Source organism: Macaca nemestrina, chromosome 11 (genome assembly GCF_043159975.1).
Source record: "Macaca nemestrina isolate mMacNem1 chromosome 11, mMacNem.hap1, whole genome shotgun sequence".
In the NCBI taxonomy this organism is placed as follows: domain Eukaryota; kingdom Metazoa; phylum Chordata; class Mammalia; order Primates; family Cercopithecidae; genus Macaca; species Macaca nemestrina.
Genome location: NC_092135.1, coordinates 37,392,063 through 37,536,241, shown reverse-complemented (window position 1 = coordinate 37,536,241; position 144,179 = coordinate 37,392,063). Strand labels below are relative to the sequence as shown.

General features: G+C 36.8%; 2 long non-coding RNA genes and 1 pseudogene across 3 annotated transcripts; 1 reads left to right on the top strand and 2 right to left on the bottom strand.

Moving 5' to 3' along the window:
• The first annotated feature begins 28,154 nt into the window (after positions 1–28,154).
• LOC139357095 (uncharacterized) lies at positions 28,155–95,995 on the top strand. The gene is made up of 3 exons (XR_011609728.1): positions 28,155–28,248; positions 29,072–29,181; positions 95,873–95,995. It is a non-coding gene; the product is annotated as an uncharacterized lncRNA (long non-coding RNA).
• On the bottom strand, positions 29,438–42,538 carry LOC105492603 (uncharacterized). Of its 2 annotated transcripts, none has more exons than XR_011609726.1 (3): positions 42,346–42,538; positions 38,985–39,136; positions 29,438–29,808 (listed from the first exon to the last, which is right to left on the bottom strand). It is a non-coding gene; the product is annotated as an uncharacterized lncRNA (long non-coding RNA). The 2 variants fall into 2 exon arrangements; XR_011609727.1 differs by lacking the exon at positions 42,346–42,538 and adding an exon at positions 39,707–39,819.
• LOC105492644 (small ribosomal subunit protein mS40 pseudogene) lies at positions 61,229–62,102 on the bottom strand (annotated as a pseudogene).
• Positions 95,996–144,179: the final 48,184 nt, after the last annotated feature.

Here is a 144,179-nt window from a genome sequence, read left to right as displayed (position 1 = left end):
AAGCTATTGCCTTCACTCTAGTTATACTTCCTAGTGGTTTAGGTTGAGAGACAGAGATGCTGATATGGTTTGGCTGTGTCCACAGATCTCATCTTGAATTGTAGCTCCCATAATTACCATGTGCCAAGGGAGGGACCTGGTGGCAGGTAACTGAATCATGTGAGTGGGTCCTTTCTGTGCTATTCTCATGATAGTCTCATGAGATCTGATGGTTTTATAAAGGGGTGTTTCCCTACACAAGCTCTCTTGCCTGATGCCACGTAAGATGTGCCTTGCTTCCCCTTTGCCTTCTGCCATGATTGTGAGGCCTCCCCAGTCATATGGAACTATGAGTCAATTTAACCTCTTTCCTTTATAAATTACCCAGTCCCAGGTATGTCTTTATTAGCAGCTTGAGAACAGACAAATACAGATGCTCTTACAAAATGGAAATTTCCTTTAAAGTTGTAAATTTTCTTTATAAAGAGTTTTGTTAAAGTCGCTGAGTTTGATACTTGGTATTTTCCATTTAGCTTGATTAGATTACTGGCTTTTGGGTGGAGCCCTTTAAGGAACAGGGAAAACAAAGCATGTACAATTTTCTTATCTAAATATGCAAAGAAATGAGTAGCCCCCCCTGTAGTAATGAATATTTCCTGTAACCTATCCCTAACCATCACTAACATTGTAGCTCCTGTCCAAAATTACACACACCAAGGTCAAATCCTCTCATAGTATAAGATAATCTCTGGCACCCACAAAAGCCAAAGAGGTTAGGTAATGCAATACAAAAAAGCAGAGCTTCAGACCTAAGAAGAATCTACCCATGACTCTTAAAATTCCACAGAGAAAGCAGAACACCCCAAAAGGGGATGAGTGGCACCTTTATCCTGAGTTCTTAAAGAGGTCGGTGTATTAGAAGCCATTAGAAGCTTTCTCTAATTTTTATTTTTATTTATTTATTTATTTATTTATTTTATTTTCTTGGTTGATACCAAAAGGGAAACTTATTTCAGAATTTTATTTTTCCAAGGTTAAGGACATGCCCACAAGGGAAAAACACAGAATCACAGGACAAAAGGGAAAGGAGGAATAGAATGGAGTAAAAGTAAACAAAAAAACATTTCTTTAAGAAAGGAGTGAACAGAGAAACCAAGCATGCGTTTGCCTTTTTTTTTTTTTTTTTTTTTTTTTTTTTGCAGCTGTGTGGAATTTTAGCCAATTCAGAAGCCTTGTTCCCCATAATTTGAAATTCTGATTTGGATTTCACCAAGTTGGCTAGAGTTGGTCAAATCTGATGGGAAAAAACTGAAGCAACAATGACAACAACAAAAACAACAACAAAACACAGAACAATTACGGAATGCTCTAATGGTAAAGAGAAATTAAGATCAGCTAGCTGTCGATCTTAACTTTTAGTCATTAATGAGAATTTCCAAGTCAAAACCCCAATTCAGCTACTTACCTATGAATGGGGACCAGGCTCAAGACTGCTCTCAATCTTAGAAGCAGGAAGAAACTCAAACTTCTCTTCCTTTTTGGAAGCGAGCTGAAACTCCAGAAATTCTGTACAGCAAAGTAAACCTTAGCTCTCAACAAAATTTGGGAGATTAGGGATTCTCTGGAGAAGGGAGCTGCCACACCTCAGCAAATCTTTCTATTGGGTAGAGCAATAAAGATAGCCTAACCTGGTACCAAGCACTCATAGGAGATTTGTGAAATGTCAGGGCCATCTCCACTCAGTCCCTTTCATTGGTCACAAATTTGTAAACCAAAAAGTATCTCAGATAGCTCTTACTCAATTTAGAAGTTTATTTTTCCAAGGTTAAGGACATGCCCACAAGGAAAAAACACAGAATCACAGACTAATCTGTGGTCTGTGCCTTTCTCCAAAGATGAATCTGAGAGTTTCAATATTTAAAGGGGAAAAGTGGGCTGGAAGGCAAAGAGGGAGGGCATGGTAATCCACATGTTGTCAAGAGAAAATAAAGCAGGTAAGGGAAGAGTCAATTATGTATTTTTCTCATGCTCAGTAAATTGGCACTTTGCATAAGATAAGCTGAACACAGAGTAGCTACCTGTGGATATATTTAACCTTTTATCTGTAGCTATCTGCTTAGGAAAAAAGGAAAGACAGCTTCTCATACAACTCAACTTTCAGCCTACTTTTTGTGTTTTCCTTTTGGGCATGGTGGAGTATCAGGTTTTTATTTTCCTTTCACAAAGTCTTGTGCTTTATTCTATGACAATTAATGAAGAAAAAAATTCCCTGATGTTTGACAAAGCATAGTAGAGAAGACATTTTCCAGATCGTTCCAATAGGTATACAGACTATGGCCATGGGATTTTTGCAGTAGGGGAGAAAGAGATATGGTTCAACTTTGCATATAGCATGGGCAAGCGAGAATTAATAACCAAGGAGCAGGACGGGAGGTCAATGTATGAAAAACTGCTGAAGAGGAGATATTGGGGGCAAGGAAGATTCTAGTTAAACTAACCTAAGTGGATTCTTCCTGCAGATAGGCCAGAGTGAGCATCCATCACCTGTGAAATGGTAGATGAGGAATCATTCATCAGATGTAGAGGGCGAGCCAATATCGAGGGTGCAGGGTTTTTGTAAAAATTAGATTTTACCAGTAAATACACAGATGTGCTTCGGAGAAGATTCAGAATCCTGACTAAAGTTTGGTCAAGCAAAGAATCCTTGTCACAATGGAGCACTAAAAAATAATTAACAATAATGTAATTGTTTTGAGATATTATAATTTTATAGATGAGAAACTTAAATGGAAAGGAATTAACTACCTTTTCTGGAATGACTTTAGGAAGTAAATGAGGAGCAGAAATTCAGCAGCTTCTGCAAGCTTAAAGTGGTAGTAGGATATAAAGTGGATGCGAAGGGAGAAGTCTATAAGCAGGAGGACAAATTAGGAGACACTTTCAATATCCCACGGTAGTGGAAATAGAAAATTGGGGATGGATGAGAATCAACAGGATTTGAAAGAAGGTTTAGTGTGGCAGCAAGAGGGAAATCAGAGGAGTTCTTGCTATTTGGGACTGGAAGCCTGGAATAATGGTGGAGCTACAAACAACAACAGAGATCACAGGAGTAGTAGCAGGTTTGCACTGGCGAGATAAAACATTTAGACAAAATGTAATTATGGGGTCAGTACATTAATCATCATAATAACAATGTGTATTAAATATTGCATTATGAGAAGCTATGCTTGACAAAGTAAGCTAGGTAGGTCTGCCATCAAAATCTCACAGTAGGAAGAAAGGAAGGTAAATGCTGCAGCTTGAAGCCCAGCAGGGTAGATAGCTGAGACAAAGGATTGACTTGAGCATTTGGTGAGCTCCCTGATGGTGAAGCCCTGGGCAGTTTAGAGGTGCTTTGAAATCAATGAGAAACAACAGGAAAGAGAAGGGTTCAGGCAGGATGGAAACAAACCTGTTACAAATTTTGCATGTGATGTATCCTGTCAGAATTGCCTGAGCCTGGGCCAGGTTTTCAAGAGGCAGGGCTTGGTATAGGGTGGTAGAGACCTGGCTGCCAAGCTCCAAGGAGGGAGCTAAAAGCTTTGTGCAGGAACAAAGCTAGAATCAAGCTAAGCTGCAAGGCAGAGACCAGGTGCAAGGCAGTAAGAAAGCTAAATCACCTAGGCAAGAACAGGCAGATCGGAAACAGATGAAGTGAAAGCTGCAGCATGTGGAGACATTCCACGATGGTCTGGAGTCTCAGACTGTGTCTTTTTATAGGAAGCCTCAGGACTTAGCTATGGCTGATGAAGGAGTTTGTTACAGGAACTGTGCTTGTTCAGACACACCAAAAATGGGCAGAGAATTCCAGGGTGGCCAACAGACAAACAGATGAAGATGAGCAAAATAAAAGGAGTGTGACTCACGTCGTTCTCAAGCTAAACAGGAACCCAAAAGGCACCTTTGTAAATTATTTTCCCAACTTTTTTTTTTTCTCTGACTGCTTCATAAATCCCTATTCTTTGTTTTGTTTTGTTTTCAAAGAAATTCTGTCTTTTACAAATGACACTCTCCCACAGAGCTCTTTCTCCAAGATTTGAAAGCTGGCATATGGCTGTTTTGAAGAGGGAAGCTTGGGCCGCTTCTACCCATATCATGTGCATCTCGTAGATAACAGTGAACCCTCGACTCCCTGGCTGCCAGTCTTTCATCTTTCATCTGTACCAAATTCACAATGATGAGGGAGAGAGAAAAGCAATTTAATTCTCAATGCTACTTCATATAGCCGCTGAAAAACATCCTTTCTGCTTTATACCAAGTAAGTAGTAATAACATAGGAACACTGAAAATTGTCAGTTTGAGGGTTAAAATGGTGAAAGGAAAGTTCTACAGAACAAATCTGTGTAATAAGGAAAAATATATACATGCTACAGTGGGTTTTCATTATGGATTCTAAAAACACCCACTTATCCTCTGCAAAGAACTTGTTACAGCTCATTTTCTATTTGTGTATGTAACTCCATCCCAAGATGAGCATCTGTCAAGCCAGGAAAGCACAACATTTATAATATTGTTTTCATTCTTGACTGAACACATAAAAAGCACAAAATCTAGTTAGAAGAATAGCGTATGTGTGTGGAGTTTGCCTCAAAGCCTTCGCCACCAACTCTCCCTTTCTTAGTATTTACGGACTATTGATAGGTTTTTCTCAGAAGGATAGGAGAGAGAGAAAATGAATCATTGGTATTTCCTTTCAGGTGGCACCAGGAATGGCATGGGAATGAAAGAAATTACCTAGCTTTATATAATCTTTACATTTTAATTTTTAAATGTCTCATTATCATCACATTAGAAGCCGCATTTTCAGTTTTCCTCAACCTGAGGTTTGGAATTCCAAAGCCTGGTTAGATAAATTTCTCAGCATCCCAGGCAAAGATCTCCTCTGTGGTGGTTTGGATTCCATTTGCTGAGGATGCTGCCAACTGGGCACTTCACCGTCTCTGGCTCTAGCTGTGAACTTTAACTCCGTTACTAATCAGTTTCTTAACGCCAGGATTTGACCCACATTGATTATGATCTCTGTATTTGGCTTTGAGATACGTATGCATATTCCTTTTCTAAGTCAGATTGTCCATCCTTATAATTCTCAAGAAAGATGTATTCTGAGACAATCTGATCATTTGGTTGAAAAAAGATGGGGAGAGGAGAGCAAAGAGAACTGGTAGCCTTCAGGAGCATTTCTGACTCCAGAACGGTAACTTGGGAGTCTGGTCAGTTATCACTTTCCCTCTGTGAGCATTCTTCTCCTGTACCTGACATTGTGGTGGACTTATCATAACAGCACTGTGGAGTACTGTTGTCAAAGAACATTAATTTATAGTCTAAAAAAGCTTGACCTTGGATCCCCACTCCATGACTTATTATCTGAGTGATCTTGAACACATTCTGTTATTTTTCTCTGCCTATTTCTTCATTTAAAACATAGAGATAAAATACCATCTTGGACAGATTCTTTTTGAAGATAAAATGTGTTAATGTATGTGAAGCACCTACTTGTGCTGCATTAAATAATCTGTCCTCAACACATTATATTTCTGATAGTAGTTATTGAATGATATTTTGTTATTGCACTAAATAATTATTGCCTAAGATCAGAAATGTTGGAAGGACAGCAAAATTTCAGGTGCAGGAATGATTCTGCTCCTCCTACCCGCTCAGTATGTGCTTACAAAGTGTGGTATTTTTCTCACATGGATTTCCTATGGGGCTCCTCCAGGGTTCCATTTTATTTTCTTTTGCTATAACTCAGGGCCCTTAGGAAAGGATACCAGGAGAAAAAAGCATTACGCTCCCGCAGAGAAGCAGCTCAGAATCTCTCTCATCCTATTAGGACACGTAAACCTGTTTCCTGATAGTGATACTCATGCGCTTTCCTGTGATGTGCCCCATACATTCTATATGCCATTCTGATTTTATCGAGGTAATTTAAAAAGAGTTGTATGTAATCCTCAAAGCACTTTTCAGGGCAATGCTTTCTGTAAACAGTCAGTTAAATTACCATTTCTTTTACTTCGTCACTTCATTTTGGGTGGGCTACTTTTTCCTAGAGCAGTGTTTCTCAGTGTTGGCTGCACATTAAAATCACTGGAGGAGATTTTTAAATGCCATGCCCTGACTGCAGCTCCCTACTCCCCACCTCTGAGGCCACCCTGCATATACCACAATCTCTGCAGATGAGGTTCAAGCATTGGTACGTTGTAAAGTCACCCCAGGAGATTCTAATATGGAGACAAGGTAGAGAAACACGGATCACTGTCCTTTGGGAATCAGTTGTTTTTTGTTTCATTTTGTTTTGTTTTCCTGCTGGGCTAAAAGTGAACCTAACTGACCAGATTAGCCTCACTGGTCAGTTTCATGAATAATCTAAAGGTGGTGATTGATGCTTTATTCGATCCCTAAGGACATATGACAGGTGAAAAATAAGCATTTGAGATTTTGATTTGTTTGTTTGTTTTGTTGTGAGACAGTCACCCTCTGTTGTCCAGGCTGGAGTGCAGTGGTACAATCTCAGCTCACTGCAACCTCTCCCTCCTGAGTTCAAGGGATTTTCACACCTCAGCCTCCCAAGTAGCTGGAACTACAGGCACGTGTCACCACATCCGGCTAAGTTTTGTATTTTTAGTAGAGATGGGGTTTCGCCATGCTGACCAGACTGGTCTCAAACTCCTGACCTCAAGTGATCCATCTGCCTCGGCCTCCCAACATGCTGGGATTACAAACGTGAGCCACCACGCCGGGCCTAAGTATTTGTTGAGTGCCTATATACCATGCTGGACTCATTTCCATCTTCCAGATCTCTCAAAGCTGAAGTTTTCCCACTCAGATCTTTCATCTCCTAAGACTTAAGATTTGTTTCATTTCCATCTGATGAACCAATTCATGCTAAAATAAGAAGACAGAACTCCATATATTTTAATTGATATTTTCTGAGTATCACACCCATTTTTTCCTTGCCATTATAGAGTCTAATCATGAGAATTTCATAGAGGTGTATGAGTAAAATTAACCAAAGCAAATACAGGTTATGGGATACAAGAAAGCTTGTAGTAATTAGCAACAAACTTCTTCGGTATGGTGGGAAAAGCGTGGAATCTGAAAGTCAAGGTTCAAGTCTAGTCTTTCATTGTTATAGGCACTGTTCTATGCTCTGGATACAGTGACTAAGACCCAAGGTTTCTGGTGTCATGAAAGTTGCCAAACAAAGAGGAAGTAAATAACAATCCTCTCCCTATCCCCACTCCCAAAACACACAAACAAAACATTTCTTGGAACAATGTATGAAGCCATGAAGTAACTAATGAGACCCTGGTAGGGAGACTGGAGAGTGAGGTAGCAGGGGATGGAGAGCTACTGAGAGTTGTCCGGGAAGGACTATCTAAGGAAGCAAGGTTTGGCTGAAATCCAAATGATGATATGAACCCAAACATACAACTATCTGATGGCAGAGATATCCAAGCAAAGGGAAGACTAGTACAAAGACCTCAGGGCAAGAATAAGCTTGAGGTGCTGAAGATACAGTAAAAAAGGCAACCACATCTGAAGGATATTGATGAAGTATGAGTGATAAAGAATTTCAGCAATACTTCCTCCGGATGCTAGATTCTCTACCTGATCTCATTTAAATGAGATATGCTAAATGCCACTCCATGAGGCCCAGACACAGAGAGGTTTACTCTGATCATCAACCTAAAGAACATTCAATTATGCACACACACACTCTCTTCCCTTCTAGTTACTCTCTTCAACCAAGATGTAAGTTTCACATGAGCAGGTACATTGTGGATTCTTAGAGGCACAGGATAAGTGAATAATAAATATTTTTTGAGTGAATAAATAGATGAATGAGAAAGGCAGAAATCAGATTACATACAGATTTTAGCTCATGGTAAGGAATTTGGAAGTCCTTAAGTTGTACTGAGCAAGGGAGTGCTGTGGTCTAAAACATAATTTTAAAAGGTCACTTTGGTTTCTGTGTAGGAATATGAACTCCAGGGAGGGATAGAAGCCAAGAGAGAGGTAAGAGTTTCCCACTGTAGTCTAGAAGAACCTAATGATAGTCTGGGCAGTAGCATAGCCGATCTGAGGATAAAATTTAATGGATTATTTAGACATTGAAGTTTGAAATGTCTAGTAGACTTGCAAAAGGGAAGGATGTGTAAATAGATGAAGGTTAGTGGAGACATCAGGGTTTGAAGTATCAATTCAGACTGAATTATCTTATGGATGATATTTTAAAACTATCTCACTAGTGAGATCATCTGGAGAGAAAGTGTGAAATACTAAAGAGGGTCTAAGACCAACGCCTAGAGAGCTTCATCATCTGGAGTTAGGGCAAAGATAGAAGAGCCAGCTAGCCAAACTGAGGAAAAAAAAAAAAAAAAAAAAAAGAGAACCATAAAAAAGCCTTTGGGATTGGAGGACAATCAGAAGATCTGATATAAGAACCAAGAATAAAAAAAAATAAAGAAGGGCACCATCAGTTGTGTTAAACTTTTCTGGAGGAAGAAATGTGACAAGAATAAAGAACTGACCAATAGTTTTGGCAAGATATTGATCTTGGGGCCATAATAAGAGCCATGCGAGTAAAACAGCCTGAATAAAGTATACAGAAGAGAATGAAGAGGTCAGTTTGCAGTTCAGACGTGCGCTCTTTGCCACTTACTAGCTGAATAAGCTTGGGAAAGTTTTTGAGATTAGATTTCCTCTTTTCTGAACTGGGAGAAGCATATAGCAGGTGCTCTACTGACTCCACAGACTGAGGACATTTTTGTAAGACAGAAGTGTTCAAACAAGAACAACTCCATCTCGAATAGGGGCTTGGTGAAATGAAGCTGAGACCTACTAGGGTGCATTCCCAGGAGGCCAGGCATTCTTAGTCAGCAAGATATTTAAGTTAAGGGAACAAGTTAATAATGTTTACTGAACAGACCTAGGACTTAACAGACTCAGGAAATATCAGATCCAGGAAATGTCCTGATGTCCTGATACCTTAAGAACAACCAGTCTGAGCAGCATCGTGAAACTTTGCTTCTACCAAAAATACAAAAATTAGCTGGGCGTAGTGGTCGATGCCTTTAATCCTAGCTACTGGGGAGGCTGAGGCAGGAGAATCGCTTGAACCTGGGAGGCAGAGCTTGCAGTGAGCTGGGATTGCACCATTGCACTCCAGCCTGGGTGACAGAGCGAGACTTTGTCTCAAAATAAATAAATAAATAAATAACGAAAAGCATGATTAGTTTAAGAAAATTTCACTTTAAATATAATAATATAGATTCTTGCAGAAGGCAGTAGTTACACAAAGATGAGCAATCCTTTGTCTCAAGCCCTTATAGTAGAGCACATCTCCCCATGACTTTTTGCTTTGTTATCTTATATATGAACAATCGTTGTACCTAAGGTGGAAGCGTTCTTCCTCTTGCTTTTGAGAACACCCTGTTCTGTCTGTGGAATAGCTATTCTTTCATTCCTCTACTATTTCTTCTTCTTCTTCTTCTTTGTTTTTTTTTTTTTTTTTTGAGACAAAGTCTTGCTTTGTTGACAGGATGGAGTGCAGGGGCGCGATCTCGCCTCGCTGCAACCTCCGTCTCCCAGATTCTAGAGGATTCTCCTGCCTCAGGCTCCCAAGTAGCTGGAATTACAGGTACATGCCACCATGCCCAGCTAATTTTTGTATTTTTGGTAGAGATATGGGTTTCACCGTGTTGGCCAGGATGGTCTTGATCTCCTGACCTCGTGATCTGCCCACCTCGGCCTCCCAAAGTGCTGGGATTACAGGTGTGAGCCACCGCACCCAACCATTCCTCTACTTTATTAATAAACTTGCTTTCGCTTTGTTCTGTGGGCTTGCCCTGAATTCTTTCTTGTGAGAGATCCAAGAACCCTCTCTTGGTGTCTTGATGGGGACCCCTTTCCGACAATAAGATCACATGTGAAAGTTTATCTCCATAAGCTCGAATTGTATGAAAAATATCTACTGTCGCTATTATTATGATTTTGTGGAGGATCACAATGACCTGTTATTCAGAACACATAATAAATTGAGACAAACCAGAGTAAAACAGTTATTACAGTTAACAGTTTATTTTGTGTTACAAAATCTGTTTTGTCACATTTTAATCTAATTAACCGAATGGTGTAGATATTGCTTTATATGTTTCTTCCTTTTTCCTTTCTTTCGTTTTCTCCCTTTCTTTCTTCCTTCTTTTCTTTCTTTTTTCTCTCTTTATTTCCTTTCATTCTCTTTCTTTCTCTCTCCTTCCTTCCTTCCTTCTCTTTTCTTTTTTTCTTTTGTAATCATTATTTTCCTAAGTCACAAGATGCACCTGAGATCATACTAATAAGATCCAATGAGTCCAGCTTCTGTGATCTCTAAGACATCAGCTGAGATGGAATGCTTCTGGGTCACAAGAAAGAAAGAAAATATGGTTGCCATCATATCCGTAACTTCTGGAGTGGTGAGCAGTAACATGATTACTAATAACAAACTCCTGATTTATGGAAAATAGCCCCTAATTTGTTTTCCCAAGAAGGTGAAAGGAACTTTCCAGAGCTGTGGTTCTCTATTTTGACTGCACATTGAAATCATCTGAGGAGTTTTAAAAAGACATCGATGCCTGGATTTCAGTCCAGGAGATTCTGATTTAAATGGTCTGGAATGCAACCTGGTCATTGGGATTCTTAAAAACTTCCAGCTGATTCTATTGTGCAGTCAAGGTTGAGAATCTCTGCAATGGGGGCAGAGAATTACATACACAACGCAGCCTAATGAGGACATTCTCCTGTAAAGGTAATCCAATGAATTATCAGGTGTAGCTCAGGCTTTTTCTTGCCTTGACTTTGTTGTCCTGCATTTGTCATTTCTTTTTGCAGAGCACTCAATTCTGTTGCTCCTTAAAGGCAAGAGCAAATGAAAAAGAATGATTACAAGAAGGATCGAGGCATAGCACTGATACAAAAAGAAAAGAAACAAATCTAAATTTAGCTTTTAATAAATGTGACTATTTCTTTAGCTGTGCAAGTAATAATAGCTCATGAGAGTTTGGACAAAACTCTACACTGATAGCTTTAACTTATTAATGTGAAAGTTATTTTCTTAAATACCCCAGTGTTGATTTTTAACACCCTCTTTCATTCACTTTACCAGAGGCTGCTTGTGTTTAATCCAAGGTTACAGTGCTTTCAACATTTAATTCAAAAAGGAAGTAAATTTATTTTATGTTATCTAATTATACTTTATTCACTAAACATGTGAAGGTATGTCCACAACATCAGTTTCCACAAGTAATGAAACAGTTTTTCAACTTCAGTAGCGTTAAAGGTATTATAACTGGTTTTTTTGTGTGTGTGTGTTTGATATTTCAGCTAATTTCATGTACCAAAAAAAAAAAGAAGTAAAGCAATATGTTTTCAATTTATATTTCTATGCATCATTAGGTTACTTGCTTAAAATGTGAGTAAAGAGAACACTGAAGAGCATACAAACTCTCAAAATTTTGAACCACTTAAGAATGTGATAGCCTGAATGAGTAAAATGTCTAAATTTTAGACTGATTTAAGGAAATGCAGTCAGACATTTAAAATCATACAGCTGCAGGTGAAAATGAATAGATACGGTAATTCTAAATAATATTTTCAAGTGTGTACTCTGTAGATACAGTCGTTATATAAGCAGCAGTGCATATAATCCTCACATGAATCCTGTGAGGTAAGTGCACACATTTAACAAATGAGGAAACTGAGGAACAGGACAGCTACTATGTCCAAGTTCCCACAGATACAGAACCAGAATTCCTACATAGGTAGTCTGGCTATAAAGCTCATAACTTAACCATTTTTCCATTTTGTGCTAAACAGCACAGTGCAAGATTACCATCACCCACAGACTTACCCACTGAGGTTGACTCTATTCAAAATACATCAAAATACATCCTTTCAATCTTTCTTTTTTTTTTTTTTTTTTTTTGAGACAGAGTCTTGCTCTGTCACCCAGGCTGGAGTGCAGTGGCGCAATCTCAGCTCACTGCAAGCTCCGCCTCCCGGGTTTATACCCTTCTCCTGCCTCAGCCTCCTGAGTAGCTGGGACTACAGGCACCCACCACCATGCCCGGCTAATTTTTTGTATTTTTAGTAGAGATGGTTTTTCACCATGTTAGCCAGGATGATTTCGATCGCCTGACTTGTGATCCATCCGCCTTGGCCTCCCAAAGTGCTGGGATTACAGGCGTGAGCCACCAGGCAGGCCTGGCCAATACGTTCCTATAAAATATAAAAGATTCAGATTCTCTGAGCCACAGATATTTTAATCTCATATATTTGGCTCCAGTTTTGAATAGTAAAATTGATGTGTCATGGTGGAATATTGGCTGCCAGCTCTAGGCTGAGTTCTTAATGATAGCAATATCTTGAAGTTGTCACCACATAAAACCTGGTCCTTAATTTTACAGATATCTGTATACAGTTGTGTTAGTGCACTCAGAGTTGATGAAGCTATCAGAGACAGATTTATTAAATTAAGTTTCAGAATGGCAATGTATTCATTGTATATTAAGGGCTATATTTACCTTTGCAAAGATTACAATATTCATGTTTCAGTTTAGGGAATTTTCACTTCTCTTTGGAAACTAAATCCAGTTTATGAGATTTCTTGTTGAACATGGATTCTGTACCAAGGAAATTGAATGCTACTTTCAAATATAAAGATTTTTTTAAAATATAAAATTTATTTATTGTAGAGAACTGAAATAGCCAAAAATATACCTTACAAAAAAGCTACCATTCAAAAGGTAATTATAAGATATTTTTTCCTATGCCTGATAAAATAGGTAAAATCGTACATTTAAAAAATGTTCTAAGTTAATTTGTTCTTGATGATATAATTAAATATGCTCAGAAGAAATGATTTAAAACAGATTATATAATTTATATACTGTATCTAATTATATAACTATAGTTATGTATTATACTTATATAATTTGTTCTAATTAAAGAAGTAATATGAAAATTAGTACCTGCTTACTATAAAAATAGAAATTACAAAGAAATGTAAAGAATGTAAAAATTACTTAGAGCTCAAACACTACGATTCAGTCATATTGATCATGTACCTGCTGTGTATTAGGCTCTGGGCAATCAAAAGTTCATAAGACACTCCAAGAGATGTCAGAAAAACAAATGGCCAATTAGCATATTGCAATAGCATGATGTGCTATCAAAATATAATGATAGTCTTCGTGGGGTTACAAAGGAGAGGAACTTAACTCTGAGAATGCTTTCTGATCCAGTAATATCCAAGCTGAGACCCAAAAGTAAAATAGAAACAAAAAGAGAAAAACTTTAACTTATTTTATATATGCTTACTTGACAGGCACTTTGGGAAATAGTCTGGTAGTTCCTCAAAAGTTAAAATTTAGAGTTATCATATGACTGAGTAATTCCATTCCTCAGTATGTACCCAAGAGAAATAAAAACATATGTCAATGCCAAAACTTACACGTGCGGGTTTATAGCAGTATTATTCATAATAGCCAGAGAGTAGAACACACCCAAATGTTCATTAGCAAATGAATGAATACATTTTTAAACGTGGTATATCCATACAATAGAATATAATTTCCCTATACAAAGGAATTCCTTTTACATGAAATGTCCATAATTGGCAAGTCTACAGAGACATAAAGTAGATTAGTGTTTGCCTAGGTCTAGGTGGAGGGGAATCATTGGGGAATGAGGACTAAAATGTATGAGCTTTCTTTGTGGGGTAATGAAAATATTCTCAAATTTATTCTGGTGATTATTAGAATACTCTGTTAATAGTCTAAAAAAACAATGAAGTGTACACTTTAAAAGAGTGAATTGTATGGTATTCAAATTATATCTTAATAAAAGTGTCACAGCAAGAAAACCAACTTAGGGTGAGGTACCTTTTTAAATGTACTTCGTCTTATACAGGATTTCCATTTTCACAATCTTTCCAATCCTCAGAGAAATGCTATGAGACCTATTTTACAAACTTGGATGGGTGAGATACTTTTCCAAGGTCCCTCATTTATAACTAACAGTTGGCAAAGCCAGGACTTAAATTTAGGGTTTTTATTTTACACAGAGTTTTCTTTTCTGAATTATTTATGGGATCCAAAGTATACCATCATTTGATAAAAATAATATCGTGAAATGTGGTTTCACACATAATGATTTATATTGCCTCAGATATTTTATAAAAACAGCTGAGAACGTGAGATTATTGTTGTATTAACACTAGGCACATGAAGAATGTTAGAACAGCCTTCTAAGATGTCTGACTTGTGTTGGTATGACCAGATGGGGACTGGGAGGGGAGGCCTCCTTCTGGTCGGGGATTGAGAGTTAGTTTCACCCCTAAGAACAAACTTAGGCTGTTTGTCATGAAGAAGAAGGGGTCAGGTGGCAAAGGAAAATTGCTTTTGAAACCCAGATGGTATATTCAGGTGAGGGTGAGATAAAAAGAAATCACCTATTGAAGATAAAACTTTTGCAATGAAAAGAATCTTTTCTCTGCCACTTACTAGCTGGATGGCTTTAGGTGGGTCAGTTACCACCCTGAGCATCTATGCACTCTTGTAAAATTAGAATTAATTTCTTACCTCATTAGGTTGATATTAGGATTAGTTACCTAATGTGATTAAAATCTTCAGATAGGTGTCTTGTACATAAGAAGGGCTCAAGAAGTGTTTGTTCACTATTGGTGAACTGAGGACTTCTTACACTTGAGGTGAATCATCACTTGGGATTTTCACCCAATTCATTCTTGATTTATCCTAGATATTGGCAGCTTATTTTTGTTTCTATTATGTATTCTTTGACCCTTTCCTTGGAGTCTATAAACACATTCGAATCTTTCCCATTAAGAAACAAACAAACAAAAACAAATGTTTTACCCTGCTTTTCTTTCTTGCTGTGACCTTATTTCTTTTCAAAGCCTGTTCCTCAAATTAATTATCTAGTCTCTCGCTTCTCATTTTTCAATACCAAGAACCCCCAACAGATAGCACCACTCCACTGAATTTACAAGAGCGTTGCTAACAACTACTCGCTTGCCAATTTAATCTTTTTGCCTGGGTTTACTTCTTAATTGATTTCTGGCAATAAAACTGCTTAGTATTCCATCAATCCTTCCCTTCTTCCTGCTTGATTCTCAAAAACCACTTTGTCCTCATCTCATTCCCCAGAACCAGCAGGCCCTCTCAGTTCTTTTTCCTGTCTTTACTTCTCTTACATGTCCACATTTACTAGACCACTACTTTTGGCTTCATCATATACAGTACTATGTTCAAACAACATTCTCTGGACTTTCTCTGGGGGAGGACAGTCAGCACATCATGTAGCTTCTGGAGCCTTATTCCAAACATACTTAACCAAAATCACCTGGAAAACATCAACTCCTTTTTGAAAACCTAGCTCATGGTTCACCTCTTCTTAAAACTCTCTTTAGACCCCTCTTTTCGCTCTAGTACTGTGCTGTCTATTCTGTGAAAATACTAAAATACAGTGGCCACTAGCCACATGTGGCTATTTAAATTTAATTTTAAGATAATTAAAATGAAATACAATTACAAAATGTTTTTCTCAGTTCAGTTTCACTAATCCCATTTCATGTACTCGATAGCCACATGAGGGCTAGCAGGTACCATATTGGATAGGGAGGTAGAGACAGAACATTTCCATCATTGCAGACATTTCTACTAGACAGTGCTGATTGTTTGAATTGACCAGCTCTTCTTTTGCTTTTGTTTTTTGTTTTTTCTGTTGTCAGTTTATACTTCTATTATAGTACACAGAACATTTTATGCTCTTTTATTTCATTGATTTATGAACACATATATATCCAGACTCTACTCTATCCTGAGTACCATGCTTAGTTTTGAAAAAACTAAGAAAGGAAAGGGCTGCTCAAGCATCTCAGGGTATTTTTGTCAAGTTGAACAAGGATTAGAATAAGATAAATTCTTAAATTATATCTTATTGAACAAATGAATAAATATACATCAACATGAATGTATCTTTCTGTTATTAATCCAAAAGTCAGTCCTTAAATTTATAGCTCTAAATTCAAAATGGAATTAGCTCTTAGTGATTTAAAGGTTGTGTGATTAATTTTCTCTATAGGAATTACATTTTTAAACATATTACTGATGAAAATACTTGCCCTTGACATTAGAAAGTAGGTCCACTAAAGATATTATATCTTTTGGTATGATAGGTGTGAGGTCTATTTAAATAATGTAATAGTTTGGCCAAAGCACTAATGCTTTTATATTAGAATTCTCAAATTTTAAATATCAATTAGAAATCAAAATTTGATCAAATCTAATTGGTTTCACTCTTCTAAAACCAAGATTAATCACGCTTCTTAATCATTCTTAATATAAAGTCATCCACTTCCACATTACCTGCTATGGTTTGAATGTCTGTCCTTTCAAAGCTCATGCTGAAATTTAGTTGCCAGTGTAATGTTATTAAGAGACAGGACCTTACAGAGGTAATTAACCATGAGGGCTCTGCCTTCATGAATGGATTATTGCCATTATCAAGAGATTGGGTTCCTTATCAAAACAGGAGTTTGGCCCCCTTTACTTTCTCTTGCACGCCTCTCTGCCATTCTAAACCTTCTTCCCTGGGATGATACAGCAAGAAGGTCCTTAGTAGATGCTGTCACCTTGATCCTGGACTTCCCAGCCTCCAGAATTGGGAGAAATACATATCTGTTCATTATAAATTACCCTGTCTGTAGTATTCTGTAGTAGCAACACAAAACAGACTAAGTCAGTACTTAATTATTTTAAATCTCTGAATATAATATGGTGTCACATTTTCAAAGCTGTTATTTTAATTAGATCCCACAAATAAATCCACAAATTAAATATTTAAAAATTTATATTTTTTAAATTATAATTTTCAGAGTTATATAACATGAAAAATGTATTATGTTAAGAGATAGTGGTTTACATAATCCTGTAAATCAGTAATCCTTAAAGTATGATTCCACACTAGCAGCATCAGCATCATCTAGGAATTTGTTTGAAATGCAAATTATTAGGCCGCACCTTAGACTAACTGAATCAGAAACGCTGTGGTGGGGCCCAGTCATGTATGTTTAGCAAGCGCTTCAGGCTTGCATGCTAAAGTTTGAAAACCACTTCCATAAAAGAGTGCGCAGCAACTAATCAGATTGAGATGTTACAAATAAAAAGGTAAAAACACAATGACAAGTAAATAGGAGTACAGAATAATGCAGCCCATATTTCATATGTGCCAGACTGGTGTTTGAGATGTAAAAGCAATTCCTTCAAATTATAGATTAAATTCAGAGCACAGTTATATCAAAAAGATTGGGCACACACTCAGATTCATGGACCACATCAGTACAGCTTTATACAATAGACATTTCACAGTAGAGAGAAAATTCCAGAATTTATGTCATCAAGGGATATATACCTAAACAAATAATGTGCTTTACTACATTTAGTCTTAATCTAAAACAGGTCTGATTTCAATCCACGAGCTTACTGTTCCTTTTTGAAAACTTCCTTTATAATATATTATTGATATCTTATAACATTTTTATCATTAAATGTTAATAAAAAGTGTTTGAAATTATTATCATTAAGCAGTTACATTAATTTCTTATTTATACTAATGGTAACTGATTACTTTTCTGGGTATTTTTTATTTATCCTCTGGATCAACTCTTCAAACTTCTTTATCTTGCTCTCTGCCCATAAAGGTTGACATGTATGGACTATATCAACAAGGCTTTCCTACTGTAGCTATGATTGGGCATGGCCGATGGGAATTGTCCATTGAAAAGATCAGTAAGAAGGCAGAAAGAATGCCAAGATATCATTTCCTGCCAACATCTCATGTGGCCACCCAGGCCAAGTTGCTTCCCTAGACAAAAAGATATAATTCTTTCAAGGTGGTCCTTTCCGCATGACTCATTTCTTTTAGATTCCAATAATTCACTCTCTTCTCTTGCTCCTTTAGGCCCACGTGGGTTATCAGGGCTACCTATCCCACAGTATTGCACTATGTCAGATGTTGTCTCTAAATTCTACATTTGCTTTTGTAAATATTATCTTTATTACAGTCTACTCAAGTTATGGAATGTTACCGTGGTACCTGATTCCTCCCGAAGCCTGGTTGATATAGTTACCCCTGATCACTGTAATTATGATTTTTAAATAACTACTGCAAGGAAATGAAGATATATTGCCTGTCTTTACTGGAAGTGATAAAGGGAAAAACATTGAAAATAATTTGTTGAGATATTTTCTGTTGTGTGTTGCATATTAGGGAGGAAGATGTGAGACCTGCTCATGAAACCAAATTGAAGAAGAGACTGAAAAGAGAGAGTGGCTGATTACAGGAAAAATGCAGGCTAGGATGAGGATTCTTATAAAAGTGCTTATAAAAGTCAACAAAAGTTTTGTTTCATGCTTATAATGTGCCAAACATGGTGCTATCATGGCATTGAGGGTATACTATAATGAATAATTCAGACATAATCTGTGCATTAAAGGGTGGAGGCAGTGTCTCTAGCAGAAGAAGAAACACATACAAAATCTGAAGGTGGGGGAGAAAAGCAGAAGTAATGAGAGGAATGAGACCCTATTTCAGCAATTAAAATAAATTTGATGTGCTGGATAAATTTGAAAAAGCACAAAGATACGAGAGGTAAGATACAAGGTTAGTTTTTATCAGTATTAACATTATTACTAACAGTAGAATGAGTACAGTAAGAACCAAGAGAAAGACTGATAAACAAGGGAAGAAAGGGATATTAGAATTTGCAATCAACAGTGCTTTTTTTCAGCTTCAAATTTTGAAAGTTAAATTTTAAGAAGTCCACAGTTCCAGCAGATTAAAACAGATAATGATTTAACTTGGAACATTGTTTCTTCTCCTTACTTTTTAAATATTATTTTGCACTCTAGAATTTTCTGGATATATTCTGATATCAGGTTTGATTTCCTGAGTAATAAACCAATTTTTAAGTAATATACAACTTGCTTGTATGTTTCATTTAGAAGAAACTATCAAAATAAGATTTCACAAGAGATAATAAAGTATAAAAGGGAAATGATTTTTTTCAAACTGAAGTAATATTTTAGTTAGAAAATATGAATGTATGATTGCTAATTCTTCAGACATACATAACTGCAAGTTCAAAATTCACCTTTTGGAAAATATTTGCAAATATAATTAAAATCATGCTTTAAGGAGAAAACATATTAATATATTTGTATAAAATATCTCTATGGCAGTGTAAAAACCCTGCTGGAGTTAATACATGTCTCATTAAACATTCAAGTGAACAGGGCCCAAGAACATATATTTCATTTGGAATTAAGGAAACTTCCAAAAAATAATACAAATCATGATAGTAGTTGGGGTTGACACATGTGGTCTAGGCAGTCTCTAGGAACACTGTCTTTACATTGGATACCAGAGCTCAGAGTTCACTTTGCAGGCAGTCAGGAAAAAAAGGTCACTATGAGGCAAGAAACTCATGAGCATGGGCTGGAATCCCATAAGGGTAGACTAAAACTCTGGTCTGCTTTTGTTGCCTTTGATTTCAGTGCCTGTGTGTCTGCTGGGTATCCAGTGAAAGCTGGGGCCCTTAGTCATGTAGGTAAACACACACACCTAGCCCAGTAGGCAGAGAAACTGAATAAAAACTCTGGGGAAGTCAGAGCAACCACAGGCCCAGTTCCTGCCTCCCTCTGTGAACCAACCAGTGAGACTCTCCTTTGTATCCTGCAACTAAAACTGACATTTAAATGGAATATACTTATTTAGGAAGGGAATTTTGGGAAATGCATTTCAGCATGGCAAGTTGACACATTTCAAAGCCATGGCATAATCCCACAGTTATGCAAAAAGCACCATGTATTTACTCAAAGGATTTAAAGTTTTTGTTTTCACCTGAAATTGATTTGTGTGTATATGTTATGAGATATAAATCCTACTTTTTCCTTTGTGAACAACCAGTTCTTCCAGCCCCTTTATCACATTTTTTTTTTTCAAATGAGCTACTATTGCTGTCATATACCAAGTTACCAATTTTGATTATTTTCTTTCGTCCAATTCTCACACTGTCTAAATTAGTCTAGATTTATAATAAATCTGGTAAGATATACAAAGGAAAATTTATATGGTTGATAGGATTTTGCTTTGTGTCCTCACCCAGATCTCATCTTGAATTGTAATCCCATAATCCTCATGTGTTATGGGAAGGACCTGATGGGAGGTAATTGAATCATGGGGGCCGTTTTCCCCATGCTGTTCTCATGAAGTCTGATGGTTTTATAACGGTCTGGCATTTCCCCTGCTGGCATTCATTCACTCTCCTGCCACCCTGTGAAGAGGTGCCTTCTGCCATGATTGTAAGTTTCCTGAGGGCTCCCTAGCCATGCAGAACTGTGAGTCAGTTCAACCTCTTTTCTCTATAAATTATCCAGTCTTGGGTATTTCTTCTTAACAGTATGAGAATGGACTAATGCAATGATGGTGAAAATAAATGAACCCAGGTGAAAGGTAAGCAAAATTAATGTTGAAAAATAAACACTGAACAAATTACCATAAGATTTAGGAAAAAAAGGCAAGATCAAAACATACATATATACAATGATATCATTTATATGATATTTAAAAACATGTAAAATTAGATATAGTTTAATGATATGTACCTATAGTAAAAATAAAAATTAAAACATTTAAATGATATGGGAAAAGAGTATAGCATTATGGGGGGTCTTCAAATATATTGGCATTTTTTTCCCTAGTTGGGTGGTAGATGTACAGAGATTATATTATGTTTTGTACCTTTTGTATATTTGGCCATATTTAAAAATATATCCCTTGTTTCAAAACAAATTCTGTGTTTCAGCATAGTCCCTATTAATGTTCTGTACTAAGGGTTTTGGCATGGAAGAGCCCAAGGAGAGACTAAGCAGCCCAGCAGGGATGCATGCAGACACTGTAGCCCTTTGAGAAATCACAGCAAGTACAATAGCTCTCTGACCATGAGGCGCAGGGTAATTTTTGGAGTACATGTGAAACTTTCCCTGGAAACCCCAGAAATGCTTGTAGTGTACATGTGAGTACTTGCAGAATATTGCACATCTCTGTCCAATTTAGACAGCAAGGAAATTCAGGTTATACCTAATTTATTTCATTTATTTACCCTCTGCTACTTAATAGCAGTCATAGAGGACTATAAAACTAGAACTTAACGTTCTGTTCATTTGTAGATGATGAAAGTGCTGATTGATAATGGATTAATAGATGGGTGAGTAAATGTTTCTTTGGTATTTAAATTTTCTAGGTAATTTTGATTTTCTAATACAATGAATGATACCCAAGATTTCCACTTCTTGTGAAAGAATCTGCCTCAGTGAAGATATGAAAAATAAACGTAATGAGACATTGACATTCAAATGGAATGTACTTATCTAGTGTGCATGCAAAATAGCAGAGATTTGGTGTAGAAAATATAATACAGTGTTTATAAAAAGAATTTAAGGACAGTTTTTTTAAAGTAGAAAGATAAAGGATTTTAAGATTCTCTCATTTGAACATCAAAGGATTTACCCCTCAGGTTGGCAAGACAGAATGCGGGTAATGTCCTCATCGTTTTTATCTTCAAATATCACAGTTGCTTTCAGAACTGTTTTTAAAGGGTTGCCAGTTTTGCTAATGTACAACAGCCTCTCATCCAGAAGCAAAGGTTTGCATCAAGGATAAAATGACTTTTTAACTTTTTATAACAAAGCTTAAACTTTTGTACTACTACAACTTGCTTATTAAAGATAAAAAGCATAAGCATGTTGTACGTAATAGGGCATACCAGGGAGGATTGGATTATTTGGGAGGCTAAAGATAAATAAATAGAAGAATTAATTAAAGATTGTCTTCTATCACATTTAACCAGGCTCACTTACAGAGTATAATAAAATTTCCCATCATTTTTTCAAAATCCCCTAATTCCACGGGAACTGCACACACACACACACACACGCACAGAGATACACACACACATGAGAGATACACACACACACACATGCACACAAACACACATGCACACATTCTACAAGAGAAAAGCTTTGCCTAGATCTAATTCAGTTTCTCCTGGCACTAAAATAGATTGCTGTCATTTTACTAAGAACTATTATGGAGAAGATGGAACTATTTCTAGTTCTTTTTATTTTAATGATATCTACATTTTCTATAAATTTGGGAACTTTGAGCATATTCTTTACAAGGGCCTGTGTTATCCTGAATTGGCAGCCTAAGTAAAACTCATTTCTTAAATCATGCCTAGGAAGTTGGGATATTAAATGAGCTTGTCATACCTGATCTAAAAATCTAATAAGTGAACTGAAAAAGTTACATTTTTTAAATAGTAACTTGACTGGATGAAAATGTCTCTCTTTTGAAGTATTGTCAAATTGTGAATGGTGTAAAATTGGCACTTCATCTAATAGTTTTTGTTTAAAATAAAACAACATATAAATTAAAAGATTTTTTTCTGCCTCAATTTATTTTCAAAAAACAGGAAATATACTTGGTTAGCTATAAAATGAAGAGAAATCACTATAGACCCTTTTTATGAGATCGTGAATCATGTGCCATGTTTTTACTTCTCATCCTACCTACCCACAGGATTCATAGAATATTCTAGAAAACTGTAACACTATACTGATTTCACTTATCAAAAATAGTAATAGAAATCCTCAAAATGTTACTATCAGAATTTAACAATAGTCTCTGACATGAATGGACATCTAGTGTACAGACCATCAAAGACTGAAAAACTGTTTCCCTTTTCTGTAGAAGAAAATATAATGAGAAACTAGGAAACACTTTGAAAATTTGAATCTATGTTCCCACATGAGGTAAGCTTAAGAGTGGAATTTTATTATAAATTTATCTTTTATATCTAATTTCTTGCTTCTTTATTGACTTAACAAGCATGTTAAGCAAGGGTGATGAGATTAACATTGCAGTTGTAGAAGCAAATGACTAATGGTACATAACATGATATTAAGGAAAGAACATGTATTTAGAAGCAGATCTGTGTGTTTATGTGGCAGTCTCTCATCTACTCATGGCCAGCCATACTGAACCTCAGTATTCTGATTTGTAAAATGGAAATTAAAAATAAGCATCTCATAGGTTGGTATGGTTGTGGTACTGGGCATCAGGTTGTGATCAAAAGAAATAGAATAAAGAAAGGCAAGTTGGAAACTGAATGGGGAATGTGCTTTGCTAAAAAGTTTGTATTATATTCCTTAGGCAATGGCAGGTGGCTAAAGCATTTGAAAAGACACTGGCATCTACATTTACTTTGAAATCCATGGCAGGTTGGCAGGTTAGAAAAGTAAATCAACATACTTCCAAAGCACCACATGATGCACTATAAAAACAAGCATATGCATATACATTAGATTACCCAGTATTGTTTTAAATATCTTTGTCACTGTTCTATTTTATTATGGGAATAGTGATTTTCAAACTTATTTTTCCCACAGAACCCTCTCTTTAGATGAAATCCTAGCCAGAAGCATAAACAAATAAAACAGATAAAAGCAGAATGAATCTGTTAAAGATGAGAGTAAATCAGAGGGCTTTTCAGCTGCAAAGTACCAAGTATTCTCTTCATCCTATGAATTTCCATAGTACTCATTGTCTATATCTCTCATCTCATGCCAAATTACACACTCCCTTGAATTTTACTTTAATGTAACTCTGTTGCTTCAACTAAATTGTGAGCTCTCTGTGACAGGGACCATAGCTTTAAAGCTTTACATCTCCCTCAACGCAGCCAACAATCCAACAATGTCTTTCATACAATAGCTGTTTCCTACTATGAACATGTTTCCAAATTAATTGAATATGGTGATGAACATATAGGGTTTCAAATAATTCAATTCACTTTTCTTGAATTTTAGGATGTATTCCCTCAGGGTCCTTAGATACAGACAGTTAAAACACACACACACACACACACACACACACACACAAAGTAATATGTGTCAGAAATATCAAAGTAATACATGTCAGAAAAACGACATGAGTATAAATTTATAAAATGAATCTCTCCAGAAAATAAAAAATGCATGAAATCATTTTTAATAATGTGTTACATATAATGTGGACACATACATTTTAAAACATATAACAGGTATTCCTTTTTTATTATGGCTCAGAATTCTGTATTTTTTACTTACTGAACTGGCTTACCTTTCACTCTGGGTAAAGCTGGCTTATTGTCAAATCCAACCAATTTATAGTTCTCTTAAGTGAGAGGAATCTGGTACAATTGGCTTAGCACAAGTAATCAGAGGTTGAACTAGGAGGATGGTATTGAGTATGAAGAGAAGTAGAAGTTGCAAGAGATAGTTCTTCCTTGTTCTTAGCTCAATATTGAGCTAAACTTGTACTACACAAAAAATAGAGATGCACATATTCAGATGGAAAATTTCCAGGAGTTGTCACAGGCCTTTCTATGCATTCAACTTTGTGAAATACTGTCTTTTTGCCAAAAAACAAAACAAAACAAAACAAACAGAAATGTGTTTTTATTTCAATTGAAATAGATCTGATAAATAATAACTATTAGAAATATTATAAGGGTCAATTCTGAATTTTAAATAACTTCCCAAAGATAAATACCTATAGTCTGAATTTGAAGGTCACACCAAAATTTATATGTTGAAACCCAATACCCAATGTGATAGTATTAAGAAGTAGAGACTTTTGGGAAGTGATTGAGGCATGAATGTTCCATGTTCATAAATGGTATTAGTGCCCATATTAGAGAGGTTGGAGGGAGCTGCCTCCTCCCCTTCCACCATGTAAGAATGTAGCAACAAGTAGCCATCTATAAGGAACAAACCCTCACCAACACCAAATCTGCAAGTGCCTTGATCTTGGCCTTCCCAGCCTCCAGAACTGTGACAAATACATTTCTATTGTTTATAAATTGTCCAGTTAAGGTATTTTGTTATAGCAGCCTAAACAGGCTGAGAAATATACTATACATTAATAAATGTTTTATATATACATGTGTGTATGTATAACTCTAGCTTGCCTGTGCAAAAGTTGGTGAAGCAATAAAATATATGGAATATGCATTTAATTTATCTTACATGTTCTTTGTAAGTGGTATTGTGGAAGGCTTTCCAAACAATTCGACAGTTTAAGTTGGCAAATCTTTTGAAGTATGTTTTGAAAAGGTTCACTGGAGCCGGTCGCGGTGGCTCATGCCTGTAATCCGAGCACTTTGGGAGGCCAAGGGGCACACGAGGTCAGGAGATCAAGACCATCCTTGCTAACATGGTGAAACCCCGACTCTACTGAAAATACTAAAAAAAAATATTAGCCGGGCGTGGTGGCGGGTGCCTTAGTCCCAGCTACTCAGGAGGCTGAGGCAGGAGAATGGCGTGAACCCAGGAGGAGGAGGCGGAGCTTGCAGTGAGCCGAGATCGCACCACTGCACTCCAGCCTGGGCGACTGAGCAAGACTCCGTTTCAGGAAAAAAAAGGAAAAAAAAAAAAAAAAAAAAGAAAAGGTTCACTGGAAGACTGATGGAAATTAAGATTATTGTAGCACACTTCATGTGTTGTTTATACAAGTTAGCATCTTATAGGTACTCTATTCCATTTAGAAATGCTAATCGTAGTCTCCAACCATAACAACTTCTCAAATGTTTTCAATATTTATATAAACATTCAATAGCCTTTTTAGTGACAGGTAAAATATGTTTTCTTCAATAAGAGATTATAGTGACTTGTGCTGCTCCCTTCAATGGGCTTTAAAATAGATGCATTTTGGCCAAGCGCAGGGGCTCATGCCTGTAATCCCCGCACTTTGGGAGGCTGAGGTGGGAGGATCATGAGGTCAGGAGTTTGAGACCAGCCTGACCAACATGGTGGAACCCCCCCTGTCTACTAAAAATAACAAAAATTAGCCGGGCGTGGTGGCGGGTGCCTGCAGTCCCAGCTACTTAGGAGGTTGAGGCAGAAGAATCCACTGAGCCTGGGAAGCAGACATTACAGTAAGTACAGATCATGGCACTGCACTCCAGCCTGCTTGACACAGCGAGACTGTGTCTCTAAATAAATAAATAAATAAATAAATAAATAAATAAATTAAATAAGTGCATTTCTTCAGTGAGCTTTGATCTTTAAAGGTCATGTATGTGATTTCCATTCTTTTGATTTTGCCTAAGTATTTTGGTAAATAATTTAAAGTCAGAAAGCACATTTATTGCATTTTAATGAATACTCCAGAAGTCCCTTTGTGCAGAACCTTTAGGGTAGACCACCTAAAATATTTGGTCATTATTAAATGGAAAAGACATTAGCACCCTCTTTATTAAAATAGAAATAGGCCGGGCGCGGTGGCTCAAGCCTGTAATCCCAGCACTTTGGGAGGCCGAGGCGGGTGGATCACAAGGTCAGGAGATCGAGACCACAGTGAAACCCCGTCTCTACTAAAAATACAAAAAATTAGCCGGGCGCAGTGGCGGGCGCCTGTACTCCCAGCTACTCAGGAGGCTGAGGCAGGAGAATGGCGGGAACCCGGGAGGCGGAGCTTGCAGTGAGCCGAGATCGCGCCACTGCACTCCAGCCTGGGCAACAGCGTGAGGCTCCGTCTCAAAAAAAAAAATAAATAAAATAAAAAAAATAAAATAAAATAAAATAGAAATAAATATAGAGGCTTCTTTTTGGAATTAAACCATTCAAGAATATTACACAAGTTTCTTAAAAACATATAGCGATACCAAGTAAAACAAACCACACGTATCTGTGACCACTGTGTGGTCATGTAAAGAACAATGTAATAACAACAATAAATAATGTTACTAACAATATTAATCATCATGAATTGAGCCTATGGTATATGCATTTGGAAACCAGCATATTACAGTTTTGAGGAACCTGACAGCTTGGAATAAAATCATATCCCCATCACTTCTGAACTCTGTGAGACACAGCACCCTCATCCACAGTGGGTTTAATTATAATCTGTATTTTATAGGTTGGAGAGATGATAGAATGAGAAGTCTGCTCAGTAGGTATTCAATAAGTATTAGCTATTATTATAATTACTAAAATAATCTTTTTACCTTTACATCTACTATGCAAAATATGTATGTACTGTTATTAGCCACATTTTTTTATGTATGAAGGATAAAGCTGGTTATCAGAAAGTCACACCATTGATAATCAGCAAGTTAAATAATTGACACATTCATCCTTTCAACAATATTTATCAAGAGCTTATTTTTTATCAGGCCTTGGGGAATATGGCAGTGAATAAAACCTAAAAAGTTCTTATCCTTCTAGAGTTCACATTTTAGTAAGAAAGATAGATGATAAACAGATAAATATGTAATGCCAGGGCCATTAGTGGGAATGAGAGACAGGACTAGCTGGATTTCCTAGGCCGACTAAGAATCCCTAAGCCTGACTGGGAAGGTGACCACATCCACCTCTAAACACTGGGCTTGCAACTTAGCCCACACCTGACCAATCAGAGAGCTCACTAAAATGCTAATTAGGCAAAAACAGGAGGTAAAGCAATAGCCAATCATCTATTGCCTGAGAGCACAGCGGGAGGGACAAGGATTGGGATATAAACCCAGTCATTCAAGCCTGCAACTGGCAACCCCCTTTGTGGGAGCTCTGTCTTCACTCTGTTTCACTCTATTAAATCTTGCAGCTGCACTCTTCCAGTCCATGTTTTGTTAAGGCTTGAGCTGAGCTTTCGCTGGCCATCCACCACTGCTGTTTGCTGCAGTTTGCAGAACTGCCGCTGACTTCCATCCCTCCGGATCCAGCAGGGTGTGCGCTGTTCTCCTGATCCAGCCAGGCGCTAAGTATTGCCACTCCCGATTGGGCTAAAGGCTTGCCATTGTTCCTGCACAGCGTCTAAGTGCCTTGGTTCCTCCTAATGGAGCTGAACACTAGACACTGGGTTCCACGGTTCTCTTCCATGACCCGTGGCTTCTAACAGAGCTGTAACACTCACTGCATGGCCCAAGATTCCATTCCTTGGAATCTGCGAGGCCAAGAACCCCAAGTCAGAGAACACGAGGTTTGCCACCATTTTGGAAGTGGCCTGCCGCCATTTGGAAGCAACCCGCCACCATCTTGGAAGTTCTGGGAGCAAGGAACCTCGGTAACAGTAAGTGCTATCGCAAAAAATAGAGTCTGTGGATAAAGAATGATGGGGGAGAATGAAGTAGACAAGAACAGGGAACTGAGTTTAAAAGGGGGCTTGGTGACAACTGAAACGTGATCTGTGTCAAGGGACGACATAAATCATGGAGATGGAGAAAGCATGTCCCAAGCCAAGTGAACACAAGAGCAAAGCCCAGACTGAGGGTGGGCTCAGCGTGTGGAAAACCCAGGCTTCACATTGAAGTCTCTAAGTCTATAGCCTGAAGATGCTTGGATACAGGTTTGGAAAGGTATTCAAGATATATCTACAAAGTGAAAGAGCTCATTGTAGACGGTATAGATTATGCCATTTGTGCTGTAATGAGTTTTTTTACATCAAAATCTATATCTATGTTTCAATGCCATATCTATGTTTCTATGCCAGTGCCTGCAAATAAATATTTTTGGACAGACAATTCAAACTATGTTATTGCCCTTGAAATTTCTGCCATCTCTGGCTTGAACTGCGGATTTCCTGCTGTTGCATGTGGCCCAGATGCTCACTGTCACTATTGCTCCTGGGCTGCTCCAGGTGATATCTCAGAACTCACTTGTACTTCTTTTCAAATTGTGACTGATCTCTGTCAGTCGGCTTTTCTCACAAATGTCACTCACCTCAGGCACTTGACAAATGCCTTTTAATGCTCTGGACAATCTGTGCTTAATTTTCTAGTGTTGATAGGAAGATGTCTCCTATCACTTTACGTTATGCTCCTTTCATTGGGGAACCATATCAGAGTTACTAGAGTTCCAAAGCTTAAGTACAAACTGTTCTTTTTGTTTCAAAGGCAGTTCTTTCATGCCAATAATATGAACATGCTCAACTGTTTGGTGGAATCAAGGATGTATTCAAATGACGGCCACCATAATATCCTCTTCCCTAAATTCACTCCAGTTGGTGAGTCCTGTTAGTTATACTTGTCTCTTTCTTCAAGTCCCAAGAGCCCTGAAGTCTTACCTACCATTTAGCTTCGGCTTCTGTCTCCCAAGTTTGCTGTACTTGCTTATATGTCTCTGAATCCCCAAATCTCCCAGCTTTTTTTTTTTTTTCTTATCAAGGTCATAAACATAATTGAAATAATAGAATATGTACATATATATTATTACAGTGATTAGTGTATGAATTTGATCTCTTTGTGATCACTACCTTTCATAAATTTATTTCCCTTTAGCATCACCCACTGTATTTTCCTAAAGCCAGGTAAAAATTTCACAAAACCTTACAGCATGGGTTGAAGAACAGGAATACACTTTATTGAGGAACTCTGCAGCCAAGGTTTCATAAGAATAGAAACCACAGGCCTTTTGATTTTCGGTAGCATCACACAGTCCTCACACGAGGGTTTTCTCTAAGATGCGTAACGTATGTCTGCATTCCAAGGAAGAGACTCCATCATGACATTGCTCTCCCTTTTTTATAGAGCAATTGACAAATAATCAGATGACTGAGGTGCTAGACAGACTGGATAGCAGTACCAGTACTTCACAGGAGTTGTCTGGTATGAGATAATTGTGGCTCCTCATTCTGGGGGAAAAAAAGGCAACGGTTCAATGAGAACCTCAATTATGAAGAACCCATAATTTTTTTGCTGGAATAAAATAAAAATGAGTGGGAAGATGGAGGTTCCAAATAGCTCAGTGTTCAGGCAACTTAGTGTGAGTCTCCAGTGTGATTTTCAGACAAATCTGCCTGTCGCACCAGCATACTTCAGTTTCTGTGTTAGCCTAGCTGTCTTCTTTGCTATAAATAGTCCAAAAGATTGAATGAAATAATATGAGGCACACAAGTAGGTCAGAATAATTTTATTCCGAAATAGAAGTTTTTACCTTTGGAAATTGTGGATTCCATTAAGAATCTGGTGTAAGCCATAGATATTATCCCTGAAATACAAGTTTTGGCAAATATACCACGTCTACCACATTGCACAATTTCAGGGGAGATATTCACATGATAGTCTACATGTAAACTGCACCATATGTAAAACATACTATAAACTCATAAAACAAATTTGTTTATACATTTATAGAGTGCCATGCTCTGTCATGTTAAGAATCTTTTTTTTTTTTTTTTTTTTTTTTAAGTAGAGACAAGATCTTGCTTTGTTACCCAGGCTGTTTTCAAACTCCTGGTTTCAAACAATCCACCTGCTTTGGCCTCATATTAAGAATATTTAGCTTAGTTTGTTCTTCTATTAATACAACTCATGTCTTTCTCTCATACTTCTTTAACAATTATCAGAAAGTAAGACCAAAAATCTATATAAATGGTCATGTGAAGTGGGTATAAGGAAATTATCCTTTGTAAAGGTTAATTGCAATTTTTTATTTTAAAAATACACAAAAAGTATTCAAATTTCATCAGCCATTCTTGAAAAGTGATTGGTTTTGGTTATGTTCTTTATTTAATTAAATTTACTGCACCACAGTGAAAGGCAACATTAACTCTTCCTTTCAAATTATGACCTCACAATGACATATGTCAGGAAAAACCATGAGACTTTGAAATGGGAAAAATTGATTAGTAGTTTTCTGTCCAGAATACCTTTATTTAAGCCTTTCATGGTCTTCAATCTGTTTTACTATTCTAAGTTGTGAAAAACTAATAGTAATGCAAATGATTCTTTTGTTAGAAATGAAAATTAATTTTGTCCAGTGCAAATGCAATTGACCATTGCCCTGTGATTGCCCTGTGGATATTGACCTAATTTACATTTGTTTGCAAATTCACTTCAGTATTTCTAATTGTTTATACATGTGTATCCTTTGAATTCTCCTTTGAGCCAGTTTTTACATCTTACTGACTCCCTTACTGATTATTACATAGAACAAATTCTTTGAAATATGTTCATTTTTTCTGTTTCATGATTTTACCTTTAACAATTCTTCAACACATAGTCTAAGTGCTCATGAGCAATAAAAATAAAAAAAAATCATATTATTGCATGGATATATGACTTTAAATTTTTGTGCAAAAGAGATCTTCCAATTCCGGAGCTCCTGTTTCATATAATGGAATAGTTATATACAAAAGATAATATTAAAATTTTTAATTACTTATTATTTCTTACAAAAAGGCTCATTCTCTAAAATGATAGTATTTACCAGGGTTACTATTCTAAAGTCTTCCAATTTTAGCCAATCACAATGTTATTTGCTATTATGTGCTCTGTTTGTATACAAGAAAATTTAGTAACACAATTCACAATCTTCAAAATTCTACCAGATAGGAAAATTCTAGGCACACTTGAGTTTGAATCTTGTCAGGTCCAAGTGTTGTTATAGACTGAAAATAATAAAAGCTAAAACTATATTTAAAATATATATTTTTGTTGAATGATGAAATACATATTTAACACAAGGTGGTATTTCTTCTTATTTTCAGTGTGATTAACAAGATGGTATTTATTCTTATCTTCAGTGTGATTACAATTGGATTAGTATTCTTTAGATAATGAGTATTTTCATCATTTAGCTAAAAATCAAATGAAGTATCAGTTCTATTGCCTGATTTCTGTGGAGTAACTGCTTCTTTGGGGAAATTGATTATGACAAAGTACAAATTCATTTCTGTTCTTTAAAAAAAAAAAAGCTTCAATTAAATGTTAACACCCCAGGTGTTTTACATCTCTTTAATAAAAACATTATCACTTCAACTATTGAGACAGAGGTATGTCAAAAATCCAGATGCTTCATACATTTCCTTTAGAATTTAATGAAGAAAGTTAAGGAAACTATCTGCATGTGAATTACTTTCTACAATGGAAGGCAATCTGACTCTGATTAATTGCTAAGCAAAACTCATATTCACTTAAATAGCAGTTACATGTAAATATCAGAGGCCAACTGAAGAAGGCCTGAAATGACATTCTACTTACAAGAAATTTAATTTTCAAGAAATAAATGCAGGATACTAAGATAGTGAGACTTGGAGAAAAGTAAGCCAATATAACTTAGAGGTATAATTTTATTTTCCTTTTTTGAAATCATTTCTTACTTCATATGTTCATGAAAGTGATTTAAAGTTTGTTTGTTTGTTTTAATATAAGACATTTTTATTGATCTAAAGAAGTTTTCCAGAATAGGTCTTAGAAATAGCTAAGAACAAGTCTTTTCTCTTAGATTATGAAGGCCAAAACTGAACAGGTGTGCTAAAGAGACAAATGAGAGATTTTGGAATTTAAAATATAATGGGTCCCTGTATTAATAACTTCTTATGAAGGTTATGTGACTGAACACTAACCTACTGTAAATATAACACCAGCATATGATCAAAGGTTAAAATGCTCAAAAAAATTTGGAAAAGTATCAGAATATGCCACCTCAAAACATGCCACTTTGGCTATAGATTATTTTGAACTGAAAGCAATTGAAAAACAGTAGATACAAGAAGAGCTCCCATTCTTCGTGTTTAACAGCAGGGGATAAATTTCCTTTTTGAAGGTGACATAAATTTCCATTTGTGAATGTGTTCCTCTCTTCTGTACCAGAAAGGTCAGAGATGACAAAATGAGTCTGCATAGCAAATCTTACTAATGCCTGTTAACACACATTTCTAGTTAACCTTCCTATAATTTGTCAACCATTGTTAAAAAGTTATCTATAAAGCTCCCACATCTAACTACGTTGTTGGGTTTTTCACTTCTTTTCTGTGAAGCCCCTGTGTCATGTAAATAAAAATATCTGCATAAAATAAAATTTGTATGCTTTTTCTCTTGTTAATCGATCTTTTGTCAATTTAATTCACAGGCCCTAGAGACAGAACAAAAGAGGGTAGAGGAAAAGCTTTTCCTTCTCCAAATTTCCATGCAACTCAACTTTTATTAAACAATTACTTCCTAATATATTATTTTATAAGCTCTAAAAATACCTAAAAGGGAAGATCTGAAATAGTATGGTTTACTTTGAGAATGATATGACTGCCAAGGGTAGTTTGGCATGACTGAAACATAGTACATGGAGTAGCAAGGCTAAATATATCAAGCTCGTTGGTTAAATCATACCAAAATGTGTAGGCTGCAGAGTTTGGCCTTAAGCAGATTTCCATAAATTCCAAGCCTCGAGCTCAATCACTCATTTACTCAGCATGTACGTATTTAATTATTTACTTATTTGTTTATGTAATAAGTATTTGCTGAGCACATAACATATGCCACTCACTGTTTAAGGTGCCAGCAATAAAACAATATGACAAACATGTTCTCTGCCCTTAAGACACAGTAGATCAGGAACTAATAAACATTTTAACAAATTGATGGTATAGTTTATAACAGAGGCTGCTAACAGAATATACAAGAGCTTAACATTTATGTTAATATCCTGAAAAGAGACTAAAGAAAACATCCAATAATTTATAACTTATATATTATTTGTCCTATCTGTATCTAAGACTTGTAAGTGTGTGTTATTAATACATAATGGTACATATTTATTTTACCAGACCTGGAAGAAAATTTTGCCTTGAATAGTACTACTAGTTGAATTGTAGGAATGCCAGCTCCATTACCAACTTAGTTTACTCCTCCACTTAAAAGAATGAAAAAGAAAAGCTGTAGCACACAGCGTCTGTAGGAATGTTGTCTCCTTCATTATCATTTGCCTCTGGGCCCAAGTATCCTTGGGATGATTTCCCAATAGCTAAAAAAGTAGCCAAGATTATGGATGTTGCCCAGAGAGCACATTAACTGGAAGTTTCTCCACGTGGAATAGCTGTTCCAATAAGCCAAAGAGTTGAAAGCCTTTCCTGTAAAGTATTTGTGATTCTTATATTTCAAAATTTATGTTGGGTACTTTGGTTTTCTTTTTTTAATATATAAGCACAGGTACTTCTTGACAAAATATGCTTGAAATTAAAAAATTCAAACTATCCTAAAATATGCCCTATTAGCCTTAAATCACCTCTTACATGCTGAATTAAATCTTTACTACAGATAAATCAGATAATGAACAAACACAGTTGGCTCTCTGATTTTGCTTCTGCAAGTTTGTACAATCAATTAGATTATACTGTATTTTGTACGTATTCTTTTTTATTGTGTGAAGAATGTAAGTATGAAAAACCATAGATACTAATAAGAAAAGGTATTATTGTCAAGATAAAACTGAAATAAAGTAGAACATAAAGCAAAATATCTTAACATATATCACTGAAATTGTAACTTCAACAAGGTTTTATTACAACATAATATTTCTGGTTCTTATGGAATAGGAACCTCTTTATTCTATGTAAGTTTGTTTATTATCTTACTGACATTCAGAATAGACACATATTTTCAAGAAGCCATTACACACAAAGGTAGAAACTATCTTTACTATGAATAACACTGCAATGAACATCTTTATATTTAAATATTGGACTGCATCTCTGATTATTTTGCCATGTCTAGTGTCATACTCTGTGTGTTATGGATAATATTGCTGTGAATATTTTTATACATAACAACTTGACAGTACTTATCAATATTTCGTTAGGCTGGACTACTTCAAGTGAGATCACTGGATGAAATGAAATAAATTACATGAAGTTTTGAGATATTTGTGTTTTACTCAGGTTCTACTGGCAGCAGAAATGAATGAGAATGAATGTTGGCAATGTTGGAAGAACTTTTATATTTTAGAATTACCTTACAATTGATTGATGTATAGAACATTTCCTGGTGTTAGTTTGTATTTTTTTTTTAATTTTTATCGAGCTTAACTAGTATTCTACACGTTGGTGGCCTATGTGTGTATATTTTTGTAATTTTGTTCTGTTGTGGCATTTATCTCATTTTTATTAATCTGTAAGTGTTATCTGTAAATTTTAAAAGTTGTGGCTTTGTCAGCCAGGCACGGTGGCTCATGCCTGTAATCCCAACATTTTGGGAGGCCGAAGAGGGTGAATCACGAGGTCAGGAGTTCAAGACCAGCCTGGCCAATATGGTGAAACCCTGTCTCTACTAAAAATACAAAAAATTAGCTGGGCATGGTGGAAGGTGCCTGTAATCCCAGTTACTCGGGAGGCTGAGGCAGGAGAATCGCTTGAACCCAGAAGGGGGAGGTTTCAGTGAGCCGAGATTGTGCTACAGCACTCCAGCCTGGGTGGCAGTGAAAGACTCCATCTCAAAAAAAAGAAAAAAAATGTAGCTTTGTCATGTTTATTATCAACATTTAGCCCAAATATTTTCCCAATTATTAAAGTAAGAATTTAAATGAAAGCTAATATTTTCTCTTGAATGTCTGTGTACATGACATTCTTCCTCAACAGTTCACTATTTCTTTTGCTTTGGGTCAGTTGGAATAGGGGTAAAAATTATTAAAAATAATACTCAAAATTGAGAGTTCAAATTTTGCTACCCAGATTTGGATTTTTAGTTCTTTAGCACGACAGGCAGTGGTTTTTTAAGCAAGAAAGGAAAGATTGTCCAAAGAGGGTTTTAGATAATTCTTTATCTTACATTTAATACTGGATTAATACTCTACAAAAGGGGCATGTTCACTAGAAAACAACGTAAAAAAACAATAAAACTGCCTAGCATCAACTCTGTAACTTACAGAGCCTAATACAATATAAGAATGCAAGTTGCCTTGTTTTAAAATTATTAATAATTTCTCCTGGGAGCCGTGGACCACCAGGTTGCTGAAGGAGGGTTGAATAGGCCCAGGTTGGAAATGAAGTAGGTCAAAATGCCTAGCTGACCAGTATTGGGATTGTGCCTCTGAGTAGCCACTGCACTTTAGCCTTGGAAACATAGCCAGATTTCATCTCTTAAAAAATTACATTAAAAAATTTCAAAAGTGCCTGGGCACAGTGGCTTACTCCACTTTAAGAGACGTGCTCTATTATCCTAGAACTTTAGGAGGCTGAGGAGGGAGGTTTATTTGAGCTTAGGAGTTTGAAGCTTCAATGAGCTATGGTTGTGCCACTGCATTCCAGCCTGGGCAACAGAGTGAGACTCTAGCATTAAAACAAACAAACAAACAAACACAAACAAAAACAAACAAAAAAACAAAGGAGAGTTTTAAAACAGTGACAAAACATTGTTAAACCAGGTATGGAACCCTGTACACCAGCACAGGTCACATATCCACAGACCCAGCCCTGAATCTGCCTCTTTGATCCTGTTGGATTGTGGGGAGAACGGTGATAAAATAAGCTTGCCAGCTGCAATGCTATCATTTTCCCTCTTGGCTTAAAGTATGATGCTGGGTGATGTGGTTTGGCTCTGTGTTCCCACCCAAATCTCATCTTGAATTGTACTCCCACAACTCCCACATGTTGTGGGAGGAACCCAGTGGGAAATAATTGAATCATGGGGACGGTTTCCCCCATACTGTTCTCATGGGAGTGAATAAGTCTCACGGGATCTGATGGTTTGATAAGGAGTTCTCACTTTCACTTCTCTCTCATTCTCTCTCTTGCCACTGCCGTGTAAGAAGTGCCTCTCTCATTCTGAGACTTCCCCAGCCACATGGAACTGTAAGGCCATTAAACCTCTTTCTCTTGTAAATTGTCCAGTCTTCAGTATATCTTTATCAGCAGTGTGAAAATGGACTAAGAGAATAAATTGGTTCCAGGAGAATAGGGTGCTGCTGAAAAGATACCTGAAAATGTGGAAGCTACTATGGGACTGGGTTACAGGCAGAGGTTGAAACAGTTTGGAGAGCTCAGAAAAAGACAGGAAAATGTGGGAAAGTTTGGAACTTCCTAGAAACTTGTTGTATGGGTTTGCCCAAAATGCTGATAGTGATATGGACAATACAGTCCTGGCTGAGGTGGTCTCAGATGGAGATGAGGAATTTGTTGGGAACTGGAGTAAAGGTGACTCTTGCTATGTTTTAGCAGAGACTGGTGGCATTTTGTCCCTGTCCCAGAGATTTGTAGAACTTTGAACTTGAGAGAGATGATTTAGGATATCTGGCAGATGAAATTTCTAAGCAGCAAAGTATGTAAGAGGTGACTTGTGTCCTGTTAAGGCATTCAGTTTTATAAGGGAAGGAGAACATACAAGTTTGGAAACTTCAGAGCCTGACAATATGACAGAAAAGAAAATCTCATTTTCTGAGGAGAAATTAAAGTCGGCTACAGAAATTTGCATAAGTAACAAGGAGCCAAATGCTAATCCACAAGAAAATGGAGAAAATACCTCCAGGACGTGACAGAGGTTTTCACAGCAACCCCTCCCATCACAGGCACAGAGGCCTAGGAGGGAAAAGTGGTTTTGTGAGCCGGGTGTGTGCAGAGTCCCCTTGCTGTGTGCAGCCTTGGGACTTGATGCCCTGCGTCCCAGCCACTACAGGCATGGCTGAAAGGGGCCAATGTGGAGCTTGGGCCGTGGCTTCAGAGGGTGGAAGCCCCAAGCCTTGGCAGCTTCCATGTGGTGTTGAGCCTGCAAGTGCACAGAAGTCAAGAATTGGGGTTTGAGAACCTCGACCTAGATTTCAGAGGATGCATGGAAATGCCCAGGTGCCCAGGCGGAAGTTTGCTGCAGGGGCTAGGCTCTAATGAACAACCTCTGCTGGGGAAGTGAAGAAGGGAAATATGGGATCAGAGCTTCCACACAGAGTCCCTACAGGGCTAGTGGAGCTGTGAGAAGAGGGCCACCATCCTCCAGACCACAGAATGGTAGATTCACTGACAGCTTCCACCATTCACCTGGAAAAGCTGCAGACACTCAACCCCAGCCTGTGAAAGCAGCCAGGAGACAGGCTGTACCCTGCAAAGCCACAGGGGTGGAGCTGCCCAAGACAATGGGAACCCAACCCTTGAATCAGTGTGACCTGGATGTGAGACATGGAGTCAAAGGAGATCATTTTGGAGCTTTAAGATTTGACTGCCCTGCTGGATTTCGGACCTGCATGGGGTCTGTGATCCCTTTGTTTTGTCCAATTTCTCCCATTTGTAACAGCTGTATTTACCCAATGCCTGTACCCCCATTGTGTCTAGAAAGTAACTAACTTGCTTTTGATTTTACAGGCTCATAGGCAGAAGGCACTTGCCTTTTCTAGGATGAGACTTTAGACTGTGGACTTTTGAGTTAATACTGAAATGAGTTAAGGCTTTGGGGGACTGTTCAGAAGGTATGATTGTTTTTGAAATGTGAGGACATGAGATTTGGGAGGGGGCAGGGTGGGATTATATGGTTTGGCTTTGTGTCCCCACCCAAATCTGATCTTGAATTGTACTCCCATAATTCCCATATGTTGTGGGAGAAACCCGGTGGGAGATAATTGAATCACGGGGGCAGTTTCCCTCATACTGTTCTCATGGTAGTGAATAAGTCTCATGAGATCTGATGGTTTGATAAGGGGTTTCCAATTCCACTTCTCTCTCATTCTCTCTTGCCATCACCATGTAAGAAGTGTCTTTTTCTTTCCATTATGATGGTGAGGCCTCCCTAGCCACATGGAACTGCAAGTCCATTAAACCTCTTTCTTTTGTACATTGCCCAGTCTTGGATATGTCTTTACCAGCAGCATGAAAACAGACTAATACACTTGGAAACTTGCTTTGTTTTCAAAGCAAGGGAGCTGCTTCCCCTCATACATTTCAGATTTGGAATTAGAGATAGAGATGTTCCTCACATTGCTTCACAGCAGCCACTTGAGGGGAGGTAAACTCAGCTTATATTTCAATCAGGCAGAGCAGAGCTGCAGTAGAACTCAGTCTTTCCTTTTGATGTCAATAGGACTTCTTTATGCCTCTAAAGAAAGAATGAAAGTTACCTGAGTGGAGAGTCTGGAGGGTGGGGCTGAGGTTCAGCCATATCTGTGAAGAGGTGCTGCTAAGCAGAGTAGTGAGTGGAGGAGCAGTGAGCTGTTGTGGGACACAACAGCTCTGCCTGGTCAAGAGTCCTGCAGCTTCTTTTTACTGGTCCCTACATAGTGGTCAGCAGAAAGAAGAATAGAAAATGCTAGTTAAGATTGTTTGTCTGACAAAAATAAATACATAAAATTTTATCTTACAAATAAATGATACATGGGAAAATAAACCAAAATCTTATCAAGAACATTTGGGTGTATATAGCTTATGAATAATACAGCCATTGCCACTTCTGTAGTGGAAAAGCTTGTTGCCATTAATAGTGTCAGTTGAGCTGCCAACTGTCCCAACAGAACACCAAAATAACCTGTTCATCAAGGAAAGCTCAGTTTATAACTTGTTACAGTAAGGGGGAGTGCCACCTTCAAAAAAGACTTAGTAATGTCTTAAAGGAGGAAAGCTGTGAATATTTATAGGGTTTGAGGTGTCAGTGGGTGAAGGCGAGTGTTTAGTACCTGAATTTGGGATTGGGCACAGTGTTTTGTTATAATGGTTTAGGGCAGTGGACAAATCAAGTTGCAGATTTTAGCGAAAGCATTGAGTCACCAGTTTCCAGATAAGTGATCTCTTATCCATTTGAGTCATCTATTGTCCTGAGATGAAGGTTGTCTACCCACACACATACCACTGTTCTAGAAGAAGGCTGGTTAAGTGTACTTCTGTCAGATAAGAAGTATATCTGGATTTGGGGAAGTTCTTAAAGTAAACCATGAGGTTATTTACTGGTTTATACACTTCTCTTTCTGGGAGGAATTTTTCAGAATAAATATTAATGTTAGGTTGATGAAGGCAATCTTGGTTGTTTGTCCTGAGAGTGAAGCAGTGAGGGTACTTTTAGTCCTCACTAGACTCACAAAAGTAACATCAAAAGCAGCTCCTAAAGAAAATAGGGTTTTCCTTCTACTCTCCAGTAAGCAACAGACAAAATTTGAGTAATTGCTAACTGAGGTTAACATGGCCAGCCCTGGTACAAAATGTTAAAGGAAATAGAGTTCTAACACTTCTGTAATTATCTTTATAATTTTACAGTCCCCAACCTCTTGGACTTCCACTGGTGCTTCAGTTTTACCATTTTCCTTACTCCCAAATTCTTGGATACCCTCACCCAAGGTATTACTACAAGAAACTGAATAAAATTCAAAAAACCTTATTTGCTTTTACTAAAATGAGACCTCTTTGCAATTTGGTAGTTGCTGTACTGTTTTAATAACCATTTATCCTATTAAACAGAAAATATAACATGCTACATTCGTATCTTTGGGGAGGATGAATTACTTAGAAACATACAGTATGCTTTCTAAAACTGCTTATTAACTGTGTAAATACTCCCTTCTACATATATATATATATATATATATATATATATATATATATTTTTTTTTTTTTTTTTTTTTTAAGACAGATTCTCACTCTGTCACTCAGGCTGGAGTGAAATGGTGCAATCTTGGCTCACTGCAACCTCTACCTCCTGGGTTCAAACAATTCTCCTGCCTCAGCTTCCAGAGTAGCTGGGATTACAGGCACCCTCCACCATGCCCAGCTAATTTTTTTGTATTTTTAGTAGAGACAGGGTTTCACCATGTAACCAGGCTGGTCTCGAACTCCTGACCTCAGGTGATCCACCTGCCTCGGCCTCCCAAAGTGCTGGGATTACAGGCGTGAGCCACTGCCCCAGCCCAATAATTTTTAAATTTTGACTTGCTTCTTTTAGTTGCAGTAGCTTTAAATAAAAATATTGAATTGGTGTTTTCAGACCAAGGTAGCTTGAATTAAATAATTGTAGCACATCAATCAACTTTCTGCAGTTATTTAGTGTAATATAAGGAGAAAGCACTGAATTGGAAGTGAGGAAACCTTGGTTTTAGTCTTGATTCTGTCACTAAAGGACTGTGGAACTCCATATATCACTTAATTACCATAACTTTTAAATTTCAGTTTATTTATTCATCAACTGAAGAACTGACCTCTAAGACTAATGCCTGTTTCATCTTCTCTAATAGATGATTCTAAGTTGTACAGCATTTCCCATGTGAGCCGGTTAGATGTGAAAGTTCCACTTTTATTTTATTTTTTTTAAACACATATTTGCCAGTCATTGGTTGGTGCTAAGTCCGAAAGGCCATTTATCACATATTACTGGTTTATTATACTTAACTCTGTACATCTGTTTAAAAGTGTCTGCAATAAGCATTTTACAGCAGTTCAACAGTGTGTTGAACATTCTGCAAAAATAAGAAGGTTTGTTTGCCAAAAGCACATTTGAGGAACTTATTGAGATAAAGAAAATTATTTGGTAACCAGGGAAGAACTGTTAATTAACTCTGTAGATTAGCTGAATCTCAGCTCCATCTCATGAAGATAACTTATCACAGAAAGATGCCATCATCTAAAGTGGTGATAGTTGGGGGTCAAGGGAAAAGAGTTGATTAACTCCAAATATTTCTTACTCTGACTCACAAATCTGGCTCAGTAAGAATGTCATTGCATTTGGTTTAAAAGGCTTTTGCAAATTTGAGGTAATCAATATTTACATGGGAAAAGATAACCTCCCTTTTATATCATTAAAAATGATAATAGTAAATATAGTTTTTAAAATGTTCAAAATACTAAGCAAAATTAAGCTTTAGATCTTCTTTATTCTACCACAGCTGGCTGTTAGCCAGATTTCAGACCAGGAACAGAAAAAAAGTGAGAGCTTTATCTCTGTCTACTGATTTGCACTTCTAGGCCGTGTTTTTTTTTTTCTTATTATATTTCACCTGCCTCTGTGCTATCTTCAGAGCAAAATGATCAAGTAGAATTGAACTTCCCATGCCATCTAAGAAATATGAATTCATTCTGCCACATAGACATAAAGCCTACACATATACTGTGTGCCAGACTAATTTTTTTAAAAAATTACTTCCATGCCTTGGTTATCTAATGCTAGCTCTAGCACTCTCTGCTTCTTGACCTTCTCAAAGCTGCTACTGGGATAAGGGGAAGGTGAGAGTTCCTGTGCAAGGGAAGCCATGCTTGGTTGCTCCTGCAGTGGTACAACAAAGTAGCCCAGTGCTGGACCTTGATTCCTCTCTGCTCCTGGTAACCACGAATACATCCTGGCATTGTTACCAGTGGCAAATATCTGAGTCACACAGCACCAAATATGCTACCGGTGGAAAGTATCCTTCTGAGACCCAGTCCCAAGGCACAAGGCCACTAGCGTCAGCACCGTGCTCAGCAAGATAGCAGAAGCAGGAAGAGAGCCGGCTTGAAGACACCTACCCTGGCCGGAAGACCGGTATCCCCGAAGATCGAGAAAGAGGCAGTCCGGGTACTACGTAGCAGTCACGTCAGAGTGGGACACTTCCTGTTTACAGAAGACTATGAAACCTTTGCCCCGTCCTCAGTGGGGGCTGACACTTTAGGCCTCAGCCTGCCTGCACCCGGGCGCTCTTTAAAACAGCATGTTGCTCCACACCGCCTGGTGGTGGTTGTTGGTGTGCTTTCGGGGTTCGAACCCATACAAAAACCTTACACTTGGCACCTGCATTCAGTTAACACTCTTAATGTAACAGCTGTGGACCATCGGAGATTGTCTCTCCCTGGCCCTGTCTGCCGAATTATCTTATCGTTTTTAGAGAGGCAATGTGATAATTGTTGAATCATCACTGATGATGGCCTGACATTCCTGGTGGGTGTGGGAAGAGCCCTCTCCTACCCCATTCATGCCTATCTAACTACCTGAAGCAGCATAGCCCATTCTTGATGCTGATTCTGCCTTTTTTGCATCAATAATATGCTTCAGGTAATTTTAGTAGTCATTTCCTTTTTCAATTGTTTCAACTATTTTGAACTTTCAAAAATTTCTCAAAACTTGTGAGTCAATGACTTTCTTCCGTGTGTGCGTATGTGTGTGTTGTTTCCTTTCTTTTACTGTGATTCTAGATTTTTGCGTTTGTGTTCTCTAAGCACAATTTGAGTACTTAGATAAACATGCTTCTTCAAAAGTGTAAAGATGCATCTTAAAAAGAATGATTCTCTTTCTTTACTTCTCTATCGGCTTTCATTAGTAACTCCATCAACCTGTTTTCTTCTGAGTGAGCATAGTAAACTTTTAATAATTGATTTTTTTTTCTTCTTTTTTGAGAGTCTTGCTCTTTTTTGAAAGTCTTGCTCTTTTGCACAGGCTGGAGTACAGTGACACAGTCTTGGGGTTCACTAGAGTCTCTACCTCCTGAGCTCAAGTGTTTCTCCCACTTCAGCCTCCCAGGCAGCTGGGACTACAGGCACATACCACCATGCCCAGATAATTTTTTGTATTTTTTTAATGTAAAGACAGGGTTTCACTGTGTTGTCCAGACTGGTCTCGAACTCCTGTACTCAAGCGATCCTCCCGCATCGGCCTCTCAGAGTGCTGGGACCACAGGTGTGAACCACTGTGCCTGACCAATTGCAATTTATTTATAAACTGTACTTATTGTTTATCACTTACATGTTTATTTGCATAATTCAATTAACATATTTTTCTTTTTGTAAATATTGCATAACTTGGATTAGTATAGAATGTCCCATAATTTTCACAATGTAATTAATAGAAATATACTTTTTTACCTAACAATATTTTTAATCCTATATCATGTTTTTAAAAGCCAAAATTCCCTATGTGGCCAGGCATGGTGGCTCATGCCTATAATCCCAGCATTTTGGGGGTCCCAGGTGGGAGGATTGCTTGAGACCAGGAGTTCCAGACCAGCCTGAGCAATAGCAAGATCTTGTCTCTACAATTTTTTTTAAAATGTTTTAAGTGAGAGCTAAGTGTACATAATTGATTTCCATTGTCATTCCATATTATGTATGTATTGTTAAAATACAAATCTCTAAATGTCATAAACATGGTCAAAGATTTTACTTAGCTCATAAACTAATATGAGAAACAGTAAGATGTTAAAAATAATTAAAAACAGAATTCAAGACATGGATATTAAAGGAGGACAGACAACTTTACCCCCAAAATATAGTTTCCTGGTATAACGAATACTTTATATTAAAGGGCCTTAGATCAACAGACACTGGAAAATACTCCCCGCCCCCAAGATACATGAAGACAGGGGGGACCCATCAAGGAGAACAATTGTTTTTCTTCCCCTTCCTGTTATCCCATTATCTATTGCAGAAAAGAAGACCAAGAAGGGAAGCATACCTGAACAGACTCTTTCATAAGATCGTTCTAATTCCAAAAACTATTTACAAGTAAATATCAGTTCCCTAATCCATTTGCTTTTCTTAGTAATCATTTATTGCCCCTCAACGGAATTCTTCTCTCACCTCCCATTACCTATTTTGCCAAGATGCAAGCCCTCATTCTTTTCTGTAACCTCCAGATGGTATATTAGATTCTGAATCCTATTTGGGAGTGGGTAATCATTCTGTGGTACTCCTCTGAGTATATGTTAATACATTTGTATGCCTTTTCTCTTCTTAATCTGCCTTTTGTGAGTTGATTTTTTTTTTTCAAGGAACCCTCTGAAAAGATTTATGTAATCTGTCAGTCACAGTAAGGCTGAAAATAATTTGGAACTAGATACAAAACTAACACCTGAACGGCAGTAAGCTCTAACATTTGCAATTACTTCCTTTCCTGGATAAAAATAATTTTGCGTTACTATTGAACAAGAATCAGATGTGTTGCTCTCAATCAAGATACATTTTCAAATATCAGTTTTTTAATCTCTATACTAATCAATAGTAAAAGGTAGTCTAATAAAGGGAACCATCCCTAGAAAATTAGAGAAATCCTCAGTCAGGTTTTTTGCCGTAGTCTGTGCTCAGCACTACACTGAAAGAACACCTAGTCATTTCTTTACCTATGTCCATGTCTTGGATATTTCTTCTTAAAAGTGTCAGCTGGGCACGGTGGCTCATGCCTGTAATCCTCCACTTTGGGAGGCTAAGGCGGGTGGATCACCTGAGGGCAGGAGTTCAAGACCAACGTGGCTGACACGGCAAAATCCCATCTCTACGAAAAATACAAAAATTAGCCAGGTGTGTTGGTATGTGCCTGTAATCCCAGCTACTCAGGAGGCTGAGGCAGGAGTATCACTTGAACCAGGGAGACGGAGGTTGCAGCACTGAGCCAAGATCACACCACTGCACTCCAGCCTGGGCGACAGAGCAAAACTCCGTCTCAAGGGAAAAAAAAAAAAAAAAAAGTGTCTACAAATGTGTGGGCATAGAATTATTACACCCAGGAAACAAAGGAAGGGAGAAAGACTTAAGATTCAAGTTTTGACACCCAAAATAGTGTGTTTGAGATCATAGAAAGAAAAGAAAGGTTGAAAGCAAGCAAGGTTCTTTTAAGAGAGTAAAATAACTTTGTTAAAATTATTTTATCTATCCATTTAATATATCAAGAAAAGTTCTGGAAAACCTGATTGTTGAGTTTCATCCAAGGGGAAAAAAAAAACGGAGAAAAATCCACATCTCCTACAGGCCTGAGGGTTAGCAGATGACTGGAGCCAATGCTGAGAAGTAAGGAAACTGTGAATGTGACCAGATCCCATTTCTTTGGACAGAACTCCTCAAGTGGTAGATGAATTTCTTTCATTTTGGAAAGTGCCAAGACCTCAGGAGCTTCTGCCCAAGTTTTCTTCATGTGTCATGGCAGATGCAGTAAGACAGAACACGCAAACTTCCCTAAGGACAACCATATAGAAAACAAGTGAGAACACAGCATATTTGGGCAAAGGGAGAAGCTAGACCTTTTAATTCACTGCTGCCTTGTAATTTTTGTGGGCAGTGATAGAATATAGAAGTTCTCACATGCATTTGCAAGGCACCGCTATGGCATGGTACAGGCAAGGTTCTCTATAGTTGTACCTAGGCTTAGAGCTGATGGAACTCATGCCTGCATCTCAGCAGGCTCCACAAATAGGGAGAGCCAAGGTATGGCCAGTTTATCAAGGAGGGCTGCCAGTACCCTGGCCATACTGAGAAAGGACAGACTGTTGGCCAGCCACAGATTGCAGCAAAAGCCATCAGCAGATGGCATCTAGGGTGGGAGGCCACAACCACTCACACAGCAGCAACCAATACTTTAGAGGGAAGGCCAGGTCAGCTGGGCTTCAGAGAAACGCGGGGATAGAGCTGGAGCCTGAGGAGGGGAGGGATAAAGAGAGGGAGGACACTGCTGGGATCAGAGATATCACTCTCTCCCAAAGCCTCAAGCCTTTCAAGGCCACTAAACCCCTCCTTCATATATCTAGATCTCACCCAGGAGATAAGCAGGAGACCAAAGAAAAACTCCAAATTTTATCCAAAATTCGCTGAACATCTACCTTAAAGGACTTTAAATATGAATAGATAAATTTTACTGGATTAGAGGGCCTTCTCCCCCTTCTTCTCTTCTAACTCAGAAGGGTCGAAGCCGATGATGAAACCAGATACCTATGGGAATTAGTCAGCATTTCTTTATGTAAGTAGTTGTACTTGAGTAAATATGCAATCCTGTTTACCAGTCTATTCTGTTTTACTCAGTTACTTGAATTACTTTTTCTCTTTAAAAACAACAAAAGGAATGAAGGATGGAAGGAAGGAAGGAAGGAAGGAAGGAAGGAAGGAAGGAAGGAGGAAGTGAAGGAAAGAAAAATAAGAAAGAAGGGAGGAGAGGAAGGAAAGAATGAAACAGAAAGGCAGAGAGAGAAAGAAGAAAAAGTCTGGAGATGTTTATTTAGTTGGAGCTGTGTATGTGTGGTGGGGCGTTCTATTTGTTTGCAAATGTTTGCATATATGTCCTGCTCTTTCAAACTAAGTAATATACACGTCCTCTTCACAATAGAGTGTAGGGTAAGTTTGGAATCACATTAGAGTTCCCTGTGAAGTTAGAGAAGTAGGAGGGGATGACACTGTGCTTTATGCTTCTTGTCTGGGATTCCTAAAGGAGGCATATACGCAGAAGCACTGAACGACTGTGAGGAAGCAGTAGGCAGAACCCAGACTCACTGGCAGAGCTGGAGACTGCCTTCGGAAAGCCCACAGCTTTTGAGGCCTCAAGTGTAATGCTGAGGTTATTGAGGGAAAGAATTACTTAGCTGGTTGTGGTTTCATTAGGCAAATGTATTATATTAAGAAAACACACCACACACACACACACACACACACACACACACACACACACACGGCAACAAGCAAGCAAACAAAACAAAATTCTAGTGTGGATGAAGAGTAGGGCCAAGAGCAAGAAAGCTATTTCCCTATGGGTGGAGCATGTCCCCAGGGAGCCCACTCTTGCTCTATGCATAGGTACCACCTCTCCTGGGCAGAGACAGGGTAAGCATGTCAAGGATGACAGCACTGGAGTGTTGGGGGCATAGACTACCAGAAACAGCAAACCTAGAAACAGAGGGAAGGAAGGAGCACAAGGGCAATTTAAAACCTGGGAGAAAATGCTCACCAGAGGAGGACAGAACTGTAGACCTGAATAGAATGAGAAATCAATCACTGTATTATCCAGAAGCTAATCACAGAAATGACTAAATTAAATTAATAATAGGCAAGCAGGTAGCTCTAAGTCAGAAAGTTTAAAAAATAAAGAATAATGCTTTTCAAAAAAAAAATCCAAATGTCACTGTGGTTGTAATTATTAAATTTATGTACATTACTATGACTTATTAAGGTAGAGGAAATAAAACCTAAATTCCAGTTCAGCTGCTTATGTCATTATATCCAACACTGTACATGTGATAACTTTTGCAAACTTGAAAATGTAGTGAGGGAACCCAAACCTATTGTTTCACTATCTGCTGAATATTTTAATTTGAAGTATGTAGAGTTTTTTGTATTGTAAAGCATAATTGTGTGTGAGAACCACTGAGCACAAACTAAACAAAAAAAGAGAAACAATATAACTGAGAGAGAACCATATTTGTACTAAACAATAAGAAAGTCGAGCATATACCTTAGGACAAAGACAATACTAACGAAGGAGAAAGAGAAAAAAAAAGAGAGAAGAGATGATTTAGCAATCAGAACAAAGCATTATATAGCTAAATGTTAACATTTGATTTCCTGAAGATCAGGAGCTCATTGTTATTTTGAAAATTAATTCCTCAGCACTTTACTTTCTATGATGCCTCCAAATGCTGTTTCTTTACATTGCAAAACTATATAAACAAAATATTCCCCTTTCAACTGCTGCCAATGGCTGATAAGAATGGGAATTTTCTTTCCATGAGGTAAGCCTTATATTAGGACACTACTTTGTGAAAATTGAGTCATAATTTGTCTTACTTTGGTAAAATACAGATAAGATCAAATTTACCAGTTTAATCTTTTATTTTTATTTTCTTAGACAGGATATAGCTCTGTTGCCTAGGCTGGAGAGCAGTGATGCTATCAAAGCTCACTGCGACCTCCACCTCCTGGGCTCAAGTGATCCTCCCACCTCAGCCTCCTAAATAGCTGGGACTACAGGGGTGCGCCACCATGTCTGGCTAATTTTGTTTATTTTTTATAGAGACAAAGTCTCATTATGTTGTTCAGGTTGGCCTCAAACTCCTGGGCTCAAGCAATTCTCCTGCCTAGGTCTTTCAAAGTACTGAGACTACAGACATGAGCCACTGTGACTGGCCATTTTAATTACTTTAAAGTGTATATTTCAGTGGCATCAAGTACATTTACAACATTGTGCAGCCATCATTACTATCTAGTTCCAGAACCTGTTCATCAGTGCAAATAGAAAACCCACATGCATTAAGCAATTACTCCCCCTTCCCCACTCCTTCCAGCCCCTGGCAACTGCTAATCTACTTTCTGTCTTTAAGGATTTGCCTATTCCAGATATTTCATATAAATGGAATCATATAATATATGGTCTTTTATGTCTGGCTTCTTTTCCTTAGTATAATGTTTTCAAAGTGCATGCATGTTGAAGCATGTGTCAGTTCTCCATTCCTTTTTATGGCTGAATAGTATTCCAAGGTATGGATATGAATATTTTGTTATTCATTGATAGACATTTGAATCGTTTCCACCTTTTGGCTATTGTTAATAGAGATGTTATTAATATGTGTGTACAAGTGTTTGAGTACCAGTTTTAAATTCTCTTGGGTACATACCTAGAAGTATTATTGCTGGGTCATATAATAATTTTAGGTTTAACTTAATGAGAAACTACCAAGCTGTTTTCCACACATGCTGAACGTTTTACATTCCTACCACCAGTTCATGAGGTTTCCAGTTTCTCCATATCCTCTTCAACACTTGTTTTCTGTTTTAAGCGTTTTTTATTTGTTTTTGTTTTTGTCGAGTATGACCATCTTGCTGAATATAAAGGGATCCCAACTTATGGTTTTGATTTGCATCTTCCTAACAACTAATGATGTTGAAAATCTTTTCACATGCTTGATACCCATGTATATATTATTTTTGGAGAAGTACCTATTCAAGTGTTTTGCCTATTTAAAAAATCGAGTTGCTTGTATTTTTGTTGTTGAGCCATAACATTTTGAACATGAGAGTTGGTTAGAAATTATCTTGAAAAGCACTTTAGTCTTGCAAAAGAGGCAACTAAGATGATGGGAAGTAAGTGGCATGACCAAATCCACCCTGTTATTACTGAGCCTGGAATTCAGACGTAGATGTCCTGTCCTCCAGGTGTTCCAGCTGTCCGTATACCACAATATTTTATGTACTACATCATAAAACCAACATAGGTTTTTGAAAATAATTAACTAGAACAGAAAGATGATCTGTAAGACTGAAAGAATGATGATCACCTGGGCAATTTTAAACACATATTTTGACTTAGAAACAAGATTTAGGACTTAATAACGGAGTTAAAGGAAGATGTGTATACAACATCAAGACCTATGAAAAGTGGAAATATGTAGCTTGAGTGTTATTTTGTAATTAAGGCAATTAATAAAGAAAATGCTAATTATAAATGAATTTCAATAATTCCACCCTAAATCTGGCATTTAAAATATCTATCAAACAAAATTAAAGAGGGAGATTTATGTATACTATAAAATAATTAATATGAAATATTACTAAACAATTAGTTTGCTCTTGTTACCTGTAATGTTTTCAAGCCTTTTTATTTACTTTATTATTACTATTATTTTTAAATTTCAAGTAGTTGTAAAGCATGAAAGGGCATAAGAGGAAATGAAAAGCTTAAAAAATGTTTAAAAAATGGTTGATAGCTCTCCAGAGACCAGACTGCTTTTGGCAAGGTATTAACTGTAGTGCAAGGAGGCTGCCAGGCTTGCCCTGCTTAGGGCTCTAAAACCAACCTTTGCTGTCCTATATCAATCAGAGTATGGAGGGAGCATCAGAAACAATGAGACCAAAGGTCTAAAGCCACTGAGATGGGAGATAAAAGATGGAGCTAATCAGATGCTTAGATGATCCAGGAACCAAAGCATGGATTTAGAATGAAAGCATTCGGCTATTTCAGATACAGCAAACAGAACAGAGCATGACCTTCAGCTGGGGAGAGAATGCGCAGGGCCCAAATTTTCTCAGAGGTCAGGGATTATAAACGAAGGATCATTGATAAAAACACAGACAGGAGTAAATTGCCTTAGTGCTTTATGACCTGAGAGGTATATTTGCTCTGCTATTCTTTCCTGTATAAGGAAGAATAGCCTTTAGCTCAGCTACCAAAAAGCATTGTAACATTTTTTTCCACCGTCTCCTTTCATTCTTGTATAGTTTTAACATAATCGAAATTTATTCTTTCCTTTATATAGGAAAGTCTTAATAATTATCAGCAGTTTTCCTTCACTTTTGACTTTTAAAATAATTTGAACAGTTTAAATAGAATTGGGGGACTATTCCAATATTCGTATGTGACGTCTTACCTTTGGTGGACAGGGGTATAGTGAAGCAGCAAGAGAAGCTAGGACTATTACACATGAACTGAAATGCATTTGGAATCACATTTCTTCTGCTTAGATAGTTAATTTGCCTTGAAGACAAATAAGTAAACTGTGTAGGAGCTCAATTTCCCATTGGGATCTTATAAATTCCTCCTTACAGATAATGCAAACCATTAGTTTAAAACAATGGGCTATACCTCCTAAATGCAAAATATGTTTCCACTTGATATCTGGCAATATGAAAGCAAAACCATGCATTTGTTGTAGAAATTGAAATATAGACACATTTATTTGCTATGGAGAATGGTATAATTCATTCTTAAGGTTTTCTGTGCTACCTTTGCAGGCATTCTTTTACTTTTGGTTTTAAGTAGTTGTCCTATATCCAATTTATAGTGCCAACTCTAATTCACAGATATTATGTACAAATCCCCCTGCCACTTCTCTATTTGCCAGCTAAAATTTAGTGCAGAAGACAGGTATATGGAGTATGAAATTCTAGGGGTAAAGTTTATGTGATGAGTCAGTCTTTGCTCCTCAAAACATAATGTGGCAGATAGAGAGCATGTTGCACACTCAAATCCCATCTGCATGTATTCCTTGCTAATATAAACCAATTTGTTCTGATACTCAGCTTTCAAACAAGATGACGTTTTCTCCAGCTCAGGGATAAATACTGATCTTCCTGAAATTCCAGTACTCCAATAGGAATTTCTGAGATGAGAGAAATGTTCAATTTCTACACTGTCCAATATAGTAGCCATTAGCTTTTTGGAGCTCTTGAGTATTTGAAACGTGGCTAATGAGACTGAGAAACTGAATTTTAAATTCTATTTAATTTTCATTCATATGAATTTAAATGTAAACACATGCATGTGACTGCTAGCTGTCATACTGGGTAGCACAGTGCAACTAAACATGGTGATTCCATGCCAACAATTACATTGGCATCAAACATTAGACAAAATTTTGGCTGATGGATGGGAAAAGAGTGTTGCTGGAATACAAAATAGTCTCACTCTTGACTATGCTCTACCTTCCATTGTTGCCTGGAACTCTGGCACCAATCTTACTGCACCATGGATAGTAACAACATAGCAGAGCAAGGCTGCTCCAGAGTAAGTTGTTTTACTAAATTTCACAGCTAAGAAATTAGAACTAGCATTTACTACTATTAAAATTAACCTTTCAAACCGTAGGTCTTAAAATGTCTGCTATTAGTTGCAAATGTGAGAATTTAGAAAGTTGCTTAACAATGGGTGCGGTTGGTTTTGCTTCAGTGTCTTCTTGCCTTCAGAGATAGTCCTGTTGTTTTCCCTTGTCTTTCGTGAAGTGGGAGGGGAGGGGACAACTTTTTAACAGCAGCACAGGCTCTTTGGTTTGGTCTGAAGTTTGTGAAATTCTAGAAAGGTCTGTTGAGGCAGACTATGCATCTTCTTTACTGAAAGCATTTAAACATAGATTTGATCATTACGTGTCTGCAAAATGGTGTTTTCACATGATGTTCTGCACAAAGATAAAGCAATAGACTAAAAAATGGTTCAAAGTTATTACAACTTTTATGATTTTATAATTTAACTTTACTATTATTATAAGCTTAAGATAACCAACATATTTAGATGATATTGGAATTTAAATATTTTAACCCAACTGGTTTACCCCTGAGAAACTTCCCTAACTTTGCTCACCGAAAAATATTCCATAGTACAAATTTGAGATTGACTCAAGTAAGGGTACTTGAGTAAAGGTACTTGGAATGGGAACTGTTACCATATAAGGAAACTATTTCTGGATAACCACTGTGAACCACTAAGAACATGGATAAACATCTATCCCCTTAATAAAGTTACTGTGACATCTTGTAACTATAATTAAGGGGGCCCCTGCTTCAAGCACCTACACTTACTCCTGCATATATTATATAGGTGATATATATTATATTATATATTATATGATATATATCTTATATGATATATATTATATATTATAGGATATCATATATTATATATTATATGATATTTATCCTATATTATATGTTATATGATAAATATATATCACCTATTATATATAATATATAATTTAAACGAGTAATGACAACAGATACATCTATTAAACTTTTGTGCTAGGCACCAAACTTAATTTTCTCATTAATTTCTTATAGCAATCTGGTGAGGTAGGCACTAATATTATCCCTATTTCACAAATAAAGAAACTGAAGGTTAAAAAGCTAACCAGTTCACTTTAAATCAGGAATAATAGTTTAACATTTGGGGTGATTGTTTGGCCTGAGCTTGTTTGTTTCCCTTCTCTTAGAGATAACAGTCCTGTTCTGCTGTCCAAAGGTTGAAAACAGTAGCTTTCTTTTTTCCTGTGGGCTGTGGGGGGGAAAAAATCCCAAATTAGAATAGAAGCTTTCAATATCAGTGGGAAATTTTGCCTCATTTACCATTTATAGCCAAGAGGAGGCTACGCTATTCTCAAGAGAAACTGGCTACGCAATGAAACACGGCCAATAGGACTAAAGATGACTTCACAAAGATCTCTGTGCCCTAGAATGGCATGAAAGCTGTAGAATAACTCCTGTGCCCTAAAACATGTCACACAACTCATTAAAAAGTGGTTGAACGTGGATGAATAAAGGGGCATTTTAACCAATCAATAAACTGACCCCCAACTGACTTCTTATCAAATGAATGTTTTGGTACCATAAAGTCTTCATCACTCAGAATTTACACAAGGCCCTAGGGTAAAAAACACAAGAGATACAAAATTCGTAAATTCATAATTGAAATGGATAAATTAATAAATTCATCTCAATGTGGTTAACAAGTAGGTTTACATGTTACAATTCTCCAGTATTTTGTGAAGATTCCTCCTAACTGAAAGGAATGTTTACAGTACCTGGAAGATATGACTTGTGATGAAAATAGTTTGAGATAAGAAGACTTTCAAGGAACCTTAAAATCACCAACCACTTTTGTTTTATTGACACCAGTGTCACTGACCAAATACTCTTTTTTTTCTTTTTTTTTTTTTTTTTTTTGAGACAAGAGTTTCACGCTTGTCGCCCAGGCTGGAGTGCAATGGTACAATCTCAGCTCACTGCAACCTCCACCTCCTGGGTTCAAGTGATTCTCCAGCCTCAGCCTCCCGAGTAGCTGGGATTACAGGTGCCCGCCACCATGCCTGGCTAATTTTTATATTTTTAGTAGAGACAAGGTTTCACCATGTTGGTCAGGCTGATCTCGAACTCGACCTCAGGTGATCCACCCACCTTGGCCTCCCAAAGTGCTGGAATTATAGGCATGAACCACTGTGCCCAGCCACCAAATACTCTTAATGAACAATTTTTCTTACAATCAAACACTTGGCTCAAACTATATATATATTTTTTACTGGGATTTCAACTACTGGACATTTTCTGTTAATCCAAGCTCACAATGAACTCTCTCTCCATAACCTCTCAGGTGTGCAGACAGACAGGTATGACTGTCAAAAAATGCCTACCTCCTATTTATCACAAACCTTTTCAGCCTGCCTTTCACTGAGGAATATATAAGATTGTGTGCAAGACACTTCTTAAGTAGCTTTCATTTTTATCATGGTAGATCCACATTTAGGTGATTAAAATATTTGGCATAGAATTTGTATTTTTCCAACTTGAAATGTATGAAAAATATATATTACTTTTTATGTTAACTAGAGGCTTTATAATTACGTGTCAGGCTTTGTTTAAAAAAAATAGTCATTCAATCAAATGAGTATGCACCTGCTGTGTGAATTAAGCTTACATTGGAAGGCATATAGAAGTGGCAGAGCAGAAATAAATGAAAAAATAAAACCTTTGACTTTTCTCACTTTATAACAAAAGATTTCCACTGTACTCTAGAGCCAAAGACAGCTGCTTCAAGTGCTCAATAGAAGGAAACATCAGAAGGTTAGGTGTAGTTTTTTAATTGAGCTTCACTAAGAACATGGATACACATCTCTCCCCTTAATAAAGTCATTGTGACATCTTGTAACTATAAATGATGGGGCCCCTGCTTCAAGTACCTACACTTACTTCTGCAAAATGACTCTTTCAGCTGTGTTCACATTTGGCCTCTAACTCCAGTGAGAATGAAACAGAAGGAAATGGAGCTATAATACCATCTGAGTGATTTAGAACAGACATAAGGAAAGGTACTACTCCCTGAAAGTTTATACACTCATAGATAAGGGATTATGTAACCAGGGTGGTATACATCTGGTCCTGCCCAGAAGCTGAGTAATGTAGTACTTCATGTTTCTAGTCACTAAATGAATGAATTGGAAACAAAAATTATTGTTGTGTACTGGTGGTTTTAGGGAAAGGGGACAAACATATTATTTCAAATTGATACGTAAGTACTACATTTAAGAGTCTTAATTCCCTAAAGCAACTATGAATGAGCTTCAGGAAAACTATGAACACCTTGAAATTAAGTATACACAATTTCATATAGGTACATACATACACTTTTATAGAAGAAGAAGACTTGTATCTTTCATTGGATTCTCTGTGTAGTATATAGTCACACACACAAAATGATTTAATATTACTCGTAGTGTTGATGAAAAGAGTCAAACTCTGTAAAATAATTTAGGAGATTTGTTCTGGGCCAAATAAGAGTGACCATGGCCCGTGACACAACCTTCAGGAGGTGCTGAAAGCATGTTCCCAAGGAGGTCGGGGTACAGCTTGGTTTTATACATTTTAGGAAGGCCTGAGACATCAATCAAATACATTTTAAAAATACATTGTTTTGTTTCAGAAAGGCAGGACAACTCAAAGCCAGGGCTTCCAGGCTATAGGTAAATTTAAACATTTTCTGGTTGACAATTGGTTGAGTTGATCTGAACACCTGGGATCAAGAGAAAGGAAATTGGCCTGATGTGGTGGCTCACGCCCATAATCCCAGCACTTTGGGAGGCCGAGGGGGGCGCATCACCTGAGGTCAGGAGTTTGAGACCAGCCCGGCCAATATGGTAAAACCGCGCCTCTACTAAAAATACAAAAAATTAGCCGGGCGTGTTGGCGGGCACCTGTAATCCCAGCTACTCAGGAGGCTGAGGTGAGAGAATCCCTTGAACCCAGGAGGCGGAGGTTGCAGTGAGCCGAGATCGTGCCACTGCACTCCAGCCTGGGCAATAGAGTGAGACTCCATCTGAACAAAAGAAAACAATAATAATAATAATAGAAAGGAAATGTTCAGGTTAGGATAAAGGATTGTGGAGACCAAGTTTTATTGTGCAGAAGCTCTCAGAGAGCAGACTTCAGAGAGAGAGAAGGTTGTAAAATGTTTCTTATCGGACCTAAAAGGGTGCCTGGCCCTGAGCTGATTATCTTCTGGATCTGGAAAGGAAGGATGAAAAACAAAGGGGAAAGGGTATTCTCTGTAGAATGTGGATATTTCCCACAAGACTTTGCAGAGCAATTTGAAGGTATGGCAAGGGAATATATTTTGGGTTAAATATTTTGATTATTTCCTTGTCTCATAATGTTATGCCAGAGTCAGACTGGAAAGTAAGTCACAATATATAGGGTTAAGTAAAACCCATCTGATGGGAATTTATGGTTTGTAGGGCATGACTCCCTGGACCTCTTAGATAGGAATTTGTGTAAGACAAAAACTCAGAGTTTAGTCCTCAGTAGATACCTTTGAAATTAGGGAAAGGATAATTCACATAGATTCAAATGGTGATGTTTTCAATGTGTTGTAAACTATGAATAAAAAAACAATTCTCCTGCAGTTTCTGACCCTTGTGTTCCAATTTACAATTGCTTCCAAGCATATTTCCTATCCTATTGAAGGAATTCTGATTTGGAAAAATGATTTTATAAATATAATACGACCATACTTCTCACTGGCTATGGCCCTGACCTCCCTCTGGCCACTTCTTGTCTCCCTCATGCTCTCAGTCCCAGGCCTATTGATCACCTGCACTTTCCAGTGTGTTTTGTGCTCTTTCTGTCCTCTTACCCATTGTACACATAGCTTCTTCTCTCTGAAACAGTATATCCACCTTTTGCCTTCAACAGATTAACCCTAATTGTCTTTCAGGATTCCTCTCTGGTGACCTTCAACCAGGACCCTGGGCAAATCTGCATCAATACACATGCCAAGTTGCATTAAAATAATGTGTTTATTTTCTTCCGTTTCTGAATTGCAGACTTTCTTGAGATCATACATGTTTAGTACTTTATTTACCTTGATAAGCCTGCAGCCTCATACCACATCTGGCCAACAGAACTAGTGACCCAGCATGGGGTCCTGAGCTAGATGGTCAATCTCTCTGCTTGGGAAGGTTGATTGAAGGTTGATTATTTTGGAAAACAAACGAGTGGTAATGACCAAAAAAGTTGACAGTTCTTCTTTTTCAGGATGTATGTATTTTAGACAAAAAAATGCTACATAGGCTAAAGAAATTAACAACTACTTTTAGAACTAATTTCATGGAGAAAGAAGCAATGTAGAAAATCCCTGGTACTAAGGAAACTTTCCTGAAACCACTGAAGTGACTAAATTCATGTCACATAGTTGATGCCTTAAGAGACCTACTGTTACCCAGTGTGATCACTAAATGATAGAGCTGAATTTCTGCCCCATCCTAACTCTGCTTATCCTTAAATATCAGGATGCCTGCTGTAAGAAATTTTTTTTGTAATCAAAGCAGTTGAGACTGGTTAAAACCAAGATCGCTGACCAAATGACTGTTAAATGACCTCAAGTTTCATTATAATCTCATTTCCTTGCTAAATGGGACTCCCACCAGCACCATGACAGTTAGCAATTGCCATGACAATGCCTGGAAGAAGTCATAAAAGGAACAAAAGGAAGGTGGTACTACTAGTTCTGGGAAGTTCACTGCCCTTGTCCAAAAAAGACAGGGATTACTCCCCTCGCTTTTAATGTTCAACCCCTTTATTAGAAAAACAATTGTATATTTTAAACCACTCATCCCTCACTCATCAAGAAGTTGATTTGTAAGCCATGTTCCTGCTCCTCAATTCTATGACCATTGAATAAAACCTTCACCGCTTGACACTCATATTCAGTTTTATGTCATGGCTTCATGACACCAAACAGGGAAAGACTCCATTTTTATGGGTACTGGCTTTGTCAGTAACAAAACTAGTGACTCAGAATGGGGCCCTGGGCTAGATGATCAATCTATCTGCTTGAGAATCACCCTTACCCACCCTAGAGACTCGACAACTGGTACCTGACAGCATCAGTTGGCAATGGACACGCATTTCTCCTGACTTTCCATGCAGGGATCAGCTCTGGGGAAGGTAACGTACCATTGTTGTAAGAACATAAGCAAGCAGGCAAAGGTTATATAGCTGTATTGGGAAGGACCCCCTAAGCTAAGCACAGTGGGGATGCTTGCCCAAATTCAGGGTTGTGCACAGGGATGCGCTGCATGAGGCCATGGTCCCATCCTCAGTAGAGGGCCCTGTGGGAGTTCTCTAAAGTGTGAGAGGAACCAGAGCATTTGAGGAGGATGATACAGAGACTGAGAGGTGAAGGAACCACTTTTGAGGGATTAGAAGAAATCCCCATTCTAAGGCTAAAGTGCCTAGGGGAGAACCTCTGAGACAGGGTGCCAGGGACACCTGGGTGGCCTTCAGGAAGACACCAGAGACAGCTGGGTACAATGGCCAATATTGGTTTTGTGCACAATAAGGAAAATCTAGAGTTCAAATGGTTAACCTGCAACTTTAGGGTTAAGTAGAGTCTTCTAAAGCTCTCTGTTTTCCTCTCTTTTCTCCTCTGCTTTGAATCTGGTGTTACTAAGTTGCTGGGGCTGAGAGAAGACTCATTATTTATGGTCTAACTGAAATGGAAACATTAGAAAGTCATTTGAAACTGAAAAAAAAAAAAAAAAAAAAAAAACCAAAAGAAGGTTTTTAAAATAAAATGCCATAGAAAATACTTTACCCAAATTTTGATTCACAGCCTTCCTTGGATTATGTACTGGGGAAACAAAGTTTAGCTAGGGAATAGGTTCCAATTTTGTTTAAAAAATTAGATTCATTAAAAAATAAATAAATAAAAAAATTTAAAAAATAAAAAAATTATAAAATAAAAAAATTAAAAATTAAAAATAATAAAAAATAAAAAGATAAAAATAAATAAATAAAAAGTACCTTAGACCTTAAGTATAATAAAAATAAATAGATTCAGCTATATTTTATAAAATGGGTAATTTATATTACTATCTCATGGCTAAAATTTCAAGGTAAAAGCCATTGGATCTTGTGTGTATGTGTGTGTGTATGCATAAATGTGTTTATATGTATACATTTGTACTATCCTATGTGGTATGTCTAGCATGCTACCAAGTGGCTTCTAAGTAAATGAATACTCATAAATTTTAAAAGTCCAAATATTCTTTAAGTTTACATGAATTTAGTAATTTTTGATTAAAAACTTGTTTTTTTAATAAATTGAAATTAAAAAGCCTTGAAAATTATTAGCATACATTCTTATCTGTGTTTACTGATTAAGATGTCAAGGTTTGGCACAAATGCTGTAAGACTACAACTGCAGCCAAAAATAAACTTGTGTAATTTTTTGACAGATAAGACTAACTTAATATTGCAGGTTCAATAAAAACAGAAAATTCTTGTTTGTTAGTGGCAAAATACCTATGTGTTTAACTTTAAGTTTCATTCTTAGGTAAACACCTGATATTCACAGGCTATAAAAATAGTTAATAAAAAATTAAATTGAAATGATAACTAACTTTCTCTAATATGTGCATTTTCATAAGTAATCTAGATAAACTCTTAAAAATGAAAGAATTAAATACATATAAAAGGGATAAATACTTGTAGGTAAACTTTTTGTGTAATTTAAAATCTTAAAATTATTTTAAATTCAATAGTAAATGCTTGCTAGATGTCTGGGTCATTTCCAATGAAAAGGGATTATAATATGAAAAAACATGTTTCTAAGACTTGTGGAATAGTTTCACCTATAAAATGCTGACATCTAAAAAACCATTCAGGATTTCTTACTTCTCAGGTTTTTACTAAAATGTGAGGCAACTAAGAAAAAGAATTTTAATTAATATACAATTCTGTAAGTTGGGGTATTTTTGTTGACCAGAGATAGAGTTTAACTGCTGAGACCAGCTCGATCTGGGAGACCCTAACCCAGTGGTGCTAGAGGAATTAAAGACACAGACACAGAAATAGCGAGGTGTGAAGTGGGAAATCAGGGGTCTTCCAGCCTTCAGAGCTGACAGCCCCAAACAGAGATTTACCCACATATTTATTAACAGCAAACCAGTCATTAGCATTGTTTCTATAGATATATGATTAACTAAAAGTATCCCTTATGGGAAACGAAGGGATGGGCTGAATTAAAGGAATAGGTTGGGCTAGTTAACTGCAGCAGGAGCATATCCCTAAGGCACAGATTGCTCATGCTATTGTTTGTGGCCTAAGAATGCCTTTAAGCAGTTTTCTGCCCTGGGCAGGTCAGGTGTTCCTTAACCTCATTCCCGTAACCCCAAACCTTCCAGCTTGGGCATTAGGGTCATTATGAACAAGTTACAGTGCTGTAGAGATTTTGTTTATGGCCAGTTTTGGGGCCAATTTATGGCCAGATTTTGAGGGGCCTGCTCCCAACATTTAACTGTAGAAAAGCTGAGGTGGCAGAATTCTGAAATAGCAGCAAAAGGTTTATGTTTATGCCCATATTAAACATATGGGCCATAGATGACCAGCCCATCTATTTACAATATGCAGGATCTGGGGTTTTCCATACGCATCTGTACTGCCATCCCTCAACTTCAGATTTATCCCCATCAGCACACTCATTTCTTTCCTGGATCTGCCTTGGCCATAAACGATACAACTCTTCTGGGTGATATCCCATCATATAAATCTAGGCATTATCTCCTAGTGTCTCTGGGTCTCTTCACAGTATTTTTTTTTTCTTAAACTTTTTTTTTGAAGATGTCTTGCTCTGTCACCCAGGCTGGAGTGCAGTGGCATGATCTTTGCTCACTATAACCTTCATCTCCAGGGTTCAATCTATCCTCCTACTTCAGTCTCCCCAGTAGCTGGGAATACAGGCACAAGACACCATGCTAATTTTTGTATTTTTTTGTAGAGACAGAGTTTTGCCTTGTTACCCAGGCTGGTCTTGAACTTCTGGGCTCAAGCAATCTGCCCATCTCAGACTGTTGCTGTTATTACAGGTGTGAGCCTCTGGGCCCAGCCTCTTCCCAATCTCTGACTCCAGAGCACACTAGGGGCCTGTCTCTTCAGTGAAGGAGGCTTCCACTGGTGGTGTTGAGAGCATCTTGGGCATTGACTCAGGTGCGGGGGTTACTCTCTTCTTAGAGATAACCCTGATAGAGCTGGCAAAGGGGAGACAGTTCACTCTCTGATGGCTGTTTACAGCTGTACCATGGGTACCAGGGTTCACCTGAGACCAGGGTGGGGACTGGCAGAGAAGCACTCATAGCTCCATGAGAGGCACTAAAATCAAGGTCCCGGGGTTCAACTTGGGAGATGTGGTAACTGAGGAGACCATGATCTCTGACTTTCTGGATGACATGGGTCAACATCTTATGCTGCTTCATACGGACTCCTGTGTATGGAGCATGGAAAATAATACCCGTGTGGGCACTGACAAACTGTTCCGAGAGCTTAACAATCCTAAAATCAACATGTAACTTGTGATCTTGGCAGATGGGGCAGGGATTCCCAGCAACTTTATTCCTGTTGGTAAAGTTTTGTCCTAAAATAAAATGACTTCTTATTTTAAAAGAGGTAGTACAAGCAAATCAGAAGGTCAAAATATGTTGTTCATGGTCTCAGTCCTAATAAAGATTGTAGGAAACAAATTTATAAAATAAATTTTGTATGTAATTTAATTGCCTACAATTAAAAAGAAATTATCTATAACAGTCTTTCTAAGTTTGGTCACCTATATTAAGATTTTTCCAAGGTATTAATTTACTCTTAAAATTATAAGAGATTTGTTTTTTAATTCTATAATCTTAGACCTATAACTCACTTACCCCCAGTGGCTTCTGCAGGCAACACACCTCATTCTCACCAATCACCCATTGATTCCTTTCAGAGAGTGAACCTGGATGGTACCCAGTGCAGGGCATCTTACCAGCCTTCCTCTATGATTCCCTCTGGCAAGTTACCAATGGGAAAGAGGAATGGTTATTGTACATGTTCTCTTCACAACTTCAGATATTCACAACTAGAAGTCACATTCTAAATGATTAGGGAAAAATCCTGGGGATTTAAAACCTCATTTAGAGTATTTTTGAGACCCATAACCCCAACCAAGCAGATGTCCAGTCCCTTTTGAACATTCTCCTCACTGGATGAAAAATTAAAAAAAAAAAAAAGAAGAAGAAGAAAGAAAATAAAATCCTCTGTTATTAGAAGTGCTAGGGAGGAAATGGACAGAACCCACAGAGACAAGATAAAAAATCCTGTTAAGAGACCAGGGAATGAGGTTGTGACAGACCTTGACCCCCTTTGGGATCCTGAGACAGGAATGAAAAAGGCAAGATTCAGGCATGATGAAACATTAATGTTAAAGGGAATAAGGCCACAGAAGAAAGACCCACTAACTGGAGTAAGCTAAGAAAATTTAATCAACAACCCCAGAAAGGTCTATATATCTTCCCAGAGAGGTTGAGGGGAAAATATGAAGTTGTATACTGCTCTTACTCCTGATTCAGCAGAGGGAGAGAGGCAGTTCTGAAATCTATTTATCTCCCAGAGGACATCAGACATTAGCTATAAACTCCAAAAGGTAAAATTAGAGCTCAATGCTCCCATCTTAAGACTAATATACCTAGGCAATAAGATGTTCAACAACCAAGAAGGGGAGGAGGAACATAAAGAAGAAAGAGAGGCCAAAAAGCAAGCCCAACTACTGGCTGTTACCTATTTGCATTCAGTTGATGCAGAGTGAAGATTTGCAGTCCTTGTGTTTTTCAGAAATTAAGCATAGTTTACTTACTAAGGGCTTTGAAGGCTCTTGGAAAATCACAGCTCCGGTGAGTTACTGCTGGTCCTCTAACCAATAGAAAAGATTCCAAAGACCTAAGAGACTAGGATCAAACCAATGTGTCTTCTACAAGGAAAAGGGTCACTGGAAAAGGGACCCATCTTGAAAGGAAAGGGAAGGGGGAATGTCCCACCTAGGTGTTTCAGAGTAGCAGATGGTCAAAGTAGAAAAAAAAAGTCTACAGGTCCTAGGGGCTCCTCAGTTGGCCCTCTACTTATACTTCAAGGTGTCCTGACTGTCACTGGATGTAGGGGACAAGCCTGTTGGGTCCTTGGTTGACACAGGGGCCACCTACTCTGTTTTGAACACACCCAGGGGTATACTTACTTAACAAAGTGGCAGGATTTCCCAGATAGAAAAAAAAAACCCAGCAGCTAACATGGACTGTGTCGTCTCAAGAGTTCAAACCCTATACCCAGTCTCAAAAATATTTGGAGAGGCCTGGAGTTACTGACTCTTGAACAAGGAACCCTCTTCCAATATGTGGATAACATCCTTGTTGCCAGCCTTTCTAAAAAATTTGGGATCAAAATACCCGTTAACCTTTAACTTCCCAGCAGAAAGGAGTTCTAAGATATTCCCCCAAAAGCACAAATATCTCAGCAACAAGTAATCTATCTGTAGTTACTCCTAGAAGAAGAACAACAAAGTTAGTCCCAAGGGAGATGGGAAGTAATATGCCAACTACAGCAATCAAAGACCTGGAAACAACTTCAAGGGTTCCTGGGCATGGCAGGATTTGGCAGCCTCTGAATTGCTAGCTTTGACCTCATTGCCCATCCTCTATAAAAATAATTAAAAGGACACAGGGCCTTTTAAATGAATGACAAAATGTAACCAAGCATTCCCCAAACTTAAAACACAGCTCACAAGGGCCCCAGCTTTAAGCCTACCCAACTTAACTAAATCTTTCTATCTTTATGTTCATGAAAAGGGAAAAGCCTTAGGAGTACTAACTTAAAGGTTGGGCCCACTGACCCACATAGTATCCTACTTTTTCATGCAGTTGGACCCAGTTGCTAAAGGCTGGCCACCCTGCCTTTGGTTGATGGCAGTCATGGCCCTCCTTTGAAAAGAGAAAAGTTTGGACAACCCCTAACCATCTGAACTCTCCACCATACCCAGACCCTCATAAAAGAAACAGGAGTAGAATGGCTATCTCCAGGCAAGGCTCTCCAGTTGCAAAGTTATTGCAGGCTGTAAGAAATTTAGCTCAGCTGGCAATAGTTCATGGCCATGGCCACCAGAAGGGGAAACTAAGGTAATTAAAGAAAATAATAAAGTCAATCTAATGCCAAAACAAGCAGCTTTAAGAAAGTTACCCTTCAAATGCCACTTTTGCTTTCCCTCTTGAATCCTGCTCCTTGTTTTAAAACAAAACAAAAAACCCTGGTTTACTCTTTAAAAAAATGGAAAAAGCCCTCCAAATTGGAATATACCTGATGTTCTAAATCATCCAGGAGGGCTAATAAGTCCTCATGAACAACTTATTTTCCCAGAAGAAATTACATTACAGGCCATTAGAGAAGCTCATTCTACCACTCACTTTGGTCATGAGGCTCTTCAAAACCGGCTTTTCAAGAGCATGATGGCCCCAAAGTTCAGGGAGCTAGACAAGGAGATGGTTGAGATTTTCCCCACATGCTGTGTTAAAAATTCTAATAACCACCTCTCAGAGTTGGGTGGGGGAGGCAAAAGGGAGCTGCTCAGTTGGTGAAGTAACAACATAAACGTCCAGGGGAAGACTGGAAAATTTATTTCACAGATATGCCCAGAGCCTTAAAAACCTTTAAATACCTCCTGGTTCTCATTGACACTTTTCTCAGGATGGGCAAAAGACTTTGCCACCCACACTGAGATTGCACATGAGATGGTAAAGTTACTACTGAAGAAAAATTGTCCTCAGATTCAGGCTGCCTGAGTCAATTCAAAGAAGTATTGGACCAGCATTTACATGTTCCATTACTAAATCTACTTCTGAGGGTCTCAGAATAAAATGGTATCTACATGCCACCTGGAGACTGCAGTCTTCATTTATAGGATATACCCAGCTAAAGGTAGCTGCGTGAACCTAAGGAATAAAGTCCCTTTTACTGAGTTGAATCACTCTCAGATCTAAAATTACTGATATGTTTGAGGACAAAAACCCTCAACCAAATAAGTTACCCTGGGCCTGCATATACTTTCTGTCAGGACGTTGTTTACTTGCCCTCTTATATGTATCCTCATCTTTGCTTTGGGAGTAACCTTGTTGCATCCAGAGCCTACCGTGTTTGGAAAACACATGACCTCAAGGAGATTGCCCCCTATGGCACCTAATCCCCAGAGAAGTCAAAATCTTTGTTTCCTGTCCCCCTTTTGCCCAAGGAATAAAAGGGTGATTAGGTTTATTCTAGCTTCCATCAGGATAACAGGCAGTCTCCTAAAAAGCTGGGGAAGGTTTGCCTACCATGAGATTACCCTCTGCAACCTCATGACAGTTATGAAATGCAAGTTGATGAGAATGATGATCCCCTTACGTGAATTCTCCCTAGTCTCATTAGCCAATATTGCGCTTGGTAACTATCTGGCTCTTGATTACTTGTCAAAACAAGGTGAGGTGTATATAGTATAGTCACCAAGTCTTCCTCTTGTACTTGGGTACAAGATTAATTCAAAAAGGCATTAAAATAATCTACAACCAGGCCAAGTGGTTCCACCAATTAACCAAAAGGACACAGACCCTCAAGGAATATAAAAACATCATAAAATAGGCCATCCCTAATCTCACTTAGTTCTTGTTCTTCCTGGGCCCTTTAACTACTATTGTACTTCTCTTGATTTTGGGGTCCTGTCTCCTAAATTGTCTGGTCTTATTTGTGTCTAAACAAATAGAGGCCGTAAAACTACAGATAGCAGTTACTCAGTGATATAAACAGCTAGACTCACACCCAGGAGATAACCAGACCTACCTAAGATTAGCTACAGAATAATTTCACTCCTCGGGGGACATATCAGCATCCAAATTCAGCTTGAAGAAGTTATAGAAGATGGATCCTCACATGTTTGAACCTCTAAAGAAGTGAATATAAGAAAAGGGGGGATTTGTTACCCAGTGTGATTACTACATGACATACCTGAATTTCTACTCAACACTAACTCTGCTTATCTTTAAAAATCTGGATGTTTGCTGTAAGAAGTTTTCTGTGTATTCAGACTAGCTGAGACTGGTTAGGTCCAAGATAGCTGATACGGTTTGGATCTGTTTCCCTACCGAATCTCATGTCAGATTGTAATCCCCAATGTTGGAGGTGGGGATGGGTGGGAGGTGATTAAATCATGGGGGTGGTTTCTCAGAAATGGTTTAGCACCACCCCCTTGGTGCTGTTCTTGTGACAGTGAATTCTCATGAGATCTGGTTGTTTAAAAACGAGTGGTACCTTCCCCCTCACTCTCTCTTGCTGCTCCTTCAACCATGTAAAGTGCCTGCTCCCATTTTGCCTTCAACCATAAGTAAAAGTTCCTTGAGGCCTCCCTGGAAGCATATGGACCATGCATCCTGTATATCCTGCAGAACTGTGAGCTGAATAAAGTTCTTTTCTTATACATTATCCAGTCTCAGGCATTACTTTACAGACGTGTGAGGCCAGACTAATTCAGGAAATTGGTGCCAAAAAGTGGGGCATTGGTATAAAGATGCCTGAAAAAGTGGAAGCAACTTTGAAATTGGGTAACAAGAAAAGGTTGTGAGAGTCTAGAGGGCTCAGAAGACAACAGGAAGAGGAAGGGAATTTTGGAACTTCCTTGAGACTTGTTGCATAGCTGTGACCAAAATGTTGATAGTGATATAGATGGTTAAGGCAAGGCTGAGAAGGTCTCAGATGGAAATGAGGAATTTATTGGTAACTGGAGCAAAGGTCACTTTTGTTATGCCTTAGCAAAGGGTTTGGGTACGTTGTTCCCCTGCCTTAGGGATCGGTGGAACTTTGAACTTGAGACTTATGATTTAGGATATCTGGTAGAAGAGATTTCTAAGCAGCAAAGCGTTCAAGATGTAGTCTGCCTGCTCCAACAGCTTATGCTCATATGTGCGAGCAAATAAATGACTTAAAACTGAAACTTACATTTAAAAGGGAAATAGAAACTGTAAATTTGGAAAATTTGTAGTTTGGCCATGTGGTAGAAAAAAAAAACAAACAAGCACCACTTTCGGGAGGGTGGGGGGGGGGCGGAATTTAAGCAGGCTGCAGCAATTTGCATAAGTGAAAATGAGCCAAGTGTTAATAGCCAAGATAATGGAGAAAAGGCCTTGAAGGCATTTTGGAGACATTTGCAGCAGCCCCTCCCATCACAGACCTGGAGGTCCAGGAGAATAGAATAGATGTCTTGGCCAGACCAAGGGCCCCTTTGCCTTGTGCAGTCTCAAGATACTGCTCCCCACATCCCAGCTGCTCTGGCTTTAGCATCAGCCCAAAGGGCAGCCGATACAACTCAAGCTGCTGCTGCAGAGAATGCAAGCCATAAGCCTTGGGAGCTTCTATGTAGTGTTAAGACTGTGGGTGCACAGATTATAAGAGTTAAGGTTTGGTAGCTTCTGCCTAGATTTCAGAGAATGTATAGAAAAGCCTGGGTGTCCAGGTAGAGTCCTGCTGCAGGGGCAAAGTCCTCATTGAAAACCTCTACTAGGGCAGTGTGCAGGGGAATTGTTGGGGAGGAGACCCTATGCAGAGTCTCCACTGGAGCACTGCATAGCAGAGTTATGAGAAGAGTGCAACAATCCTCCAGACCCCAGAATTCTAAATCTACCAACATCTTCTACCCTACACTTGGAAAAGCCTTAGGAACCCAATAGCAGCCAGTGAGAGCAGTTGCAGAGTCTGAACCTTGCAAAACCAGAGAGACAGAGCTTCCCAAGGCTTCAGGAGCTGACTCCTCATACTAGTTTGACCTGGATGTGGGACATGGATTCAAAGGTGATTACTGTGAAGCTTTAAGATTTGATGACTGTCCTGCTGACTTTCAGACTTGCATGGGGTCCGTAGCACCTTTTATTTTGGCCCATTTCTCCTCTTTGGAATGAGAATATTTACCTAATACTTGTCCTTTCATTGTGTCTTGGAAGCAACTAACTTGTTTTTTATTATACAGGCTCATAGGTGAAAAGGACTTAACTTGTCTCTGATGAGATATGGGACTTTGGACTTTTGAGTTAATGTTGGGGAATGAGTTAAGATTTTGAGGGACTGTTGGGAAGGTGTGATTGTATTTTGCAGTGTGAGAATAATACAACATTTGGAGGGTCAGGGGCAGAATAATATGGTTTGAATCTGTGTCCCTACCAAATCTCATGTAGAATCGTAATCCTCAGTGTTGGAGGCGGGGCCTGGTAGGAGGAGATTGAATCATAGAAGTAGATTCTCATGAATGGTTTAACACCATCCCCTCTTGGTACTTCCCTGGTAATTATATGTGAGTTCTCATGAGATCTGGTTGTTTACAAGTGTGTGGCACCTCCCCTTCACTCTCTCTTGCTCTTACTTTGGCCATGTGAAGTGCCTGCTCCCACTTTGCTTTCTGCCATGAGTAAAAGTTCCCTGAGGCCCCCCAAAAGAAGATACTACCATGCTTCCTGTACAGCCTCTAGAGTTGTGAGCCAATTAAACCTCCTTTATTATGAATTACCAAGTCTTAGGTATTTATTTTTAGCAAGGCCAGAACAGGCTAATATAATAGCTGACCAAATGTCTTCAAAAAGACCTCAAGCTTTATTATTATCTTATTTCATGTTAAACAACACTCCCACCAGTGCCATGTTGACATCACTATGATAACGATCAAAAGAAGTGATAAAAGGACAAAAAAGAAGGCAGCACTACCTATTCCCAGAAGTTCACTGTGCATTCCTGAAAAAGACATGAATATTCCTCCCTGTACTTTTAATGTTCAACCACTTCATCAGAAAACCCCTTCATGTTAGCCCCATCACCCCATACTAGATGAGAAATTGATTTCTGAGCCATGTTGCCACTTCTCAATTCTATGGCCATCAAATAAAACCTGCCCTGCTTGATGCTCACATTCAGTTTTACGTATTGACTTTGTGACACCAAACAGGGAAAGACCCCATTTTGGGGAGACTGGCTTGGTTGGTAACACTACTTTCTCTTGAATCATAAATTCCTTGTTGTGTTTGAAAGTACCTTGGAAGACGCATAGACCAATGGAGCACAATAGAGAGCACAGAAATAAGGCAGCTCACCTACAACTATCTTATCATTGACAAACCTGGCAAAAACTAGCAATGGGGGAAGGATTCACTATTTAATAAATGGTGCTGGGAGAATTGGCTAGCCATATGCAGAAAATGGAAATTGGAGCCCTTCCTTACATCATATACAAAAATTAGCTCAAGATAGATTAACGACTTAAGTGTAAAACACAAACTATAAAAACCCTACAAGAAAACCTAGGCAACACCATTCAGGATTAGGCACGGGCAAAGATTTCATGATGAAGATGCCAAAAGCGATTACAACAAAAGCAAAAATTGACAAATGGGATCTTATTAAACTTAAAAGCTTCTGTACAGCAAAGAAACTATCAACAGAGTAAAAACACAACCTACAGAATGGGAGAAAATTTTTGCAATCTATGCATCTGGTAGATGGTATAATATCTAGCATCTCTAAGGAACTTAAACAAATTTACAAGAAAATAAACCACCACCCCATTTAATAGTGGGCATAGGACATGCACTGACACTTTTCAAAAGAAGACATACATATAGCCAACCACCATATGAAAAAAGCCTCAACATCACTCATCATTCGAGAAATGAAAATCAAAACCACTATGAGATACCATCTCATACCAGTCAGCAAGGTTATTATAAAAAGTCAAAAAACAACAGATGCTGGTGAGAATATGAAGAAAAAGGAACATTTTTACACTGTTGGTGGCAGTGTAAATTAGTTCAACCATTGTGGAAGACAGTGTGGCAATTTCTCATACACAGAGGCAGAAATACCATTTGACCCAGCAATCCCATTGCTGAGCATATACTCAAAGGAATATAAACCATTCTGTTATAAAGATACATGCACTCATATGTTCATTACAGCACTATTCACAATAGCAAAGAAATGAAATAAACCTAAATGCCCATCAATGACAGACTGGATAAAGAAAATGGTACATATACACCATGAAATACTATGCAGACATAAAAAGAAATGAGATCATGTCCTTTTCAGGGACATGGATAGAGCTGGAAGCCATTATCCTTAGCAAACTAATGCAGGAACAGAAAACCAAATACTGCATTTCTCACTGGTAAGTTGGAGCTAAATAATGAGAACACGTGGACACATGGTGGGAACGAAAAACACACTGGGGTCTGTCAAAGGTCAAGGGGTGAAAGGAGGGAGAGGATCAGCTAGAATAGCTAGTGGACACTCAGATTAATACTTGGGTGATGGGATGATCTGTGAAGCAAACCACCATGGCACACGTTTGCCTATGTAACAAAGCTGCACATTCTGCACATGTACCCCAATGTTAAAAATAAAAGTTGGAAATAAAAAGGAAAAAAAAAAAGATCTAATCTATTATAGAATGTGGGAAATTAGACCATGTTGGTTCAATGATCAATTCAGAATATGATCCCATTAGAAGTGACAGGTGTGATGGTCAATTCACTTGACTGGGCCACAGGATGCCTAGATATCTGGTGAAATGTTATTTCTGGGTGTGTCTGTGAGGGTGTTTCTGGAAAAGAGTAACATTTAAATTGGTGGACTGAGTAAAGCAGATTGCCCTGTCCAGTATGTGTGTGTATTTTTCGAGGGCCAGAACAGAACACAAGGTTAGGGAAGGTTGCATTTGCTCTCTGCCTGATTGCTTCAGCTGGGACATCAGTCTTCTGTGTTTGGTGTACCAGTTCTCAGGCGTTTAGACTTGGACTGGAACATACACCATTGGTTCTCTATCTCCCAGGCCTTTGGATTCTACTACCACCAAATTTTCTGGGTCTCCAGCTTATAGATGGCAGATTGTGGGACTTCTCATCTTCCATAATTGTGAGCACCAATGCCTTATAATAAATATCTTTATATTTTATTTATATATGTGTGTTTGTGTGTATATATATATATATATAGAGAGAGAGAGAGCCTTAGAGTTCACACTTTTTGGTAAACATTGTATAAAGCTCACTGGAAGAGATAGAATTTATATTTTGTCAGAGAGACAACTAACCTAGTAATATTCTACCCTCAATTTAAAAGAACTAAGACATAAATGCTTAGTTTAACTTAACCCCTAATGATTTCTTTAAGACCAGTGATTTTCAGCTGGTTGTGTAGTGATACTGTGATGCTCCAACTACACTCTCTATCAGAATTAAAGGACTTATTCTACAGCTTCTGACAGTGCTGCCACCTGCTAGCTTTTAGCTATCAAGCATTCCTATGATTTGCTCTCAGCTGAAGAGAGTCTATTCACGCAAACTCTCACTCTGTCTCTGGGGGCAGACTATATGCATTAAATGGTTGATAGGGAAATAAAAGCCATAAAAGCCTTGTCACTCCTTACAACCTTAGGATTTTTTTTTTTTTTTTTTTTTTTTTTTTTTTTTTTTTTTTTTTTTGAGACAGAGTTTTGCTCTTGTTGCCCAGGCTGTAATGCAATGGTGTAATCTTGGCTCACCACAACCTCCACCTCCTGGGTTCAAGCAATTCTCCTGCCTCAGCCTCCCAAGTAGGTGGGATTACAGGAATGTGCCACCATGCCTGGCTAGTTTTGTATTTTTAGTAGAGACGGAGTTTCTCCATGTTGGTCAGGTTCGTCTCGAACTCCTGACCTCAGGTGATCCACAACCATGGGACAATTTAAAAGAGCCATTATAGCTTCATAGATTCCTTCAGGGTTCATTGACCTTTTCTGAAACTCAATTACAGCCCAACCTCACCTTCTGCCCAAAAATGCTTCCTTCCTTCCTCCCAGCCAGCATAGGTACTAATTCTGAGAACATTTCCTAATAAAATCTGGCTCTTGTATTGAGAATGGACACTAATAAACAAAAATATAAATACACAGGTCAGTTGAGATGACACTGTAGTAATCTTGGAAATAAATTTTGAAGGTAGCAGTGGAAGTGCTAGAAATATTTAGATTTTAAACAACAGAATTTCCTGAAGACTGGGTGTGGGATTGTAAGAGAAAATGATGACTCAAGGATGACTCCAGTGATCTTTGCTTGAGTACTGGAAAAATGGTTTGGGTGCGGGGGCTATGGTTGGAGTAGATTTTGGAAGGGGTTATTAAGAATTCATTTTGAAGTATGTTGAAGTATGTCTGTTAGATATCCAGTGGAGATGTCAAGTAGACAACGGGATTTACAGAAATTCAATCTGATAGAGGGTTATGGGTGACAAATATCATTTTAGAAGTCTTTGACATATACTAATGTTTAAATGTATGAGAATAGATGATACCTCCAAGAAAATGAGTATAAATAAAGAAGAGAAGAACACTAAAGACTGATACTTGAATATACCAATTTAGGGACTGGGGAGGAGAATCAACAAAGAAGACAATGATGGAATGACCATTGAGGTGGAAGGAATACCAAGGGAGAATAGTTGGAAGACACATGGAAAAGTATATAAAGGAGAAAGGGTATGATCAACTACTTAAAATGCTGCTACAGTTCAAATAAATTGGCTTTGATCACTTTGATGGTGAAAATGATGGCAGTATTCATAATGGGGTGATGAGATATAAAACATAATCAGAGTATTTATACAAGCATGTTTGAGTAAAGGAAATAAAATATCTCTAAGTATTTTGCTATAAAGAGAAGGAGAATAAGTAGTTGGTAGGGACAGTGAAGTCTGAACAACTTTGGTTTTTTTTGTTTGCTTGTTTGTTTGTTTTTTGTGGAGACAGGGATCTCATTATGTTGCCCAGGCTGGTCTCAAACTCTTGGCCTCAAGGAATCCCCCAGCCCTAGCCTACCAGATTGCTGAGGTTACAGGTGTAAAGCACCATGCCTAGCCTTTTTTTTTTTTTTTTTTTTTTTTTAAGGAGAAAGGATAGTATATTTGTATGCTAATAGGAATGATCAAGTGGATAGTAAAACATTAATGATAAAAGGAGGAATTTCTAGTGAAATGAACATGGGTTAAACAAGAGTAGATAGGCTATACTAGGCAAGTAAAGAGAATGCTATGGCTGGGTGCGGTGGTTCACGCCTTGAACTCCAGCACTTTGGGAGGCCGAGGCAGGCAGATCACGAGGTCAGCAAATTGAGACCATCCTGGCTAACAAGGTGAAACCCCGTCTCTACATAAAATACGAAAAATCAGCCGGGGGTGGTGACAGGGGCCTGTGGTCCCAGCTACTCAGGGGGCTGAGGCATGAACCCGGAGGCGGAGCTCACTGTGAGCCGAGATTGCGCCACTACACTCCAGCCCGGGTGACAGAGCTAGACTCCATCTCAAAAAAAAAAAAAAAAAAAAGAGAGAGAGAATGCTATTAGATATGAACATGACAACAACATAGCAATACAAATAAATACATGCAAAGTATTTTTATGGAACAGTACTTGGAAATAATTGTTGAAATTTCTTCCATAAATTTTTTATCTAGAAAAGGGTACAATATAATCAGATTAGTCAGTTGATTACTTTAAAATATAAAGTGAAATGCTTTTAAAGATTGGGTATTGGAAACTTTTTTGGCTATGTATACTTTTAGCATAACTAAATAATAATCTATCTTTTTAATATGCAATAAATCCAAAGCCAAACATTATATGTGCTATTAAAAATGTGTTTATGAATAAATACATGCTTTTTGCTACATATTAATTTAGGGTAAATACTATACATCACATGCTAATGAAGAAAAAGTCAAAAATGTGCCTAGGAAAAATGGATGTTATTAAAGATTCTATTTAATTAATCATCAAAAATATAACTATAAAATGTATTGCTTAAAGTTAGAACTTTATCATATATCACACAAAATGAGTTGCATAACTGTTAACATTACTCCGAAGCATTTGTTAGGCAACATATTACCAAGAATGTATCAAAACAGATCCAGGAAAGTAGTTAGCATCTTCAGTATATCCTGATTTAACTAATCTATTTTATGTAAGACATGTAAACATACGTCAGATTCCAATAGCAAATTCTGTAGCATTGGGCCACACAACTTACAAAAAAGAGCATCTGGAGACAACCTGTGAGAAAATCTCTTTTCCATGGTTATTATCCACATAGGTTCAAACTCAATTTCAGCTATTGTTTGTATTTATTCAGGGTCATATTATAGGGGACTACATGCAAAAACACTGTCCTTCTAACTGCTGCCCATCTGCTTAAAATTTCATTTCAGTTATGATCGTTGCTCCATTTCCTCTTTGAGTTTAATTTTTCTTCTTTCTGGGTTTGCTAAAAACAAACATAATAATCTCAAGTATTGTCATTTGAAGCAGAGATGAATTATTGCCATTAAGCGAAGAGATATTTGTTGTTGCAGTATGAATGGCTCATTTGTGAAGCAATGTAATCTGCTCCTCCCAAGATCTACATCTTCTGTCACCATAGAAAAGTCAGGGCTCTACAAAAGAGATCAGACGCTAATGTTTTGACTGGTTAAATTTGAAGTTGGTCTTGACCGTTACAATACCAATCTTTTTTTTTTTTTATGTGAATCAACGTGGATTCATTTGTTTGTGTAAATTTCTGTATAAAGAGTGACTAGCCTTTAAGCTGCCATTTTGTCATTTACTCATCGTGAAATATCTGGTACAAATATTTCTTCAATAGCCATCAAGCAAATAAGAGTGTTTCACATTATATAACCTGAGATGTCTGAAGTTTAATAATTTTTGTTTTGCCAAGAAATATGTTGAGTTGGAATTACATTTTTCAGTAAAGAAACACAGAGCTATAGCTAGCTATCATTGAGCCATCTACCTATCTATCCATCCCTTTTGATATATATGATACATATCATCTGCTGCTGAGGTACTTCCCCTGGTATCTTATATTTAAGAATTGGGAGGCTAATTTCCTTGCTATGAAGGTCCCAATTACTAAGCACATAGGGGTTGAATTTTGCATAAGCATTTTTCCAAAAGAAATTTGTTCTTCATTTGTGTCCTAAGTAATCCAAACCTATCTGCCAGTTGAATGGGCTATTTCATTTAGACCTTAAGACATTACTTTTCCTTTTCTTTTTTTTTTTTTTTTTTTTTAGTTTTTTTATTTTTATTTTTTTAGTTTTTTGGTCATATTTCTGCTAACTATATGGCTCTTTTCAAACAGTTTTCTTGCCATTGATGCATGGTCAAAGACTGTCAGGCTTTTTGTCTCTGGGCATGGAACCAAGAAAACAAACAAAAAAATGGAAAATATTATTCTATTGGGAAGGTGCTGCATTTATCTCTAGGCTCTGACCAGACAATCTCAACTTCTCTTTTCATTTTGCCATTTCTATAGACTTTCCACACAAACTTGAGCCTCTTACTCTTTGGATAATCTAAACACGAGTCATATTAATCATATTTGCTTCTCCAAGAGATAGAAAGCAAGAAAAGGATAATAAAGTTAGGTATTAGTAGTTGATTTGCAGGAATCGAAACAAATCTGGAATTAGTTTTTGTCATCTCTGTCAAAGACAAATATGAGGAGTAGGGTGTTCTTTACATAGAATAGCCTACATTAAAAAAGTCTGTATTTTGCTAACATATCTCCTCAATATGTATTTAGGCTGATAATCAGGGCTATTATTTTTTGGTCTTATAGGCTTATGCTAACCTTTAAAGCATGTGTGCATTTGTGTTTCTCTGTGTGTGTGTGTGTGTGTGTATGCATGTGTGTATATATGTATATATATGTAAAAGAATGTATCTTAGCACTTGAAAACTTCTACCACTGTTACTATATAACTTAAATACTATGTATAATAATTTTTTTAAAAAAACAGCCATATGGAAGAGTCACACACTGTCAGTTGTAAATATCAAATCAAATGTCTTGAAATATCTAAAACTATATGTAGTAACAAATGTTTGAATCAGCAAACTGGATGTAAACTGAATTTTTGCTGCCACATTTTTATTACCTGTATTAATTAACCTGTATTATTTTTGTATTTGACAATATGAAAATTTCTGTGTGCATGTTAATGATCTGTCCATGTATTTTCCTTTAAGTTCCCTATGTTTCAGTAACAACATAAAATCAAATTCTTTGGCAGATTACATTTTTTCCAACTAAATATAAAATGTATTCTGGGTTGGAGAAGGCAAGTTGCACCTGAGACAACGATGTAGTCAGATGCTCTTTGACAGTGGTTCATGGAAGCTTACATTCCCTCTGGTGAAAACTAGCATGACAAATTAAATCCTAGGATATAAAAAAGCACATTATGGCATGGATTTTGATAATAGATATGGTGATTACAAAAGGTAGCAGATTATTTAAGTAGTAAAATAGAAGCTTTTTATATTATATATTTATGTTAATATTTTAAGTTAAACAATATCTTTATGGAAAAAAATTTCAGTTGAAAAAACAGGAGGGAAGAGCCTTAAACTGTGGTGCAGCTCTAAAGAAAAGCCTTAGGTGGCCCAATAGGATGTTCCTGCATAAATAATTCAAAGAGTATTGCATAGGGTAGTCACCAGGCCCTAAGTCCCTGTCATGTTCAGTGAGCAACTGAGAGCTGACCAGAGAAAACATATATATGACTCAAATACCATAATGGATCCCCAAAGTTTAGCAGCTTAAGACAGTTAAATGACTTAACTATACGCAATAGGTCCATTCCTGAAGGGATATTTGAGTGGTGTACCTCAATAGCCTCCATATTAGTAAACACCAGATTTTCTAAAATCCATCTTCAATATATCATTTATAACAAAAAATAACAAATATTATATTATGCTAGATATAAATGTCATAACAAGGAAATGCTGTGAGATCTTTAGGAAAAAAAGAAAAATTCATGGAAATCATAATAGAATAACTAAAAATTTTATAGTTATACAATAGTCATGGAAGAGTCTATATCAATTATTACTCTACAAATTCAATGAGACTCCAGTTAGTATCCTAGCAAGATTTAGTAAAAAGTTTATAAAATTACAGAGCTTAAGAATATCCAAGACATTTATGAGGAAGAGTAACGAAGTGAGGAGGTTTGTTTTATCAGACACGAAGACTAATTTTAAAGGTAGAGTAAATATGGGCATTTTATTAGAAGAAAGTCATTTATTTCTCACACTTCTAGAGGCTGCAAAGTCCAAGAAAAAGGCGTTGGCAAGTTTTTTGTCTGGCAAGTGTGCAGGCTCTGCTTCCATTGGCCCTTGATGCTCTGTCCTCACATGGAAGACAGCACGTGGACAGAAAAGGAAAGGAAACAAGTTCCCTCTGCCAAGTTATTTTGTAAGGGCACCTAATTCCACTCATGAGGGAGGAACCCTCATGGCCCAATCACCTCTTAAAGGCCCACCCTTTAATTCTATTACATTGGCAACACCTGAGTTTTTGAGAGGCCACAGCATATACCTTAATTCCCAATGAATGAGAATATAAAATGATAATGTTCAAAGGATGTCTTTATCAACTAATTATACTGAAGAAGTGATCTCATCCCACAATTTTTTTTTTTTTTTTTTTTTTTTAGATGGAGTCTTGATCTGTCTTCCAGGCTGGAGTGCTAGAGTGCAATGGCATGATCTCTGCTCACTGCAATCTCCGCCTCCTGGGTTTAAGAGATTCTCCTACCTCAGCCTCCCAAGTAGCTGAGATTACAGGTGCCCACAACCACAATTGGCTAATTTTGTATTTTTAGTACAGACAGGGCTTCACCATTTTGGCCAGGCTGGTCTCAAACTCCTGACTTCAGGTGATCCACTTGCCTTAGCCCCCCAAATTGCTGGGATTACAGGCATGAGCCAACAGTGCCCAGCCTCATCCCACATTTTAAAAAAAGGAATTAGGGCTATACTTCATAACATAGTAAAAAATAAAATACGGATGGATGAAAATTTAAATGTGAAAAATACAACTTTATTATTATTATTATTATTTTAAGAGACAAGGTCTTGCTGTCACCCAAGCTGAAATGTGGTGTGATTGTGGCTCACTGCAGCCTCGACTTCTTGGACTCAAGGGATCTTCCTGTCTCAGCCTCCCAAGTATCTGGAACTAAAAAATTGGCTATTTTTCATATTTTTATTTTATTTGTTTAGACACAGCATCTCACTGTGTCGCCCAGGCTGGTCTTAAACTCCTGGCAACAAGTGATGCTGCCAACTCAACCTCCCAAAATGCTGAGATTACAGGCATGAGCCACCATGCTCAGCCTCAAAAACATTACTTCAAAAATTTAAAAGAAAATAATGAAAATTTATGGAAGGGGAAAGTTTTTTAAAAATTAAGACATGAAAATGTAAAAAAAATTGATAAATGAGAATATATTCAAATTCAAAAGTTCTCTTGAACTAAATATATGATAAAACTAAAGCAAAGTACAGAATTAGGAAACGGACTTATTACCTAATAAGTTAAAAATAGTGTTTATAATGTGTTTTTTAGAGACCAACCAACATGTCAAAGTAGAAATACTGAATGATGAATAAACATATGAAGAGTTGCCCAAACTCGTTAGTAATGGAAATAAAAACTTAAAAATCCAGGAGCTATCACTTTCAATTCATCATACTGAGGGGGAAAAAATATTTAAATCTGCAAATGCCAACTACATTTCCTTATATATTGATGTAATTTTAAGTGTACTACTTAGGGAAGCACATGTGTCAATACCTGATAAAGTTGAAGATGCACATACCTTACAACTTAGCAATTTCACTACTGTAAAACTAAAGAAAATTTCACATTGGCAAAAGAAGACATACTCAAACATGTTTATTAAAATATTGTCTATAATGGCAAATATCATAACCTAAATACCCTACCACAGTATAACTAATTAAATTGTGCTTAAAGAAGCCAATTTTGGTAGAGTAATTAAAAGTGATTTTTTTTTTTTTTTGAGGCAGACTTTGTTTGAAGTTGATTCTGTCAACTTTGAGCACAGTGTGGCTCTCTGATTTTAGATTCCTCATTTGTAAAATGCGAATAAAATTGTACTGACCTCATGTTTTTGTTGTCAAGGTTCAAAGGTTAATATAGGATTCAGATTATAATTTGATACATACTGAACATATAATAATTGTAAGCTATTATTAATATTAGTCAAAAGACCCTAGACCATACATCAGATAAAATAAATAAATTAGATCTATATTTGTCAATGTGAATAAATTTAAGTGAATAACATTTAAGACATTTGTAAGGAAAGACATAAAGCATGACACCATTTATATAATTTTAGACTTAAAGATAATGTTATGTATTGTTAATGGATATATATATATTAAAAATATAAAAACACGCATAAAAAATATAAGAACTTATCTGTATCTGAAATATTATATTTTATTAAAAAATAGATCTGAAGAAAATGATGTATAGAAGTATATGAGCATTTGCTTGACTGTGTCTTTTTATCTGCATGACATATTTAGTAATTAAATATATTATAATGTTACTATACCTTTTGACCAAGAAGTCTGCACTTACCAAGCTTTCGAGTTTTATTTTCCTATATTATTCAATGTTTAGCAACAACTTATATTTTTAAAAGTATAGTTTCACTTAACTCTTTGAGTGTTCTTTTGTAGTAATTCAATATAATCCATATGTGTCATAAATTGATTTTATAGTAGAAGCATGCCATCACACTATTATTAAAATGTTTATACATGTTAATTAATATAAATAGTTTGGTAAGTCCTGGCTATGGGAAGATCATAGTTCCATCCTAAGAAGTAGCATAGGACATTCAAAACAAGAGTTGAAAACTAAGTTATACTGCAGCTTCTGTGAAAACATCAATTCCTTTAAATATTTTCATGGCACCTGCTGTGCATACAGTAGTCCCCCTTATCCACAGGGGATACATTCCAAGACCTACCGTGTTTGCTTGAACCTCTGGATAATATTGAACCCTATATATTCTAAGTTTTTTTCCATCTGATGACAGAGACGGCTACTAAGTGACTAACTAGCAGATAGTGTATCCGGCATGGATACAATGGACAATGGACAAAGGCATGATTCAGGTCCTGGGCAGAATGGACTGGGACAATGCAAGATTTCATCATGCCACTCAGAATGGGTTGCATTTTAAAATTTATGAATTGCTTATTTCTGGAATGATACTTTTAATATTTTTGGACCATAGTTGACCAGGTAACTAAAACTGAGGAAGCAAAACAATAGATAAGAAGAAATTACTGTATGTTCCATTTGTTCTGCAAATTCTAATTTTGCTAGACCTCCTGCTAAACAAAATGATCCCTTCTCATATTCTGTGATGAGGATCTTGGATGATCAAGGCCAAGGGTTGGCAAACATTTGTTGCAAAGGAAAAGGTAGCAAATATTGAGGTCTACCTGTTCTCTGTCATAAGTACACTCAATTGTGCTGTTGCAGTGCAAAGGTAAGCACAGACAACATGAACATAAAAGGATATTTCTATGTTCCAATAAAACTTTACTTGAAAAAAACAAAACAGTTTTTAGCATGAAGGGGTGTTGAATTTTATCGAAGGCCTTTTCTGCATCTATAGAGATAATCATGTGTTTTATTGTCATTGTTTCTATTTATGCAATGGATTACATCTATTGATTTGTGTATGTTGAACCAGCCTTGCATCCCGGGGATGAAGCCAACTTGATCACCGTGGATAAGCTTTTTGATATGCTGCGGGATTCAGTTTGCCAGTATTTTATTAAGGATTTTCTCATCAATGTTCATCAGGGATACTGGCCTGAAATTTTCTTTTTTGTGTGTGTGTCTCTGCCAGGTTTTGCTATCAGGATGATGCTGGTCTCATAAAATGAGTTAAGGAGGAGTCTCTCTTTTCCTATTGTTCAGAGTAGTTTCAGAAGGAATGGTACCGGCTCCTCTTTGTACCTCTGCTAGAATTCAGCTGTGAATCCTTCTGATCCTGGGCTTTTTTTGGTTGGTAGGCTATTAAATACTGCCTCAATTTCAGAACTTGTTGGTCTATTCAGGGATTCGACTTCTTCCTGGTTTAGTCTTGGGAGGGTGTATGTGTCCAGGAATTTATCCATTTCTTCTAGATTTTCTAGTTTATTTGCATAGACGTGTTTATAGTATTCTCTGATGGTAGTTTGTATTTCTGTGGGATCAGTGGTGATATCCCTTTTATCATTTTTTATTGTGTCTATTTGATTCTTCTCTCTTTTCTTCTTTATTAGTCTGGCTAGTGGTCTATCTATTTTGTTAATGTTTTCAAAAAACCAGCTCCTGGATTCATTGATTTTTTTTTTAAGGGTTTTTCGTGTCTCTATCTCCTTCAATTTTAGTTATTCTTGTCTTAGTTATTTCTCGTCTTCTGCTAGCTTTTGATTTTGTTTGTTCTTGCTTCTTTAGTTCTTTTAATTGTGACGTGAGGGTGTCAATTTTAGGCCTTTCCCACTTTCTGATGTGGGCATTTAGTGGTATACATTTCCTTCTAAATACGGCTTTAGCTGTGCCCCAGAGATTCTGTTACATTGTTTCTTTGTTCTCATTGGCTTCAAAGAACTTATTTATTTCTGCCTTAATTTCATTATTTACCCAGTAGTCATTCAGGAGCAGGTTCTTCAGTTTCCATGTAGTTATGCGATTTTGAGTGAGTTTCTTAAACCTGAATTCTAATTTGATTGCACTGTGGTCTGAGAGACTGTTTGTTATGATTTCCATTCTTTTGCATGTGCTGAGGAGTGTTTTGCTTCCAATTATGTGGTCGATTTTAGAATAAGTGCTGTATGGTGCTGAGAAGAATGTATATTCTGTTGATTTGGGGTGGAGACTTCTGTAGATGTCTATTAGGTCTGCTTGGTCCAGAGCTGAGTTCAAGTCCTGAATATCTTTGTTATTTTTCTGTCTCGTTGATCTCTCTAATATTGACAGTGGGGTGTTAAAAGTCTCCCACTATTATTGTGTATGAGTCTAAGTCTCTTCGTAGGTCTCTAATAACTTGCTTTATGAATCTGGGTGCTCCTATATTGGGTGCATATATATTTAGGATAATTTTCTCTTCTTGTTGCATTGATCCCTTGATTATGTTGCATTGATTATGTAATGCCCTTCTTTGTCTTTTTTTGATCTTTATTGGTTTAAAGTCTCTTTTTTCAGAGACTAGGATTGCAACCCCTGCTTTTTTTACTTTCCATTTGCTTTCCATTTCCCTTTATTTTGGGCCTATGTGTGTCTTTGTACGTGAGTGGGTCTTCAGAATATAGCAAAAGGATGGGTCTTGACTCTATCCAATTTCCCGGTCTGTGTTTTTTAATTGGGGCATTTCACCCATTTACGTTTAAGGTTAATATTGTTATGTGTGAATTTGATCCTGTCATCATGATGCTGGTTGTTTATTTTGCACATTAATTGATTCAGTTTCTTCATAGTGTCATTGGTCTTTATATTGTGGTATGTTTTTCCAGTGACTGGTACTGGTTTTTTCTTTCCATATTTATTGCTTCCTTCAGAAGCTCTTGTAAAGTAGACCTGGTGGTGACAAAATCTCTCAGCATTTGGTTGTCTGTAAAGGATTTTATTTTTCCTTCACTTATGAAGCTTAGTTTAGCTGGGTATGAAATTCTGGGTTCAAAATTCGTTTCTTTAAGAATGTTGAATGTTGGCCCCCACTCTCTTCTGGCTTGTAGGGTTTCTGCAGAGAGATCTGCTGTTAATCTGCTGAGCTTCCCTTTGTATGTAACCTGACTTTTCTCTATGGGTACCCTTAACATTGTTTCCTTCATTTCAATCTTGGAGAATCTATCGATTATGTGTCTTGGGGTTGTTCTTCTCGAGGAGTATCTTTGTGGTGTTCTCTGTATTTCCTAAATTTGAATGTTGGCCTGCCTTGCTAGGTTAGGGAAGTTCTCCTGGGAAATATCCTGAAGTGTGTTTTCCAACTTGGTTCCCTTCTCCCTGTCACTTTCAGGTACACCAATCTATTGTAGGTTTGGTCTTTTCACATAGCCCATATTTATTGGAGGCTTTGTTCATTCATTTTAAATTTTTTTCTCTAATCTTGTCTTCATGCTTTATTTCATTAAGTTGGTCTTTAATTTCTGATATCCTTTCTTCCACTTAATTGATTTGGCTATTGATACTTGTGTATGCTTCAGAAAGTTATTGTTCTGTGTTTTTCAGCTCTATCAGGTCATTTATATTCTTTTCCAAACTGGTTATTCTAGTTAGTGGTTCCTGTAACCTTTTATCAAGATTCTTAGCTTCCTTGTATTCAGCTAGAACGTGCTCCTTTAACTCAGAGGAGTTTGTTATTACCCACTTTCTGAAGACTACTTCTGTCAATTCCTCAATCTTACTCTCTGTTCAGTTTTGTGCCCTTGCTGGAGAGAAGTTGTGATCATTTAGCGGAGAAGAGGCATTCTTGTTTTGGAAACTTTAGCATTTTTGTGCTGATTTTTCCTCATCTTCATGGATTTATCTGCCTTTGATCTTTGATGTCAATGACATTTGGATGAGGTTTTTGTGTGGGTGCCCTTTGTGTTGATGTTGATACTATTGCTTCCTGTTTGTTGGTTTTCTTTCTAACAGTCAGGCCCCCATATTGATGGAACACACCTCAAAATAATAAGAGCTATTTATGACAAACCCACAGCCAGTATCATACTGAATAAGCAAAAGCTGGAAGCATTTTCTTTGAAAACAGGCATAAGACAAGGATGCCCTCTCTCACCACTCCTATTCAACATAGTATTGTAAGTTCTGGCCAGGGCAATCAGGCAAGAAAAAAAAATAAAGCATATTCAAATAGGAATAGAGGAAGTAAAATCGTCTCTGTTTGTAGATGACATGATTGTATATTTAGAAAATCCCATCTTCTCAGCCCCAAAACTCCTTAAGCTTATTATTAACTTTAGCAAAGCCTCAAGATAAAAAATCAATGTGCAAAAAATCACAAGCATTCCTATACACCAGTAGACTAACAGAGAGCCAAATCATGAGAGAACTCCCATTCACAATTGCTACAAAGAGAATAACATATCTTGGAATACAACTTACAAGGAATGTGAAGGACCTCTGCAAGGAGAACTACAAACCACTGCTTAAGGAAATAAGAGAGGACACAAACAAATGAAAAAATATTCCATGCTCGTGGATAGGAAGATCAATATTGTGAAAATGGCCATACTGCCCAAAGTAATTTATAGATTCAATGCTATTCCCATCAAGCTACCATTGATTTTCCTCAAAGAATTAGAAAAAACTAGTTTAAAATTCATGTAGAACCAAAAAAGAGTCCATATTGCCAAGACAATCCTAAGCAAAAAGAACAAAGCTGGAGGCATCATGCCACCTGAGTTCAAACTATACTACAAAACTACAGTAACCAAAACAGCATGGTACTGGTACCAAAACAGATATATAGATCAATGGAACAGAACAGAGGCCTCAGGAATGATGGCACACATCTACAACCATCTGATCTTTGACAAATCTGTCAAAAACAAGAAATGGGGAACAGATTCCCTATTTAATAAATGGTGTGGGGAAATCTGGCTAGCCATATGCTGAAAATTGAAAATTGAAACTGGACCTCTTCCTTACACCTTATACAAAAATTAACTTAAGATGGATTAAAGACTTAAACATAAAACCTAAAATCATAAAAATCCTAGAAAAAACCTGAAATACCATTCAGGATATAGACATGGGCAAAGACTTCATGACTAAAACACCAAAAGCAATGGCACCAAAAGCCAAAACTGACAAATGAGATCTAATTAAACTAAAGAGCTTCTGCACAGCAAAAGAAAGAAACTGTCATCAGAGTGAACAGGCAACCTACAGAATGGGAGAAAATTTTTGCAGTCTATCTATTAGATATTCAGACAAGTATTCAGAATCTACATGGAAATTACATTAAAAGAAATAAACAAAACACACTATCAAAAAGTGGGTGAGGGATATGAACAGATGCTTCTCCAAAGAAGACATTTATACAGCCAGTAAACATGAAAAGAAAGTTTATCTTCACTGGTCATTACATAAATGGAAATCATAACCACAGTGAGATACCATCTCGTGCCAGTTAGAATGGTGATCATTAAAAAGTCAGGAAACGACAGATGCTGCAGAGGATGTAGAGAAATAGGAATGCTTTTACACTGTTGGTGGGAGTGTAAATTAGCTAACCATTGTGGAAGACCACGTGGCGATTCTCAAGGATCTAGAACCAGAAATACCATTTTACCCAGCAATCCCATTACTGGGTATACACCAAAAGGATTATAAATCATTCTACTATGAAGACACAGGCACAAGTGTGTTGATTGCAGCACTATTTATAATAGCAAAGACTTTGAACCAACCCAAATGCCAGTCAATCATGGAATGGATAAAGAAAATACGGCACATATATACCATGGAATATTATGCAGCCATAAAGAAGGATGAGTTCATGTCCTTTGCACGGCCATGTATGGACCTGGAAATGATCATTCTCAGAAAACTTATATAGGAACAGAAAACCAAACACTGTATGTTCTCACTCATAAGTGGGAGTTGAACAATGAGAACACATGGATACAGGGAGCGGAACATCACATGCCAGGGCCTGTCATGGGGTTGGAGCAAGGGGAGGGAGAGCATTAGGACAAACACATAATGCATGTGGGGCTTAATACCTAGATGATGGGTTGATGGTTGCAGCAAGCCACCATGGCATATATATATATATATATATACACACATACACACCTATGTAACAAACCTGCACATTCTGCACATGTATCCCAGAACTTAAAGTATAATAAAACTAAATACATAAAAATAATAATTATAATTAAGAAACAACAAACAAACAAACAAAAAGTCGATAGGCTGTAATTTCCAGCTGTAATTCCAGATTTCTGCATACATATAGTTAGTTTCTGTCTTTATCAGACCCCACCTGAGAGTTTAAAGAAATGATTCTTTGTGGAGGTAAGACATGACTGAAAGACCAACCCTGTAATTGAAGACTAACCCTATAATTGAAGAGTTGGGGATTATGTTGACAGATGGCAGATTAGACGCTTTTAACATGCCTCAGCTACTTGGAAACAGCAAGATAGTACATAAAAGGTCAATGCTGTGAGTTTTAATTGAAGAAGGAAAATGAAAATCCACCAGAATTATGAAGGATAACCTAGATACTGAGGAAGAGAATGAGGTCAAATAGGCCACATGATGGTGTCTGGCTGATGAAAGTGAATGAAGCACCAGTGTGTGAGAGAGGCAGAGAGCCTCCCTCTGGGACTCACCTCTCCACTGGAGATCTGAGCTACCCCGGACAAAGGAGAACACTTTGTTTCTCCCAAGCACTGGAGTTAACTAGGGAAGAGGTGTGGAGATACCGAGAGGAAAAGAAACTGGTAAAAGCTGCAGACATTCTAGACCTGAGATGTAGAGCAGGGTGCAATTTTTAATCTGGGCACATGCAAGATCTGTCATTCTTGGTGACCTGACAGCATGGCCATGTAGGTATTTCAGTCTCGGGCCAGAGACTGGAGCACTTCCTCTGGAATGGAGTAGATATTTCCATAGCTAGAATTGTGGAAGGCCCTCCCTCCTAGAATTGTGCTCTCCCCCATCACAGTCCTGGGGCTACAGGAGAGCTGCTACAGCTGCAGTTCCTCCTGAGTAACGAGATGTGCAGCCAGAGTCAGCTTGATGAGCTGAAACTCATCAATGTGTTTCATTGCTGGGTGCCCTAGCCCAGTCTCCTGAGAAGTGGTGCAGGAGAGTGCGCTCTGACAGTACAGAACTCCAGACATTCACAGCACGTACTTGCCTGGAACAGCAGCCTGAGCCACCTCACCCTTCCACAGATTGTGGTGCAGTGGGGCACTCTACACACACAGGGATCTCCAGACATCTGCAGCACCTGCTCACTTGGTTCAGCAGTCTGGGCTGCTCCACTCTTCCTGAGAAGACTGTAGTGCAGTGATGATCTGTGCTCCATATCTAGGCAGATTTCCAAGCATCCAAAGCACCTGTTCACCCAGATTGGCAGCCTGAGCTGCCCTACACTTCCTATGCAGAGATCTGAGTGAAGGGAGCCCTCTCTGCTCCACACCCCAGCAGACCTCCAGGCATTTGGAGCACTCGCTTTCCTGAGTAAGCAGCCTGAGCTGCCATGCCCTTTCTGTGAAGAGACTGTGGTGTACCCAGGTCATTTCTGCTCCATTCCCAGACAGATCTCCAGAAGCCTGAAGTACCTGTTTGCCTAGATTGGCAGCCTGAGCTGCCCTACCCTCCCTGAATAGAGATTGGGCACAATGGGAACCTCACTACTGCATGCTCAGGTGTATCTCCAACTATTGGAGAACCCACTAAATTGGACCAGAAGCCTGAGCCTCTCCACCCTTCCTGTGCAGAGATTGTGTTGAAGCAAGGCCTTCTCTGCTTTACACATGGAAGATGTCCAGGCACTCAGAGCACTCACTCACCCAGATTAGAAGCCTGAGCCCCCGCACTCTTCCTGTGCAGAGCCTGTGGTAAAATGGGGCCTTCTCCACTCTATTCCTAGGACTATCTCCAGGCATTATAGGCACCCACCCACCTTAATCAGTAGCCTAAGTAGCCCATCTTTCCTGTGCGGAGACAGTGGTGAAGCAGGGCCCTCTCTACCCCATACCCAGACATATCTCCAGGCATTCAGAGCACCCAATTCACATAGATTAGCAGCCTGAGCTGCCCAACACTTCCTGAGCAGAGATTGTGATGCAGTGGGGCCCTCTACATGCCACATCCAGGTAGATATCCAAGCATCTGGAACACTCACTTTTCTGAATTAGGAGTTCAGGCTGCCCCCTTCATTGTTCAGAGAACTTGGGGGCACTTAGGCACACCTCCAGGCATACGGTGACTGCCCACTAGATTCTCTTAGTCCTGGTGCTTTTGAGTGCTATCAGGGGGCATGTAGGTAGCCTGCCCAGTCTGGTCTCACCTATTTTGCCCCATTCTCCCAAGCCTGAGCAAGGAGATCAAACCACTGTGGACTCCATGGACCAGCCCTTTGTTTGAGGCAGCAGAGAGCTTCTCCTAGTAAACAATGTACTCAGCCACATTGGTTGCATATTGACAGTATAGAACTCCAGACATTCACAGCAAACACTTGCCTGGGAGAGCAGCCTGTTAGTCATAAGTACACCTTCTGGCTTGTAGGTCAAACCACAGGGCTCAATATAAAACCTCCCAACCAAAGTGCATAGGGCTACAGAAGCAAAACGATAAGACCTTACCCAACATTCTCTACCTCACACCAACTAGAGAGCAGGGAAAGGGAAAATAAAATTTTAAAAAATAATAATATTATAGGGCAGGAATAAAAAAATTCTACCTGCACAAAAATAATTACAAATATTAGAAGTGCCAACAACTCCAGATGAGAAGGAACCAGCAAAAGAATTCTGGCACCATAAAAAATCTGAATGTAGTGACACCATTAAAGGATCACACTAGCTGTCCAGCTATGGTTCTTAACCAAAAGGCAAGCTCAGAAATGACAGATAAAGAATTCAAAGCATGGATTGCAAAGAAGCTCAACAAGATCCAAGACAAGGTTGAAAATAAAAAAAGAAATTTCTGAAGCAATGCGGGAAATGAAGGAAGAGATAAACATAAAAAGAAATCAATTGGAGCTTCTGAAATTAAAAAATTTACTTCAGGAATTTAAAAATACATTTGAAAGCTTTATCTATAGACTGAACCAAGCAGAATTAAAAAACGTCAGAGCTTGAAGAACAGTCTTTCTAACCCAGTGAGAAAAAAATAAAAAAATTAAGAAAAATAAACAAAGTCTTTGAGAAATATGGGAAGTCTTTGAGAAATCTATGAATTACTGGCACTATTGAGACAAAAGAAGAAAAATATGAAGAAGAATGAAAATGGTCTATCTTTCACCATCTACAAAAGTTAACTGAATATGGTTTAACGGATTAAATGTAAGACCTCAAACTATAAGAATCCTAGAAGAAAACCTAGGAAACTCCATTCTGGAAATTGGCCTTGGGAAAGATTTTACGATTTAGTCTTCAAAAGCAATCGCAACAACAACAACAATAACAAATTGTCAAGTGGGACCTAATTAAGCTAACTAGCTTCTGGACAGCAAAAGAAACCATCAACAGGGTCAATAGTCAACCTAGAGAATGAAAGAAAATATTTGCAAACTATGTATCTGACGAAGGTCTAATATTCTAAGATCTAATATTCAAAGGTCTAATATTCTGCTCAGTATCTGGGTGATGGAATCAGTTATACCCCAGACCTTAGCATCCTGCAATATACCCATGTAAGAAACTTGCACATATACCTCCTGAATCTAAAACAAATGCTAAAATTATTTTTTGAAAAAAGGAAAGGAAAGGAAATGTACATTTCCAGAAGTTGCTATAATAAAAAGTAAAGAGTCAGGACTTTGGGCCATGAGATATCAGCCCAACCTCCAGGAACATGAGCTGCAGATTTCATTCATCCATGTGTTGAAAAACTCAATCAACAATCCTTGCAAAATTAAGACTTAATCAAAAGTCTGGACACCAAAGCTAGAGTAAGTGGCCTGAGTTCGCAATAATCTATATGCTATTGCTACATTATGATATCAGAAGGGTAACATGTCTCTTTAGAACTCAGTAGGTTTTTATTTAGAAGCTTCTCCTAGTCCCACATTCCACCCTATATGTTTCTTCTTTTGGATGTTTTTAATTTGTATCCTTGCACTATAACAAAACTAATGGTTAGTATAGTGATATCGTGAGTTATGTTAGTCATTCTAGCAAGTTATCAAATGTGAGGGTTCTAGTCTAAATGTGGGTGGTCCTAGGAATCTCAAAACTTTCAACTGATGTCTAAAGTCATGGACATACTTGGCAGTCTAGAGAACTGTGCTCTTAATTTTGAGTTTGTCCTAACTTTGAGTAGTAGATGATATGAAAATAAGAGTACTATAATAAAAATGCACAAAATATACGTAAACTTTTATACAATAATTATAATGTTAAAACATTTTTCTAAGGTTTTAACTATATACCCATTGTCACAAAATGATTTATGATAACCAGTAAAAGAGAATATAATAGAATACCTCAACTCTTTCTCTCATGAATATCTATTTAGTACACAGTATTTATTAGGAGATGAGCACTACATTAGATGTCAAGGTTAAATATTTAAAAAGATAAACATATTCCTTGTAATCTAACACTAACATAACTAAAATATAGTAATGTATTTATTTAGATGAATAGGCAATTTTAAAATTTTCTGATATCTTCTTTAATAGTGGATGCCTCTGCTATTGAATCACATAGAAGTGGCACCCAGACAAGATATGGGTGTCTAGAGTAGGTTTTACAAATAAAGTGAAAAAGTTCGATAGAATTGATTATCAATAATAGACTACCCGATTAGCAGTGGTTTACATATAAAAATATTTAGTTTTTATGCAAAACAAAGATATTAAATAAATATACTCAATTAACTTACAAAACAGGGCATGTGGTAGGCAGTGCCAAATTTGAAACCAAAGCCTGGTGATGTCATCAGAAGCTAGTGATGCCATCAAATATGTCATTCGGTTTCCCCATCCTACTTCACCATGCTACTCCACCAGTTAAGCATGCTGACTTTTCAATTTTTGGTAAGGATGGTTGCTGCAGGTCCATGGTGTCACATCCAAGGGAAAAAAGAATGGAGTAAGACCATGGATTTGTTCCTCAAGAAGTTGTGCCTTCTTTGTTTTTTGTTTGTTTGTTTTGTTTTGTTTTTGAGACGCGGTCTCACTTTGTCTCCCAGACTTGGAGTGCAGTGGTGTTATCCTAGCCCTCTGAAGCCTCGAACTTCTGGGCTCAAGCAGTCTTCTTGCTTCAGCCTCCCAACTAGCTAGGACTACAGGAATGTGCTAACATACCTGGCTAAACTTTTATTTTTTATTTTAGAGACAGGGTCTTATTATGTTTCTCAGAATGATCTCAAACTCTTGGCCTCAAGTGATTCTCCTGCCTCAACCTTCCAAAGTGCTAAGATTACAGACATGAGCCCCTATGCCTGGCCAGGTTTCTCTTTTTATCATGAGAATACACTATTGCCTTTGCCAGAATGAATGATGTCATAGGCCTCATTAGTGAGAGGATGATAAAGTGAAATTTTGACACAAGGGAATAAGATTCCCATGATTAAGTAAATTTCATAATAATTCATACTCTGGCACTAGTGGAGGGCCCATACTCATTGTAAAATTAACTTCTTACTAGTAAAGTTCAACATTTATGTAAATAAGATCAAGCAGCATTTGGCTATTGGTTAAGTGACATTATCTGCCATAGGAAGTAACCTACAAGCTAAGACATGGTGGATGAGCAGGATTCTCTGGAAAAAAAATAATGGGAATAAGTAGGAGAACATGAGGAAAAACTTTCCATAGAGAATAACACATGTACATTTCAGAGAGAGAAATCTTGGTAATTTCACTGAAATACCAGCACTTTGAGATCACAGTGTAAAAAGGTGATTACTGATAAATGAGGTTGCAAAAACTAAGAAAAAATTTAATCATGAACCACTGCAATAAATTTACTTAAAATGGTATATTTTTCGGTCATCAAAAATATAATGAATAAGGTTACATGAAACATGCACGTATTTATGGCTACTATTAAGGAAAATTAATATGTGTACTTTTGTGGGACTATATATAGTAAGTGGGATAAATGTTTAATATAATATACAAAACAGATATAGTTGGGAGAGGATGGAAGGATTATGAATGCTAAACCACTGAATTATTTTTAATATCTTTAATTTTGTTGCACTGATATTTAAATACTAAAATTATTTAAAGTAAAATATGAATTAGTTTCCTAGGACCACCTTTATTTTTGCCTCTACTATTAAGTTGCCAAGTAAAACTGCCAAGTAAAATTTTATTTTCCTCAAAGTCAAGCTATCACACATAGTTGAATAAATTGAACACTGGACAAGATCACTTAAGAGGCAAGTGGAAGCTCTGCTTACTCCACTATTTGTTCTGGTTCAAAACAGCACCTGCTTGAACAGTTTCCATTTTTAATTCCCATAACGTTATTGCATAGGTTAGCCATAGCACTGCCTACTTTTGGGAGAATAACTTATTATTTGAATTGTGATTTGAAGACACTCATTTTCTATATTCTCTTCTGTCTCAACTAGCATGACCAGTCAAAGTTTACTGTAAAACTCATGAACTCATAAAACAAGTGAGTTTGAAGTTATATAAAGACAGAACAGTAGCAAAGTTCATGGAATAATGAATATGAATATTCTTATTGGGAAACGAAAAACCTTTTAAAGAAAATATATGTCAGGCAACTGTGGTTCCTTAAGTGACCTCTGGCGATTCCTATAGATGCTCTTTGCAGAGAGTTCTTTTTCTGTTTATTATTAAATTATTTTTTAAACTGATTGGATTCTTTATAGTGCCATTTGACCTACAAAAAAGTACTGAAATAAAAGTTTCTTTTCCCTTTGCCCAAATAAAAAGAGCAAGATTTGTGAAGGTTTTTTTTTTTTTAAGAAGAAATGAACTACTTATTACGAAGAATTATGTGAAGAAAAGGGCCAAAATATTATTTGGTTTCTGGTCTTCTTATTCAATACATTTTCTGAGCAGTCAGAATCCTTCTTTGGTTTGAGCTGGTGAGTGACCAGCTGAGTACAGTCACAACAAAGAAAAAATTCTGTATTCGGGGTTCATGTAGCAAAATAAGAACAAAAAGCTTTTGTAAAGTGGGATGAAAAACGTCTTAGAAGATATGAACATCATTGCTCCTAAAGTAAATGACCTTTTTCCTCTAGGTGGTCCTCGCCTTATATAAGCTCAGTTTTATTTCGTAGAGGAAAATTTTAACCAAAATGTCCTAATAAGATGAACTTCTTAGCTGACCTGAACTAGACATTTCCAGAAATTGTGGTATTTTTCTGAAAGTAACATGTTAATCTCAAAAGTTAGCCACCAGTTTAATCACCACCATCAATTCTGTCACCAGGTAGAACTAATATCAGTAATTCCCATATCTATTAAATGCTTGCTATTGGGCTATAACATATTCTAAGCACTTTATATGTATTTTACTCACTTAATATTCATATTACACCATATGAAGTAATATTTTCATTCACAATTTGCATGTGAGAAAAATTCAGACATTGAGAAATTAAATAACTTGTCCACAGTCAACTGAACTTCAACTGAGGAAGTTACTTTGAAACCTGGGAGTCTGGCCCCAGGGTCCTGACCTGTAACTTCTCTTTTATGATGACTCTGGTTGATCACACTGAATATCATATTCAGATCAAAGAATCACAGAAATCAGTGTGAATCTGACAACTAGTCCTTCTATTACTTCCACATCAACCCCACTAACCATTCAGCACCTCTGTGAATAAAAAATTCACTCTTGCAAACCTGACCAATTTTTACAGTTAGAAGAAAATAAACCATTACCTGTATTCAGACTGTCCAGTTGGCTTAGGCAGCTATAAGAAGAGTACTGGACTTGTTGCCAGTGTGTATCCTAATGAAGTGAAAAATATCAGCAATGTCTATTTGTTCAACCAGCTTCATTTATGCAATATATCTCATCCAGATGAAAGATTTTGTTTCATTATTTGCTGAAAACCATGTATTCCCAAATACCACAAAGCTTCCATATGTTTCAGCTAGCATTTGTGCAGCTTGCAATGACATCTTCATTAAAAGATTAGTTAAAACTCTAATTTTCCAATGGAAAGTATAAATGATAAGGCTTCAAAGTGAAAAACCTGCCTGAAATATGAGGTCACCAATGAATTAGCAGAAATAGGTTACTAGCTGTAGAGCAGCATATGACATTAATGCTTACAATTTTTTTATCATAGTAAAGGGTCATGGTGCTAAGCAGACGACAGCTATATTATTCAAACAAGATGAGAAATGTGCTTAAAACTCTCCTGTAAAAACTAAGTATAGTTACCCTAATATAAGAGACATTAGAATGAGTGGGCAAAGTAAAATCCCAGGTAAACTCCCCTTCCTCCACACTGAGATGGCCTTATGCATTAATTCAACAATTTCCTGATTCTTAACTCCTATTTTGAATCCTTCATTCCCTATGGATTATAATAGTAGCCTTCTAGTTAAACTTTTCTTGCTTATAATCTCTTAGGTCTTGAATCCAGCCTTCACACATCTGTCTAAGTTTCTGAATCATGATTTATCTGATCATTTCAGTGCTAAAACATGATCGAAGATGGATTGCCTATTAGGATCCCACATTCCTATTATATAAAGCAAGAATATTTGCTTTTAGCTCCAGTCTTCCCCAGTCTTCACTATCTGAAATTTCTGTAGTTATTTTTCTTAACTTCAATATTAATACAACAATATGCAAGTGGTAAGATCAAGATAAGTGTACAAACTCTCTCGAAGAATGCCAGCCAAGGCTTTGTGATCACAATGAGTTAAAAGTGACTAGTCAGGGATTTTTATGAATATGAATCATGGGCAGGATTATCAGAAATTATAAAATTGTTGAAAAAAGTGGACAGGCACAAGAAATTCAAATACAGAAACACACCTGGAGCATTCATAGTAAAAAAATACATTGAAAATTAGAAAGTCTTTATGAATTAACCAACACTACATGAAATAGAGATAATATGCTACTGTCTTTAGGTGATGCCAAAGAGTTCTGCAAAGCTGTAATTTAAAAATCAGGTCACAAAACATCTAAATAATAGGTGTGACAATACTTTCAAAATCTGTATCTACATGAAATTGCACTGACTTATGATGAAGTAAGTGAGGATAAATTTCCTGTGGGTGCTTGATGCATTAATCCACAGAAAAATTTTTATTGCTGCATTAGATTTTCATCAATTGAATTTTAAAGTTAAACCCAAACATGTTTCAAAGTGTCAATAGAAATCTATATTTCTCAATTGGCCACTATTTTAAATATTTTCATGTGAGGTTAAATAAAAAATTGACCTTCATAGAATATACATTGATTTATGCAAATATCTGGAAAATTGAAGAGTTCCTCTTCCTATTCACCCTCATGAATGTAACATACTATCAAACTTTTTAATCTTTGCTAATCTGAAGGATGAAAAATGGTAAGTCATGGTCATTTTAATTTTTAATTTTCCTACTAGGAATGAGGCTCAGAGTATGGGTCATATGTTTAAGATCCATTTATATTTGTGTTCTGTGAGCTATCTTTTCATATCTTTTGCCCATTTTTTTAGAGGAGGGTTTTTCATGAAGTAAAAGTATCAGTCTATTGTCCATGGAAGCAGTCCCCAAACTTTATGGCACCAGAGATTGGTTTCATGAAAGATAATTTTTCCATGGACCAGGGTTGTAGGGGATGGCTTTGGAATGAAACTGTACCACCTCAGATCATCAGGCATCAGATTCTCATAAGGAACACACAATCTGGATCCCTCACATGTGCAGTTTGCCACAAGGTTCATACTCCTATTAGAATCTAATGCCGCTGCTGATCTGACAGGGGATGGAGCTCAGGTGGTAATGCTCACTTGCCCACCACTCACCTCCTGTTGTGCGGCCTGATTCCTAGCAGGTCGTGAACCAGTACTAGTCCGTGGTCTGGGAGTTGGGAACCCCTGATCTATGGTATGAATTGCAAACATGTTTGTCTATCAATTTTTTAAGGGGAGAATCTCAGTCTGTCACCCAGGCTAGAGTGCAATGCTGTGAATTTAGCTCACTGCAGCCTCAAACTCCTGGGCTCAAGTGATCCTCCTGTCTCAGCCTCCCGAGTAGCCAGGATTACAGGTATGTGCCATCATGCCCAGCCTTTTAGTGTTTATTCATGCTTTTGTTATTTTTAAAATTATACATAGTCAAGTTTATCATTTGTTTTGTTTGAGATTATAATTAATAATATATTTTGTCATCATTAGACTACTTTTCCCTTATGTTTTCTTCTAGTACTTTTATTGTTTTATTATTTTACATTTAAATCTTTATATTTCTTGAAATTTTGTGGTCTAAGGCAGGGGTTGTAAAACTAGAGCCAGTGGGCCAAATATGTTTTCCAGCAAGCCAAACTTGGCCATGACAAATAGTTTATGTATTGTTTATGACTACCTTCACACTACAATGACAGAGTTGAAAAGAGTGACAGAGACCTACGAACCCCAAACTATTTGCTATTCGGTCCTTTACAAAAAGAAGTTTGCTGACTCCTAAGATATATAATACAAATACTGTATTATTTTGTAAAGAAGTTAGACATTATTTATTTATGTCACCCTTTACCCACTGATTTGAAATCTACCTCTATAATGTACTAAATCTTTTAGAAATGGAAGGCAAACAGGCTACAGATAAGCCCCCAAATTTCAGAAAGTTAGGTTAAATAGATTCCTCGAGTTTTCAAACATGAATGAGTTCCAGGTATTTCCTTCCAGGGAGGCTCTCTGGCCTGCGTTCTGAGAAGACACCATGAAATTCATGTTTTATTGATTCCTTTTTTTATGTTAGGTAGGTTCTAAACGTTTGTTTTAGAGTCATATTTTTCTTCTTCCTTTAATGTATAGTTGGGGAGCATTGGACATATATGCAGTAAAGACACATAGCTAGAAGTTTGCCTCTCATGTAAGAGCTGTCTGATTTCATACATATCATCATTGGCATTATTCTTAACTTGGGAGGATCATGTTTTATTCTTGAGTTTTAAAAAGGAAGAGGAGCCACTATCCTCTGAGCAAGCACTTAGAATTATTTTTTGGTAATCTGATGGGATTGATGAAGAACTCTTAACGAGCTTTGCTCTGGCTCCTTTTGAGGTCCATGCCATCTATTGGTGACTGTGACCTGAATTCCTGGATTTGGAGGTAGAGTCGGTCTGTGATGGAATATCAGAAGGGCAAAGATGTTTCTCACAAGATGCTTCAGAAAAACAGGAAAAAGGCACATACATATAAACATAAAATCTTTCAAAATGTAATTAATATAGAAATTTGTGGCCAAAAACCAAGTCAAGTCACCAGTCCTGGATCCTAGAAGAATAGAATATATCCAGGGCATCTACGATTAATAAATGGTCTTGAAACCACAGTAACTTAGACACATCCTAAATTCGAAGTCTACTCATGACATTCCTATCATCATAAGCATTAACTGAATTCAAAGTTCCAAGTGCAAATTTGCATGTGAACAGCGAAAAATATCACTTGCCGATGTTTGACCCAGTTTCTCTTCCACATGAATCAGAGATGTCCTTTTATTTTTAATTCCCTAAAATATTTAAATAAAATACATTTTTGTGCTCCTGAAAATTGTATGACAAATTCACAAATAATTAACTTATCTGCACTACAGTCCTCACTACCCCGGGAAATAAGTGATTAAATAATACCCAGATATCCACTAAATGCCCAACATGAAGAGAAAATGGAAGATTGGTAAGTTAACTGACTGTTCTAAGGAACAGAAAGAAGACTCAATATATCAAGTGAAGTTTAGTTCTTTAAAGAAACAGTTAAATCTCTGTTATTTTCAGATAGCCTAGGAAGTTTTAAGTGGCCGCTCGTTGTGAGAAACTCATTTCGAGTACGTTTGAAAGACAGAACATCTAAACGTGCGGTGGCCTTTCCACCTCTCAGGAACTTTGATTGGACCCTGACTGCGAAGGAGAATGCAGAGAACTGAGTCACCAGCACAGCTTCTATAGCACCCTGGGGTCCTTTGGAAAAGATTCGTCCAACCTCAGTCTAGGATGGGTTAGAACAGTGACTCCTCAAGGCAGGGGTCTGAGATAAACGACCTCCGGAGTCCTCACTCAGCCTCTCGGGTCTTTGATTTTGAACTGACGAAGTGCAAGCCGATTTTAACTAGGTCATCCAAAGAGCTCATATCATAGCATGTAGTTGGCATTCACTGAATAATATGGCGCAGAGAAAGAGAGAAAGTGGGAGATCGGGAGAGTAAGCGAGTGAGAGAGAAAAAGCTAATAATAGACTTTAAAAACAAGTCTTCCGAAATATTTTCATTTTTCCAAGATTCTACATAATTTTTTATCCTCTAGGAAGCTGTTTCTGTGAATAATAATATTGATGATTATGAGCTTGAAAATTAAGTTACATGTAATTGCTCGGCACCCATGTTAACAAAGCTACTATGGAAAAAAAATGCTTCTGTATGTCTCTATTTAGTTAGTGAGGGCAGGCAGCATTTGGATTCTTTTTACTTTTTGGGCCAAATACTTTACACTACAACCTGTAATTATATTATGGAATTTTAATCACTTGGGCTTAATTAACTCTGGGACCTTAGTGACTGACAAGTTCTCAATCATTTAACCCCTTGATCATCTTTGCTAACTGTTTTTGTTTGTTTGTTTCATCTTCTCCTAACCCTCTTGATCTACCACCATTGTTAATGTAGAAGAAAGTCAGGTGCTACCATAGGTTACTGATACCTTTGTAACCTCTGTGATTTATAAAATTATGCTTCTTTAATAATTTATATACTTTCATGAAATCTTAAAGTAATAGGAGACCTCCTTAGGGATCATCTAATTCAAGTTTTCATTGGTTAAAATGGAGAAATTGAGATTGTTTTGTGCCAATTTTCTCATCTCATGTACCAATGCTATTGTTTTTCATTTACTTATAAAATATACCTTTCATCTTTATTTTTGGTAAATTATTTTATCAACATAATTTCTTATCAAAGCAGAAGATTGGGACATTATCACTTTCATAAGTGTTTTTCTTCATGAAAGATAAAGATGCTCATCTTAAACCACCATTGACAATTATTTGAAGTGATTCTCTAGATCATTTTATTTTATCAATCCTCAGTTTCACTTAGGTGACTCTTCCAGGCAATCCAGTAATTTGAATACTATGACTGACACATGGCTTATTCTTCATATGGACTCCTGCACCATTTTCCTCAACTTACAAGCATATGGTGCATTGGATGGGTTGGGAAAGTATCCCCTCTACGTGGCTGATACAAAAAATATGCTATGTTGGACCAAGTTTAAACAAACAAATAAACATGCAAAAAATTGATTTAACTCCAAAGTAGAGAATTTTAAAAAAATCTTGTAAAATGGCTTTGAGAGAAGAAAACATAGTAATTGTTGTTGGCTTTTTTTTTTTTTTTTTTTTGAGACAGAATCTCACTCAATCAACCAGGCTGGAGTGCAGTGGTGTTGTCTCAGTTCATTGCAACCTCCGCTTCCCGGGTTCAAGCAATTCTTCTGTCTCAGCCTCCCAAGTAGTTGGGACTATAGTTGCCTGCTGCCACACCTGGCTAATTTTTGTATTTTTAGTAGAGATGGGGTTTCACCTTGTTGGTCAGGTTGGTCTCAAACTCCTGACCTCCTGCCACAGCCTCCCAAAGTGCTGGGATTACAGGCGGGAGCCACCACGCCTGGCCAGTAGTTTTATTCTTTGGTTTTTGTATTCTAGATGTACACAAACTATTCCAAAAAGTTGGAAATTATGCAGTTGGATAGTTTGAATAAGACAATATAAGTAAAACAACTATATTTATGACAGCATAATCATAATTAAATTATGGCTTAATATAACATTTTCTTAAAAAAAAAAAGTCCAACAAATAGGTCCTATCCATTGTGAAAACTATGGTTAAGTTTTGTGGGTTTCACTGTTTTTCTTCTTACACCACACACTTAGAAGTTGCAAAATAATTTCTGAATCTATGTCTGAAATATGTTATCAACTCAGTCTCATCATCAAGTCAAATATTCTGAGTTAGAGGGGATTTTGGTAGATCATCTGTCTGCTACTTATATCCCAACATCATTTCTCAGAATTCTAAGTCTTTTGGTTAGTCATGTTGAAAAATAACAAAATTGAATAAGGATTGTTCCTTAAAGATGGGCTTACAAATCCACTCCAAACATTAGAATAAAGAGCTTAAAGCCTACAGCATTTGGGATTAGTAAATTTCATTTAAATGACTTTGAATATTTTTAACCAAGGTATTTTGTTCTAACCAAATTTATTGCTGTTGGCAAATTTTAAGTGGAGATTATATAACTCATGTGGAGACTATCTTGAACAATAAAAGAGGCAATTTTTCTTCTGAATGAAATAACAGAAAATGTGTATGCATCCAACAGATATTTTGTTTTTTAGATTTTGTTCTTCATAGGTGCCAAAACATGCTGTTTCATGTTTTGTATCTCTGTAATAACCAGCAGATACATGTTCATAAAGAAGACCATTTCTCTCAAAATAAGAAGTATAAAGGTCCCTAAAGAAACATTTCATGAGTATAGTAAAATTGCCAATGGAAACCAAAATTACTTTGTTACTATATGAATTTTAAAATGCAATAGAAAGATCAAGCATTTGAATATTCAAAGTGAATTATTACCATATGTCTAGGCAGTACATTTGGCAAATGCTGAAAAATTGAACACTGAGGATGTGTAATAAACCACTGTTACAACAAAGCTGTTGGAATTAATGTTTTAATTCCTGCTAAGGAGTATAAAGTATAAAGTCATTGCTTATCATGCTGGCCAGGCAGACTTGTTGAGTGTTTCTGTTTCTGAACTCTTTCCTTGGTATTTTGAAAGCTATTCCATTATGACAACATAGAGTTTCTCCTTCTACTAATGATTACATGTGTAAGCAGTGAGAAGAACTTCTAGGGTGGGTGATTAATACTCATCAATTCACATCATCAAACAATTTGAGCAGGAAGAAACCAAAGAAAAATAGTTTAAGCAATGAAATAGAAGAAACTTTCACAAATCAATAGAAACAAGTTTTTAGAATGCTTATATTGTTAATGAAAACTACATTAAAATCCTGAAAGGGAAGGCATAGCCACCTGTATTTTGTGAATGCTTTTATTTCTCCTCCTCGTGAATGATAACACCTGCAGAAAGAATCATGTCTTATTCCACAAAAGACATTTGTTCAACTCATGTGTACTCATACTTACTATATGACAGGCCCTCCGCTAGGCATTCAGATTAAATGGTGAGTAAACACAGTTCTCAAGGATCTTACACTTTAACTCAATTTACATATGATGAAGCTGAACTCATTAGAAAATAGTGCAATACAAACATCAGTAAAACTACCAATCAGTGGTCTTGCCTGATGAATAAAATATCAGGAGCTACCAACATGGATAGTGTTAAAACTAAATAAGCTCTTCGAAGACATTGGTCTGGCCTCATTCGTCTTTGAATCCTTCCTGCCTAGCAGAAGTACTAGAGGATATTTGTTGAACTGCAGTAAATTGAAACCATACTGGTGAAAAATAAGTGCCATTTTTTTCCATAATAAGTATGAAACTTTTAAAGAAAATATGTGTACGTATTTTACTAGTCAGCCTTCACAGGGTATCCTAGAACCCAATTTTTTAAACATAAAGTAAATGTCAGAGGTAGGAATATTGAACCAGATTTAAGTGCAGCTGGCGGGGCACCTGAAACAAGTTCAGAGCGAATCACAGCTCAATCTAAGGCCATTAAAAATAAATGGATGTCTTTTGCATTGTTGGTCTCACTCATTCCGTCAATCGGGAAAACTAGTTTTCATGTTTTTTTGTTGCTCAAGTCCCTGACATGGTGGCATATCTTGTTTTTCAGAACCAGCAGCAATGTAAAAAAGCATTTCACATAGATTGTAAATGTTGTTAGAATTTACTATTCTTGAATAAACTCTGAATACATTTAATTAATACTTGTTAATTAAATCATGGAAGAGTACTGTATTGGAGACACAAATTCTCAATAGGAGAAACAATGGAAATCAATTTACATCAGAATGAAGCCCTCTGGGCTCCAAAATCAAAACACCTCGGTTCATTTTGCTGTTAGTCTAGGAAAACAATACTTGAAGATGTATGTTTAGTTGAGATTACTGGCAAGAAAGAACCTTTTGTCATTTCCTCTCACTTTTCCATTTTTAGAGGAGCAGAAAAGTAAATCACTAATTATAATTGCAACTTTCTTTTTAGCAACTCCTCAAATGCCTTCTTATATGTCATCATTACCTCAAAAGATAACAACCTTTGCAAATCCATGAGGCATTTTCCTTTATCTGACAAAATATTTATCATGGGTTCTGATACTCAAATGCTATACAAATTAGTATAATGGTGACAGTAGTTATAAATAAGGTTTTAATAGTCATTTAAAAAAATTTTTATGCCAGGCAAGGATACCTTTCTAAATGCAGTAACTAAAAGTGAAAAAATTAGAAATGAAAATAAAATTTCCTCTCTTATTGCCTTATGAAAAATGAGACGTTGAATTTTCATTGCTAACAATTAATTAAGCAGTTCATTTTATTCTTCCCCAACTCTCTTGAATACTTGTTGAGAACAGGTAAGATGGATAACATAAAACATAACACCTGACATCACATAAGTGGGCACTAAACAGTTACTCATTTCTGTTTATTTCTCTTCAATTTCTTCTACCTAATGAGAATGCTTAGTTATTCATCCATTTAGTTAATATCTATTGACATCACTTATGTATCAAATTCAACAGTGAAGAAAGGAGAATTTTTCAGAGTATTTTCTAGGCAAATTAATATCCACACTGTGAAAAAAGGACCACAGGACATTGAAACTTAACAGACTCTGATACACTTTTGTATTTGCAATATTTTTCAACACTGACACAACATACCAAACCTATTGTTGGGGTGTATATTAATAGAAGCCATTTGTTTCACATTTTTTAAAGAAAATGTTTCATTACTTGTTTCAGCTTTTTACTTTATTCTTGACCATTTGGGAAGCGTGGTCATTTGGAAACAATATATTGCAAAGTATATTGTTGTTACTGTATAGCTCTGTAGATTAATTATTCCAGGTACAGATACCCTTTATGAGAAAAAAAAAAAAAAAAACCTAGTAGAATGTTATAAAAGGGAGGAAACCAAAAAAAATAATTGTCAAGATGTGGATAGAGGCTTCAAATATTTGAAGTGAGAATCCCTTGTAATCAAGCCGGTTGTTATCACGGACAAACAAAACAACTGGCTGCACTGCTTATTCTTCTTTATTTTAATTAGGTATTAGTTCTAAAAAAGTTTATGGTTGTTAGTAATTTACTCCATCTTTATAGGTTTTCCATAGATAAATTCATTTTGCACTCTTGTCAAATTAAATGTGTACCAAAATATCTAAATGAGTATGATACATGTCAATTAGAATTTTATTGCCTTCCAAATGAGAGCAGTTTTCTTTTTAAAAAATGATGAAAAAATATTTTTTTAAAGCACAGCTTTTAGATGACTTTTTAAATGTTTTGTTTTTGAAAATGTCAGATTTTAAGCCAACATGTTCTCAGGAATGAAGTGCTAGGAATCCCTGTTAAAGTGTAATATTTTTACTGGGCTCTTCACAGATCTGCCACTGTTCCCATAGTAACTCATTCATCGATGAGCAAGGAGGCAGGAAGACTGGCCAGTGTACTGACGAATTTGACTTAATGGTATTTGATATCTATGCATTTATGTCTAGGAGGACATAGGTGGAGAGTAAGTTTTTATCAGGGACTATAAATGTATTAATCAGTCATCCAGAACAGGGAAAATAAATGATTGAGTGAAGCATGCTTTTGCCCTGTGTCTGAATTTCCACTACATTATTTTTCTGGTGTCAGAAAAAGTTTTAGTTTTGATATAAATGAGGAGAAAAATTTATAGAGTATCTGTTGCAGAAATCTTCAGGATGTTGGTAAAGCCTAGGGAAACTTCAATGTACAGGTACAATTTTACAAGTACTGATCTTAGGCCTGAAATGATAGTTAATGATTTTATAGCTCTTTATCAACATCTGACTCTTTGAATAAGACTGGAATCCTCAGAAAAGTACATCTATTAAATAGTCAGATACTCATTAATTTGTTGCAAAACCAGATGAGTAATTGTCATCCATAGTTTAAAAAGTTGTATAACAAAAAATAAATGATTAAAATAAAATCTGTCACTTCCGAAGTTTGCCTTGCAGACACTTTAAAGACACTTCGATTTCTGTAAATGTCTAGAGGTCTTTGCATTCATCTCCTGTGATTTTGTTGTTGTTGTTACTCATAGCACAAGTTCATATCATTCTATATGAAGATAGAGAGATACACTACATTAGTAAGTTCAAGTCTTTGGATTTCATGAAGTAAATTATAAATTAATCTAGAGAACTGGACGCTAGCATAAAGTTGTTGTGTAGGGGGATTATTTATTTATATATATTTATATTTGCACACTCCTTAACTTTGACACAATGAAGAACTCACCACATTTTATATTTTGGAAATTGATGAAAATTTTACAAAGAAATGCAAACTAAAATATGAGCACCACACCTTCTAGCCTTCTATTAAGAAAAGTGTATTTCTAAATATTTTATAAAGTGGAGTCTAAACAATTTTATATCATGCATGCTAGTCTTGGAAAAAGTCAATGATCATATTTTAGGGTAAATTTTATACTTTTTAAGTTAGAAATCAGTTAACATCACATGAATTGTCCCTTTATTTAATTATTGTTATTTTTACACCACTATACAAGTTGGTAATATGTAAAGATAATAATTTAGCTACAATGTTTTGCTTCCATTATTCTTCACTATATGACAGCCTCTTTAGTTGTCAGTATCATGGAGGAGTCTTAAATTCATGATCCGGTTAATGAGCACACAAAAGTTTGAGAGTGTCTTCTTCAGTCAGGCTCATGGGCAATGAAAATATGAGCGGTCTAGTTCAAAAGTTAAACATACAGACTCTAGGGTGTGCTAATTGGATTTTTAAACTCACCCACTTTGTATTATTATCATTTAAATGGGAATAATATTACTCAAAGGTGTATCTAATAAGAATTAAATGACCTGCAGTATGAGAAATTCTTAGAATAGTTATTGTCATATCATAAATATTTAGTAACTGTTTGATAATTGGGCAAAGTGCTTTGACTTCTTCACACTTGTCTTTTGTACATAAAATAAAGACACTATTATTATCTGTTCACAAGTTTGTTATGATCATGAAGTGAAGCAATGCATATATAGCATGTTTAGCACATTGCTTGGCATATATTACTTAAGAAATATTAGCTTTATTATTATTACAATCAGTCTATACATTCTCCACCACTCTGACACACTTTCTGAAATTATGAGCTGCTTTTTTGAGGCTCTTGCTTTTTTGTTTTTCTTTTATGGGAAAAAGTTGTGTAATTCAATCCAAGTTCAACTTTATAAAAATGATAGGGGAGGGATTCTGTGTGTGATAGATTTGCCCTGATCTCCAGATCCCTCTGGAGAAAGCCCTGTACATGGGCAGTAGCATTTTCTCACAACAAACATATGTCCCTGATTCCCCTGCCTCCTTTTCATGCACAATCTTCTGCCAATTGTTGCTACGATTTGGCTCATGTTCAAGATAAACAAACATTCTTATCGATTCAGAAGCCTGTTTCTGATATTTGCAAAGACAGTGAGAAGAGTCTGGATCTCGATGTGTCAGTTTATTACTTTTAAAACAAAATTGCTTGGTGCCATGCACCTCCTTCTCTATTTACTTTTGAATTTTCAACTTCTTACTTTCTAAGCTATTAATTATTTGCCTCCTATATATGTAGTCACTGACTGACCAGGATACTGATTTATTCCACATAATACTTAGAGTTCTGCTGCTCTATTTTTTCATTCTTTATGTTATCTTCCAGAGAATATCAATTATTTTACTTAAAAAAAAAAAACACTTTATTTATTTATTTATTTATTTATTTATTTATTTATTTTTGAGACAGAGTTTTGCTCTTGTTGCCCAGGCTGGAGTACAATGGCACGATCTTGGCTCACTGCAACCTCCGCCTCCTGGGTTCAAGCAATTTTCCTGCTTCAGCCTGCCAAGTAGCTGGGATTACAGGAGCTCATCACCATGCGCAATTAATTTTTTGTGTTTTTAGTAGAGACGGAGTTTCATCATGTTGGCGAGACTGATCTAGAACTCTTGACCTCAGGTGATCCACCCGCCTCGGCCTCCCAAAGTGCTGGGATTACAGGCATGAGCCACTGCGCCCAGCCATTTTACTTTTTTTGAACTAACGACGTTCTACATATAGTTCCTCCTATGGCAAGAAATTTTGTTCTCTATGTCCTTTTACTCCCAAGGGATTTTCTACTCTAAGAGCTATTTTAACTTTTTAGCAATTTACACCATAATCTTGCTTTGATCCCTTGATTTTGCAACCTAGGCAAATACCATGTCCTACATATACTCTCAATGAATTCTTTAACTTAATTTCTTATTAGTCTCTTTGGTTTTGTTCCTAAACCCAAGAGGAATGTCTTAGTTCATCTTAGACCCACCTTCTCACCTTCATGCCAACCTAAAACAGAACCTAGTTTATTTTTGGCTTCCAGAAGAAGCCCAATGAAGCTTTAGTATGGTTTACTAAAGTAAGGCATGCACTGAGCAAAAGCATCCTATTGCAATGAAAATGCCTCGTCAGTAATCCCACACACTCACACTACATGTTATAGTCCTGAGCTACTACTCTCTGCCACTTGTCAAAAGCTCCACTCACCAAATGAATCTCATCAACTGTATATGGTCTCTTTGAAAATTTAATCTATTCTATTCTTTCCCTCATCAGACTCTAATCTAGGAAAGTCAATAATCTTCTATCTAGATAAAGGGAAAACTGTATCTTTTTCCAGTTAAAGCTATTGTTAACAAGCAAGCAAGCTAACCAACAAACTGTAAATTGCATATATATTCAAATAATTATGGGTCCTTTGCCATTCAGATATAAGCATAGATCCCATGTCCCTCTATATTTACACATTCACAGAAGCACAAGCAACAAATGAAACTTATTAATCATGATTAATACATTTGCAGGCCTTTCTTTAAAAATGTCACAGAGAGCCAACATAAACCAGGCAGTATTTGTTAAATCCTCTTTACCATCTGTTTCTTACCAGCTTTCACTTCTCACAGTTCTTACTAGAAGCCTGTCCTTCCTTGCCCCACTCTACCTGCTAACCAAATACTTTATCCAAATACCCAGCTGGCTGTTCTTTGATCTCTACAATTTTTCTAATAACAGAAGCAATTTAAAAAGATTTCTTTTCTGATTTGGTGAACATATATTTATCATCACAATCTGTCTCAGTGTGGCTGGGCCAGCTTACTCCAAGCACTGTGAATTTCCCAAACGCCGTTCCTAAGAATGAGGGTAAACTTTCCCTAGACACTGTATGGAAGAAAATATTTTTGTATCCTAGTCTTAATCATGCCTACTTTCCTGCCCAGGAACGATGAAAAGAGCCCTCACTCAAATGAAATAATCTTATTTTCAACAAAAGAGTGTGCCATTGACCCAGGATGGGGAACAACAGTGTATTTTTGAAGTCTGGGTTATTCACTTTTAAATGGCAGTAGGGCAGAGGCACCTGTACTACAGCCTAGACCACAACACAACCAGGCTAATTTAGATACTTTTCACATCCTTTTTTCAGCACAAAATAGAAAGACCAGGCCTGCATCTCTCTAGAACCATGATTTCAGATACTGAATGCCTTGCAACAAATGTTTAAATAAGAAAAAGATAAATATCTGGTGAAAAAATAATGTTCAGGCAGAAACAAGAATACATCTAGAATTAGGAAAAAATATTTAATTCACATGCACATGATTCAACTAAAATTAATCCATCTTACATTCCTTTAGAGAATACTATATCTTAATCAAAGCATTTATTTTGGATTTTTAAATTGCCCTTAGGCCTTAGCCAAGTGAACAGTCTATACCTACCTTTATCTTCATTTGTAATGGTCTCATTAATGTGATATGCCAAAAACAACGACCAAAGTCAAGACTTGTCACAGCAATTGGTCAGGATCACCTGTGCCTGGGATGTCCAGATGATTCTGAATTTCATCACACATCAGTGCCTTACTGACTCCTCCTCCAAAACAATCCCATAACAAGAAAGTTGTAATTTCCTTCCATTCTGTAGATTTTAGAGTTATATTTATTAACAATATTTATGTACATATTTACCTATATAGTTCGGTTACATATACTTATACATTTCAATAGTTGTATTTACGTGGTTATTATGTGTGTGTATATATGTAAAGAAACGTATAGACATGTTTATGTCGATATGTGTTCATGTACCTACACATTTATGTATTTATTACTACATAGTTATATTAAATTGTCATCTTTTTTAGGATGGATTATAAAGCCCTTGAGATGTCATTCAAATCTTAATGCGCTGAATTCCTTTCTCTTCTATTAAGATTTCCTCAGAGAAAAAATAGATCTATTTCATCTCCACTATTAATAGTTTTCATTTCAATGATCACTCCCTGATGCTATCCCAAATTCTGTGGCTGTATCCTAGAATTCTTTATTATCTGCATTGATGTCATTAAAAGATGGCATTTCTGCCTCCTATTCTCTTCACCCAGTCATCAGCCACAAAGCCAAATATTTTCCCCACCCCCTTAATCTCAGATCCCTGGTGAAGGCACACATCCAAACCACCTGCTTCTTTAACTAGAATTCTGGGTGTCAGTCCAGAGTTTTCTTTGGCCTACGGCTGTCTTTTGTTTTTCCCCACTTGCAGGATTCTTGGCTTATGACTAGTCAGCCACCTAGAGTGACACCACAGATCCAGGCTGAGCTCTAGTCATTTTCAAGTGCTGCAATAGAACACTCAGTGTGTGTCCCCCTTAAAGGGGGTCTTCAAAGACATACCCACAGGCTCAGAACACAAGAGGGAGGCATGCCACCAGATTCTGATATATCTCAAACCTCCAATTTTCCTTAACTTTCTCTTTTTCTTCAACAAGAATTCAATTTGTACAGTCATATAAAAAGAAATAAAAAGAGGATGTGATTGCCAAGAGGTGATCTTAATTGAGCCAAATATACTGCAGATACTCTTCACATTATGATGATGTTACAGGACCAATAAACCCATCCTAAGGTGAAAATATTTTAAGTTGAAAACGTATTTAATACACATAGCCTGCCACATATCATAGCTTACTCCAACTTACCTTCAACATGCTCAGAATACATACCTTAGTCTACTGTTGAGAAAAATCATCCAACACTAACCTATTATATAATAAAGTATTGAATATCTTATTTAAACTATTGAATACTATACTGAAAATGTAGGTTTACATCATTCATGTACACAGTCAAAAGCACACTGGTCCTGAAGAGTGTTTGAAGAATTGAACTAAAATTAATAGCTGGATGATGGGGATGCTATAACAACAGGGTCGTCAATTTCTCTCTCTTCTGATGAGACTTGAGAGTAGTAGGCAGAGTGTTCTTCAGGAAGATATTAAGTTTTGACTGTACAGTTTTTCATTTTCATAATTACCTATAAAGTACTGGCCACACTATACACTGCAGAATATTGGTTGTTTACCATCATCATCAAGTGGCAGACTGGAAGCTGTCACTCATTGTTACTGTCCAGCATCTCCCCAGAATCACCAGAGAGTATTATGCTGCATATTGTGAGCCCAGAAGAAAGATCAAAATTCAAAGTACAGTTGTTACTGAATGCGTATCATTTTTGCACCATTGTAAAGCTGGAAAATTATAAGCTGAACCATTGTAAGTTGGGGACCCTGTTTACTTAGATACAACTTTTGCTTAACATGATATTGATTGTTTGCATTTACTGGTGTTTTCAAAGCCTCGGGTTACTTTTGTAAATAAGTCTCTAGTTTAGTTGTTCATCCACTGACACTTGGTGTACTTTAGGAGTTATTGCTGGAAAATAAAAATTTATGAGTAGATGAAGGAAAAGATGGTTGATAGGAGACAGGAATAATGTGCAGCTCCTGCTTGCATGGACAGAATAGTGTCTGGAGACACACATTGAGAACTTTCGCTCCAAGAACCACTGCAGGAACATACCAGGAAAACTGTAAGAATTTGCAGACCCTTTGAAAGCAGTGGCTTGCTGCTGCAAATACTGTAAGACAGTTGAAAAACTTCACTACAGCAAGCCTCACCCAAGGAGATTCTGAGCTCAGATCCACGTAACCCTGCTCCCACCTGACGGTTTTTCTCTACCCATCCCGGTAGCCAAAGACAAAAGATATAAACTCTTGGGAGCTCTATGGCCCCACCCATGACCTGAGAAACCTGAACACTTGTCCTGAACAATGTAGGGCAAGCCTATATCCCCCTTCTACTTCTTCAACTGGTGCTCTCTTGAAAGCACCACCTCCTGACTGGAGGTCAAACAACTCAAGCCATTACAACAACTCATAACAGAGCAACCTTGCTCCAAAGAAGACAACAACAGCTAATTTCACCACCTGCAACACCCTGGCCAAACAGAGGTCCTGAGTCTATCCATGTGACAACTTCACTGCTAGCATAACCCACATTTGAGAAAACCATTGCACTAAACAAAACTACAACCAATGACTCTAACAGAGTCCACTTTACTCCTCTGCCACTTACAACCAGAGCAGGTGCTGGTATCCACAACTGGGAGAACTGAGGACAGATCATATCACAGGATTCTTTGCAGACATTCCTCAGCACCAGCCTGGAGTCCAGTAGCCCCACTGGGTGGCTAGACTCAGAAGGGCAATAGCAATCACTGCAGTGTGGCTCTGAAGAAGCCCCATCTCTAGATGAAGGGGGAGAGCACCACATCAAGGGATCACCCCATGGGACAAAATAATCTGAACAGCAGATCTTGACTTCCAGGTCTTTCCAGTGAAACAGTCTACAAAATAAGAAGGAATCAGAAAAACAATTCTGGTAATATGACAAAACAAGTTTCTATAAAACCTTCAATACATCATACTAGCTCTCCAGCATTGGATCCAAATCAAGAAGAAATCTAAGAATTGCCAGATCAAGAACTCAGAAGGATGACTGTTAAGCTACTCAAAAAAGCCATAAAAACAGGGTGAAAAACAACTTAAAGAATAAAAAAAAAAACAAACCAAAAAAAAAAAACATGATATGGAAGGAAAATTATCCAGAGAAATAGATATTATAAAGAAAAGATAATCATAACTTCTGGAAATGAAAGACTCACTTAGAGAAAAGTAAAATACACTGGAAAGTTTCAACAATAGAGTCAAACAAGTAGAAAAAAGAAGTTCAGAGCTTGAAGACAAGGCTTTTGAATTGACCCAATCCAGCAAAGACAAATAATTTTTTAAAATGAAGAAAGCCTCCAAGAAGCTTGGGATTACGTTAAAGGATCAAACATAAGAATAGTTGGTGTTCCTGAAGAAAAAGAGAAATCTAAAGGTCTGGAAAATTTATTTGAGGGAATAATTGAGAAAAATTTCTCTAGTGTTGCTAGAGATGTAGACTTCCAAGTACAAGAAGCATGGAGAACAGTTGGAAAATTCATCACAAAAAGATCACCACCTAGGCACATAGTCATCAGATTATCTAAAGTCAAAACAAAGGAAATCTGAATTGCTGTAAGGGAAAAGCATCAGGTAAACCTTCAAGGAAATCCTATCAGATTAACAGCAGTTTTCTCAGTGGAAACCTTGCAAACCAGAAGCAATTGGGATCTTCAGCCTCCTTAACCAAAACAATTACCAGCCAAGAATTTTGTATCCAGTGAAACTAAGTTTTATAAATGAAGAAGAGATAGTTAAGCTTTATAAATGAAGAAGAGATTAAAAAAAAAGATTTGTTTGTCTTTTTCAGACAAATGCTGACAGCATCCACCACTACCAAGTCAGCACTGCAAGAAATGCCAAAAGGAGTTCTAAATCTTGGAAAAACAACCTTGAAATACACCAAAATAGAACCTTCTTAAAGCATATATCTCAAAGGATCTATAAAATCATAACACAATAAAAACAAAAACAAAAACACCTCAAGGTATTCAGGCAACAACTAGCATAATGAGTAGAACAGTACTTCATGCCTCAATACTAACATTGAATGTAAATGGCCTAAATGCTCCACTTAAAAGATACGGAATTGCAGAATAGATAAAAATCCACCAATCAAGTACCTGCTGTCTTCAAGAAATTCATCTAAAATATAAAGACTCATGTAAACATAAGGTAAAGGGGTGGAAAAAGATATTCCATGCAAATGAAAACCAAAAGTGAGCAGGATTAACTAGTTTCATATCAGACAAAAGAGACTTTAAGCAACAACAGTTAAAAAAGACAAAGAAATACATTATATAATGGTAAAAGGAAAGTCCAACAGGAAAATATTAACAATCCTCAATAGATATGCACCTAATACTGGAGTTTCCAAATCTATAAAACAATTACTACTACACCTAATAAATAACATAGATGGCAGCACATTAATAGTGGGGAACTTCAATACTCCACTGACAGCACTAGACAGGTCATCAATAGAAAGTCAACAAAGAAACAGTGGACTTAAACTATACCCTAGAACAAATGGACTTAAAGGATATTGACAGAACATTCTACCCAATGACTGCAGAATATATATTCTTTTCATCAGCATATGGAACATTCTCCAAGATAGACCATATGATAGGCCACAGAACAACTCTCAATAAAATTTTAAAAATTGAAATTATGTCAGACCACAGTGGAATAAAACTGGAAATCAACTCCAGAAGAAACCCTCAGAACAGTGCAAATACATGGAAATTAAATAACCTGCTCCTGAATGATCCTTGGGCAAACAATGAAGTTAAGATGGAAATTTAAGATTTATCTGAACTGAACAACAACAGTTACATGACCTACGAAGAACTCTGGGATATAGCAAAATAAGTGCTGTGAGGAAAGTTCATAGCATTAAACAACTACATCAAAAAGTCTGAAAATCTAACCTCACACCTCAAGGAACTAGAGAAACAAGAACAAATCAAACCCATGCTGTTCTCATGATAGTGATTGAATTCTCAAGACATAGAATTGTTTTACAGTGTTTGATGGTTCTACCCTCTCTCTCTCTCCTGCCTCCACATAAGATGTGCCTTGCTTTTCCTTCACCTTCTGCCATAATTGTAAGTTTTCTGAGGCCTTCCCAGCCATACAGAACTGTGAGATAATTAAACCTCCTTTTCATAAATCACACAGTCTCAAGTAGTTCTTTATAGAAGTGCGAAAATGGACTAATACAAAAGATTAGTACTGAGATAATTGGGGCATTGCTATAAGATATCTGAAAATGTAGAAGCAACTTTGGAACCAGGTAATGGGCAGAGATCGGAACAGTTTGGAAGGCTCAGAAGAGGACAGGAAGATGTGGGAAAGTGTGAAATTTTCTAGAGACCTGTTGAATGGTTTTGACCAAAATGCTGATGGTGATATGGACAGTGAAATCCAGGCTGAGGTGGTCTCAGATGAAGATGAGGATCTTATTGGGAACTGGAACAAAAGTCACATTTACTATGATTTAGTAAAGAGACTGGAAGCATTTTACCCTTGCCCTAGAGACCTGTAGATCTTTAAACTTGAGAGAGATAATTTAGGGTATCTGGTGGAAGAAATTTCTAAACAGTAAAGGATTCAACAGGTGACCTGGCACTTTCTGAAAGTGTACAGCCATATAGACCTGTAGACCTTTAGATGCCCTAGAGACCTGTAGATCTTTAAACTTGAGAGAGATAATTTAGGGTATCTGGTGGAAGAAATTTCTAAACAGTAAAGGATTCAACAGGTGACCTGGCACTTTCTGAAAGTGTACAGCCATATGCATTCAAAAAGACATGATCTGAAATTGAAACTTATGTTTAAAAGGGAAGCAAAACATAAAAGTTCAGAAAATTTGCAGCTTGACCATGTGGTAAAAGGAAAACCCCATCTTCTAGGGAGAAATGCAAGCTGGTTACAGAAATTTGCATAAGTAATGAGGAACCAAATATTAATAGCCAAGACAATGGGGAAAATGTCTTCAGAGCATTTCAGAGATGTTCATGGCAACTCCTCCATCACAGGATGGAGGCCTAGAGGAAAAAAATGTTTCTTTAAATATAAATTACCCAGTCTTAATGTAGTTTTTTATAGCAGTATGATAATGGACAAATACAGCATTGGCTTTGGCAAAGAGTTCATGACCAAGAACCCAAAGGCAAATACAAAAGATACAAAGATAAATAAATGGGACTTAATTAAACTAAAAAGCTTCTGTACAGCAAAAGAAATTCTCAGCAGAGTAAACAGACAATCCACATTATAGGAAAAAATGTTTACATAGTATGCATCCAACAGAAGACTAATATCCAGAATCTACAAGGAATTCAGAGAAACAGCAAAAAAATAAAAATAAAAAAATAATTCCATCAAAAAGTAGGCTAAGGACATGAATAGACATTATCAAAGAATATATACAAATGGCCAATAGGCATTTTAAAAAATGCTCAACATCACTAATGATCAGGGAAATGCAAATCAAAACCATAATGCAATACCATCTTACTCCTGCAAGAATGGCCATAATCAACAAATCAAAAAATAATAAATGTTTGTGTGGATGCGGTGAACAAAGAACACATCTACACTGCTGATAGAAATGTAAACTAGTATAAACACTATGGAAAACAGTATGGAGATTCCTTAAATAATTAAAAATAGAATTACTATTTTATCCAACAATCCCAGTACTGGGTAGCTACCCAGAGGAAAAGAAGTCATTATATGAAAAAGACATTTGTACATAGTAGCACAACTTGCAATTGCAAAAATATGGAACCAGCCTAAATGCTCAGCAACCGATGAGTGGATAAAGAAAATGCGGTGTGTGTATATATATACATACCATGGAATACTACTCAGCCATAAAAAGGAATGAAATAATGGTATTTTCAGCAACCTGGATGGAGTTGGAGAGCATTATTCTAAGTGAAGTAGCTCAGGAATGAAAAACGAAACATTGTATGTTATCACTTATAAGTGGGAGCTAAGCTATGCAGCAGCAAAGGTGTAAGAATGATACAATGGATTCTGGGGACTTGGGTGAAAGGGTGGGAGTGGTGTGAGGGATAAAAGATTACACCGCAGCGTACACCACTTAGGTGACGGGTGCACCAAAATCTCAGAAATCAAACCTAAATTACTTATTTATGTAACCAAACACCATCTGTTTCCCTAAAACTATTCAAGTAATAGTAATTACAAAAAAATGAATTATGCATAGGTGGAATTAATTTCTGTCTTCCCAAGAGCATCCTCTTAACTGTCTGCAAAAATTATCCAACTATGAACACATTCCCGGTCCCTTTTGCATAAAAAAAGAAGCTCACACCAGCAAAATGTAAAAGTTCCCACAATTTACCTTCTCTCTCATACATTCCCATTTTCCCATAACTGAGTCACACTTCTAGACCTGGGCAAATTTTTTTATAAAGGGCTCCAGTGGATTGAACGGTGGTCCACCCAAAGTTATAATTATCTGAAACTTCTAAATGTCAACTAATTTGGAGGAAAAGTTCTTTGCAGATGTAATTAAGTTAAGCGTCTCAAGATGAGATCGTCCTGGTAAGCCCTAAATCTAATGACAAGTGCTTGAGAAGGAGAATACACAGAGGAGAGCTGATGTGAAGAACAAGGCAGAGGTTGGAGTGATACAGTAATAAGCCAAAGAATGCCTGGAGCCACCAGAAACTGGAAGAGGCAAAGCAAGGAATTCCTCCTAGAATCTCTGGAGTGAATCTACAGCTCTGCTGACTTTGGACTTGTAGCCTCCGGGGTAGTGAAAGAATCAATTTCTCTTGTTTTATCAAACTGTTTTTAGCCAATCATTACAGTGTCTTAGGAAACTCATATAAGGGCTAAATAGTAAATATTTTAGGCTTTGTAAGCCATATAGTCTCTGTGGCAGCTACTCAAATCTGTGTTGCAATGGGTAAAACAACACCATAGACAATATGCAAACAAATGAGCCTGACTGTGATCCAATAAAACTTTATTTATGGAAATTTGAATTTTCCTGTTGTCACCAAATATTATTCTTCTTTCGATATTTTTTAAAACACTTAAAGATGTAAGTACCATTCTTGGCTCATGGGTCAAGCAAAAACAGGCAATGGGACAGATTGGTCCTTCAGGCAGTAGTTAGTGGGCTGCTGTTATGAAGATGTGGCAGTGCTGGACATGCCAATTAGACCTACCCTGGAAACCCGTTTGAATGTCCAATTCCTTTTTTCTTTGGAGATTCCCTGTAGCTCGAAATTCAAATTCTGATGCATTTCAGAATCCACATGTGTAGTCCTGTTAAGAGTTCTGATAGCCAGATGTGGTGGTTCATGCCTATAATCCCAGCACTTTGGGAGGCTGTGGTGGGAGGATAGCTTGAGCCCAGGATCTCAAGGCTGTAATGAGCCATGATTGTGCCACTGAACTCCAGCTTGGGCGACAAAGTGAAACCCTATCTCTACAAAAATTTAAAAGTAAAAATAAATAAATAAAGAGTTCTGACAGTACCAGTTAGTAGATGGATCTCCACCAATATTTGATGGTTTTTGACCCAGCTCCTAGTCTCCATCAGCTTATTTTCCCTTGTTAACGTCTTAGAAAAATTGCCCTAAACCTTGTCTACATATTAAAATAAAGTATGAGTGTGTGAGTGTGTGTGTGTGTGTGTGTGTGTGTGTGTGTGAATGCCCAGGTCTCTGAGAGATTATGATTTTACTAATCTAAGGTGACTTCCAGGCACTAAATTTTTAAGCGCTTTCTAGGTAAGACTGGCTTAGACTTACTTGAGACTGAGAAGCATTTTTTTTCCAGAGATCCTAAACCTGTGAGTCATGCCCTTAACCGCCAGCCACATATGTGCAGCTGCAAAGAAATTTGCTCTCATTCCTCTCAGAATTCTAATATGGCTCACTAATTTACCAACACAATATTCCAACACACTGTCTTTCCAGTGTTCCAGAGGAGAAATGTTACAGCTGTCAGAAGCTTGACAGACTGTTGAAAACATGTAAAATCAACTATGTAAATTGGGAGTTACAAATGCTATGGGGACTTTTCCTCTGACAGTGTAGAAATTACAAACATTTTATCCGGGCTGAAAATTCAAATAAAGAAATACTCTATACCCTAAATAAATGGTGTAGCAATCTATAACATCTTATTCAAGAAATGTTTCTCTCCCCTAACAATTTACTCATGCTTTGCTCATGTATCCTCCCACATCCCTCCCATTCATCTCCTTTGTATTTCACACAAGGAAACCTAATAAGAATCAGATGGGAGATTCGACTCTACTCCCCAAAGAAACAGCTGCAGCTTTTAAAGTTGTTTTTTTTTGTTTGTTTGTTTGTTTATCATTTCTTTCTTCCCATTTATTCTCTTTATTTTCTTTCCGGATATCTTTACCTTTCTCCTGGCATGTGTTGCAAATTCTGTTAACCTCTTGGGCATGCTCTTGACAAGTATGGTGATGAAGAATGACTTTGAATAAAGTATTCTGTGTATGATATTATCTTACACTAGGGTCTGGGGCTATCAAGTCTACCATTTCTCATATACCTATACAAAGGAAATTAATAAGATTAAATATAATATAAAGAACTTAGATAAGCCACTTCTAATTTATGCAAAGATTCATAGAAGGTCTGTATATGTATGCAATTAATCATAATCATTTTATTTTCAGAAAGCTTTCTTATGAATCCATATTCTTTGTGTTAAACATATTTTCTGTGCCCTTAATCAACCTATTTAAATTTATTTAAGAAGCTTTTGTTCAAAGGGCATTTCAAAATCACCTGGAAAACATTTGCTTCTAGAAGTCATTTAAGGGGATATATCTAATAGTTTCTAATATTGAAACTGTCAATAACAAATAGTGACAATAAAAATGCATCAGTAAAGACAGTGACCTTAAGGCATCTGTCCCCCTCCCTGTGACTGATTTATAACCACTGGCTTCACTAATGATATAACATCACACATAAGTAGTGCAGAATTCTGGACATATAATCAATACAGTTTATCAATCACATTTGTTCATTGATTTATTCATAACATATGCCACTTTTATAATAACAATTTATACTTTCAAATAAGCTTTGAAAATAATTTCACAACTTACTATTTTTTTTTTCACCAGAATTCTAACGTTAGGAATAGGCAACAACATTAAAATAACTTCATGTGCTAAGAAGTAGCTAAGTTCCAGTATCTAGAAAAGTGTTATTTATTTTATCTTGTGCTAAAAAACATTAACTATACTACTTAGACATTTTTTTCTTGGAACTCAGAACTCAGGTCAATGGAGGTTGAATTATCACAAGTAGCAAAAAAGAATTGACAGAAGATAGGTTTTGAAGTCTGAAAGACATAGATTCCAAATCTGGCCTCACACTTTTTCATATTTTTTGTAGCTTATGTAGACTAATTTAATTTATTTCACTGAAAAATACAGTGAAGTTCCATCTTGGGGAGTTTTAGAAATTTATGAAAAAGCAAATTACTTTCCATTTATTGCTTTGGGTATACAGGAGGCCACCAAAAGGCTGGCAGTTACTATTCTCCTGATTTCTACATGGTGCATGCCTGGGTTTGATAATAGTGAAGTAAGCGAGCTTCCTTTTTATATATTATTCACATTGTTTGCCAACGAAAGCAGAAGAACTAACAGTCTGTCACAATATGCATTTCTATTCCTCTCTCTCTCTCGAGAATAGAAAGTATGTGTGTGTGCACATGTGTGTGTATGTATGTAAGAAAACAAAAATGTCAGAAGGGAAAATGAGCATTTAACCAAAAAAAAAAAAAAATAAGTGACACAAATTACCATTCTCAGAAATGAAAATGGAGCCATCACTACTGATCCTGTGGGCAAAAGGAAAACAATATTATGAAAGACTCTAGGCCCACAAATCTGACAACTTAGATGAAATGAACCAATTTCATGAAGAACACAATCTATCAAAACTCACATGAAGAGAAATAGATAATCCTAATAGGACTATATCTATTAGAGTAATTGAATAGATAATAATCCTCCAAACCAGAAACACCATGTCCAGATGGGTTCACTATGAATTCTACAAAGCATTTAAGCAAAGTAGTATATTAACTCTCCACAATCTCTTGCAAAAATATAGACAGAAGGAACACTTTCTAATTCATTCTATGAGGCCAGCACTGCCTTAATATCAAAAGAAAATAAAGACATACCATAAAGGTCAATATCTCTCATAAATGTTAATGCACTAATTGAGACAGGAGAGTTCCCTGACCCCTTTGTGGGACTTGTGACAGGGGGATGGCTTGTTTGCCCAGCTGGCTACCCTGAGCTCAAACCCCTTATGTGAGGGGTGTGTTACAATTAATGCTCTTTCAGCGGTTGTTGTCCAAAGATGGCTAAGTGTTAAACTCAGTGGAGAATCAGGGTAACAGCCTTTTACATCCTGCCCTATTTGTACTTGGGTCTTCGCTGGTGTCTAGGAATAATCAGATCATACACACTTGAAGAATGGTAAATGCAGGGATTTTATTAAGTGACAGAGATGAATCTAAGCAGGATGGATGGGGTGCTGGAAAGGGGATGGAGTGGGAAGATGATGTTTCCCTGGAGTTGGGCCATCCAGTGGCTGATCTCCTCTCTGACGTTCCACGCCAAACTCCTCTCAACTTTCAGATGCTCCTTCTCTTCTCTCCTTCTCTGCTGCTCTGCCACTCTGCCACTCTTCTGCTCTGGAGCCTGAGGTTTGGAGTTTTTATGGGTACAGGATGAGGGCATGGTGGGCCAGAGTGGTCTTAGACAAGGCAACATTTGGGCAAAAAAACAGGAATGTCTGTTCCCATTTAGGACCATGGGTTTCTAGGCTTGAAGGTGGGGCTTTTGCTGGGGAACCACCCTCTTCTACCCAGTATCTCCCTACCTCCTGTCCACATTATAATCCTCAACAAAGTATTAGAATATTGAATCCAAATCCAACAATAAATGAAAAAAATTTTATACCATAATTGAATGGGATTTACTTCTGGTATAAACACTGGTTCAATGTTTAAAAATCAATTAATGTTAAGCTATCATATCAACAGGTTAAAAAAGAAAATTATACAATCATATCATTAGATGTAGAAAAAAATTCACAGAATTCATCATCAATTTATAGTAAAAACTCTCATTATACTAGGCATAGAAGGGAATGTCTTCAATTTGATAAAGGACACATGAAAAAAAAATACAGCTAGCATCATCTTTAGGGATGAGAAACTAGTTTTTTTTTCTATATTCTCACCACTCCTGTTTAACATCATATTGGAAATTGTAGCTAGTACAATGAGCTAAGTAAATGAAGAAAAAATGTATACAGATTTTGAAGAAAGAAATAAAACTGTCTTTGTTCATAAATGACAAGATCATAGAAAATCTGAGAGAATTGACATACCAAAAAACTCTTGGAATTGGCAAGCAATTATAAAAAGGTTGCAGGATACCAGGTCAATATACAAAAGTCTATTTATTTTCTATATACCAGTAATAGATGAAATCTGAAGTTACAACCAAATTTTTATTTACATTAGCATCCCCAACAAAATGAAAAGCACTGATATAAACTAACAAATTTGTACAAGATCCATATGAGGAACATTATAAAATGCTGAGGAAAGCTATAAAAAAAAAGCTAAATAAATGGAGACATATTCTGTATTCACAGAAAACTCAATTTTGTCTCTGTTCTTCCAAACTTGATTTGTATACACATGCAATCTCACTCAAACTTCCAAGTTATTGTACAGATACTGAAAAACTGATTCTAAAATTCATGCAACAAAGCAAAACACCAGAAGAGCCAAAATGATATTGAAGAAAAAAGTCAGAGTACTAACACTATGGGTCTTTGAGGGTTACTAAAAAACTACAGTAATTAAGATGATAGTCTGGCACTGACAAAAACAGAAAAATAGAAATAATGAAACAAAATAGAGAATCCAGAAATGAACCCATACAAACAGAGTAGATTGATCTTTGTCACATAAGTGAAGGCAATTCAATGGCAAAAATATGATCATTTCAACAAATAGTGCTGCGACACAGGGATATTTACTTGCAAAAAAATTGCATCTGGTAACAGACCTTATATTCTTCAATAAAATTTAACTCAGATCATAAACCTAAATGTAAATTAAAAATCTTTAAAATTTTAGACAATAGCATAGAAGAAAATCTATGTAACTTTGAGTTTGGTGATGTGTGTGTGTGTATATATGTATATGTGTGTATATATATATATACACACACACACATATATACACACACACACACACACACACATAATCAAAATAGCTAAAATTCAAAATACTGATGAAATCAAATTCGGGCAATTATGGAGAGTAACAAGAACTCTCGTTCATTGTTTTTGGGAATAAAAACTGGAATGGCTACTTTGTGTGGCTGTTTCAGAGTTTCTTATAACACTATACATAATCTTACCACATCATCCAGCAATTGTGCTGCTAAATATTTACAAAAATTTGTTGAAAACATTTGTTTACACAAAACCCTGCACATGAATGTCTTATGAGCTTTGTTTATAGTTGCCAAAAACTGGAAGCAACCAAAATGTTCTTCAAAAGGTGAATTAATAAACAAACCGTGATATAACCATACAATGGAATACTATTCAGTGCTAAAAGAAAATGAATGATTTAGCCAAAAAAGACATGAAGAAAACTTAAATGCATATTCCTTAGTGAAAAAAGCTTTTGAAAATGCAACACACCATGTGATTTCAACTAACATCCTGGAAAAGGCAAAACTATAGAGATTTAAAAGATCAGCAGAAAAGATACCAGAATAGAAGGTCCTACTGATTATCTCTGCAGCAAGAACACCAATTTAACAACTATCTGCACATACACAAAAAGGACTTTTGTAGGAACCAGTAATGAAGTGAGTACTCACAATATCTGGTTTTAACTTATTATCCCTGAAAGAGGCACTGAGGAGGTGACAAAAAAACCTCTTGAATGGTTGACACCACCCCTCCCCCCTCCCCCAGCAGCAGCAGCAGTGTGATGCTGAGAGAGTTTCTGTACACTGTTGGGAGGAGAGCACAGTAATTGTGAGGCATTGAACTCAGAGTTGCCGGGTTATAGCAGAAAGAAAAGCTGGACCAAATTCAGCTGACACCCACCCATGGAGGGAGCATTTAAACCAGTCCTAGTCAGAGGGGAATTGCCAATCCCAGCACTCATAATTTGAGTTCCCACAGGTCTTGTCACCATGGACTGAAGTTCTCTAGGACTCTAAATAAACTTGAAAGGCCGTCTAGGCCACAAGGATGTAACTCCTGGGAGAGTCCTGGTGCTGAACTGGGCCCCAAGTCACTGGACTAGAGGGCAGATGACTTACTGAGACATCCACTGCAGTGGGTAAGGCAGTGCTAGAATCACCCCTACCTAAAACCCAGATTGCACAGCTTGTGGATCCAAAAGAGACCGTCTTTTCTCTGCTTCAGGAGAGGAGAGAGAAAGTGGGGAGGTATTTGTCTTGCATCATTGATACTAACCAGACAAAGCAGGATAGGACATGGGTCAGAGTCAAGAAGCCCCCTTTCTAGGTCCTAGCTATCAGACATTTTTGGACTCTGGCCCAGAAGGGATTTCTAGACACTCGGGTCAGAAGGAAAACTACTACCTTGAAGGGAAGGATTCAGTCCTGGCAGCATTCATCACTTGCTAACTGAAGAGCACTTGGGCCCTGAGTAACCAGCAACAACACCCAGGTATTAGGCTGAGGGCCTTGAGTGACACCCTGAGACTTGCTGGCTTCAGGTGAGACTCAGCACATTATCAGCTTTGGTGGCTTTGGGGAGAGACCCCTCTGCTTGAGAAAAGTGAATGGCAAAGTAAAGAGAACTTTATCTTGCATCTTAGGTACCGGCTCAGCCACAGGGGCGTAGAGCACCAAGTAGACTACTGGGGTCCCAAATCCCAGGACTTGACTCTTGGATTGCATCTCTGGAGCTTCCCTAGGCCAAAGGGTGCTCACGTTCCCTGAAGGGTGAGTCCTAGGTCAGGCAGCATTCAACAAGCTGATGGAAGTGTCCTTGGGTCTTAAGAGAACATCGGTGGTAGTCTGGAAGTACTCATGGAACCGTGGTGGCAGTGGCCATGGGGTGAGTCTCCTCCACCTTTGGAAAGGGAGGGGAAGAGTGGGAAGTATTATGTCTGGGGATTTTAGTGCCAGCTGAGCCATAGTAAATAGAACACCAGGTAGACTTCTAAGATTTTTGACTCTAGTACCTGGCTCCTAGACAACACCATTACACTTGCCTACAGCATGGGGGTACTTGCCACCCTGAAGGGAAGGACACAGGCCTGGCTGGCTTTGCCGCTGTCTGACTGCAGAGCACCACAGGCCTTGAGCGAACATAGGCAATAGCCAGGGAGTGGTTACAGCAGGCCTTGGGTGAGATCCAGTGCTATCTTCAGGTTTGATTCAGCACATTCATAGTGGTGTCACCACAGGGGTGCTCATGTCACTAAACTCCCAGCTTCAGGTGGCTTAGAACAGAGAGAGAGAGAGAGAGAGAGAGAGAGAGAGAGAGAGAGAGAGAGACTCTGTTTTGGAGAAAGTAAGGGAAGATAACCAGAGTCTCTGTCTGGTAATCCAGAGAATTCTCCTGAATCTTGTCAAAGACCATCAAGGTCCTGTCTCTGCAAGTCTTCAAAAACCACAGCAGTACTGGGCTTGGGATGCCTGCTAAAGCAGATACAGTGTAGATCACAACATCCAAGTCCTTTCAAATATCTGGAAAGTCTTTTCAAGGAGGACACGTACAAACAAGCCCAGACTTAGAAGACTACAATAAGTACTTAACTCTTCAATGCCCAGACATTTAAGAACATCTACAAGTATCAAGACAATCAGGAAAACATAACATCACCAAATGAACAAAATACGGTCCAGGGACTATTCCTGGATAAACAGTTATGTGACCTTTCAGATAGAAAATTCAAAATAGCTGTATTAAGGAAACTCAAAGAAATTCAAGAGAACACAAAGAAGGAATTCAGAATTCTACCCGATAAACTTAACAAAGAGATTGAAATTATTTAAAAAAATCAAGCAGAAATTCTGGAGCTGAAAAATGCAATTGGTATACTGAAGAATGCATCAGAGTCTTTTAATAACAGAATTAAGACAGCAGAAGAATTAGTGAGCTTGAAGACAGGCTATTTGAAATACACAGAGGAGAAAAAAAGCATTTAAAAAATGACGCATGTCTACAAGATCTAAAATTAGCAACAAAGGGCAAATATAGGGGTGACTGGCCTTGAAGAGGAAATAGAGGAAGAGATAGGGGTTGAAAGTTTATTCAAAGGGATAAAAACAGAGAAATTACTAAACCTAGAGAAAAATACCGATATCCAGATACAAGACTTATAGAACAGCAAATAGGTTTAACCCAAGGAAGACTACCTCAAGATATTTAAAAATCAAACTTCCAAAGGTCAGGGATGAAGAAGGGAATCGAAAAGCAGCAAGGGAAAAGAAACAAATAACATGCAATGCAGCTCCAATACATACGTCTGGCAGGAAATATTTCAATGGAAACATTACAGGCCAAGAGAGAATGGCATAACATATTTAAAGTGCTGAAGGCGAAAAAAATAACATTTACCCTAGGATAGTGTATCCTATGAAACTATTCTTTAAGCATGAAGGAGAAATACAAACTTTCTCAGACAAACAAAAGCTAAGGGATTACATTAACACTAGACCTGTCTTGCAAGAAATTCTGAAGGGTGTACTTCAGTCAGGTCAGAAACAACAGGACATTAATGAGCAATAAGTAATCACCTGAAGATACAAAATTCACCGGTAATAGAAAGTACACAGAAAAACACAAAATCTTATAACAATGTAACTGGGGTATGCAAACTACTGTTATCTTAAGTAGAATGATTAAATAAAATTAATAAATAAAACTTCTCAAGACAGTATAATAAGATATAAATAAAAACAATGAAATATTTAAAGTGGAAGGATAAAGTTAAGGCATAGTTTTCATTAGTTTTCTTTTGTTTCTGCAAACAGTGTTAATTTGTCATCAGCTTAAAATAATGAGTTATAAGATAGTATTTGCAAGCGTCATGATGATCTCAAACCAAGAAAAATACAATGGATACAGAAAAAATGAAAAGCAAGAAACTAAATTATATCACCAGAGAAAATAACCTTTTCTAAAGTAAGACAGGAAGGAAAAAAGGAAGACCACAAAACAACCAAAATCAAATAACAAAATGGGAGGAGTAGGTCCTTACTTATCAATAGTAACATTGAAGGTAAATGTACTAAACTCGCCTATCAAAAGATATAAAGTAGTTGAAATGATTTTTTTTTTTTAAAAGACCATTGATCTATTACGTACAAGAAACACATTCACCTATAAGATACACACAGACAGAAAATAAAAGGATGAAAAAAGATATTGCATGTCTGTGGAAAGCAAAAAAAAGAAGAGTAGTAGCTATTTCTTATAAAAGAGAAAATAGATTTCAAGATGAAAATTCTAAGAAGAAACAAAGAATGTCACTATATAATAATACATTGGTCAATCCAGCAGGAGGATATAAAAGTTGTAAATATATATGCACGCAAAACTGGAACACCCAGATATATACAGCAAATATTCTTCGAGCTAAAGAGAGAAACAGGCCCCTATACAATAGTAACTAGAGACTTTAACACACCACTTTAAGCCTTGGGCATATCTTCTAGAAAGAAAATCAACAAAGAAACATTAGACTTAATCTGTACTATAGACCAAATGGAGCTAAAAGATATTTACAGAATATTATATCCAATGACTACAGAATCACCTTTTCCTCAGGACTTGCATCATTCTCAATGATAGACTATTTGTTACGTCACAAAACAAGTCTGAAAACTTCAAAGAAATGAAAGAATATCCAACCTCTTCTCTGACTGTGATGGAATAAAACTAGAAATCAATTACAAGAGGAATTTTGAAAACTATACAAATAAATAAAAATTAAACAATATGCTCCTGAATGATCACTGAGTCAATGAAGAAATTAAGAAGGATATGAAAAAATGTCTTGAAACAAGTGATAATGGAAATATGACATACCAAATTCTATGGAATCAGCAAAAACAGTAGTAAAAGGGAAGTTTTTAGCTATATGTTCCTATGTCAAAAAAGAGAAAAAAATTCAAATAATCTAACAATGCATCTTAAAAAACTAGAAGTGCAAGAGCAAACCAATCCCAAAATAGTAAGAAGAAAAAAAAAAATCAGAACACAAATAAATGAAACTGAAATGAAGGAAACAACACAAAAGATCAATAAAACAAAGTTGTTTTTTTTGAAAAGTTAAGAGAAATTGACAAACCTTTAGGAGAACTATGAAAAAAAGAGAGAAAATCCAAATAAATATATTCAGAGATAAAAAAACAACACATTAAAATTGATACCACAGAGATTCAAAGGATCATTAGTGGCACCTATGAGCAACTATGTGCCAATAAATGGAAAAATCTAGAAGAAGTTTATAAATTCCTAGACACATACAACCTCTGAAGATTGAATCACAAAGAAATCTAAAACCTGAATAGAACAATAACAAGTAATAAATTAAAGCCATAATGAAAAGTCTCCCAGTAAAGAAAAGCCCAGGATACGATGATGTCAATGCTGAATTGTAACAAATCTCTAAAGAAGAACTAATATCAATTCTACTGAAACTATTCCAAAACACAGAGTAGGAGGGAATACTTCCAATCTCATTCTATAAAGCCAGGATCACCCTGCTGCCAAAACCAGACAAAGAAACATCAAAAAAAGAAAACTACAGGCCAATATCTCTGATTAATATTGATGCTAAAATACCCCCCCAAAACTAGCAAATCAAATTTTACAAAATATTAAAAAGATCATTCATCATATTCATCATGACCAAGCAGGATTTATCTCTAGGATGCAAGGATGGTTTAACATATGCAAATCAATTAATGTGACATATCATATCAAAAGAATGAAGGACAAAAACCATATGATGATTTCAATTGATGCTGAAAAAGCATTTAATAAAATTCAGTATCCCTTCATGATGCAAACCTTCAAAACACTGAGGATGGAAGGAATGTACCTCAACATAGTAAAAGTCATATAAGATAGACCCACAGGTAGTATCATACAGAATGGGGAAACCTAAAAGCCTTCCTCTATGATCTGGAACACGACAAGGATACTCACTTTCACCACCATTATTCAACATAATATTGGAAGTTCTAGTTAGAGCAATTAGGCAAAGGAAAGATACAAATGGCATCCAAATTCAAAAAGAAAAAGAAAAAGTCAAATTATCCTTGTTTGCAGATGATATGACTTTATATTTGAAAAAATCTAAAAATTCCATCAAAGAATGATTAGAACTGATAAATTCAGTAAAGTTGCAGCATAGAAAATCAACATACAAAAATTAGTAGCATTTCCACATGCCAACAGTGAAGAATCTGAAAAAAAAGTAATCCCACATACAATACCCACACATAGAATTAAATACTTAGAAATTAACAAGAGAAATGAAAGAGCTCTATAACAAAAACTATGGAACACTAATGAGAAAAATTGAAGGGAACACCAAAAAATTGAAAGATATTCCATATTAATGGAGTGGAAGAATCAATATTGTTAAAATGTCCATACTCCCCAAAGCAATCAACAGATTCAATGTAATTCCCTATTAAAATGTTAATAAAATTCTTCACAGAAATAGAAAAGCAATCCTAAAATTTAAATGAAACCACAAAAGACCCAGAATAGCGAAAGCTATCCTAAGTCAAAAAAAAAAAAAAAAAAAGTCTGAAGGAATCACGTTACCTGACTTCAAATTATACTACAGAGCTGTAGTGACAAAAACAGTATGGTACTGGCATCAAAACAGACACACAGACCAATAGAATAAAATGGAAAACCTAGAAACAACTCCACACACCTACAGCGAACTCCCTTCTGACAAAGGTGTCAAGAACATACACTTGGGAAAAGACAATTTCTTTAATAATTGAGCTGGGTAAACTCGGTATCCTATGCAAAGAATGAAGCTAGACTCTTTATCTCTCACCATGTGAAAACTCAAATCAAAATGAATAAACACTTAAATCTAAGACCTCACTAAGAAACTACTACAGAAAAACATGGGGGTGTAAATCTGCAGGACATTCGTGTGGACAAAAGTTTCTCAAGCAATACCTCACAAGCACAGGCATCTGAAGGAAACATGGACAAATGGAATCACATCAAGTTAAAAACCTTCTGCACAGTCAAGGAAACAATCACCAAAGTGTAGAGACAATCCACAGACTGGAAGGAAATATTTGCAAACTACCCATCTGATTGGGATTAATAACCAAAATACATAAGTATTTCAAATAATTCTATAGGAAAAAAATCTAATAATTTGATTTTTTAAATGGGAAAAATATTTGAATAGACATGTGTCAAAAGAAGACATAAAAATGGCAAACAGGTATATATAAAGGTGCTCAACTTCATTGATAATCAGAGAAATGCAAATCAAAACTACAATGAGATATCGTCTCATCCCAGTTAAAATAGTTTATATCTAAAAGACAGGCAATAACAAATGCTGGTGAGGTGTGGAGAAAAGGGAACCCTTGCACACTCTTGGTGGGAATGTAAATTAGTACAAACACTATAGAGAACAGTGTGTATGTTCCTCCAAAAACTAAAAACAGAGCTACCATATGATCTGGCAATTCTACTGCTGGGTATATAACCAAAAGAAAGGAAATCAGTTTATTGGTGTGCTATCTGCACTCTTATATTTGTTGTAGCATTGTTCCCAATTGCCAAAATTTGGAAACAGAATAAGTGTCCATCAATAGATGAATGGATAAAATAATGTGGCATCTATACACAATGGAGTATTATTGAGCCATAAAAATATGAGATCCTGTCATTTGAAATAACATGGATGGAACCAGAGACCATAGAAGGACGAGCATGGCGTGTTCTCATGTATTTGTGGGATCTAAAAATGAAAACAATTGAATTCATGGAGCTATAGAGTAAAAGGATACCAGAGGCTAGGAAATGTAGTGGCGGAGTGGGGGTGAGTTGGGTATAATTAATGGGTACACAAAACAGAAAGATTAAATAAGACCTAGTATTTGATACCACAACAAGGTGACAATAGTCAATAATAACTTAACTGTATACTTCAAAATAATAGAGTAGAATTGGATTGGTTGTACCACAAAGGATAAATGATTGAGGGGATGAATATCTCATTCTTAGTGATATGATTATTGTGTTGCATGCCTGTATCAAAATATCTCATGTACTCAAGAAATAATACACCTACTATGCACCCACCAAAATTAAAAATTAAAAACACTTTAAAAATTAGAGAAGTTACTTAGAAATAAACAAAGATCAGTGGTTGCTGGGGGTTCAGGAGAGATAAGAAGGCATATAAATAAGTGAGTTGCAGGATATTTATAGAGTGGTGCAACTATTCTGTATGATTCTGTACAGGTGGTTTCTTGACATTACACATTTTTCAAAACCCATATAACTGTACAACACAAAGTGTGAGCCCTAAGGTAACTCATGGGCTTTAGTTAATATCAATGTATCAATACTTACTCATTAGTTGTAACAAATGTGCCTCACTAATACAAAATAATACTAGGAGAAACTTTAAGTCAGAAAGAGAGGGACTGTAAGAGAACTCTGTATGCTACTTGCTCAATTTTCTGTAAAACTACTCCAAAAATAAACCTATTAATTTAAATATAAACAAAAAAGCACTGGGCTTCACCCATGGGCCCAAATTGTTAACATATTCTAGTCTCATTTGAACATGACTTCCTTATCATGACATTCGGTTGCCAAAGTTAACAAGTAGGTTGATGCTACACTCATCAGAAGAGCATCACTTGGTGGGAGACCGATAATTTGAAGTCAGCAGAGCATGCAAGGACTCTGAAAAAGAAATATAAGATTTCCACTTTTGTGAGGTTCTGTCTATGAATAATTTTCATTTTTAAAAGATTAAAAATCTAATAAGGAAATGAAATAATTTCAAGCTCACTGTAGCTTGAAGTTAATGTAAAATCACTGTTGGCAGGACGGGTTCAAAAATAAACTTGTTTTATACAAACAAAATGAATCACAACTTTGTGCACATCTGTGCTAGGAGTCATAGAGATGCTAGACGAGGATAATGCAGTGTGAGCTATTTTCCTGTCTTCATAAGAACATCCCTATCACCCTGATATAAAGTTTAAATGAGCAATGTCATAAAATAGCAGCAACACACACACACACACACACACACACACACACACTCCTAGAGAGACTACTTGTTTGTAAAGTGGCCCATCCTAGGAAGCATCTCTCCAGAAAATAGCAACAATTTGGTACCAGCCTAGGGTATTGCCTTTATTGTTCCTTATGTCATGAGATCAAGTGTCTGGTTGGAGATCTTGCCACAATGCTTTATGTGACATTAGTGTCTGACTTTTATTTATCAATGATAGCAAATGAGATTCTGTTCATTTCATTCAGAAAGAGTTAGGCTATATTATTTAGCAGAAAGTTGCATATCTTGAGAGAAGAGCCTTCTTCGATATAGCTTTAGCATTTGGTAATCATATCACACAAATATTGCTGTTATCTGTGCAAAAGGGGCAAGAGCTAGAATGAAGGTGATTAACTATTTGACCTTTCCCCTAACTCCTAATTTATAAATTGTGATTGTCGTTATGTCCTAGCTTTTAGAGAGATAGCATTAGTTAAAAGCACCATATAAACTTAGTTTTAAAGTAATAGTCCACTATAGAGTTGACATCTGACCTCTTTAGTCCTTAATCTTCTGTGGTCAGAAAGAGCAGTTAAAATTTCCCTAAGGGAATATAATACCAATTTTGAGAATTTGAGAACAGGTAAAGCATACAAGAATAGATACCAGATACCTGGGATGTTTGTGTTATGTTCGTTAAAAAGGAAAAAGTACTTTTAAAAGTATTTTCTTCTATTTTTTAAAAGTAATAGAAAAAAAGTAAATATCAAAATATAACATTTTTATGTGTTTCTACCAGGCACCCTCACATAATTTGCCTCATTTAGAGCCTCACAGCATTCCCGTGGATAATATTATCACCATTTCACCATTTTGTTGAGGAACTGAAGCCCAAAGAGGCTAAATAACACAAGAAAAGTTAAAATACACACACACACACACACACACACACACACACAGAGAGAGAGAGAGAGAGAGAGAGAGCAAGAGAGCACTAGGTCCTAAGTATGAAATCAAGTCTTATGTATTTTGAATAGATCACTCTACCTCTGATTGCTAATGAATTCATGGTCTTCTTTGTTTTATATCTCTTCAAGATCTATTCTTCGCTCGCTGTTAGCAATTTCCTTTGGATTTTTTTTTCTATTTTTTCATTCTTACAGTTTGTATTCACCAGGGAATGAATTAAACCAGTTAGCCTTTGATCCCTTCATGCCTGAGAGGGAGGTGGTTTGCAAGGACATGACCCCAGGGGACAAAAAAGAAGGCAGGTGACCAAGTCTAATCACCTTGTCAACTGGACCTTCAGGTAAATTGATTAATGACATTTGCTAGGATGAAGGGACTGATGTTGGAAATGCCTTTAGCAGAATCTCTCTTTTTACATTTAGTAAATAGGACACAGCAACCGTGAGGCATGGCTCCCCAGAGAATGTAGTATAAACTGCAGCGCTCTCTTTAAATGCTCTGCACTGTCTGAGAAACTCCATGAATACTTAGACTTCATCTTTTCTCATCCAGAAGCATGTTTCTGACATAAAAGGAAGGACCTGCCTTTAAAATTCAACATTTCTTCTGGTTTTGCATGAGCCTTTTGATAGACAATATCCTATAATATTTTTGGTAAAACAAACAGATTTCTGATTTGTGTCTGATTTGCCAGTTTGAACCAGTGTGCTAGCTAACTCACTAAATTTACTGCTGATGTATACCTATAGCTGATAAAGTGTGACTGGGAAGGATTATTAGGAACTCTAGAGTAGCAGCACAGATTCTATAATTAAGGATGACTGGTGCGTCTGTGCCCCTGTTTCTGTGTTTCTCCTGAGACTAGGCTAGATCTCTGAAAATGTTTTCATGCAGTTCTGGAAGGCAGCAACCACTGGATTGCAGGCCAGTAGCCCCAGAGAGTGGTGGCATATTGTTATCAACAGATGGTGAAAGAAAATGAACAGTGTGGAGTTAAGCTCCAAGGGAATTCCAGTCAGGAAGGCTAGAGCTATTCAATTATATGGTGCTGGGAATTGGATTCTGCCAAATATGATGTGAATACACTGCTCACTGCATTGCTCACCTTCAACAACTCATTTCCAAAGGACTGGTCCACATCTACTGCAGAAAACTTACAGATTTTTAAGATGTAGAGCACAGCAGTGGCTTGAAGAATCAGAAATAGCTAGTATGTTATGTAATGGGACTTAGACCACCTTAAATGTCTTATTTATTTATTTATTTATTTTTTTAATAGAAGATTTGCTCATTGTTTGACATTTTCTTAGGTTAGTATGAAAATTAGGTTGACATTTTTGACCTTTTTATACTGGGCTCCCAATAAGCATAGCAATAGATTATTTAATCCACTATTTATGTCTTTTGAATCCTCTGAGAGACAAATGCCTACATGGAATTAGGTGTGCAAGATATTAGGTGTGCAAGATTTATTAAGGGAGACAATTCTGAAGAATGGAGTAAACAGGGAGAGACTTAACACTGCAATGACTTCAGACTCCTGTTAAGGGAGAGAGGAAAGAAAGTTATCAGGTAAGAAGGGCCTCAGACTGCAGCACAATTCTGAGAAAGCTTCAGTCATGGTGGTGGAAATCAGTAAACGATATTTGCCTATTAGAAGAATCCCTCACTAGGCATCAATGGGCCAGCATCATAATCCTGGTGGATTTCCCCAATCTTTCGCTGGGAAAAACCTAGGAGAATTGTGGTCCTTGATTATTTCTATTGTTTGCTTTTCCTCTTGACAATGTTCCCTGCCCTGACATGTTTCCTAATTTTTCTTTCTATGTCAGATATGTGAGCAAGAGAACTGAGGATCCTACAGTAATGTTACATTTCAACAGAAGTGATATACTTTGTCAGACAAGCATCATGGACTGAGAGTTTGTTCCTGTGTAAAATTCCTACATTAACGTCTAATACGCAATATGATGGTATTTGGAGGTGGGGCCTTGCAAGGTAATTAGGTCATGAGGGTGCAGCCTTCATAAACGATATTAGTGCCCTTATAAGAGAGGCCAGAGAGCTAATTTGCTGTCTTTCCACCACATGGGGATACAAGAAGTCTGCAGTCTGCAGCCTGGAAGAGGGCCCTCACCAGAACCATATTGACACCCTACTCTGGGACTTTCAGCCTCCAGAACTGTAAGAAATAAATGTCAATTGTTTATAAGCTACCCACTCAATGGTATTCTGTTACAGCAGTCTGAGATGACTAACACAACAAATAAGATGAGATACTGGTAACCTCAACCAATCAGGAATTAGGCTTGTTTTGGCTGAGTTGCAGTTTTAGAAAGATTCTGTTCACTTCAATTTGTCCTTTCCCTTGGGCATCACCCTAGTCTTTGTTTTTGTTGAATTTTATTATTTTTGTCTCCTCAGCAATAAACATTTCCAGAAGAATCATTTCTGTCCTGTGAAGGTCTTGAGTTTAGCTCCTTAGCCTCTGCCCACGAAGCTTCAGAATCTAGCATATGTCTTAAGAGAGAAGGGAACTTAGTGTATTTGACACGGGTTGCTCTTCTAGTGGGACTTTGATTCCTAAGAACCACAAGACCACAGATTTTACTCTGCCCTTTTTAGATGTTGCAGACCTAGCCCTCCAGCTTTCTATTCTATGACAGATGCCAACACATTTCTCCTGGGGAAAGGCAGATGTGCATTTGAGGCTCCCCTAAATAATGATCTGTCATGTTAGGGTTCACAACCATAACCAACTCCACTTTCTCTCTTATCCCCAGCTGGGCCCTTCTGCTTAGGTTATGCCTCATGTTCAGGTCATGCTCAGAATTGACAAATTCTCCCACTGCAGAAAGGTATTGGCCTTTGTCATCTCTCCTAACAAGCTGAACTTTAATTTATCTAGTTCTTGTTATTTGTACATTTTTCTGATGTGTAAATACAATTTTGGATGTAAACATTATTACAGGTATTGTTGAGAATCATGGCCCCGATATTTAGAACAGTTTATCAATTTATTCTGTTATGCTTTCTAGATTCTGAGACATAATTAGAAAGGCCTATCTTCTCCTCTCTAGGTCCATAAATAATTTTTTCCATGACTTATAGTATTTAAAAATATTTACTATTTTGTCAATTAAATCTTTGACCTGTTTAGAAGATATCCTTACAGTTTGAGGCATAAATCTAAATTAGTTTTCAAAGGGCTAATTCAGTTGTCTTAAGACTACTGGATAATTATAACTTTTTCCTACCTGATTTGAGATGCCAATTTTATATTATAGTAAGACCTATACATATTTTGATTGATCTTTGGAATTTCTAGTATTTTACATCAGTTTGTTTGTTTACTAATGAAACTGTATACTGTGTTTTAATTTTCAGATTTTAAAACATATACCAATATCTGAGAGGTGTAGTCCTACTATCAGCCTATTTTTTTCATATGAACCATGGAGTGAAAAGAACAAAGATAGCATTTTCTGAGGATCTCATTAACATAATATCACTTACAGAAAAATGAGTCCTTTATGATGCAGAATCTTCCTGCCCAAGTATATTCTATTTATTTTCATTTGTTCAAATCTTTTGTGTCTTTCAGTAGAACTTTAAAATATTCTGCGAATATAACTTACTTTTCTTTTTACTGTATTCTTAGGAGTTTGATTTTTATTGTTGTTATTATGGTAAATGGTGATGTTTATATTTATCTTCTAAAAGGTTGCTGCTGATATATAGAAAAGTTGTTGATGTCTCTGCCAATTTAATACTTCAGTAACTAGCCTGTGAAATTTTTAGGGTTTTCTCTTGGATGTCACAGGTATGAAATTATAGAATCTATGAACACTGAAAAGTTTTAACTTTTCCTTTTAACGTGTTTAAAAATCTCAAATATCATTCTCTTGCCCAAATGTAATTGCATAGCACCTCTAGTGAAAAGTTATTTTTAACACAAAATAGTGTAACGAATCTATTTTTCCTGTTTCTGACTTAACAAGAAATGCTCTATGGTTTCCTCATTAATCATGCTGGTTTGGCAAGAGAGGTAAATACATTTTATAGTTTTAAAAGAATTCATCTATTCCTATTTCTTGAAAACTTCATTTTTACTTTTTTTTTTTTTTTTTTTTTGAGACGGAGCCTCACTCTGTTGCCCAGGATGGAGTGCAGTGGCACAATCTCGGCTCACTGCAACCTCCACCTCCCGGGTTCAAGTAATTCTCCTGCCTCAGCTTCTGTACTCTGGGACTACAGGCACTCACCCCCACACCCAGCTGATTTTTGTATTTTTGGTAGAGATGGGGTTTTGCCGTGTTGGCCAGGCTGGTCTCAAACTCCTGATCTCAGGTAATCTGCCAGCCTTGGCCTCCCAAAGTGCTGTGATTACAGGTATGAGCCCTCACACCCCGTCTATTTTTGCTTTTTTATCATTGAGTATTTTAAATGTACAAGAAGGTACACAAAACATAAATTTACATAATAACAGATAGATTACCATAAAACAAAAAAACTATGTAACTGTTAGCAAAATCAAAGAAAGAATAATTGGCAGTTTTCCTAAGCACTGCTCATACACCCTATCAAGCAATATCTCCTCTTTATCCCTAAAGTTGAATGTTATTCTCACTTCCATGTTGTTTAGTATTGCTTGCAAGTACTTTTTTACTCAACATTTAAGTTTGTAGGTTTAATTCACGTGTCTGAATTCATTTTTATTGCTATATTACATCGATTGTATAAGTTTACTACTACAATGTGTGTACATTATGCACTGTTGATGGATATTTGGAATGTTTCCAGTTTGAGGATATTATAAACTATGCCACCATGAATATTTTTACATACGTTGGCTTAGTAGACATGTGCATGTTAAGTATACATCTGGGGCCAGGCGCGGTGGCTCAAGCCTGTAATTCCAGCACTTTGGGGGCCGAGACGGGTGGATCACGAAGTCAGGAGATCGAGACCATCCTGGCTAACCCGGTGAAACCCCGTCTCTACTAAAAAATACAAAAAACTAGCCGGGCGAGGTGGCGGGCGCCTGTAGTCCCAGCTACTCGGGAGGCTGAGGCAGGAGAATGGCCTGAACCCGGGAGGCGGAGCTTGCGATGAGCTGAGATCCAGCCACTGCACTCCAGCCTGGGCGACAGAGCTAGACTCTATCTCAAAAAAAAAAAAAAAAAAAAAAAAAGTATACATCTGGGAGTAGAATTGTCGGATCATAAGGAATGTGTATATTCGATTTTAGTTGTTACATTCAAATATAATTTCCTAAAGTGGTTATAAAATTTATACTCCCACCAGCAATATATGATAATTCAAACCATTTCACCTCTACGGCAAAACTCAGCCTTGTTTATTTAACCATGAATGTTAATGCTAGAAATTGCAGGAAAAATAACAAGAATTATTCAATGATGATAGAAAGAACAAATTGTCAAAAATATGTATTTATCCATGTATTCAATACTCAATAGTATAGCCTCAATCATATCAAGTAAAAAAAGTCAGAATTAATATAATTAATAAATCAGTTACTATATGGTAATATTTTCACATACTTTTCATAAACTAATAGATCATGAAGCATAAAAGATGAATAGAAATATAGAAAATTTGGATAACATAATTATCAAGCTTGGCCCAATAAACATATTTAAAACTCTGATACTGAAATACTGACATACATATTTTTCTCAAGCTCATATGGAATACTAATGAGTGAATTTGAAGTATCATATACACGTTTCCAATCTAAACACTAATGCAAATAATGAAGTAAAACAATTAAGTGTAAACTTTTTTTATGATCAAGTTATAAAATGTACTGCAGAAGAGTAAAACGTTAACAGCAAATATTTCCCAGTCCCTAACTCTGATTCTTCATTGTCACTCTTTGGTAGTAACATATTGTATTAGTTCATGCTTGTACTGCTATAAGGAAATATCTGAGACTGGGTAATTTATAAAGAAAATAGGTTTAATTTGCTCCTAGTTCCTCAAGGTGTACAAGCAACATAATGTTGGCATCTGCTGGCTCCTGGGTAGACCTCAGGAGACTTTCAATCATGGCAGAAGGCAAAGGAGAAGCAGGCTCATTGTAGATGACCAGAGGAAGAGGATGATGGTGGGGGGAGGTGCTACACACTTTTAAACAACCAGGTCTCATGAACACTCACTCTATTGCAACCAACAGAACAGAGCTAAACCATTTATGAGAAACCACCTCCATGATCCAATCACCTCTGACCAGGCCCCTCCTCCAACACTGGGGATTAAAATTGAACATGACATTTTGGTGAGGACACAGATCCAAACCATATCATTCTGTCCCTGATCCCTCTTAAATCTCATGTCCTTCTCACATTGCAAAATAAAATCATGCCTTCCCAATAACCCCCAAAGTTTTAACTCTTTCAGCATTAACTCAAAAGTTAAAAGTCAAAAGTCTCATCGAGACAAAGCTAGTTTCTTCCCCTTATGAGCCTGTAAAATTGAACACAAGTTAGTTACTTTCAAGATATAATGGGAGTATAGGCATTGAGTAAGTACCCCAATTCTAAAAGGGAGAAATCTAAAGAAAGGGGTTATAGGGCCCATGCAGGTCTGAAGCCCAGCAGACAGTTATTAAATCTTAAAGCTCTAAAATAATCTTTGTCTCCATGTCTCACATCCAGGGAATACTCACAAAAAGGATAAGATTCCAAGGACTTGGGTAGCTTTGTCCCTGTGACTTTGAAGGGTTCAGCCTCCGCAGCTGCTCTCACAGGCTGATGTTGGGTGCCTGTTGCTTTTTTAGGGTGCAAGTTGCTGGTGGATTTACCATTCTGGGTCTGGAGGATGGAAGCTCTCTTCTTACAGCTCTAATAGGCAGTACCCCAGTGGTGACTTTGTGTGAGGGCTCCAGACCCATATTCCTCTCTGCATTGCCCTATTAGAGGTTCTCCATGAGTGTTCCACCACTGCAGCAGACTTCTGCCTGGACATACAGGCTTTTTCAGGCATCCTCTGCAATCTAGGCAGAGGCTCCCAAGCTTCAGTTCTTGCACTGTGCATGCTTGCAGGCTTAACACTGCATGGAAACCACTAAGGTTTATTTTTTGCACCTTCTGAAGCAGCAACTCAAGTCCTGCCTGTGCCTCCTTGGGCCACAGCTGAAGCTGGAGTTCCTGAGGCTGCACAGCATGGTGGGGCCCTGGGCCTTTCCCATGAAACCATTTTGTCCTCCTAGGCCTCTGGGTCTGTGATGGGTGGGGGCTGCCATGAAGGTTTCTGAAATGTCTTCAGGGCTTTTTCTTCATTGTCTTGAATATTAGTATTTGCATTCTTTTTAGTTATGCAAATTTCTGCAGCCTGCTTGAATTCCTCCCCTGAAAATAGGCTTTTCTTTTCTACCATATGCACAGGCTGCAAATTTTCCAAACTTTTATGCTCCCTTTTATGTTTTTATTTTTTTAATTTTAATTTTATTTATTCTTTTATTATTATACTTTATGTTCTAGGGTACATGTGCACAACATGCAGGTTTGTTACATATGTATACATGTGCCCTGTTGGTGTCCTGCACCCATTAACTCATCATTTACATTAGGTATATCTCCTAATGCTATCCCTCCCCACTCCCCCCACCCCACAACAGGCCCCAGTGTGTGATATTCCCCTTCCTGTGTCCAAGTGTTCTCATTGTTCAATTCCCACCTATGAGTGAGAACATGCAGTGTTTGGTTTTCTGTTCTTGCGATAGTTTGCTGAGAATTATGGTTTCCAGCTTCATCCATGTCCCTATAAAGGACATGAGCTCATCCTTTTTTATGGCTGCATAGTATTCCATGGTGTATATGTGCCACATTTTCTTAATCCAGTCTGTCATTGATGGACATTTGGGTTCGTTCCAAGTCTTTGCTGTTGTGAATAGTGCTGCAATAAATATACATGTGCATGTGTCTTTATAGCAGTATCATTTATAATCCTTTGGGTATATATCCAGTAATGAATGGGATGGCTGGGTCAAATGGTATTTCTAGTTCTAGATCCTTGAGGAATCGCCACACTGTCTTCCACAATGGTTGAACTAGTTTACAGTCCACCAAGCCCCACCTCCAATATTGGGGATTACAATTGAGCATGAGGTTTTGGTGAGGACACAGATCCAAACATATCCCTAATATTAATGTGTTCTAGCATATTATTTCAGCAATTTCTGCATAGAAATACATAATTGTGTATGTATCAAAAAAGTATATATTCTGTTTTTATTGTCTTTCCTATTTTTTATGTAAATTTATTGTATTTTTACAATGGTTAATCAACTAATTCTTCACCTAATACTGGTATATCTTTACATATATATACACACACACATATATGTATATAAAATTGCTGTGTGTGCATGTTTGTGTGTATCTTGACATGTCAATATATACTAGATCATAGGTGAAAAAAGTTGCAGAATATGTTTATAATATGTTTATGTATTATACACATATATGTATATATACACATTTATACATGATGTATGTAAATACATATACACACATATATGCATTATTCTTTTTATATCTGCATAGATTTTTATTATGTAGATATGCTGTGGCTTAGCTAGACGCTATTGTGGACTATTTTTACATTGTTTTTCTAGTACAAATTAGCTCTAGCAAACAACCATTAACACTTTCTGCATCTTTAGAATACATTTCATGGACTTTCTACAGTCTCATAATTCAAACACTTACTATGGAATAAAGGGTGGGGAGCATTTAAATCAAGCTATTTAGAGAGTAGTAACCCCAGTTTGTCACTTAAAATTTATCTCTCAAAGTTAAACAAAAATTCAGGCAGAAAATCAAGGGGATTCTCTTCACAAGCTAATTTTGGAGTAGCTTATATAATCTACTTATCTATGAATATATGTAAAGTACTACCTGTGTGAGTCAAGAAAGAGGACAAAACCACAGTGTGCCTCATTTTACTTGGCAACTTTCTTATTAATTGTGCTATTTATTTAAAGAACCAACATACAAACTTAATTCAAATTTTGGGTGTTAGATTGCACAAAGACGTAATTTATAGTAGTACCTCCTTATCTGTGGGGGACACATTCCAAGACCCCCAGTGGATGCCTAAAACTAAGATACTTCAAAAACCTTATATATATTGTTTCTTTGGTCTTACAACTCAGACGAGGTACTAAGTGACTAACAGGCTGGTAGTGTACACAGTGTGGACACACCAGACAAAGGGACAACTCAAATCGCAGATGGGTCAGAGCAGAGATGGCGTGACATTTCATCCTGCTATTCAGCATGTTGCACAATTAAAATTTATGAATGGTTTATTTCTGGAAATATTTATTTAATATTTTCACACCCTAGTTGATCATGGGCAACTGAAACTACAGAAAGTGAAACCGTGACCAATGGGATACTACTGCATTATAGATGCAAATTGAATGCCAGAGTCTCAGGTTGCTGGAATACTCATAATCTTTTAAAAGTCTAATTTGGATAAGAATAACCATTATAAGAAAACACAAGGTGCTGGGGGCATTTTTTACTAACAATCTTACCTCCTAAGTATTTTTTTTCAATTTATTGCCCTATGTCTTGTCCAAAATTTCCTATTTCAACTTCTTAAGATTCTCTTTTACAAAAATTGGAGTAATAGTCTAGCACTATGTTTCTTAACTTTTTCTCATTATCCTTTCCCAAGAGGAAAACTAATATATTTTAATTTAAAATCACTATTTGTTCATTAGAACATTTAATTAAATATATTCTCCCTACCAAAATTAGATTTATTTTCCCTAATGAGAGAAATTAAATGCCAGGCAATAAAATTGTTTGGGGTAGGATTGAGCTTTGGCGGTTCACAAATCATTTTAATAGCTAAGATTCCTCTTCCCCTAGCCAATTTTTACCCCTTTGAGGGTTCTATTGCCCTCATTGAAAATGCATACTCTATCCCTTTTGTGGTCTACCTTTTTCCAATTCTTGCCTCTTCCATCCAATTCCCTACGTTGCTGCTAGGATTATCTTTCTAATATGCACATCTGATGACATTAATTACCAGCCTAAAATTTTCATTGAGGTTTTGACACAACTTGATAAAACACAAACTTCTTACAAGATCTTTAAAATTGAATCTGGCATCACTTTCCACCTGAGTGGAATGTCAGTCTGGAACTATAGCCCTACTGAACTAATAGTGCTTCCCTGAATCCACCATGCCTGTATTGGCCTCCAGAGTTTTGTGTGTACTTTTCCCTATGCTTGGAATGACTTCTCGAAAACCCCTACATATTGTTTAAGTGTCACCTCAGCATCAAATCTTCTCTGATATTTCCTCACAAATGTGTTCACTTCTTTGTTTTGCTCTAAGACCCCCATTATTATAGTGTTATTTCTCTACTATTTTACTGCATTATATTTCAGTATTATAATATGAACTCGCTAATAATTACTTATCCCCTCCCCTTTACTTTATGAGTCCTCACAACATGCAGATTTTCTGTTGTTAACCTTTGTACCTGTATTGTCTAGGACAATGCCTTGCTAAAAAATTCACAAGACATATAAGAAATTGGAAAGAATAACTGAAAACATTTATAGTTCTGTTGGCAATATCTTGTTTCCCAATATTGTGCTCTTTCCTCAACCGATATTGCTTAACTAGTACTAATAAAATAAATCAGATTTCTAAAATAATGCTTCTAGAACTCCATTCTGCAATCATATTAGAAACCCTAAACACTTGAGCAATATCCTCTTCTATTTTTTGAAACAATCTTCAGTTATTTGCTTCTTTCAAATACTAATTGTTTCCCATATCCTATAAATTGGAATTGTTTTTTCTCACTTTATTATGAGTTACTCACTATTCTGTTCCAGAAGGGAATACGTTATCTTGTAAAACCATGCTATGAGCATTTCCTCACTTTGTTCTGTTGGCACACTTTCTGCTTCACTTAACCCATTCTCTATCGTCAAAACCTCCTGATGTATAAATCTTACATATTCCATTCAGTAATAATCTTAGATTTCTCCTCTTACTGAGATCCTTCTTTTTTACAAAGTTTCTTTATAAATTAAACCACTCAGTTTCTCAATGCATATAAACAATTCTATGAGTAATGTGTATATTTTATTAATTTAAATAACTAAAATATTATTTTGATTGTTTCACGGAATGCCATTGTAACTTGGCAAAATTTATCAACAGCTCAACATGCAACCTTAAAACAACATTTCAGATCAAGAAACAAATGGGATAGGTTGATAGAGATTTATATACTTTGGTGTTCAGTACAGTGTTTACTATAATAGTAAAGGTTTTAGATGTAGCTCAAATATCCAAAATAGGGGCTATTAAGTATCATGGTATGTATGTACACATGCTTGTGCATATCATCTAGTCATTAATAACCAGACTTGGAAAACAGACAGTCCCTTATTTATGATGATCCAACTTACAATTTTTTGACTTTACAATGGGTTTGTTGGGGTATTAATGCATTTTTGACTTACAATTTGTTTATCAGGTCATAATTACATTGTAAGTAGAGGAGAATATAAATTATATATCAGACAAATATAGGATGGCCTGAATTTTCACATAATTGATATGTTCCTAGGAATAAGAACAGAAATAAACAAACCAAAACATTTGTTTTTTTTTTCTTGAAATATTTACTCATAGGTTTTTATTTTTTCCTGTTTTTCTTTATTTTCCAAATATTTTGCAATAAGCAGGTACTACTATTATCATCAGAATTAAATCTAGTCACAACATAAAAATGATATGAGAAAAAATATATAATTAGTAAAAAACACACAAACCATTCATAATCTTTTGGACGCTCACAGATTCACCACACTTGCTTATTATTCATATTACATACAGTATATTTACATAGACCTGTATTCAACAGGGCTATTTTCTATAAGCACAGTTGGTTAGTAACCATGTTGTAAAATTTAATGAACATTTACTAAAAACCTGAAAAGTTTAGTTATTTGTCTTAACTCCCTGTGTCCATGTGTGAGCAAAGACTTGGATGAAATATAAAAATCGCAGTGAAGCATAAGCTCACATATGGATACAGACTTTGCTGTGTTTGTTTGCTTTCTGGAATTATCCAGAAATTGCTTCATCTGTCACTTTCATTGTAATTTCTTGGGGAGTGTAATGCCAATGATAAAAGCATTTCTATAGTGAATTAATTTTACATTAGAAATCCAGATTTTAGTTGGCTTTCATCAAAGAGACCAAACATTTCTTAATTTTCTTATTATTTTCTTTCTTACTCTTCCAATGTTGCTCAGTTATTTTATGACAGCTTTTGCCAAATTGGTTTTATTTTAGAGGAGTCCAACCTTTTAGAGACAATCAATCAATTTGAGAATTGTCTACATTTAAAAAACAAACAAACAAACAAAAAACATAAACAGCAAAAGAAAGCCCAGTTTGGTGTCTAAAACATCTTTTTCAAAGTTGAAGCCCTAGACTTCGATTGAAATTTAATAAATCTGTTCCTGTGATTTAAGAATTCTTTTACTTTAAAAAAGGTTAAGTGCCTATACAGGGCTTGCAGGCAAGACATATCTTGAGTAACTAAAACTATCATCCATAGGTGTACTGTTACTCAGTTCTAGCTGAGAGTTAATAGAAATTAATGAATTATTGAACGCTAGTATTTACTAAAAGAAAACAAATTCCATGATGCACAATTATAAAA